Source organism: Equus asinus, chromosome 25, assembly GCF_041296235.1.
Source record: "Equus asinus isolate D_3611 breed Donkey chromosome 25, EquAss-T2T_v2, whole genome shotgun sequence".
Taxonomy (NCBI): Eukaryota; Metazoa; Chordata; class Mammalia; order Perissodactyla; family Equidae; genus Equus; species Equus asinus.
The window spans coordinates 4,800,179-4,944,357 of record NC_091814.1 but is presented as its reverse complement, the minus strand read 5'-3'; positions in this window follow the sequence as shown (position 1 = coordinate 4,944,357).

The window sequence follows — 144,179 nt, the reverse complement described above, 5'->3', positions numbered from 1 at the left end:
CAGGTCCGGATCAGATTAGGAGCATTTGGAAATATAGATTTAAAGGTATGATGCAGACAGAGATCATGAAGAAGTAGAAATTGTGAGGATACGTTATGAATACACACCAGAAAAAGAACCATGAGAATATCACAATCTATGAACGCATCAGGTACACTTCCCCACATGATGAAGGAAGTAAAACATGTGACCAGCCAAGGTGGAATTGCCAGAGTGCTATGAGATGACACGATCATTGTGCATCAGAGGATTGCTGGGAACATAAAGTTGGCAGGGACTCCAGGACTTTCTGTGGGGAAAGTCCACACATTTGGCCACATCCACAAATGATAAGAGATAAATCCCAGGACGATCTTAAAGGAAAGAAACCAGTGTCTAGAAGGAATGTAGTAGACCTTTCAAGGTTCGAGGAGAAAGTTAGAAACCGACAAGTCCAGAAAAAGGAAAACTGTCCTACCTGGAAAGGGAGAGTAGTCAGACTGGCATGAGATCGCTCTGAGACACTGTGTGCATGGAGGTTGTCAGGACAACTTAGAATTCTGAGGGTGTTTATGACATCATGGTGACCATGTCACCCACGTTGGCTGAGGTTTCCAGCCCGATCATAGGCCTAGGACAGTATATTCAAGTGACAGTTACCCAGAAACAGCTTTTCCAAACAGAATCCTGGCACAGAATCTTGAAGAGATCAAAGAGACGCTGATTCAAGAGTTGAGAAAGGAATCATTGGGAAGAAGCGATACTAGAGGGGCAAGCACTGAGAGGAGAACAGTGTCATCTACTCAAGTAGATGGGGAGACTGTGCTGATTCAAGCTTGAAACTTGTTCAGAAAAAAGAGGCCGGACCTGGGGCTTATCAGACCTACGTTGTCCTTCTGCCTTACTCATAATCCAAAGTCAAGAATGATCACTTGAGGACATTGACGAGAAGAAGCGTGGCCACCTTTCTTAGGCCTCAGCAAACTTTGAAGACAAGTCTCCCTTTCCATGGCTCTCAAGTCATGGGGGCCCACTGGGTACATGCCAATGTGTCTCAAGAGATCTCATTGAAGCCTGGAAAGAATGGCCCCCTGCCATGTTTGGGTATGTTGCTTGGTTTGGAAGGGCTCTAGAAGTGTGCTGAAAAGCACCTTTACTAGAGGGCTTTGTTCCTTTGTGAAGGCTGCCCTCCCAGGCTAGAGTGTTCAGTTGGGATCAATGAGATTCTCTCCACCCTCTCTTGCCGTAAAAGGAATATTGATTACGTGTTTCGATACCACACGTAAGGAGGTTTGCTGAAAATTAGAACATTACCATTATATTTAAAGAAAAATAAACTCGCCACAGCTGAGGAGGTAAATCAAACACATAAAACCTGTAGAAACAAAGTAAGCCAGTATCTAGCCATAATCTAGTGGAAAGTTCAAGCATCAATGGTGAAGTTTGAAACTTCCCAAATCCAGAATAGAGACAGAAGGTATCTCACCTGGACAGAGGAATTCATCAGATTCATCTAATTTGTTTCAGAAACATTGGGTTCCTGAAGGTGGTTGCCAGGACAACGTCGTACCTGGAGTTTCTCATCTCACAATGTCAAACGAACCCAGATGACCACGTGTACTCAGTGCTCAGTTGCACCTAGACTAAGAGAGCAAAGACTCCCTCAAGTGACCGATGGAAATTCAAAGACGACACCCAGGAATCACGAAAGCACTCACACATCGGCCTACAGAACATATGGTGATTAAAGAAATATAAAATTCCTAACTTGGAATGAAGGAGAATGTACTGACAAGCACCTCGAAGGGATATACCTCAGAAAGACCATGACGATTAGACTATGGAAAAGAAAACAGGGTCCCAGAAAATGGAAGCCCAACAGAAATCACACCTGAATAATCCACAGTGCAATACGTCAGTCTTTAGACAGACTATGCTTGAACGTTGGAAAGACCGAGAAGGTCACAACCCCAAAACTTGCAATGAAAGTCAAACCTGGGCTAACTGGGAAGGGTGAGTTATGAGACTGCTCCAAGCGGGCTCTGAAACCCTGTGTCCATGAAGCTTGCTGGGACAGCAGAGACACAATTCTGACAAATCCTTTGACATCACCGTGGACCGGAAAGAAAACCAGGCCTAGTCTACACAGGGCCAGATTTGGGCTTATGTAGCATATTTAATTCACATTTCACTCAACAGCAGGTTGGCAATGGAACATGAAAGGGGCCAGCCCGTGTTGTAGCAGTGAAGTCCGTGCATTCTGGGTTGGAAGCCCGTGCTAGGCCACATGGATTCCTGGGGGTGAGCCTCCTCACCGTTGGCCCAGCCATTCTGGGGCAGGCGTCCGAGGTAGTGCAGAGGCATATGGGAAGCAACGTTAGACAGGGCCACTCTTCTTCAGCAAATACAGCTGCAGTGTCAGCAGATGTGAGCACAGCCATAAACATTTGCCAAAACAGAACCAATTAAAAGGTGCAAAGAACATAAATACTGAACCTCAAAAACAGAAGCATACCAGTAAGAAGAATAAGATATCTATGAATGAACTTAACCAAACGGGTGCATGCTATGTGACACGAAAGGGAAGAAAGCTTTTGGGAAATAAATTCCAGAAGAGAGAAGGAAACGGAAGGCTACACCGTACTCTTGGAATGGAAGAACTAACACATTTGAAAAGTTCGTAACAGATAAAGCAATCTCTGGATTCCATGCAATCCCAGTCAAAGTTGTAGTAATTTTTCCCACAGAAATAGAAGAGAGAATCCTAAAGTCTCTATCCAGGCATAAGGGACACTGAATAGCCAACGGAATCCTGAGGAAAATGAACAAAGCTGGACGTATCCCCCCTTCTGATTTCACCATACAGGACGAAGCACTAGGTACTGAAACAGCACAGTCTGGGCCCAAAAACAGGCACACAGACGAATAGAACACGATCAAGAGCGCAGAGGTCTACTCACACAAATATGGACAGCTCATTTTCGACCAGAGGGACAAGAGAAGACAGCGGAGAAAGGAAAGTCTAGAGAAGAAATGTTTCTTGGAAGACTGCACAACCACAGGTAACAAAATGAGAGTAGGACATGATGTTAAACGAGGCACATGCCACCTCGAAATGGATTAAAGCCTTGAATGGAAGACTTGAGTCCGTGGAACTTCTAGGAGAAAACCCAGGCAGCGTGCTCTTTACCATCTGGCTTAGCTGCCTATTTGGAAGAAGCATGTGTGACTGCGCAAGGGCAAGAAAGGACACAAGAAACAAACGGGACTCTATCCAACGCAGAAGGTTCTGCCCAGCCAAGGAAACCATAAGTCAATGCAAAGACTGCACAGCAACTGGCAGTGGATGTTTGCAAACCACACATCAGAGAAGGGCTGAATAGCCAAACGATCCAATAACCTCACACGTCTCCACAAGAGGAAAAACAACAAACCCAGTAAAACCTGGGCAAAAGATGGAAACAGAGATTTCTCCCAAAGAGAGAAAGATGGGCAACAGCTGTATGAAAACATGTTCACCATCATAAATTCTCAGGCCAGTGCAAATCCAAACGGCAATGGGATAACAGCTCCCTGTGGTCAGAATGGCTATAAGGAACAAGACAGGAAACAAGTGTCAGAGAGGAGGTGGAGACAAGGGAAGCCTCCTGCACCACTGGTGGGAGTGTAAACCGGTGCAGCCAGTAGGAAAAGCAGTGTGGAATTGCCTCAGAAATTTCTACCATATGATCCAGCTATTCCTCAGCAGCTTGTCTATCCATAGAACTTGGAAACACTAATGCATAGAGATCCGTGCACCACTGTGTTCACCACAGCCTTACTCCCGAGATACAAGACTTGTAAGCCGCCCTGGTGCCCATCAAGGGACGAATGGAGAAGGAAGATGGGCTACATCCACACAATGGCATAGCACTCAGCTGTAGGAATGGATGCAGTCCAGTCATTTGTGACCACCAGAATGGCTCCTGAGGGTATGAGGGGAATTGAAACAAGCCCAGGGAGAAGGTCAAATACCATGCGATCTAAGTTACAAAGAGATATAGAAAAAAAAGGACAAACAAGCTGGAATCACGTGAGATGGAACTGGTGGTTCCCAGAGGGAATGGGAGCCTGGGCCCGGAGGGAGACATAGTTGAATAGGCACAAGTGTGTGGTGAGGGCCTGTAATTAGGCTTATGGTGGTGAAGATGATGTAACCTACACAGAACTTTAAATCTGTGAGGATGTAAATGTGAAAGATATAGGATGTTATAATGCAGGGTTACGGCCACCAATTCACATAAAATCAAAACTCCAAAAAGGGGTGCAGATTTACGGCCTAAAGCTTTGGAGGCTGAAACAGATTACAGAGGATGACCTTCCAAGGATTGGTAATCACCTCAAAATGCTTAATGATGCTACAGAAAGGTAGACCTTTGCAAAGAGATGAAGAGGAATACTAGGAAGAGAACATCTTCCGTGCTAAACTCATGAACCAACGGAAAATGCTACCTTCCATGTTGTTACTACTGATTCCCTTCATGCATGAGCCAAGCAGGCCAACATCTTCCCAATTTCAGGCCAAAGTTTGGTCCAAAAGTCCAATTCAGGGCCTGCCCTGTATTGCAGCAGGTAAGTGCCCACGTTCCGCGTCGGTGGCCGGGGCTTCATTGGCTAGCATCACGTGTGTGGATCAGATTACTAGCATTAGGAAATCCAGATTTCATGGTCTCGTGGGCACAGAGATCATAAAGAAGTAGAAAGTGTGAGATGACCTTATCAATACTCACCAGAAAAAGAACCATGAGAATATTACAATCTATGAACGCGTCAACTACACTTGCCCAAATGATGAAGGAAACAAAACATGTGAGATGCCAAGGTGGAATTGTCACACTGCTAGGAGATCACACGATCATTGTGCATCAGGGGATTGCCTGGACAACATCAACTTCTTATGGAGTTCAGGACGTTCTCTGAGGAAAGTCCATTGGCCATATCCACAAAAGATGAGAGATAAAACCAGGGATGATCTTTAAGGGAAGAAACCGGTGTCCAGAGGGTATATAGTAGACCTTTCAAAGTTCGAGGAGAAAGTTAGAAACTGACAAGAAATCCAGAACACGGAAAACTATCCTACCTGGAAAGGGGGAATAGTCAGACTGGTATGAGATGGGTCTGAACCACTGCGTGCATGGAGGTTTTCAGGACAACTTAGAATTCTGAGGGTGTTTATGACATCGCGGTGAACATGTCACCCAAGATGGCCACATGTTTCCAGTCCTAGCATTGGACTAGGCTAGGATAGTCAAGTGAGAGATACCCAGAAACAGCTTTTACAAACAGAAACCAGGCACAGAATCTTGAAGCGACCAAAGACACGCTGGTTCAAGGGATAAGAAAGGAATCATTGTGATGATACGTCATGATTTCTTTGTTTTCCTCAGGATTCCTTTGGTTCTTCAGGGTCTTTTGTTGCTGGAGAGAAACATTAGGATTCCCTCTTCTATTTCTGTGGGAAAGATTGCTGCAACGTTGACTGGGATTGCATGGAATCCAGAGATTGCTTTATCCAGTACGGACGTTTCAAATGTGTTACATCTTCCATTCCAAGAGCACTGAATGCCCTTCTAGTTCCTTGTGTCTTGTGGAATTTCTTTCCTCAAAGCTTTGCTATTTCTCGGTTTACATAGCTTTCACCTGTTTGGCTCAGGTTATTCCTAGATACCTTAATCTTCTAAAGCATGCTTTTATTTTTTTTGAGGGTAAGTTTTTCTATCATTTGTAACTTTTAATTGCTTCTGTTTAGGCAGAAGTTTATTGCTGTGCTCACATCTGTTGGCAATGCTCCTGTATTTCCTGATGAAGAGGGCCCTGTCTAACGTCTCTTCCCATCTGCCTCTACACTACCTCGGACGAATGTCCCAGAGTGGCTGGACCAGCCGTGAGGAGGTTCACGCCAGGATTCTATGCGGCCACTGCTGGCTGCCGACCCAGAGCGTGTGGACTTCACCGTTGAACCACTGGCCGGCCCCTTCATGTTCCATTGACAGCCTGCAGTTGAGTGGAAGGTGACTCGAGTATGCTACTTGAACCCAACTCTGGCGCTGTGTAGATGAGGCCAGCTTGTTTATCTGGTCCAGTGTGATGTCAGAGGATCTGTCAGAATTGTGTCTCTGCTGTCCCGGCAAGCTTCATGGACACCGGCTTTCATAGCCCGCTTGGAGCAAACTCGTAACTCACCCTTCCCAGGTAGCCCAGCTTTGACCTTCGCTGCAGTTTTTGGGGTTGTGAATTTCTCGGACTTTCAAACATTCCAGCAGAGTCTGTCTAATGAATGACATATTTCATAGTGGATTATTCAGGTGTGATTTCAGTTTGCCTTCCATTTCGGGGACCTTGGTTTCATTTCCATAGTCTAATCATCATGGTCTTTCTCAGCTATCTCCCCTACATATGCTTATCAATCCGTTCTCCTTCATGCCAAGTTATTAATTTTGTATTTTTTTAATCACCATATTTTCTGTAGGCCGAGGTGTGAGTCCTTTCGTGATTGTTGGGTGTTGTCTTGGAATTTCCATCTGTCACTTGAAGGAATCTCTGCTATCCTAGCCTAGGCCAAACTGAGCAATGAGAACACCAGGTCCTCTTGGATGGTTTGACATTCTGAGATCAGAAACTCCAGATTCATGGGTGTCCTGGCAACCACCTTGACGGAAATTATGTTTCCGAGACAAATTAGACAAATCTGATGAACTCCTCTCTCCAGGCAACAGATTTTTCTGTCTCTTTTCTGGATTTGGGAAGTTTCTAACTTGAGCCCTGATCCTTGAACATTCCACTAGCTTACGTCCAGATACTGGCTTGCTTTATTTCTATAGGGTTTATTTGTTTGATTTACATCCTCAGATCTGGCATGTGTAGTTTTCTTTAAATGTCACTGTAATGTTCTAATTTTCCACCAACTCCTTACATAAGGTGTCAAAACACATAATCAATACTCCTTCTAGGGTCAGAGATAGGGGGAGAGAACTTCATTAGAGTCCAATGGAGCAATCTAGCCTGGGAGGGCAGCCTTCACAAAGGAACGAAGCCCTCTGGAAAAGGGTGCATTTCAGCACACTTCTGGAGCCCTTCCAAACAAGGAGACATACCCCAAGCATGACAGGTGCCCACGCCTTCAGGGCTTCAAAGAGTACTCTTGTGAGACATAACCGTCTACCCAGTGGGCCCCCATGATGCCAGAGCTATGGAAAGGGAGACTTCTCCTCAAAGAATGCTAGGGGCCCAGGAAAGGAGGCATGGATTCTCCTCTTTGATGTCCTGAAGACTTCATTCTTGACTTTGGATTAAGATTAAGTCAGAAGGACAATGTCGGTCTGATAAGCCCCAACTCTGGCCTCTTGTTTCCAATCAAGTTTCAAGCTTGAATCAGCATGGTCTCCCCATCTACTTGAGTAGATGACAATGTTCCCCTCTTGGTGCTTGTCCCTCTATTATCGCTTCTTCACAATGATTCCTTTCTTATCCCTTGGATCATAGTCTCTTTGATCTCTTCAAGATTCTGTGCCCGGTTTCTGTTTGTAGCAGCTGTCTCTGGGTATCTCTCACTTGAATATCCTAGCCTAGTCCAATGCTCCGACTGGAAATATGCGGCGATCTTGGGTGACATGTTCACCGTGATATCATCAACACCCTCAAAGTTACAAGTTGTCCTGACAACCTCCCTGCACACCATGTTTCAGAGCCATCTCATACAAGTCTGACCACGCACCTTTTCCAGGCAGGATAGTTTTCCTTTTTCTGGATTTCTTGTCGGTTTCCAACTTTATCCTCCAACTTTGAAAGGTGTACTACATTCTCTCTAGACACCGATTTCTTTCCTTTAAGATTATCCTAGGTCATCTCTCATAATTTGTGGCTATGACCAAATGGGTGGACCTTCCCCATAGAAAGTCCTGGAGTACTTCCCAAGTTGAGGTTGTCCAGGCAATCCTCTGTTGCGCAATGATCGTTTCATCTCATAGCACTCTCACAAGTCCACCTTGGGAGGTTACAAGTTTTCCTTCCTTCTTCATTTGGCAAGTGTACCAGCTGCGTTCACACATTGTAGTACCCTCATGTTTCTTTTTCTGGTGCATATTGCTAACACATCCTCACAATTTCTACTTCTTTATGGTCTCTGTCTGGACCATACCGTGAAATCTACATTTCCGATTGCTACTAATCTGATCCCCACACCTGATGCGAACCACTGAAGCCCGGGCCGCCCAAGCGGAACGTGGGCACTTACCCCCTACACCACAGGGCCGGCCCTGAATTGGACTTTTGGGCCAATCATTGGCCTGAACTTGGGAAGATGCTATCCTCCTTTGATTATGGGTGAATGGCATTACTAGCAACATCATGGACGGGAACATTTTCCGTTGGTGCGTGAGATTAGCACGGAACATGTTCTCTTGGTAGTATTCCTCATCATCTCGTTGCAATGGTCTACCTTTCTGTAGCACTATTAAGCATTTGGAAGTGATTGTCACTACTTGGAAGTTTATCTTCTCTCATCTCTTTCAGAGTCCAAAGCTTTATGCCGTAAATCCACACGCCTTTCTGGATTTTGGATTTTATGTTAGTTTATTGTTGTAACCCTGCGTTATAACATCCTGTAGCTTTCAGATTTACACCCCCAGAGATTTAGACTTCTGTGTAGGTTATATCATCCTCCCCTCCAGAAGCCTCATTACAGGCCTGAACCACATGCTTGTGGCTAATCTTCTCTTTCACCCTCCCTCCGCCCCCCTGTCCCCTTGGGAACCACCAATCCACTGTCCCATGGTACCCGTACATTAGCCCATGTTTTTCTGTTCTCCTTGTAAGTGAGAACCTACGGGATTTGACTTTCTCCCTGTGACTGGTTTCACTTCCCATAAGACCCTCAGGAGCCATTCTGGAGGTCACAAATGGCTGGATTACATCCTTACTTATAGCTGAGTAGTATGCCCTTGTGTCGCTATAGCCCATCTTCCTTCTCCATTGGTCCCTTGATGGGCACCAGGGCAGCTTCCAAGTCTTGGATATCAGGAGCAAGGCTGTGGTGAACACAGTGGTGCAGGGATCTCTATGCATTGATGTTTCCAAGTTCTTTGGATAAATACACCACCGAGGAAAAGCTGGATCATATGGTAGATGGAATCTTAAATTTCTGAGGCAAGTCCACACTGCTTTGTGGAGTGGCAGCATCGGTTTACACTACCATCCGCAGTGCTGGAGTCTTCACTCCTCTCCACCTCCTCTCAGACACTTGTTTCCTGGCTTGTTACTTAGGGCCATTGTGACCACAGTAAGCTGCTATCTCATTGAAGTTTGGATTTGCACTGGCATGGGACTTCCTGATGAGGAACATGTTTTCATACAGCCTATTGGCCATCTTTCTATCTTCTGGGGAGAAATCTCTGTTTGCATCTTCTGCCCAGGGTTTAGTGGGCTTGTTGTGTTTTCTCTTTTGGAGCCATATGAGGTCATTGGATCTTTTGGCTCTTAACCCCTTCTCTGATGTGTGTTTTGAAAACATCCTCTCCCAGTTGTTGTGCTGACTTTGCACTGAGTTGATGGTTTCCTTGTCTGGGCAGAAGCTTCTGCAGTGTATGAAGTCCCGTTTGTTTCTTGTTTCCTTTGTTGCCCTTGACTAGTCAAACATGCTTCTTCCAAATAGGTGGGTAAGCCAGATGGCAAAGCGCAAGCTGCCTGGGTTGTCTCCTAGAAGTTGCACGGCTTCAAGTCTTCCATTCAAGGCTTTAATCTATTTCGAGGTGATGTGTGTGCCTTGTGTAACATCATGGTCTACTCTCATTGTGTTACATGTGGCTGTGCAGTCTTCCATGCACCGTTGCTTGTCGAGACTCTCCTTTCTCCGCTGTCTCCTCTTGGTTCCCTTGTCGAAAATGGGTTGCCCATATGTACGTAAGTTGACGTCTGGGCTCTCGATTCTGTTCCATGTGTCTGTGTGCCTGTTTTTGGACCCAGACTGTGCCATTTCGGTTCGTTGCGCTCCGTCCTACATGAGGAAATCAGACAGTGTGATATGTCATGCTTTGTTCGTTTTCCTCAGGATTCCTTTTGGTATTCAGATTCCTTTGCTGCTGGATAGAGGCTTTACTATCCTCTCTCTATTTCTGTGAGAAAGATTGCTGCAACTTGGAGTGGGATTGCATGGAATCCACAGATTGCTTTATGGGGTATGGAGATTTCAAGTGTATTAGTTCTTCCATTTGAAGAGCGTGAAATAGCCTTCCGTTTCCTTAGGTCTTCTGGAATTTCTTTCCGCAGAAATTTGCCAGGTTTTAGTTTACATAGCTTGCATCTGTTTGGCGAAGCATAGTCTTAGATATCTTATTTCTCCTACTGGCATGCTTCCCTTTTTGAGGTTCATTATTTCTATTCTTTGCACCTTTTAATTGGTTCTGTTTTGGTAAACGTTTATTGCTATGCTCACATCTGCTGACAATGCTGCTGTACTTGCTGAGGATGAGTGGCACTGTCTAACGTCGTTTCCCAACTGCCTCTACACTACCTCGGACGCCTGCCCCAGATGGCTGTAACCACCATGGGGAGGATCACCCCAGGATTCCACGCTCCCGACCGCGGCCAGCCGACCAAGAACACGTGGACTTCACCCCTGCAACACTGGCCGGCCATTTACATGTTCCATTGCCAAACTGCAGTTGAGTGGAATGTGACTTGAATATGCTACTTGAGCCCAACTCTTGCCCTGTGTCGACTAGGCCAGGTTGTTTTTCCGGTGCAATGTGATTTCACAGGATTTGTCAGAATTTTGTCTCTGCTGTCCCGGGAAGCTTCATGGACACACGGTTTCAGAGCCCGTTTGGAGCAGCCTGAGAACTCACCCTTCTCAGTTAGCCCAGGTTTGACCTTCACTGCAGGTTTTGGGGTTGTCACTTTCTCAGACTTTCCAACATTCAAGCAGAGTCTGTCTAAAGACTGACGTTTTTTACTGTGGATTATTGAGGTGTGATTTCTGTTGGCCTTCCATTTTCTGGGACCATGTTTCCTTTTCCATAGTCTAATTGTCATGGTCTTTCTGAGCTATCTCCCTTTGACATGCTTATGATTGCATTCTCCTTCATTCCAAGTTAGGAATTTTGTATTTCTTTAATCACTGTATGTTCTGTAGGCTGGTGTGTGAGTGCTTTTGTGATTGTTTGGTGTTATCTTTGAATTTCTATTGGTAACTTGAAGTAATCTTTGCTATGCTAGCCTAGGTGCAACTGAGCACTGAGTACATGTGGTCATCTTGGTTCGTTTGACATTGTGAGATGAGAAACTCCATGTTGTCCTGGCAACCACCTTCAAGGACCCAAGGGTTTCGAGACAAATTAGATGAATCTGATGAATTCCTGTCTCCAGGGGGGAGATCCTTCCATCCCTTTTCTGGATTTGGGTGGTTTTGTACTTCAGCCCTCATCCCTGAACGCTCCACTAAATTACGTGTAGATCGTTTCTTACTTTATTTCTACAGGGGTTTTTTATTTGTTTGAGTTACATCCTCAGCTGTGGCATGTTTATTTTTCTTTACATATAATGGAAATGTTCTACTTTTTCAGCCAACCTCCTTACATGTAGTTTGAAACACATAATCAATACTCCTTCTAAGATAAGAGATGGGGGAGAGAATCTCATTGATCCCAACTGAGCACTCTAGCCTGGGAGGGCAGCCATCACCAAGGAACAAAGCCCTCTGGAAAAGGGTGCTTTTTAGCACACATCTAGAGCCTTTCCAAAGCAAGAAACATAGCCAACCATGGCAGAGATCCATTCCTTCCAGGCTTCAATGAGATCTCTTGAGACACATTGGCATGTACCCAGTGGACCCCTGTGAAGCCAGAGCTATGGAAAGAGAGACTTGTCTTCAAGATGCTAGGGGCCTAGAAAAGGAGGTCTTGATTCTTCTCTTCAATGTCCTCAAGTGATCATTCTTGACTTTGGATTATGAGTAAGGCAGAAGGACAACGTAGGTCTGATAAGCCCCAGGTCCAGCCTCTTTTTTCTAAACAAGTTTCAAGCTTGAATCAGCACAGTCTCCCCATCTACTTGAGTAGATGACACTGTTCTCCTCTCAGTGCTTGCCCCTCTAGTATCGCTTCTTCCCAATGATTCCTTTCTCAACTCTTGAATCAGCGTCTCTTTGATCTCTTCAAGATTCTGTGCCAGGATTCTGTTTGGAAAAGCTGTTTCTGGGTAACTGTCACTTGAATATACTGTCCTAGGCCTATCCTCGGGCTGGAAACCTCAGCCAACTTGGGTGACATGGTCACCATGATGTCATAAACACCCTCAGAATTCTAAGTTGTCCTGACAACCTCCATGCACACAGTGTTTCAGACCCATCTCATACCAGTCTGACTACTCTCCCTTTCCTGGTAGGACAGTTTTCCTTTTTCTGGACTTGTTGTCGGTTTCTAACTTTCTCCTCGAACCTTGAAAGGTCTACTACATTCCTTCTAGACACTGGTTTCTTTCCTTTAAGATCGTCCTGGGATTTATCTCTTATCATTTGTGGATGTGGCCAAATGTGTGGACTTTCCCCACAGAAAGTCCTGGAGTCCCTGCCAACTTTATGTTCCCAGCAATCCTCTGATGCACAATGATCGTGTCATCTCATAGCACTCTGGCAATTCCACCTTGGCTGGTCACGTGTTTTGCTTCCTTCATCATGTGGGGAAGTGTACCTGATGCATTCATAGATTGTGATATTCTCATGGTTCTTTCTCTGGTGTGTATTCATAAGGTATCCTCACAACTTCTACTTCTTCATGATCTCTGTCTGCATCATACCTTGAAATCTATATTTCCAAATGCTCCTAATCTGATCCGGACCCGTGATGCCGGCCAGCAAAGCCCAGGCCACCCAAGCAAAACATGGGCACTTACCCACTACACCACTGGGCCAACCCTGAATAGGACTTTTGAACCAACCTTTGTACTGAACTTTGGAAGATGTTCGCCTGCTTTGATTATTCATAAAGGTTATTAGTAGTAACATCATAGACAGCTACATTTTCCATTCTCTCATGAGCTTAGCATGTAACGTGTTCTCTTGGTAGTGCTCCTCTTCATCTCTTTGCAATGGTCTACCTTTCTGTAGCATCATTAAGCATTTGATGGTGATTATCAATCCATGGAAGCCCATCTTCTTTAAACTCTTTCAGCCTGCAATCTTTATGCCATAAACCTGCTTGCCTTTATGGAGTTTTGATTTTATGTGAACTGGTTTCCGGAACCCTGCATTATAACATCCTATAACTTTCAGATTTACATCCTCATATATTTAGACTTCTGTGTATACTACGTCATCTTGACCACTCTAAGCTTAATTACAGGCCCACACCAGACACTTGTGCCTAATCAACTGTTTCTCCCTCCGTCCCCTGCCACCTGTTACCTCTGGGAACCACCAATCCTCTGTCACATGCTACCTGTTTGTTGCTCCTTGTTTTAACCTTCTCCTTGTAAGTGAGATCCTATGGTATTTGACTTTCTCCCTGGGGATTGTTTCAGTTACCTCCGTACACTCAGTAGCCATTCTGGAGTCACAAATGGCTGGACTGCACACTTTCTTACAGCTGAGTGCTATGCCATTGTGTGGATATAGCCCATCTTCCTTCTCCAAGAGCCCTTGATGGGCACCAGGGAGGATTCCAAGTCTTGGATATCGGGAGTAAGGCTGTGGTGAACAAAGCAGTGCAGGGATCTCCATGCCTTAGTGATTCCAAGGTCTTTGGATAAACACGGAGAGGAATAGCTGGATCATATGGTAGACGGATTCTGAAATTTTTGAGGTAATGTCACATGGCTTTACGTAGTGCCTGCACTGGTTTACACTCCCACAAGCTCTGCAGGACTCTTCCCTTCTCTCCACCTCCTCTCCAACACTTGTTTCCTCTCTTGTTCCTTGTAGCCATTCTGACCACAGTGAGCTATTATCTCATTGCCGTTTGGATTTCCATTGGCCTTAGACTTAACGATGATGAACATGTGTTTATATAGCTATTTCCCAACCTTTCTGTCTTCTTGGGGTAAATTTCTGTTTCCATCTTTTGCCCAGGTTTTAATGGGCTTGTTGATTTTTCTCTTGTGGAGACGTGTGTGGTCATTGGATGTTTTGGCTATTCAGCCCTTCTCTGATGTGTGGTTTGAAACATCCTCTCCCTGTTGTTGTGCTGTCTTTGCATTCAGTAGATGGTTTCCTTGGCTGGACAGTAGGTTCTGCATTGGATGGAATCCCGTTTGTTTCTTGTTTCATTTGTTTCCCTTGCCCAGTCACACATGCTTCTTTCAAATAGGTGGCTAAGCCAGATGGTAAAGAGCAGGCTGCCTGCGTTTCCACCAAGAAGTTTCACGGTCTCAAGACTTCCATTGAAGGCTTTAATCCATTTCGAGATGGTGTGTGTGCCTGGTGTAACGTCATGGTCTACTCTCATTGTGTTACATGTGGCTCTGCAGTCTTCCCAGCACTGTTTCTGTTAGTCTCTCCTTTCTCCACTGTCTCCTCTTGCCTTCCTCGTTGCAAATGTGCTGTCCATATATGTGTGAGTTGAACTCTGGGTTCTGGATTCTGTTCCCTTGGTCTGTTTGCCTGTTTTTGAGACCAAACTGTGCCGTTTCAGTACCTAGCACTTCGTCCTACATGTTGAAATCACAAAGTGTGATACGTCCTGCTTTGCTTGTTTCCCTCTGGATTCCTTTGGGTATTCAGCGTCCCTTTTCACTGGATAGAGACTTTAGGATTCTCTCTTCTATTTCTGTGGGAAAGATTCTGCAACTTTGACTGGGATTGCATGGAATCCAGAGATTGCTTTATCCATTATGGAAGTATCAAGTGTTTTAGTACTTACATTCCTAGAGCACGGAATACCCTTCAGTTTGCTTGTGTCTTCTGGAATTTCTTTCCCCAAAGCTTTGCTAGCTTTCAGTTTCCATAGCTTGCAGCTGTTTGGCTAAGCTTATTTCTAGAAATGTTTTTGTTCTTACTGGCATTTTTTTCTTTGAGTTTCAGTTTTTCTGTTCTTTGCATCTGTTCATTGATTTTGTTTTGGCATATGTTTAGGTGTGTGCTCACATCTGCAGGCGATGCTGCTGTATTTTCTGAGGAAGAGTGATGCTGTCTGACATCATTTCCCAGCTGCTTCAACACTACCTCGGAGGCCTGGCGGTAAACGGCTGGACCAGCAGTGAGGAGGTTCACACCCAGGATACCACGTGTCCGGCCCAGGGCTGACGACCCAGAACATGCAGACCTCACCACTGTGCCACTGGTGGCGCCTTTCATGTTTCATTGGCAACCTGCAGTTGAGTGGAATGTGACTTAAATATGCTACTTGAGCCCAACTCTGGCGCTGTGTAGATGAGCCCAGTTTGTTTTTCTTCTCCACTGTGATGTCAGAGAATTCGTCAGAATTGTGTCTCTGCTATTCCAGCAAACTTCATCAACACAGGTTTTCAGAGCCCGATTTTAGCAGTCTTGTAAATCACCCTTCCCAGTTAACCTAGGTTTGACCTTCGATGCAGTTTTTGGAGTTGTCACTTTCTCTGATTTTAGAACGTTCAGAGTATGTCCAAAATTGACGTCTTTCATTGTGCATTATTCAGGTGGGATTTCTGTGTGCCTTCCATTTTCTTGAACCGTTTTTTCTTTTCCATGATATAATCATTGATAGGGGCTCAGCGAGCTGAAGACTCGAATGAAAGATTTATTGGAATCTAAAGGTCTGGCATTGGTGCTCTTTTATTTAGAGAATAGTACGGGATAACATGGGGACAGGACCCATGGGCAGTCAGAGCTCCTGCTGTTGCCCTGAGTTAAGGGTTATGGCGAATTTTATAAGGCATGGGTACATGACTTACTTTCACTGGAAAAAGAAATGATGATGTAAAATATCTTTAAATGATTTCAGTGCAGAATGGGTCTGGTTATTGTGTGGTCATATAACTTTAGATACGAATCTGGCAATATAGATCAGCATGTACGTGATGATGCCCTGGGCTTCTCTCCCTGGTTTCTCAGCCCTAATTCATACCATAAAGAAATCCAGCTGGTCACATAGTTTGGCATGTAGGCCAGGTCACCTTGGGTTTCTCTAGCTGGGGCCGGCTTAATCCACATCATAAACCCCCCTGAACCCATTTGGACCGGAAATCTTTGGGGATATGGACGATGGTCTGTCTTCTGTGACTACTTCTGGCTGTACAAGGTTATAGAGCTGTCCCTAAATGGGACCATAGGCACAGGTAGGAAGTTCAGTGGACCGTAAGGCTTCACCCATGGTGTTCAAGGCTGACAAGGTATACAGAGCCTCTGGAGACAAGAGAATCATTTGACGAGAGGTGGTCCACGAGGTGAAACATTTTTGACATGCGGAAGACAAACAACGAAACAGATAAGTTATCACAAGAAATACAAGCAGTATGTTTAACCCAATGAATAAGGTTTTGAAGTAGTACAGAAAACTGATCCGGACTAGGAGTTCAACGAATCGTTTAGAGTTAGGGTTAATACATGGATTTAATTTGGTGGTGGGGATAGGAAGCCAGAAATATTTTGATGGTAGTCAAGAATATGGACACAACATTCAGTTTTTATAATGGCACAGTGCTGCTCTTGTGCTGCTGTCAAGACATCCAGTGCCATTTGGATTTGGAGGACTGCCTTTCACATTTGGGATACTTCTAAATTGAGCAGTGAAGTGCTATATTGAGTGTCATGCAATGCCTTCATAATAAATTTGTTTAGGACTTCCATGTGCAAGACGACATTTTGGATTCCTAATGAGGGAAGGAAAATTGAGGAAAGATGGTCACACCAGTGGAAGACACAGCTGGTTCAGCATTGCTGCAAGTTGGGTAGGTTAGCAGGAGGAGATATAGTAGATCTCGTTGTACCTTGCATCCAGACAAAGCCTAGGGTGCATCATCCAATCCATCCAGGTGGCAGCCAAGGCTGTAAATTGGAGCCACATAGCCACTGAGCACAATTAGGGGCTAACCAATGTGTACGGGGACATCTATCCCAGTCAGTCCCAAGCCCATCAGTATTTTTTTAAGCCTATGATATGAGAACACATATAACAGCGAATTTTTCCCATCGGTCAGGTGTTAATAGGCGATGTATCACAAGCGTGATTGGTTTGTTCCCAACAGAGAGTGACCTTTGACTGAGTTGACCACGAGTAGGAGTGAACCAAATATATTCATCCCAAATTTGATATTGTCCATCCTATGCGTATCAATAAGTTGGGGACTTTACATTTGGAACTTGTTGTTTAGGATCCACCTATGACAAGGCAAATCTAGTTAGTATTTGGGCAGTAGTATTGAAGGAAAATGTTTGATGATGGCCAGGGAACTCCCAGGTGTCAGACATAGATGGCAACAAGTAGACATTACGATTAGTAACAGATGAATCTTGCCAAAGAAAACAGCTAGAATCTAGTATCCAGGAATGCCTATTATGGCTTCTACAGAAACATAATTTTTGTCTCTTAGATCACCCTCATTTTTACAAAAGATAGCCAAATTAGGATTCACTGGTTTTCAAATAAAGTGCAGTTTCAATACAACTTTCTCCAATTATTTACATAGCAGCAAGAATAGTAATTGCTCATACAGGCTTTTTAAAATCTGCTTTGCTAGAATTTTTTCTGACGAATCTCAGATTGAACTGTGAAGGCCTCTCGAGGCCAGAAAAGCCAAGCCAAGGACTTGTCATCAGATTTTGCCTGTAGTACTTACAGATTTGAGTGGAGTTCTCCTTGAGTTCCCCCAAAATATTCGGAGGTTCCTTACACCTGTCAGATAAGCAAGCTTCCTTACTTACCGGGTGAGATTGCCAGAATCTCTGTAAACAAGGTACCAGGCCCATGTTTCCAAGTGGCTGTATTCCAGAAAGTCCAATCTTTGTTCCTGAAATGCTGTCTTGTCATACCTGACCCTGTATGTTTCAAATATGACATTCCAGTCAAAGCCTTGGTAGTATAACAAATGTGTCCTGTTATAAGGAGAATAGATTCTTATGGAACTTATACAAATATTGCCACCAAATAACTATACTCAGTCACAAAGTGTTTCCCAATTCTGGAGGGATAAGATAGGGAGAAAAAGATAAAAGTTTCAGTTTGGTCATAAATGTATAATTTCACCAAATTGCTGTAAGCCATAGTTAGCATAAGAGAAAAGAGAAAAAGATTTCCCTCATTATGAGAAAACAAAACAACACATCAAAACTCAACAATATTTCAAACAGAAGTCCTAAAAATTTATAATCATCCTCATCAGTTCACACAGTCCTGTATAATCAAGTCTTGAGCTGAATCTTCTGTCAGCAGATCGAGGAGCTTAGTTTCTGTTAGAATTCTGTAGTTTCTTACTCAGTTTAGTTTTACAATCTGAAAGTTTATCAGAAATCTGTAGATTAGATCCTCTGTGTCAGAATCCTTTCCAGAAATTTCTCGGAAGTTGAAACATATTTGCTAAAGAAAAAAGCAGCAGAGTAAAACAAGAACTAACTGCAAATTTGCAAAGGAATCAAAAGGGCAATTGACAAAGAAACTTGGCTACTCCTGTGACATATAACACTTCCAGATAATAATTGGACTTATGACTGATAACCAGGACAGATCAGAATCTAGGAATGCTATATAATTTTAAGACATGTATGTTAATAACATTTACCCATCTAATACCACCTAAGAAGATCTATCATCACTTATTTCCCAATGTTTCCCATGTAATTTAATAGACCAAATAAGCCTAATTAGTTTAGTATTTTCTTCCTTATAGGAAGAGAGAGCAAATTTCTTTGAGAAGTCTCAGGGGCCCTCTGAAAATCCTCAGAGTAATCATTCTTCTGTCTGCCATGTGAAAAGATAGCCTTCATTTAGGATTTGAATATTTTTGAGGGAGAAGCTTGTTAAAACATATCAAAAGTTTTTAAAATGCTTCTTCAAACAGGAAACAATACTCACTGTGAAACAATGCTCAGGTATCTATTCAAAGTGATAACAGAAAGAGTCAAAAATATTGACTGACCTCAGTCATTATTTTCACAAAACAGATTTGTCTCTTGGGTAGACTTACTCAAAGGAACAGCTTTCATTACCTCCTTATCAAGAGCAGATCAAAGGTTCAAGAAAATTTATCCTTTTATAGAAAACCAAATTTGAATTTCTGCTACTTATTTTTAACATTCAAACTCATTCACTTAATTGAACTTACTTTAGTCTACGTGACCAGGCATAAAACTCCTTTCAGAATTTCTCCTTCACAAACCTTCTAAAACTTTCTTTTTTGGTTTCAGATTTTGTCCCAAACTCTGTCTTTTTTCCTTTCTAGTACATTAGGACACATTTATCTTTCTTAACCCATCAAACAAAAATATTTCCATTCTTTATACCTTTTTTACTGAAAGCGTAGACTTTAACTTCCTTGAATATGAGCTCTTTTCCTTAGTAATTTCCAGTAGCTTTAATTCCATAGGTTTATTAGAACTTTTAACCCTTAACAGACGTAGTAAACACTAAAAAGGCAAACAGTTATGAATCGACTTTTATATCACCATTCTAAACACTTCATAACTTTAGAAACACGCCACTTTACAATAAAACACAAGGCATGCTTTTTATACACCCAAACGCTTTTAGCCTCTTCAATAAGAAGCCAAAAGTAGATAACTTAGATATGTTTATTAATAATGTTTCTGTGTTACATCCAATCCAAAAACAACCCAGATATTCAGATTTTTATCATTTAACTTAACTTGGCATAACTCAAGATTGTTACCAAAAAGAATTTTGAAGCTGTTTTTTTTTCAACAAGTATACTGACCATAAAAGTTATTGATACTCATTTTTATGAGTTTTATGTATTTAAACCATTTGTTTCCAACAATTATGTTCAGATTACCTACAGAAACCTCATGAGGCATTAGACAAAACTGGTCATCATTTAAAGCTATTATTTTGTTGACAAATTTAACAGACAACGTGAACTTATATGACTAGAAAACCCAGGCTGAATGCCTGCATGCTATGCAAATACCAACAACTCTGACAAAAAGACTATTTTCAATCCTTAATCCACATCAATCGTCTTTTTCTTTCTCAGCTCTCTCTCATAGGTATGCTTATCAGTCCATTCTCCTTCATTCCAAGTTATTAATTTTGTATTTCTTTAATCACCATATGTTCTGTAGGCCGATGCATGAGTGCTTTTGTGATTGTTATGTATTGTCTTTGAATTCCCATTGTTCACTAGAAGGAATCTTTGCTACCCTAGCCTAGATCCAACTGAGCACTGAGAACACATCGTCATCTTGGTTGGTTTGACATTCTGAGATCAGAAACTCCGAATGCTAGCTTGTCCAGGCAACCAACTTATGGACATAATGTTTCTGAGACAAATTAGACAAACCTGATGAATTCTTCTTTCCAGGTAAGATATTTTCATGTCTCTTTTCTGAATTTGGGAAGGCTCGAACTTGATCGTTAGAGTAGATTACGTCTAAGGACTGCTTTACTTTAATTATGTAGGGATTGTTAGTTGTTTGATTCACATCCTCAGCTCTGGCATGTTTATTTTTCTTTAAATATAAGTGTAATGTTTCAATTTTCAGTCAACTTCCTCACATATGTTTCAAAACACATAATCAATACTCTTCCAAAAAGGCATGCAGATTTGCACCATGAAGCGTTTGAGGCTGAAAGACGTTAGAGAAAATGAACTTACAAGGATTGTGAATCTCCTCCAAATGCTTAATGATGATACACAAAGGTAGACAATAGCAAATAGATTAAGAGGAATACAACAAAGAGAACGTGTTCCATGCTAAGCTCATGAAGCAAGGGAAAATGTTACCATGAGTGAGGTTACTACTAATTACCTTCACGAATAATCACAGCAGGGCAGCTTCTTCCCAAGTTCAGGCAACAGACTGGTCCAAAAGTAAAATTCAGGTCCAGCCATGTGTTCTGGTGTGTAAGTGCCCACGTTCCTAGTGGACGACCTGGGATTCATGGATTCAATGATGGGTGCTGATCAGATTAGTAACATTAGGAAAGATAGATTTCTGAATCTATCACCATGGTATGGTGCAGACAGAGATCAAAAATAAATGGAAATTGTGAGCATACCGTATAGATACGCACAAGGAAATAAACATGAAAATATTGCAGTCTATGACACATCTGGTACACTTCTCTAAATACAAAATGAAGGAAGTGATGTGACCTGCATAGGTGGAATTGTCGGACTGCACGAGATGACATGATCATTGCACATCAGAGGATTGGCTGGGCAACTTCAACTTGGGAGAGACTCCAGGACTTTCTCTGGGGAAAGTCTACACATTTGGCCATATCTTCAAAATGTAACAGCTAAGACCCAGGATAAACTTAAAGTAAAGAAACTAGTGTCTAGAGAGAATGTACTAGACGTTTAAAAGTTGAAGGATAAAGTTAGAAACCGACAAGAAATCTTGGAAATGGAAAAGTATTCTAGCTGGAAAGCGTGAGTAGTCAGACTGGCATGAGATCGCTCTGAAATGCTGTGTGCATGTAAGATGCCAGGACAACTGAGAAGTTTGAGGGTGTTTATGACATCACAGTGAACATGTCACCCAAGATGGCCTCATGTTAATAGTCCGAGGATTGTCTTAGGCTACTGATACTCAAGGGAGAGATACCCAGAAGAGAATTTAAAAACAGAAACCAGGCAGTGAAACTTGAAGAGATAGAATAGACGCTGATTAAAGGGATAATAAAGAAGTCATTGTGAAGATACAATAATAGAGGGACAATCACTGAGTGGAGACCACTGTGATCTACTCAAGTATAGGGGGAGGCCATGGAGATTCAAGCTTGAAACTTGATTTGAAACCAGAGGCTGGACTTGGGTCTTATCAGGCCTACATTTTCCTTCTGCGTTAATCATCATCCAAAATCAAGAGTGATCTCCTGAGGACATTGTAGAGAATGATTGATGCTTCCTTTCCTATGCCACTAGCATTCATTGAAGAGAAGTATCACTTTCCATAGCTCTGGCATTACGGAGCTCCAAAGGGTACATGCTAATGTGTCACAAGACATCTCTTTGAACCCTTGAAGGAATGGACCCCCGTCGTGCTTTGCGTATGTCTCATTGTTTGGCAGGGCTACAGAAATGTGCTGAGAAGCACCCTTTTCCAGATGGCTTCGTTGCTTTGTGAGGGCCACCATAACAGGCTAGTGTGCAGAGTTTGGCTCCAATGAAGTTCTATCCCCGTATCTCTTGGAGTAGAATGATTATTGATGACGTGTATTGACACCATATGTAAATAGGTTGGCTGAAAATTAGAACATTACAATTATCTTTATAGAAAAATAAACTTGCCAGAGCTGAGGATGTAAATCAAACAAATAACACACCCTATAGAAATAAAGTAAGCCAGTATCTAGACATAATCTAGAGGAACGTTCAAGGATGGGGGTCAAGATTGAAACTTCCCAAATCCAGAAATGAGACAGAAAAGTATCTTATTTGGAGCGGAATTCAGCAGATTTGCCGAATTTGTTTCGGATACATTATGTTCATGAAGGAGGTTGCCATGCCTACCTAGAATTTGGAGTTTAAGATCTCAGAATGTCAGACCAACCAAGATGAACACGTGTTCTCAGTGCTCATCTTCACCAAGGCTAGCATGGCAAAGATGGCTACACGGGACCATGTAAATTCAAAGACAACACCCAACAATGAAAAGCACTCACACGTAGGTCTATAGAACATAGGGTGCTTAAAGAAATAGAAAATTGATACCTTGGGATGAAGGACAACCGACTGACAAGCATACCAAAGGGGGAAATCTGAGAACGACCATGATGATTATACTATGGAAAAACAAAATGTGCTCAGAAAAGGGAATGCAAACACAAATAACACCTGAATAATCCACAACAAAAGATGTCAGACTTTAGACAGACTCTGCTTGAACTTTTGAAAGTCAGAAAGTCACAAACCAAAAAGCTGCAGCGAGGTAAAACCTGGGCTACCTTGAAAGGGTGAGTATGAGATTGCTCCAAACCTGCTCTGAAACTGTGTCCATGATGCTTGCCTGGACAGCAGAGACACAATTATGACAAATTCTCTGACATCACAGTTGAGCAAAAATACAAACCGTCTACATCAACTCAGTGCCAGAATTGGGCTGAAGTAGCCTATTTAAGTCACATTCCACACAACTGCAGGTTGCAAGGGAACTTGAAAGGGGTCGGGCAGTGGGGAACTGGGGAAGTCCGCGGGTTTTGGGTCGGCAGCCTGCACTTGGCTGGGTGGAATCCTGGAGGCAGACCTCCTCACCGCTGGTCCAGCCATTCTGGGGCAGGCGTGGGAGGGAGTGTAGAGGCAGATGAGAAGCGACATGAGACAGGGCCACTCTTCCTCAGCAAATACAGGAGCACTTCCAGCAGATGTGAGCCCAGCAATAAACTTCTGTCAAATGGAAACAAATTAAAAGTTGCAATCAATAGGAAAATTGAACCTCAAAAAAAATGCCAGTAAGAATAATAAGATACCTACGAATAACCTCACCCCAACAGGTGAAAGCTCTGTAAACAGAAAACTAGCAAACCTTTGCACAAGAAAAATGGGAGAAGACACAAGGAGGCGGAAGGATATTGCATGCTCTTGAAATGGAAGAATTAACACACTGGAAACCTCCACACCGGCTAAAGCAATCTCTAGATTACATGAAATCCCAGTCAAAGTTGCAACTATATTTCTCACAGAGATAGAAGCGAGCATCCTAAAGTTTACATCTAGCAACAAAAGGCCCCAAATAACCAAAGGAATCCTGAGGAAAAAGAACAAAGCTCAATGTATCACATTTTCTGATTTGAATATAGAGGACGAAGAACTAGGAATGGAAACGGTACAGGCTGGGATGCAAAACAGACACACAGAACCATGGAACAGAATCAAGAGCCCAGAGGTATAGGCACACCTATATGGACAGCCCATTTTCGACCACGGCGCCAAGAGGAGACAGGGGAGGAACGAAAGTCTCTACAATAAATGGTGGTGGGAAGACTGCAGAGCCTCACCTAAGACAAGGAGAATAGACCACGGAGTTACACCAGGCACAAACACCAACTCGAAATGGATTAATGTCTTGAATGTAAGACTGGAAACCATGAGACTTCTGGAAGAAAACGCTGGCAGCTTGCTCTTTGTCATCTGTCTTAGCCTCCTATTTGGAGGAAGCCTTTCTGTCTGGGCAAGGGCAATAAAGGAAACAAGAAACAAGTGGGACTACATCAAATGCAAAAGCTTCCCAGCCAAGGAAACCATCGACTCAATGCAAAGACAGTACAACCACAGGGAGAGGATGTTTGAAAACCACACATCAGTGAACGGATGAATAGCCAAAAGATGCAGTGAACTCATATGGGTCCACAAGAGAAAAAAAAATAAGCCCTTTAAAACCAGGGCAGTAGGTGGAAACAGAGATTTCAAACAAGAAGAGATAGAGATGGTCAACAGGTGTATGAAAACATGTTAATCATCATTAAGACTCAGGGCAATTGAAATCCAAATGGCAGCGAGATAGCAGCTCAATGTGGTCAGAATGACTATAGGTAAAAAGTCCGGAAATAAGTGTCAGAGAGGAGCTGCAGAGATGGGAAGACTCCTACAGTGCTGCTGTGAGTGTAAGCTGGTGCAGCCACGATGCAAAGCCCTGTGGAATCGCCTCAAACATGTCAGAATCCATCTACTATATGATCCAGCTATTATTCAGTGGCGTGTTTATACAAAGACCTTGGAAAAAGTCGTGCACTGATATATGTGCACCCCTGTGTTCACCCTGGCCTTACTCCCGTTATCCAAGACTTGAAAGCCGCCCTGATGCCCATCAAGGCAGAAGGAAGAATAGATAGGGAAGATTGGAGAAGGAAGCTGGGCTTTATGAACACAATGGCATATCACTGAGCCATAACAAAGTAGGGAATCCAGCCATTAGTGACCAGAAGGATGGTTCCTGAGGGTTTCATTGGAATTGAAACAACTCGCAGGGAGAAACTCAAATACCGTAGGAGCTCACTTACAAGGAGAAGAGACAAACAAGGACCAACAAACTGGAAAGCTTTGTGCAAAGAAATTAAAGAAGACACAAGGAAACGGAAGTCTATTCCACACTCTTCGAATGGAAGAACGAACACATTTGAAACGTCTGTACTAGATAAAGCAATCTCTGGATTCCACGCAAGCCCCATCAAAGTTTCAGCAATCTTTTGCACAGAAATAGAAGAGAGAATCCTAAAGTTTTATCCAGCAACAAAGCAGCAGGAACGGCCAAAGGAATCCTGAGGCAAGGCAGCAAGTACCACATTTTCGAATTTCCACATTTAGGACGAACTGCTAGATACCGAAACGGCAAAGGCTGGCCACAAAAAGAGGGACATAGACACAAGGAACAGAATCGAGAGCCCAGAGGTCAACTCCCACATATATGGACAGCCCATTTTAGACCAAGGAGCCAAGAGGAGACAGCGGAGAAAGGAGAGTCTCGACAAGAAATGGTGCTGGGAAGACTGCACAGCCACATGTAACACAATGAGAGTAGACCATAAGGTGACACCAGCCACACACACCACCTGGAAATGGATTAAGACCTTGAATGGAAGACTTGAAACGGTGCAACTTCTAAGAGAAAACGCAAGTAGTTTGCTATTTGCCATCTTGCTTAGCCAATTATTTGGAAGAAGCGTGCGTGACTGGGCAAGGGCAACAAAGGAAACAAGAAACAAGCGGGACTCCATTCAATGCAGAAGCTTCTGCCCAGCCAATGACTCCATCGACTCAATGCAAAGACAGCACAACAACTGCAAGTGGATGTTTGCAAACCACACATCGGAGAAGGGGTGATTAGTCAAAATGTCCAATGAACTCATATGTCTCCACAGTAAAAAAACAACGATCCCCATAAAACTTGGGCCAAAGATGGAAACAGCTATTTCTCCCAGGAAGATAAAAGATGGCCAACAGTCTGTATGAAAACATGTTCATCATCATTAAGTCTTTGGCAATGCAAATACGAACGGCAATGAGACAGCAGCTCACTGTGGTCAGAATGGCTATAGGGATGAAGACAGGGAACAAGTCTCGGAGAGGAGGTGGAGAGAAGGGAAGCCTCCTTCACTGCTGGGAGGAGTGTAATCAGGTGCAGCCACTACCCAAAGTGCTGTGGAATTGCCTTAGAATTTTCAGAATCCATCTACCATATGATCCAGCTATTCCTCTGTGGCATATATATCCAAAGAACTTGGAAACACTAATGCTCAGAGATCCATGCACCACTGTGTTCACCACAGCCTTACTCCCAATATCCAAGACTTGGAAGCCTACGTGGTGTCCATCAAGTGACGAATGTAGAAGGAAGACGATCTATAGCCACACAATGGCCAAACTTCGGACTGTATAGATGTGGCCATCTTGGGTGACATGTTCATAAACAGCCTCAGAATTCTAAGGTGTCCTGACAACCTCCATGCACACAGTGTTTCAGAGCCATCGCATACCAGTCTGACCACTCCCCATTTCCAGGTAGGATAGTTTTCCTTGTTCTGGATTTCTTGTCAGTTTCTAACTTTCTCCTCGAACTTTGAAAGGTCTACTACATTCCCTCTACACACCAGTCTCTTTCCATTACGATTATCAAAGATTTTATCTCTTATGTTTTGTGGATATGGTGAAATGGGTGGACTTTCCCCAGAGAAAGTCATGGACTCCCTCCCAAGTTGAAGTTGCCCAGGCAATCCTCTGATGCACCCTTATCGAGTGATCTCCTAGCAGTCTGACAATTCCACCAGGCAAGTCACATGTTTCCTTCCTTCATCATTTGGGGAAGTGTAGCTGATGCGTTCATAGATTGTAATATTCTCATGGTTCTTTTTCTGGTGCGTATTGCTGAGTTTCCCTCACCATTTCTATTTCTTTATGATCTCTGTGCCCACCAGACCGTGAAATCTGGATTTCCTAACGCTAGTAATCTGATCCAAAACCGTGGTGCTATCCTGTGAAGCTCAGGCTGCCCAAGCGAAAGGAACATGGGCACTTACCTGCTACATCACAGGTCCGCCAATGAATTGGACTTCTGGACCAACTTTTGGCCTGATCTTGGGAGGATGTTAGCCTGCTTCGATTATTCGTCAAGGGAATCAGTAGTAACATGAATGACGGTAACATTTACCTTTGGTTGATGAGTTTAGCAAGGAACATATTCTCTTGCTAGTATTCCACTTCATCTCTTTGCTAAGGTCTACCTTTCTGTAGCATCATTAAGCATTTGGAGGTGATTACTAATCCTTGGCAGTTCTTCTCTAATCTCTTTCAGCCCCCAAAGCTTAGGCCGTAAATCTTCACCCCTCTTTGGAGTTTTGATTTTATGTGAATTGATTGCCGTAACCCAGCATTATAACATCCTATAGCTTTTCACATCTACAATCTCATAGATTTAGACTTCTGTGTAGGTTACATCATCTTCCCCACTGTAAGCCTAATTACAGGCCCTCACCACACACTTGTGCCTAATCAACTCTTTCTCCCTCAGACCCCCGCATCCATTTCCCTTTGGGAACTACCAATCCCATGTCACGTCCTACCTTTTTGTTGCTCCGTTTTTCCTCTTCTCCTTGTACGTCAGATCCTGTGGTATTCAACCTTATCCCTGGGGCTTGCTTCAGTTCCCCTAAGACCATCAGGAGCCATTCTGGTGGTCACAAATGGCTGGACTGCATCCATTCCTACAGCTGAGAGCTATACCATCGTGTGGCTATAGCCGATCTTCCTTCTCCATTCATCTCTTGATGGTCACCACTGACGCTTCCAAGTCTTGGATATCAGGAGTAAGGCTGTGGTGAACACAGCAGTGCATCGATCTCTGTGCATTAGTGTTTCCATGATGTTTGCATATATACGCCACAGAGGAATAGACGGATCATATGTTTGGTGGATTCTGAAATTTCTGAGGCAATTCCACACCACTTTGTGTAGTGGCCGCACCGGTTCACATTCCTACAGCAGTGCAGGAGGGTTCCTTTCGCTCCACCTCCTCTGTGAAACTTATTGTTTCCCGTCTTCATCCTTATAGCCATTCTGACCACTGTGTGTTGCTATCTCATTGCCGTTCAGCATTTGCATTGACCAGAGACTTAATGATGATGAACATGTTTTCATACAGCCTGTTGGCTATCTTCCTATCTTCCTGGGAGAAATGTCTGTTTCCATCTTTTGCCCAGGTTCTATTGGGCTCGTTGTTTTTATTCCTGTGAAGACGTATGAGTTCATTGGATCTTTTAGCTACTCACCCCTTCTCTGATGTGTGGTTTGCAAACAGCCTGTCGCAGTTGTTGTGCTGTCTTTTCATTGAGTCGATGGAGTCGTTGGCTGGGCAGAAGCTTCTGCATTGGATGGAGTCCCGCTTGTTTTTTGTTTCCTTTGTTGCCTTTGCCCACTGACACATGCTTCTTCCAAATAGGCAACCAAGCCAGATGGCAAAGAGCAAGCTGCCTGGGTTGTCTCCTAGAAGTTGCACGGTTTCAAGTATTCCATTCAAGGCTTTAATCCATTTCGAGGTCATGTGTATGTCTGGTGTAACATCATGGTCTACTCTCATTGTGTTACCTGTTGGTGTGCAGTCTTCTCAGCACCGTTTCTTGTGGAGACTCTCCTTTCTCCACTTTCTCCTCTAGGCTCACTGTTCGAAAATGCGCTGTCAGTAGATGTGTGAGTTGACCTCCAGGCTCTCGTTCTGTTGCATGATTCTGTGTGCCTATTTTGGGGGCCAGGCTGTGCTGTTTCCGTACCTAGGGCTTCGTCCTATATGTTGAAATCAGAAAGTGTGAGACTTGCTGCTTTGTTCGTTTTCCTGAGGATTCCTCTGGCTATTCCGGGTCCTTTGTTGCGGGATAGAAACTTTAGGATTCTGTCTTCTATTTCTGTGGGAATGATTGTTGCAACTTTGACTGGGACTGCATGCAATCCAGACACTGCTTTATGTGGTATGGACGTTTGAAGTGTGTTCGTTCTTCCATTGGAAGAGCACAGAATAGCCTTCCGTTCCCTTGTGTCTTCTGTAATATCTTCACCCAAACCTTTGCAAGCTTTCTGTTTCCATAGCTTTCTGCTGTTTGGCTACGTTTATTCTTAGATATCTTTTTCTTCCTACTGGCATGCTTTCTTTTTTGAGGTTCAGTTTTTCTATTCTTTGCAACTTTCAATTGGTTTTGTTTTGACAGAAGTTTATGGCTGTGCTCACATCTGCTGGCCATGCTGCTGCATTTCCTGAGGAAGAATGGCGATGTCTATCATCGCTTCCCATCTCCCTCTACACTACCTTAGATGCCTTCCCCAGAATGGCTGGACGAGTGGTGAGGTGGCTCACCCCCAGGATTCCACATCGCTGACCCTGGGCTGCTGAACCAGAATGTGCAGACTTCACCACGGCCCCACTGGCTGGCCCTTTTCATGTTCCATTGGCAACCTGCAGTTGAGTAGATTGTGACTTGAATATGCTACTTGAGCCCAACTCTGGCCCTGTGTTGATGAAGCCAGCTTGATTTTCTGGCCCACTGTGATGTTGGGTGATTTGGCAGAATCGTGTCTCTGCTGTCCAGTCTAGCTCCGTGGACACAGGGTTTCAGAGCCCGCGGGGAGCAGTCTCATAACTCACCCTTCTCATTTAGGCCAGGTTTGACCTTTGCTGCTGTTTTTGGCGTTGTGACTTTCTCTTACTTTCAAATGTTCAAACAGAGTGTGTCTAATGACTGACGTCTTTCACTGTGGATTAGTCAGCTTTGATTTCTGTTGACCTCCATATTCCGGGATCCTCTTTCCTTTTCTATAGTCTAATTGTTATGGTCTTGGTGTGATATCTCCATTCGATTTGCTTATCAGTGTGTTCTCCTTCTTTCCAAGTTAGGAGTTTTGTATGTCTTTAATTACCATAGGTTCTGTAGCCCGAGGTGTGAGTCATTTCGTGATTGTTGGGTGTGGTCTTGGAATTTCCATCAGTCACTTTAAGAATCTTTGCTATCCCAGCCCAGGTGACACTTTGCCCTGAGAACACATGGTCGTCTTGGTAGGTTTGAGATTCTCAGATCAGAAACTCCAGATTCGAGGTTGTCCGGACAACCACCTTCACGGACATTATGTTTTCGAGAGAAATTAGAGAAATCTGATGAATTCCTCCCTCCAGGTAAGTGATTTATCTGTCTCTTTTCTGGATTTGGGAAGTTTCAAACTTGACCCCTGATCATTGAATGCTCCAACAGAGTACGTCTGGATACTGGGCTTTTTATTTCTACATGGTTTCCTACTGGTTTGATTTTCATTCTGAACTTTGGCAGGTGTATTTTTATTTAAACATAATGGCAATGTTCTAATTTTCAGCAAACCTCATTCCATATGTTGTCAGAACAAGAAATCAATACTGTTTCCATGGCAAGAGGTGGGGGAGAGAATTTCATTGGAGCCCAACTGAGCACTGTAGCCTGGGAAGGCAGCCTTCACACAGGAATGAAGCCCTCTCAAAAAGGGTGCTTTTAAGCACACTTCTACAGCCCTCCAAACCAAAGGACACACCCCAAGTATGACAATCATGCATTCCTTTATGTCTTCACAGAGATGTCTTGGGACACATTAGCATGTACCCAGTGGGACCCCGTGACGCCAGAGCTATGCAAAGGGAGACCTCTCTTCAAAGAATGCTAGGGGCCTAGGAATGAAGGCCTCAATTGTTCTCTTCAGTGTCCTCAAGAGATCATTCTTGACTTGGGATTATGAATAAGGCAGAAGGAAAACGTGGGTCTGATATGCCCCATTCCAGCCTCTTGTTTCAAATAAAGTTGCAAGCTTCAATCAGCACGGCCTCCACATCTACTTGAGTAGATAACAATGTTCTCCTCTCAGTGCTTGCCCCTCTAGTATCCCTTCTTCCCAATGATTCCTTTCTTATCCCTTGAATCAGTGCCTCTTTAATCTCTTCAAGTTTCTGTGTGTGGTTTCTGTTTGGAAAAGCTGTTTCTGGATATCTCTCACGTGGGTATCCTAGCCACGGCAATCCTCGGACTCTAAACTTGCTCTTATCTTGGGTGACACGTTCACCATGACGTCATAAACACCCTCAGAATTCTAAGTTGTCCTGAAAACCTCCAGGCACACAGTGTTTCAGAGTCATCTCATATCAGTCTGACAACTCCATCTTTCCAGGTAGGATAGTTTTCCTTGTTCTTGATTTCTTGTCAGTTTCTAACTTTCTCGTGGAACTTGAAAGGTACACTACATTCCCTCTACGCACCGGTTCCTTTCCTTTAAGATTATCCCTTGTTTTATATCTTATCCATTGTGTATATGCCCAATTGGGTGGACTTTCCTCAGAGAACGTCCTGGAGGCCCTCGCAATTGGAAGTTGCCCAGGCAATCCCCTGATGCACAATGATCGTGTGATCTCCTAGCTGTCTAAAAATTCCACTTGGCAGGTCACGTTTTCCTTCCTTCATCATTTGGGGAAGTGTTCCTGATGCCTTCATAGATTGTCTTATATTCATGGTTCTTTTTCTGATGCATATTGTTAAGGTCTCATAACAATTTCTCCTTCTTTATCATCTCTGTGTCCACCATACCTTGAAATTTATATTTCCTAATGCTAGTAATCTGATCCGCACCCCTGATGCTAGCTGGTGAAGCCCGTGCCACCCAAGTGGAACGTAGGAACCTACCTGCTACATCACAGGGCCGGCCCTGAATTGCACTTTTGGACCAACCTTTGACCTGACCTGTGAAGATGTTGGCCTGCTTCGATCATTCGTGAAGGAATCAGTAGTAACATCATGAACGGTAACGTTTTCTGTTGGTTCATGAGTTTAGCACGGAACATGTTCTCTTGGTAGTATTCCTCTTCATCTCTTTGCAAAGGTCTACCTTTCTGTAGCAACATTGAGCATGTTGAGGTGATTACCAATACTTGGAAGTTCATCTTCTCTAACCTCTTTCTCTCTCCAAAGCTTCCGGTTGTAAATCTGCATCTCTTTTGGGAGTTTTGGTTTTATGTGAATTGATTGCCGTAACCCAACATTATAATGACCTATAGCTTTCAGATCTACATCCACATAGATTTAGACTTCAGAGTAGGTTACATCATCTTCACCAACGTAAGCCTAATTACTGTCCCTAACCACACACCTGTGCCTAACCAACACTTTCTCTCTCTGGCCACTGCCCTACTTTCCCTCTGGGAAATGCCAATCCATTGTCATGTGATACCTGTTTGTTGGTCCGTTCTTGCTCTTCTCCTTGCACGTGAGATCCTGTGGTATTTGACCATACACCTGGGGCTTGTTTCAGTTCCCCTAAAACCGTCAGGAGCCATTCTGGTGATCACAAATGGCTGGCCTGAATCCGTTCCTATAGCTGAGTGCTATGCCCTTGTGTGGCTATAGCCCATCTTCCTTCTCCATTCATCCCTTGATGGGGACCAGGCAGGCTTCCAAGTTTTGGATATCGGGAATAAGGCCAGGGTAAATAGAGGTGTGCACCGATCTCTGTGTATGAGTGTTTCCAAGTTCTTTGGATAAACACACCACAGAGGAATAGCTGGATCATATGGTCGATGTATTCTGAAATGTCTAAGGCAACTCCACACCATTTTATGTCGTGGCTGCACCTGTTTACACTCCCTCCAGCAGTGCAGGAGGCTTCTCTTCTCTCCGGCTCCTCTCCGAATCTTATTTCCTGTCTTCATCATTATAGCCATTCTGACCGCCTTGAGCTGCTATCTCATTGCCTTTCAGATTTGCACTGACCAGAGACTTAATGATGATTAACATGTTTTCATACAGCCTGTTGGCCATCTTTCTATCTTCCTGGGAGAAATGTCTGTTTCCAGCTTTTGCCCAGATTTTAATGGGGCTTGTTTTTTTTTTTTCTTGTGGAGCCGTATGAGTTTATTGGATCTTTTGGCTATTCACCCCTTCACCAATGTGTGGTTTGCAAACATCCTCTCCCAGTTGTTTTGCTGTCTTTGCATTGAATCAATGATTTCCTTCGCTATGCAGAAGCTTTTGTGTCTGATGTAGTCCCATTTGTTTCTTGTTTCCTTTATTGCCCTTTCCCAGACAGATATGCTTCTTCCAAATATGAGGCTAAGACAAATGACAAAGAGCACCCTACCTATGTTTTCTTCCAGAAGTCTCATGGTTTCCAGTATTACATTCTAGACTTTAATCCATTTCGAGTTGGTGTTTGTGCCTGGTGTAACACCATGGTCTACTCTCCTTGTCTTACATGAGATTCTGCACTCTTCCCAACACCGTTCATTGTAGAGACTTTCCTTTCTCCACTGTCTCCTCTTGGCGCCGTGATCGAAAATGGGCTGTCCATATATGTGTCCCTATACCTCTGGGCTCTTGATTCTGTTCCATGGTTCTGTTTCTCTGTTTTGCATCCCAGCCTGCGCTGTTTCCATTTCAATTTCTTCGTCCTATATGTTGAAATCAGAAAGTGTGATACCTTGAGCTTTGTTCTTTTTCCTCAAGATTCCTTTGGCTATTCGGTGTCTTTTGTTGCTGGATGTGAACTTTAGGATGCTCACTTCTATCTCTGTGAGAAATATTGCTGCAATTTTAACTGGGATTGCATGGAATCAAGAGATTTCTCTATGGGGTGTGGACATTTCAAGTGTGTTAATTCTTCCATTTCAAGAGCATGGAATATCCTTCCGCTTCCTTGTGTCTTCTCCCATTTCTTTCTGCAAAGATTTGCTAGTTTTCTGTTTACAGAGCTTTCACCTGTTGGGGTGAGGTTATTCCTAGGTATCTTATTCTTCTTACTGGCATCCATTTTCTTTTTTATTGAGGTTCAATTTTCCTATTCTTTGCAACTTTTAATTTGTTTCCTTTTGAAAGAGATTTATCACTGTGCTCACATCTGCTGGAAATGCTCCCGTATTTGCTGAGGAAGAGTGGCTCTGTCTAATGTCGTTTCTCATCTGCCTCTACATTACCTCCCACTCCCGCCCAAGAATTGCTGTACCAGCGGTGAGGAGGTTTACCCCCAGAATTCTACCCTGCCAACTCCTGGCTGCCAACTCAGAGTGTGGGGACTTCCCCAATTCTTTACTGACCAGCCCCATTCATGTTCCCTCAGCAACCTGCTTTTGAGTGGAATGTGACTTAAATAGGCTACTTCAGCCCAACTCTGGCACTGAGTAGATGTAGCCAGTTTGTATTTTCGTCAACTGCGATGTCAGAGAATTTGTCATAATTATGTCTCTGCTCTCCCAGCAAGCTTCATGGACACAGGGTTTCAAAGGACGTTTGGAGGAGTCTCAACCCACCCTTTCCAGGTAGCCCAGGTTTTACCTCGCTGCAGTTTTTTGGTTTGTGACACTTTCTGACTTTCAAAAGTTCAAGCAGAGTCTGTCTAAAGTCTGACACCTTTCGCTGTGGATTATTCAGGTGTTATTTGTGTTTGCCTTCCTTCTTTTGAGCCCGTTTTGTTTTTCCATAGCATAATCATCGTGGTCTTTCTCAGATTTCCCCCTTTGGTATGCTTGTCAGTCGGTTGTCCTTCATCCCAAGGTATCAATTTTCTATTGCTTTAACCACCCTATGTTCTATAGGCCTACGTGTGAGTGCTTTTCATTGTTGGGTGTTGTCTTTGAATTTACATTGGTCACTTGTAGCAATCTTTACCATGCTAGCCTTGGTCAAAATGAGCACTGTGAACACGTGTTCATCTTGGTTTGTCTGACGTTCTGACAACTTAAACTCCAAATTCTAGTTTGTCATGTTAACCTTCTTCATGAACATAATGTACCCGAGACAAATTAGACAGATGTGATGAATTCCGTTCCAGGTCAGATACTTTTCTGTCTCATTTCTGGATTTGGGAAGTTTCAATCTTGACCCCCGATCCTTGAACGTTCCACTAGATTACTTCTAGATACTGGCTTACTGTATTTCTATAAGGTGTGTTGTTTGTTTGATTTACAACCTCATGTTTATTTCTCTATAAAGATAATTGCAATGTTCTAATTTTCAGACAACCTCCTTTCACATGGTGTCAATACACGTCATCAGTAATCATTCTACTCCAAGAGATGGGGGAGAGTATTTCTTTGAAGCCAAACTGAGCACACTAGCCTGGTAGGGCATCCCTCACAAAGCAATGAAGCCCTCTGGAAAAGGGTGATTCTCAGCACACTTCTGGAGCCCTGCCAAACAATGCGACATACCTGGAGCATGACGGGGTTCTAGTCCTTCAAGGGTTCAAAGAGATGTATTGTGACACATTAGCATGTACCCAGTGGGCCTCCATAATTCCAGAGCTATGAAAAGTGAGACTTCTCTTCAATGAGTGCTAGGCGCATAGGAAGGGAAGCATCGATCCTTCTCTACAATGTCCTCAGGAGATCATTCTTGATTTGGGATTATGATTAAGGCAGAAGGACAACGTAGGTCTGATAAGACCCAAGTCCAGCCTCTGGTTTCAAATCAAGTTGGAAGCTTCAATCAGCACGGCCTCCACATCTACTAGAGTAGATAACAATGTTCTCCACTCTGTGCTTGTCTCTCTGTTATTTATTGCTTCTCCACAATGACTTCTTTCTTATCCCTTTAATCAGCGGCAATTCTAACTCTTCAAGTTTCAGTGCTGGTTTCTGTTTTTAAATTATTTTCTGGGTATCTCTTACTTGAGTGTCGTAACCTAGGACAATCCTCGGACTATAAAGATGAGGCCATCTTGGATGACATGTTCACTGTGATGTCATAAACACCCTCAAACTTCTCAGTTGTCCCGGCATCTTCCATGCACACAGTATTTCAGAGCCATCTGATACCAGTCTGATAGTTTTCCATTTCCTGGATTTCTTGTCTGTTTATAACTTTATCTTTGGACTTTTAAATGTCTACTACATTCTCTCTAGACACTGAATTCTTTACTTTAAGTTTATCCTTGGTTTTATCTGTCACATTTTGTGGATATGGCCAAATATGTAGACTTTCCCCAGAAAAAGTCCACGAGTCCCTCCCAAGTTGAAGTTGCCCAGCCAATCCTCTGATGTTCAATGATCGTGTCATCTTGTGCAGTCCGACAATTCCACCTATGCAAGTCACATCACTTCCTCCATTCTGTATTTGAGAAGTGTACCAGATGCGTCATAGATTGTAATATTTTCATGTTGTTTTCCTGATGCATATCTATAAGGTCTGCTCACAATTTCCACTTATGTATGATCTCTGCCCCCACCATACCATGAAATCTATCTCTCCTGATGTTACTAATCTGATCAGCACCCGTGATGCGAATCCATGAGTCCCAGGACACAGACTAGGAACATGGTCTCTTACACACCAGAACACATGACTGGCCCTGAATTTTACTTTTGGGCCAATCTTTTGCCTGAAATTGGGAAGAAGCTAGCCTGCTGTGATTATTCGTGAAGGTAATGAGTAGTAACCTCACAGAAGGTAATATTTTCCCTTGGTTCATGAGTTTAGCACGGAACACGTTGTCTTTGTAGTATTCTTCTTAATATATTTGCAATGGTCTACCTTTCTGTAGCATCATTAAGCATTTGGAGGAGATTCACAATCCTTGAAAGTTTATCTTCTCTAATCTCTTTCAGCCTCAAAAGCTTTATGCCGTAAATCTGCACAGCTTTTTGGATTTTTTCTTTCCCTCTGGGAACCACCAATCCAAAGTGAAGGCTGCCGTGAAAGCTAAAATGCTCCGTTTGGCCCCAATGAAATTCTCTCCCCTTATCTGTTGTCATAGAAGAGTATTGATTATGTGGTTTGCCACCGTATGTGAGGAAGTTGGCTGAAAATTAGAACATTACACTTATATTTAACGAAAAATAAACATGCCAGTGCTGAGGATGTAAACCAAACAACTAGCAAACCCTACAGAAATAAAGTAAACCAGTATCTAGACGTAATCTACTGGAACAATGAAGGATCCGAAGTCAAGGTCTAGCCTACCCAAATTCAGAAAAAAAGACATAAAAATATCTTACCTGGAGAGAGGAATTCATCAGATTTGTCTAATTTGTCTCAGAAACATTATGTCCATTAGGTCGTTGCCAGGACAAACTAGAATTTGGGTTTCTGATCTCAAAATGTCAGACCAACCAAGATGACCTCGTGTTCTCAGTGCTCAGTTGGACCTAGGCTAGGATAGCCAAGATTCCTTCAAGTGAACGATGGAAATTCAAAGACAAAACCCAACAATCACGAAAGCACTCACATCAGCCTAGAGAACATATGGTGATTAAAGAAATACAAAATTCCTAACTTGGAATGAAGGAGAACACACTGATGAGCATATCTATGGGAGACAGCTGTGAAAGACCATGAGGATTGATGTGGATTAAGGCTGCCCCACTCGAAAGCCCAAGGTTAGCTGGTGAACATGCAGAACTATATGACCCATTGAATTTCTTTTGGTATGAATTAGAGGTGCCCCAGTGAGAGAACCCCAGGTCATGCTCACCTACATGCCTATCTATGGGGCCAGTTTCGTATCTAGTGTTATGTCACCACACAATATCCAGAACCCATCTGAACTGAAATCATTTAATGACTTTTTACATCATCTTTTCTTTTTCCAGGAAAAATAAGTCACGTACCCATGCCTGATAAAATTAGTCCTTAACCTCAACTCTGGGCAGCAGCAGGAGCTGTGACTGCCCATGGGTCCTTTCCCAATGCAGCAGCAGCAGCAGCTCTTCACTGCCCATGGGTCCTGTCCCCATGCCTGAAGCTCTTCACGGCCCATAGGTCCTGTCCCCATGCTATCCTGTACCATTCTCTAAATAAAAGAGCACCACTGCCAGACCTTGAGGGTCCAAGAAACCTTATTTTCAACTCTTGATCTTGCCGACCCCACATCATATCTTGTGGCCCATATGGGGAACGTGCTTCATTGGTTTGTGAGCTCGAATTCTGGTAAGTGCCGTTTCCTTCCTTGTGCCTCTCTCTTTTTCGAGGATGGATCTAAATTCACTTCTCCATCAGGAACTGTCTTGAATAGCTGTATGAATTCATGTTTGCTGCCCATGGCTACTCTATGGTGCAAATCTGGCATTCAGCTTGAAGAGAATCAGTACCTTAAGCCTAAGAGTGATGTAGAATGAATTACTCCATTCCTTCCTGGCCCTGTCTCTAATACATAAATTTTACGTGGGAACGGGTCAGCCATTTAAGTCATTAGGATGGTTGGCAATCTCCAAGACTCTCGTGGAAGGTTTCTATCCCTAAAGCTGGATTGGGATACGTCCCATGCACGTGACCATCTGAACTGTGTGAATGTCCCAATAAGGACTTCAGTTCAGGGAAAGTACCAAAGTCTAACCTTTGTCTGAGTATTGGAAACCCTTCTTTGGAGAATGGCTCCAACAGGCAACTGGGTAGAATGACCCCAGCGTGGCCGAATCTTCTTCACTATTTCTTTCCATCATGTTCTCTCTTAAACTTCTCCTATTCTCTCGGGGACCACTCACCAGGCACCTATTACTTCCAGGCAGAATAGGAAAGATGTTCACCAGGCACCTGTTACTGCCAGGCATAGCAGGGAAGGTATCCAAGGGATGCAATTCTGGGGGACACCCCCATCACCTCTTGCTATAGGCACTCCACAGTAGGAACAACAGGTAGGATGCTTCCCTAGGTTTAGGGGGGATTTTCAAGGTAATGCACCTGTCTCTTTCATCTTTCTTAGAGTTACAATGGCCATTTTCGTCTCCTTTTGAGCTTTTCAACCGGGAAACAAAGAAACCTTTCAACAGTCAAGTCCTCTAACACTGGGAGACCAAACTTTGGCTTTCTTGGTCTGATCACCCTGGTGATGCCAAGTAGGCTACCCTCTGGTGGCGGTTGACTCATTGAGTATTTTAGTCACCTACTGAGTTGGCTATGAGGGTAGCAGACCTGTGATTTATTCTGTGAACTTTCATGCTCGGGTAGTGTGCCCGAGCATGGGAACTGTTGTGTGACTTTTATCATGATAACCCTCTTGGAACGGCCATGAGGGTGAGGTCTGGTGTCTTCTTTTAATTTCTTTGTATTGCTCATCATGTCCTCTGTTGTCACCAAGTCGAGCTTAAGTTCAGGCTGGACTTGACCAGAACCTGGACATTCCGTAAAATTGAAAAACCTGAAAATATTTTGCAAGGGACTTAACTCTCAACCCGGCTACTGGGAGCCCCGGCCTCCAGCATGTTCCAGGCCTTTGTAGGCATTGCACCCTTGTCCAGTTCACTGTCAGTCCGACACTGGCTTTACTGCCATGGGGAATGACGTAAGCATCCCAAGAGACTCAGCACTTAGGGTCATTCTAACTAATTAGAAACACTTTCAATTGTATGGGTATGCCCCAGAAAATTCATCTGGGAGAAAATTTGTGATGTATCTCTGTGCCTTTCTGGTGCAGTTGGACAGGACGATCAACCTAGAATGTCCTTCAAGTTTCAGTCCAGTTTCTGAGAAATCAAGAGCAACTGTCCTTACAAAATCCTTGCAAGACTGGAAAGACAGCTCTAGAGGCAGTTCAGATTCCACCTACTTCCTTTATCATGAAAAGGATTCTCATTCCCCCTCTGAAGGAACTACTATGTAACCCATCACTCATTCTTAAGACTGAAAAAAAAAAAAAGGAGGGGAAAGGATAAATGGTCATAAGTGCGCCCTTGCAAAAAGTGTACCATCTCGAGGGTCTTCTCCATAAGTATTAATAAAAAGGCTCAAAACAAAGTGTGGATTCATAACTGGTGAGCTTTATATTATTGTACCTGATTCACTGGAGTAGTTTTTAAAACAATGGTTGTACAGTCTCTGTCTATGTGTGTCTATGTGTACATTATACGTGTGATATTTTTACCCCTGGATGGTCTGGCCAAAATTAAGATCTCTGTTTAGTTGGCTTAAAGAAAGTGCTTACATAAATTCTAAATGTAGTAGAAATTAACTCAGTGCCTTTCAAAGTTAACGTGATGTGAATTAACCTTTGGTAAATGAAAGCTTGTTAAAGTTTGTTGGTTTGATTGAAAATTATCTTCTTGTCAGAGTTGTCGGTATTTGCATAGAATGCAGGCATTCAGCCTGGGTTATCTAGTCATATAAGTTCACTTTCTTCAATTTGTCAGTAAAATAATAGCTTTAAATGATGACCAGTTTTGTCTAATTCCTCATGAGGTTTCCATAGGTAATCAGAACATAGTTGTTGGAAACAAATGGTTTAAATACATAAAACTCATAAAGGTGAGTACAATAACTTTTATGGTCAGTATACTTGTTGAAACAAAACAGCTTCAAAATTTTTCTGTGTAACAATCTTGACTTTTGCAAAGTTAAGTTAAATGATAAAAAGATGAATATGCAGGTCATTTTTGGATAGGATGAAACACTGAATCATTATTAATAAACATATCTAAGTTATCTACTTTGGGCTTCTTCTTGAAGAGGCTAAAAGCATGTGGGTGTATCAAAAAGCATGCCTGTGTTTTATTGTAAAGCTACATGTTTCTAAAATTATGAAGTGTGTAGAATGCTGATATAAAAGACAATTCATAATTGCTTACTTTTTTGTGTTTAGTAGATCTGTTAAGGCTTAAAAGTTCTAATTAACTTATGGAATTAAAGCTACTGGAAATTAATAAGGAAAAGAGCTCTGTATTCAGGGAAGTTAAAATGTATGCTTTCAGTAAAAAAGGTATAAAGAATGGAAATATTTTTGTTTGATGGGTGAAGAAAGATAAATTTGTCCTAATGTACTAGAAAGGAAAAAAAGAGTTGTTGACACATTCTGAAAACGAAAAAGAAAGCTGTAGAAGGTTTGTGAAGTAGAAATTCTGAAAAGAGTTTTATGCCTACTCAAGTAGACTAAAGTAAGTTCAATTAAGTGAATGAGTTTGAATGTTCAAAATAAGTAGGTGCAGAAATTGAAATTTGGTTTTCTCTAAAAGGATACTTTTTCTTGAACTTTGGATCTTCTTTTGATAAAGACGTTATAAAAGCTGTTCCTTTGAGTAAGTCTACCTAAGAGAGAAATGTGTTTTGTGAAAATAATGACTGAGGTCAATCTTAAGATTTTTGACTCTTTCTGTCATCACTTTGAATAGATACCTGAGCATTGTTTCACAGTGAGTGTTGTTTCCTATTTGAAGAAGCATTTTAAAAACTTTGGATATGTTTTGACAAGCTTCTCCCTCAAAAATATTCAAATGCTGAATGAAGTCTTTCTTTTGACCTGGTGGACAGAAGCGAAATTACTCTGAGGATTTTCAGAGGGCCCCTGAGACTTCTCAAAGAAATTTGCTCTCTGTTCCTGTAAGGAGGAAAACATTAAACTAATTAGGCTTAGTTTTTCTATTAAATTACATGGGAAACACTGTGAAACAAGTGATGATAGATATTCTTAGGTGGTATTAGATGGGTAAATGTTATTAATATAGGTGTCTTAAAATTATATAGCATTCCTAAGCTTCTGATCTTTCCTGGTTATCAGTCATAAGTCCACTTATTATCTGGAAGGGTCATATGTCACAGAAGCATCCAAGTTTCTTTGTCAATTGCCATTTTGAGTCCTTTGTCCATTTGCAGATAATTGTTGTTTTTCTCTGATGCTTTTTTCTTTTGCAAATATGTTTCATCTTCCGAGATATTCCGGGAAAGGATTCTGACACAGAGGATCTAAACTACAGGTTTCTGATAAACTTTCAGATTGTAAAACTGAGCTGAGCAAGAAACTACAGAATTGTAACAGAAACTAAGCTCCTCGATCTGCTAAGGACAGATTTAGCTCAAGAATTGATTATACAGGACTGTGTGAACTGATGAGGACGATTATAATTTTTTAGAACTTCTGTTTGAAATATTGTTGAGTTTTGATGTGTTGTTTTGTTTTCCAATAATGAAGGAAATATTTTTCTCTTTTCTCTTATGCTAACTTTGACTTACAGCCATTTGGTGAAATTATACCGTTATGAGCAAAACTGAAACATTTATCTTTTTCTCCCTACCTTATCCCTAAGGAATTGTCAAACTCTTTGTTTCTGAGTATGGTCATTTCGTGGCAACATTTTCATAAGTTCCACAAGAATCTGTTCTCCTTATAACAGGTCACATTGGTTATATTACCAAGGCTTTGACTGGAATGTCATATTTGAAACATACAGGGTCAGGTATGACAAGACAGCATTTCAGGAACAAAGATTGGACTTTCTGGAATACAGCCACTTGGAAACATGGGCATGGTACCTTGTTTACAGAGATTCTGGCAATCTGACCCGTTAAGTAAGGAAGCATGCTTATCTGGCAGGTGCAAGTACCCTCCGAATACTTTGGGGGACCTGAAAGAGAACTCCACTCAAATCTGTAAGTACTGCAGGCAAAATCTGATGGCAAATCCTTGACTTGGCTTTTCTGGCCTCTAGAGGCCTTCATAGTTCAATCCGAGATTCCTCATAAAAATTTCCAGCAAAGCATACTTTTAAAAGCCTGTATAAACAATTGCTATTCTTGTAGCTGTTATGTAAATAATTGGAGCAAGTTGTATTGAAACTACACTTTACTTGCAAACCTGTTAATCCTGATTTGGCTATCTTTTGTAAAAATGAGGGTGATTTAAGAGAGAAAAAATTATGTTTCTGTAGAAGCTATAGTAGGCATTCATGGATATTAGATTCTAGCTCTTTTCATCCACAAGATTCATCTATTACTAATCGTAATGTCTCCTTGTGCTCATCTATGTCTGACACGTGCGAGTTCCCTGGCCACAATCAAACATTTTCCTTTAAAACTACTCCCAAATACTAACTAGATTTTCCTTGTCACAGGTGGATCAGAAACAACAAGTTCCAAAGGGAAAGTCCCCAACTTATCGATACACACAGGATGGACAATATGAAATTTGGGATGAATGTAGTTGGTTCACTCCTACTAGTGGTCAACTCAGTAAAATTTCACTCTTTGTTGGGAACAAGCCAATCACACTTGTGATACATGGCCTAATAACAGCCGACCTATGGGAAAAATTCGCTGTTATATGTGTTTTCTTATATCATAGTCTTATAAAAGTACTGATTGGCTTGGGACTGACTGGGATAGACAGCCCAGCACACTTTGGTTAGTCTCTAATGGTGCTCAGTGGCTACGCAGCTCCAATTTATGGCCTTTGCTGCCACCTAAGTGGATTGCACGATGCACACTAGGCTTTGTCTGGATGCAGGGTAGTACTACATTACTACATCTCCGTCTGCTATCCTACCCAACCTGCAGCAGCGCTGAACCAGGTCTGTCTTCCACTGGTATGACCATCTTTCCGCAATTTTTCTTCCCCAATTAGGAATTGAAAGTGTCGTCTTGCACATGGAAGTCCTAAACAAATTTACTATGAAGGCATTAAATGATGCACAATATAGCATTTCGCTGCTCAAGTTAGAAGTATCCCAAATGTGTAAGGCAGTCCTCCAAATCCAAATGGCACTGGATGTCTTGACAGCAGCACAAGGGGGCACCTATGCCATTATAAAAACTGAATGTTGTGTCTATATTCCTGACTACCGTCAAAATATTTCTGGCTTTCTATCCCAACCACCAAATTAAATCCGTGTCTTATCAACCCTAACTCTAAACGATTGGTTGAACTCCCAGTCAGGACCAGGTTTCTGCACTACTTCAATACGTTATACATTGGGTTAAACATACTGCTTGTATTTCTTATTATAGTTTGTTGTCTGTTTCATTATCAGTCTTCCGCATGTGAAAAAAGTTTCACCTCCTGGACCATCTCTCGTCAAATGATTCTCTCATCTCCAGAGGCTCTGTATACCTTGTCAGCCTTGAACTCCACAGTTGAAGGCTTCCAGTACACTGAACTTCCTACCTGTACCTATGACCCCATTTAGGGACAGCTCTGCAACCTTGTACATCCATAAGTAGTTACAGAAGACTGACCATCGTCCATCCCCAAACCTCTCCAGTCCAAATGGGTTCAGGGGGTGTTTATGATGTGGATTAAGGCTGCCCCAGCTAGGGAAGCCCAATGTGATCTGGCCTACATGCCAAACTATATGAGCAGGTGGAATTAGGGCTGACTCAGGGAGAGAAGCTCAGCGCATCCTAACCTACATGCTGATCTACAGGGCCAGATCCGTATCTAAAGTTATATGACTGCACAATAAGCAGACCCCATCTACACTGAAATCATTTAAAGACATTTTACCACATCATTTCTTTTTCCAGTAAAAATAAATCATGTACCCATGACTTATAAAACTAGCCCTAACCCTCAACTCAGGGCAGCAGCAGGAGCTGTGACTGCTCATGGGTCCCATCCCCAGGGAGCAGCAGCAACTCTTCACTACCCATGGGTCCTGTCCCCATGCTATCCCATACTATTCTCTAAATAAAAGAGCACCAGTGCCAGACCTTCAATGTCCGAGAAATCTTTCATTCGAGTCTTCAGCTCGCCGAGCCCATATCAAAAATTATAACATGGAAAACAAAAAACCGTCCCAGAAAATGGAAGGCACACAGAAATCACACCTGAATAATCCACAATGAAAGGTGTCCGTTTTAGACATTCCCTGAACGTTCGAAAGACAGAGAAAGTCACAAACCCAAAAACTGTAGCAAATGTCAAACCTAGGCTAACTGGTAAGGGTGAGTTATGAGACTGTTAAAATCTGGCTCTGAAAACCTGTGTCGATGAAGTTTGCGGTGATAGCAGAGACACAATTCTGAGAAATCCTCTGGCATCACAGTGGAGAAGAAAAACAAAATGGCCTCGTCTACACAGTGCAAGATTTGTCCCAAATAGCACATTCAACTCACATTCCACATCAAATGCAGGTTTCCAATGGAACATGAAAGGTGCTGGCCAGTAGTGCTGTGGTGAAGTCCGCAAATTCTGGGTTGGCACCCAGGGCAGACCATGCAGAATGCTGGAGGTGAACCTCCTCACCGATGGTCCAGATATTCTGGGGCAGGCGTCCAAGGTAGTGTAGAGGCAGATGGGAAGCAACGACAGACAGCGTCATTCTTGCCGAGCTAATACAGCAGCATCGCCACGAGATGTGAGCACAGCCATAAACATCTGCCAAAACAAAACCAATGAAAAGTTTCAAAGAATAGAAAAACTGAACCTCTGGGAAAAAAATGCAAGTAAGAAGCATAAGATTTCTAGGAATAAGCTTAGACAAACAGGTGCAAGCTATGGAAACCGAAAACTAGCAACGCTTTAGGGAAAGAAATTCCAGAAAACACAAGGAAACAGAAGGGTATTCCGTGCTCTAGGAATGTAAGATCTGAAACACTTGAAACGTCCGTAATGGATAAAGCAATCTCTGGGTTGCATGCAATCCCAGTCAAATTTTCAGCAATCTTTCCCACAGAAACAGAAGAGAAAATCCTAAAGTCTCTATCCAGCAACAAGGGACCCAGAATACCCAAAGGATTTCTGAGGAGAACGAACAAAGGAGGACGTATCACACTTTGATTTCAACATGTAGGACGAAGCACGTGGTACCGTACCAGCACAGCCTGGCCCCCAAAACAGGCACAAACCCCAATGGAACACAATGGAGAACACAAGGGTCAACTCACACATATATGGACAGCGCATTTGCAATGAGGAAGGCAAGAGGAGACAGTGGAGAAAGGAGATTCTCTAAAATAAATGGTGCTGGGAAGACTGCACAGCCACATGTAACACAATAAGAGTAGATCATGATGTTACACCAGGCACACACACCACCTCGAACTGGATTAAAGCCTTCAACGGAAGTCTTGAAACAGTGAAACTTCTAGGAGAAAACACAGGCAGCTTGCTCTTTGCCATCTGGGGTAGCCGCCTATTTGGAAGAAGCATGTGTGACTGGGCAAGGGCAACAAAGAAAAGAAGAAAGAAGCAGGACTCCATCCAACGTAGAAGCTTCTGTCCAGCCGGGGAAACCATCCACTCAATTCAAAGACAGCACAACAACAGGGAGAGGATGTTTCAAACCACACATCTGAGAAGGGCTGAATAGCCAAAAGACCCAATGACCACACACGTCTCCACAAGAGAAAAAACAAGCCCATTAAAACCTGGGCAGAAGATGGAAACAGAGATTTACCCCAAGAAGACAGAAAGGTGGCCAACAGCTGTATGAACACATGTTCAACACTATTAAGTATAAGGCCAACGCAAATCCTCACGGCAATGAGATGACAGCTCCCTGTGTTCAGAATGGCTATAAGGAACAAAACAGGAAACAACAAGTGTCAGAGAGAAGGTGGAGAGTAGGGAAGAGTCCTGTACCTCTGCGGGGAGTGCAAACCGGTGAGGCCACTAGGCATAGCCATGTGAAATTGCCTCATAAATTTCCAAATCCATCTACCATATGATCCAGCGATTCCTCTCCAGCGTGTTTATACAAAGAACTGCGAAACACTAATGCACACAGATCCGTGCCCCGCTGTGTTCACCACAGCCTTAGTCCCGATATCCAAGACTTGGAAGCCGCACTGGTGCCCATCAAACGACCAATGGAGAAAGAAGTTGGGCTATATCCACACAAAGGCAAAACACTCAGCTGTAAGAAAGAGTGCAGTCCAGCGATTTGTGACAGCAGAATCACTCCTGAGGGTGGGAGGGGACCTGAAACAAGCCCAAGGGAGAAATCAAATACCATCGCATCTCACTTACAAGCAGAAGATTAAAATAAGGACCAACAAACAGGTAGAACGTGTTATGGGATTGGTGGTTCCCAGAGGGAACGGGTGGCAGTGGACGGTGGGAGAAAGAGTTGATTAGGCACAAGTGTGCGGTGTGGGCCTGTATTTAGGCTTACTGTGGGGAAGAAGATGTAGCATACACAGAAGTCTAAATCTATGAGGATGTAAATCTGAAAGCTGTAGGATTTTCTAATGCTAGGTTATGGAAATCAATTCACCTAAAATCAAAACTCCATAAAGGCAAGCAGGTTTAAGGGATAAAGTTTGCAGGCTGAAAGAGTTTAGAGATTAGGAACTTCAAAGGATTGATAATCACCTCGAAATGCTTAATGATGCAACATAAAGGTAGACCATTGCAAAGAGATGAAGAGGAACACTACCAACAGAACATGACCCGTGCTAAACTCCTGAGCCAACTGAAAATGCTGCTGTCCACGGTGTTACTGCTAATTACCTTTACGAATAATCAATGCAGACCAACATCTTCCCAAGTTCAAGCCAAAGGTTGGTCCAAAAGTCCAATTCAGGGCCAGCCCTCTGGTGTAGTGGGTAAGTGTCCGTATTCCACTTGGGCGGCCTGGGACTGGCAGGCTGGCATCACAAGTGCAGATCCGATTAGGAGCATTAGGAAATATAGATTTCAAGGTATGGTGCCGACAGAGATCATGAAGAAGTAGAAATTGTGAGGATACCGTATGAATACACACCAGGAAACGAACCATGAGAATATTACAATCTATGAAGACATCAGGTACACTTCCCCAAATGATGAAGGAAGGAAAACATCTGACATGCCAAGGTGGAAACACCAGACTGCTATGAGTTGACATGATAATTGCTCATCAGAGGATTGCTTGGGTAACTTCAGCTTCACAGGGACTCCAGGACTTTCTGTGGGGAAAGGCCACACATTTGGCCACATCCACAAAAGATAAGAGATAAATCCAAGGACTATCTTAAAGGAAAGAAACCACTGTCTAGAAGGAATGTAGTAGAACTTTCAAGGTTTGAGGAGAAAGTTGGAAACCGACAAGAAGTCCAGAAAAAGGAAAACTATCACACCTGGAAAGGGGGAGTCGTCAGACTGGTATGAGATGGCTCTGTAACACTGTGTGCATGGAGGTTGTCAGGACAACTTAGAATTCTGAGTGTGTTTATGACATCACGGTGACCATGTCACCAAAGTTGGCCATAGGTTTCCAGCTCTAGGATTGGCCTGGGCTAGGATATTCAAGTGAGAGGTACACAGAAACAGCTTTTCCAAACACAAACCGGGCACAGAAACTTGAAGACATCAAAGAGACGCTAATTCAAGGGATGAGAAAGGAATCATTGGGAAGAAGAGACAATAGAGGGTCAAGTACTCAGAGGGCAACATTGTCATCTACGGAAGTCTGGGGAGGCCATGCTGATTCAAGCTGGAAATGTGTTCTGAAAAACCAGGCCGGACCCGGGGCTTATCAGACCTACGTTGTCCTTCTGCCTTACCCATAATACAAAGTCAAGACTGATCAGTTGAGGACATTGAAGAGAAGAATCGAGGCCTCCTTTCCTAGGCCCCTAGCATTCTTGAAGAGAATTCTCACTTTCCACAGCTCTCAAGTCTTGGGGGCCCACTGGGTATATGCCAATATGTCACAAGAGAGCTCATTGATGCCTTGAAGGAATGGACCCCTGCCATGCTTGGGTATGTCTCTTGGTTTGGAAGGGCTCTAGAAGTGTGCTGAAAAGTACCCTTTTGCAGAGGGCTTCCATCCTTTGTGAAGGCTGGCCTCCCAGGTTACAGGGCTCAGTGGGATCAGTGAGGTTCTCTCCCCATATCTCTTACCGTAGAAGGAGTATTGATAATGTGTTTCGAAACCACACGTAGAGAGGATGGCAGAAAATTAGAACATTACCATTATACTTAAAGAAAAATAAACATGCCACAGCTGAGGATGTAAATCAAACAAATAACAAACCCTGTAGAAATAAAGTAAGCCAGTATCTAGACGTAATCTAGTGGAAAGTTCAAGGATCAGTGGTCAAGCTCGAAACTTCCCAAATCCAGAAAAGGGACAGAAGGTCTCTCACCTGCAGAGAGAAATTCATCAGATTCATCTAATTTGTGTCGAAACCATTGGGCCCGGGAAGGTGGTTGCCAGGATAACCTTGAACCTGGAGTTTATCATCTCACAATGTCAAACGAACCAAGATGACCACGTGTAGTCAGTGCTCAGTTGGATCTAGGCTGGGATAGCAAAGATACCCTCAAGTGAATGATGAAAATTCCAGGACAACACCCAACAATCACGAAAGGACTCACACCTTGGCCTACAGAACATATGGTGATTAAAGAAATACAAAATTCCTAAAATGGAGTGAAGGAGAACACACTGATAAGCATGTTAAAGCACAAGCTCATAAAGAACATGATGATTAGAACATGGAAAAGCAAACAGGGTCCCATAAAATGGAAGGCCAACAGAAATCACACCTCAATAATCCACAGTGAAAGATGTCAGTCTTTAGACAGACTCTGCTTGAACGATTGAAAGTCCGGGAAAGTCACAACCCCAAAAACTGCAGGGAAGGTCTAACCTGGCCTAACTGGGAAGGGTGAGTTATGAGACTGCTCCACGCATGCTCTGAAACCCTGTGTCCACCAAGCTAGACTGGACAGACGAGACACGATTCTGAAAAATCCTCCGACATCACAGTGGGCCACAGAAACAACCTGGCCTCATTTACACAGGGCCAGAGTTGGGTTCAAGTAGCATATTCAAGTCACATTCCACTCAACCGCAGGTTGCCAATGGAGCACGAAAGGGTCCAGCCAGTGGGCCAGCGGTGAAGTCCACGTGTTCTGGGTCGGCAGGCCAGGGTCGGCCACGTGGAATCCTGGGGGTGAGCCTCCTCAACGCTCGTCCAGCCATTCTGGGCCAGGCATGCGAGCTAGTGTAGAGGCAGATGGGAAGCGATGTTAGACAGTGCCACTCTTCCTCAGCAAAGAGAGCAGCACAGCCAGCAGATTTGAGCACAGCCATAAACTTCTGCCAAACAAAACCAATTAAAAGTTGCAAAGAATAGAAAAGCTGAACCTCAAAAAAAACCCATGCCAGTGAGAAGAAAATGATATCTGCGAATAACCTTGGACAAACAGGAGAAAGTGATGGAAACCAAAAACTAGCAAAGTTTTGGGGAAAGAAATTCCACAAGACACAAGGAAACGCAAGGCTATTCCATGCCCTTCGAATGCAACAACGGACACACTTGAAACGTCCATACGGCGTAAAGCTGACAAATAAAAATGGGAAGCAATTGGATATATTGGACTATATGAGGAAGCCATTTGGTGTAAACCTAATTCGGCCTGATTTTGTTTTTTCCAAAAGGGCCTGACTATGCCTATTTAGCACGCATTGCATATCTGCTTAGACATTTCCTATGGCCCTTGAGATAAAGGTGCAACTTCCCCCCACATTAGCATTTCTTTAGGGATAAGCATTTCTCCCTAGGCTAGGAACTGATTGCTGCACTCACCTTTGACTACCCAGCTCACCTGTGACCAGTCAGCTGGAGACAACAGACTGCCACCCTACTGTGTTCACTGAGACAGAAGACCTACCTGCTATTTCCATCAATCGCTGTGCCAACAGAGCAGTCTCGCAACTATTGTAAATGGGACATTTCAATCCTATGTGAAACATCCTCTATGAGGGGAATACAACCAGTCTGTGCACCCCACTTCTCTGATGCTCTTTCTTCCTTTGGGTAGAAAGGCCCTGGGTTATAATCCTCAGATTGAAGCTCAGAATAAACTCCCCCAAATTTTCATTTACAGATTGGTTACAGATTACTTTTGTCAACAAAGCAATGTCTGGATTCCATGCAGTCTCAGTCAAAGTTGCAGCAATCTTTCCCGCAGAAGTAGAAGAGAGAATCCTAAAGTTTCTATCCAGCAACTAAGGACACTGAATAGCAAAAGGAATCCTGGGGAAAACGAACAAAGCAGCAATTATCACACTTTCTTACTGCCACATATAGGACGAAGAGCTAGGTACCAAAACAGCACAGCCTGGCCTGCAAAGGAGGCACACAGATGCATGGAACAGAATCGAGAGCCCAGAAATCTACTCACACATCTATGGACATCTCATTTTCGACCAGGGAGCCAAGAGGAGAAAGCGGAGAAAAGAGACTCTAGGCAGGAAATGGTGCTGGAAAGACTGCACGGCCAGATGTAACACAATGAGAGTAGACCGTGATGGTACACCAGGCACACACACCACCTCGAAATGGATTAAGGCCTTGTATGGAAGACTTGAAACCGTGACATTTCGAGGAGAAAACGCAGGCAGCTTGCTCTTTGCCATCTGGCTTGGCCGCCTATTTGGAAGAAGCATGTGTGACTGGGCAAGGGCAACAAAGGAAACAAGAAACAAGCGGGACTCCATCCAACGCAGAAGCTTCTGCCCAGTCAACGACACCATGGACTCAGTGCAAAGACGTCACAACAACTGCGACAGCAGGTTTGCAAACCACACATCAGAGAAGGGGTGAATAGCCAAAAGATCCAATGAAGTCATATGTCTCCACAGGAGAAAAAACAACGAGCCAAATAAGTCCTGTGCAAAAGATGAAAACAGACATTTCTCCAAGGAAGATAGAAAGATGGCCAACAGGCTGTATGAAAACATGCTCATCATCATTAAGTCTCTGCTCAATGCAAATACGAACGGCACTGAGATAGCTCACAGTGGTCAAAATGGCTATAAGGATGAAGACAGGAACCAACAAGTTTCAGAGAGGAGGTGGAGAGAAGGCAAGCCTCCTGCACTGCTGGTGGGAGTGTAAACCGGTGCAGCCACTACGCGCAGTGGTGTGGAATTGCCTCAGAATTTCCAGAATCCATCTACCACATGATCCAGGTATTCCTCTTTGACATATATATCCAAAGAACTTGGAAACGCTAATGCACAGAGATCCATGCACCGCTGTGCTCACCACAACCTTACTCCTGATATCGAAGACAGGGAAACCTCCCTGATGCCCATCAAGGGACGAATGGACAAGAAAGATGGGCTATAGCCACACAATGGCATGGCACTCAGCTGCAGGAACAGATGCCTTCCAGCCATTTGTGACCAACAGAATGGCTCCTGAGGGTTTTAGGGGAATGGAAACAAGCTCCAGAGGGAAGGTCAAATACCATAGGGTCTCACTTACAAGGAGAAGAGGAAAAAAAGGACCAAGAAACAGGTAGCACGTGACATGGGATTTCTGGTTCCCAGAGGGAAAGGTGGCGGGGCCCAGAGGGAGAAATAGTTGATTTGACACAAGTGTGTGGTGAGGGCCTGTAATTAGGCTTACGGTGGTGAAGATGATGTAACATACACAGAAGTCTAAATCTATGAGGATGTAGATCTGAAAGGTATAGGATGTTATAATGCTGGGTTATGGCAAACAATTCACGTAAAATCAAAACTCCCATAAGACGTTAAGGTTCACGGCTTAAAGCTTTGGAGTCTGTAAGAAATTAGAGAAGATGAACTTCGAAGGATTGGTAATCACCTCAAAATGCTTAAGGACGCTACAGAAAGGTAGACCATTGCAAGGAGACGAAGAGGAACACTACCAAGAGAACGTGTTCCATGCTAAACTCATGAACCAGCGGAAAATGCTACCGTCCATGATGTTACTCACTGCCTTCATGAATGATCGCAGCAGGCCAACATCTTCCCAAGATCAGGCCAAAGGTTTGTCCAAAAGCCCAATTCAGGGTAGGCCCTGTGGTGTAGCAGGTAAATGCCCAAGTTCTGATTGGGCGGCCCGGGCTTCACCTGCTATCATCAGGGTTGCAGATCAGATTACTAGCATTAGGAAATACAGATTTCACAGTATGGTGGGCACAGAGATCATAAAGAAGTAGAAATTCTGAGGAGACATTTTCAATACACACCAGAAAATGAACGCTGAGAATATTACAACCTATGAATGCATAAGGTACAATTTCCCAAATGATGAAGGAAGGAAAACATGTGACCTGCCCAGGTGGAATTGTCAGACTCCTAGGAGATGACACGCTCATTGCCCATCAGAGAATTGCCTGGGCAAATTCAACTTGGGAGGAGCTCCAGGAATTTCTCTGGGGAAGGTCCACCCGTTTGACCACATCCACAAAAGATAAGAGAGAAAACCGGGGATAATCTTCATGGAAAGAAACCCGTGTCTAGAGGGAATGTTGTAGACCTTTCAAAGTTCGAGGAGAAATTTAGAAACCGACAAGAAATCCAGAACTGGGAAAACTATCCTACTTGGAAAACGGGAGTAGTCAGACTGGTATGAGATTGCTCTGAAACACTGAATGCATGGAGGTTGTCAGTACAACTTAGAATTCTGAGGGTGTTTATGATATCACGATGAACATGTCACCCAAGATGGCCACATGTTTACAGTCCAAGGATTGGCTTAGGCTAGGAGAATCAAGTGAGAGATACCCAGAGACAGCTTTTCCAAACAGAAACCGGGCACAGAAACTTGAAGAGACCAAAGAGACGCTGATCCAAGGCATGAGAAAGGAATCATTGTGATGATACCTCATGCTTTCTTCGTTTTCTTCCATTCCAAGAGCACTGAATTCCCTTCCGTTTCCTTGTGTCCTCTGGAAATTCTTTCACAAAGGTTTCCTATTTCTCGATTTACATAGCTTTCACCTGTTTTGTGCAGGTTATCTCTAGATTACTTGTTTTTCTTTCTAGCATGCTTTTTTTATTTTGAGGTTCAGTTTTTCTATCATTTGCAACATTTAATTGGTTTTGTTTAGGCAGATGTTTACTGCTGTGCTCATATCTGCTGGCAATGCTGCCGTATTTGCTGAGGAAGACTAACGTCGCTTCCCATCTGCCTCTACACTACCTCGGACGCCTGCCCCAGAAAGGCTGCACGAGCGGTGAGGAGGCTCACCCCCAGAATTCCATGTGGCCAACCACACGCTGCCGACACAGAACACGCGGACGTCACCTATGCAACACTGGCCGGCCCCTTTCGTGTTCCATTGGCAACCTGCAGTTGAGTGGAATGGGACTTGAATATGCTACTTGAGCCCAAATCTGGTCCAGTGTAGACGAGCCCAGGTGGTTTTTCCGGGCCACTGGGAATTGTCAGAATTGGGTCTCTGCTGTCTCAGCAAGCATCATGGACACAGGGTTTCAGAGCCAGCTTGGAGCAGTCTGAGAACTCACCCTTCCCAGTTAGCCCAGGTTTGACATTCACTGCAAATTTTGGGGTTGTGACTTTCTCGGACTTTCAAACGTTCAAGCAGACTCTTTGTAAACACTGACTTCATTCACTGTGGAGTATTCAGGTGTGATTTCTGTTTGCCTTCCATTTTCTGGGAGCTTGTTTTCTTTCCTTAGTCTAATCGTAGTGGTCTTTCTGATCTCTCTCCCTTCGATATGCTTATCAGTGGGTTCTCCTTCATTCTAGGTTAGGAATTCTGTATTTTTTTAATCACCATATGTTCTGTAGGCCGACGTGTAGGTGCTTTGGTGATTGTTGGATGTGGTCTTTGAATTTCCATCTGTCAGTTGAAGGAATCTTTGCTAGCCTAGCTTACGTCCAACTGAGAACTGAGGACACGTGTCCATCTTGGTTCATTTGACATTGTGAGATGAGAAACTCCAGGTTAGACGTTGTCCTGGCAACCACCTTCACGGACACAATGGTTCCGAGACAAATTCGATGAGTCTGATGAATTCCTCTCTCCAGGTGAGAAATCCTTCCGTCTCTTTCCCTGGATTTGGGAAGTTTCAACACTCAGCCCTGAACCTTGAACGCTCCCCTAGATTACATCTAGATACTGGCTTACTTTATTTCTACAGAGTCTGTTACTGTTTGATTGACATCCTCAGCTCTGGCATGTGTATTTTTCTTTAAATATCATGGTAATGTTCTAGTTTTCAGTCAACCTCCTTCCATATTCAAAACACAGAATCAGTACTCCTTCTACGGCAAGAGATGGGGGAGTTAATTTCATTGGAGCCCAACTGAGCACTGTAGCCTGGGAGGGCAGCCTTCACACAGGAATGAAGCCCTCTGGAAAAGGGTGCTTTTCAGCACACTTCTAGAGCCCTTCCAAACCAAGCTACATACCCCAAGCATGACAGGCGTCCATGCCTTCCAGGCTTCAAAGAGATCTCTTGGGAAACCTTAGCATGTAGCCAGTGGGCCCCCGTGAGGCCAGAGCTATGCAAAGGTAGAATTCTCTTCAAAGGATGTTAGGGGCCTACGAAAGGAGTCCTCGATTCTTCTCTTCAACGTCCCCAAGAGATCATTCTGTACTTTGGATTATGAGTAAGGCAGAAGGATAACGTAGGTCTGATAAGCCCCAAGTCTGGCCTCTTGTTTCAAATCAAGTTCCAAGATTGAATCTGCACGACCTCACCATCTACTTGAGTAGGTGACAATGTTCTCCTCTCAGTGCTTGTCCATCTATTATCGCTTGTTCCCAATGATTCCTTTCTTCTCCCTTGAATCAGAGTCTGTTTGATCCTTTCAAGTTATTGTTTGGAAAAGATGTTTCTGGGTATCTCTCACTTGAGTGTCCTAGACTAGGCCAATCCTCGGACTGTAAACATGCGGCCATCGTGGGTGACATGTTCACCGTGATATCATAAACACCCTCAGATTCTAAGTTGTCCTGACAACCTCAATGCACACAGTGTTTCAGAGCCGTCTCATCCCAATCTGACTAGTCCCCTTTCCAGGTAGGATAGTTTTCCTTGCTCTGGATTTCTTGTCGGTTTCTAACTTTCTCCAAGGACTTGAAGGGTCTACTACGTTCCCTCTAGACACCGGTTTCTTTCCTTTAAGCTTATCCCGGGTTTTATCTCTTATCTTTTGTGGATATGGCCAAATGGGTGGACTTTCCCCAGAGAACGTCCGGGAGGCTCTCTCATGTTGATGTTGCCCTGGCATTCCCCTGATGCACACTGATCGTGTGATCTCCTAGCAGTCTGACAATTCCACCTTGGCAGGTCACGTGTTTTCCTTCCTTCATCATTTGGGGAAGTGTTCCTTATGTGTTCATAGATTGTAATATTCTCGTGGATCCTTTTCTGGTGCGTACTGATAAGGTCTCCTCACCATTTCTACTTCTTTATGATCTCTGTGACCACCAGACCTTGAAATCTGTATTTCCTATGCTAGTAATCTGATCCGCATGCTTGATGCTAGCCTGTGAAGCCTGGGCCGCCCAAGCGGATGTGGGCACTTACCTGCTACACCACAGCCCGGTCCCAAATTGGGCTTTTGGACCAACCTTTGGCCTGAATTTGGGAAGATGTTGGCCTGCTTCGATCATTCGTGAAGGGAAGCGGTAGTAACATTAGTGTCGGTAACATTTGCCGTTGATTCATGATTTGGCTCGGACCATGTTCTCTTGGTAGTATTCCTCTTCATCTCTTTGCAAAGTTCTACCTTTCTGTATCATCATTAAGCATTTGGAGGCGATTGCTAATCCTTGGATGTTCATCTTCTCTAATCTCTTTCAGCCTCCAAAGCTTTAGGCCGTAAATCTGCACCCGTTTTCGGAGTTTTGATTTTATGTGAATTGATATCCGTAACCCTGCATTCTAACATCCTATAGCTTTCAAATCTACATCCTCATAGATTTAGACTTCTGTGTAGGCTACATCATCTTCACCAGTGTAAGCCTAATTACAGGCCCTCACCACACACTTGTGCCTAATCAACTCTTTGTCCCTCCGTCCCCCGCCCCCATTTCCCTCTGGGAACTGCCAATCCTATGTCACGTGCTACCTGTTTCTTGGTCCATTTTTCCTCTTCTCCTTGTACGTGAGATCCTGTGGTATTTGACCTTACCCCAGGGCTTGTTTCAGTTCCCCTGATACCCTCAGGAGCCATTCAGTTGGTCACAAATGGCTGTACTGCATCTGTTCCTACAGCTGAGTGCTATGCCATTGTGTGGATATAGCCCATCTTCCTTCTCCATTCGTCGCTTGATGGGCATCAGGGAGGCTTCCAAGTGTTGCATATGGCGAGGAAGGCTGTGGGGAATACAGCGATGCACGGATCTCTGTGCATTAGTGTTTCCAAGATCTTTGGATATATACGCCACAAAGGAATACCTGGATCATACTGTAGATGGATTCTGAAAATTCTGAGGCAATTCCACACTAGTGTGCGTAGTGGCTGCACCGGTTTACACTCCCACCAGCAGTGCAGGAGGCTTCCCTTCTCTCCACCTCCTCTTTGAAACTTGTTGGTTCCTGTCTTCATCCTTATAGCCATTCTGACCGCTGTGAGCTGCTATCTCAGTGCCGTTCATATTTGCATCCAGCAGAGACTTAATGTTGATGAGCATGTTTTCATACAGCCTGTTGGCCATCTTTCTATCTTCCTGGGAGAGCTGTCTGTTTCCATCTTTTGCCCTGGTTTTATTGGGCTCGCTGTTTCTTTTCCTGTGAAGACGTATGAGTTCATTGGATGTTATGGCTGTTCACCCCTTCTCCGATGTGCGGTTTGCAAACATCTGCTGTCAGTTGTTGCACAGTCTTCGCAGTCAGTCGATGGTGTCATTGGCTGGACAGAACTTTCTGCGTTGGATGGAGTCCTGCTTGTTTCTTGTTTCCTTTGTTTCCCTTGCCCGGTCACACATGCTTCTTCCAAACAGGTGGCTAAGCCAGATGGCAAAGAGCTAGCTGCCTGAATTTTCTCCTAGAAGCTGCACGTTTTCAAGTCTTCTGTTCAAGGCTTTAATCCATTTCGAGGTGGTGTGTGTGGCTGGTGTAACATCACGGTCTACTCTCACTGTGTTCCATGTGGCTGTGCTGTCTTCTCAGCACCATTTCTTGTCGAGACTCTCCTTTCTCTGCTGTCTCCTCTTGGCTCCTTGGTCGAAAATGGGCTGTCCATATGTGTGTCAGTTGACCTCTGGGCTGTCGATTCTGCTCCATGGGTTTGTGTGCCTCTTTTGGGCTCCAGGCTGTGCTGTTTCCGTACCTAGCATGTAGTCCTATATCTGGAAATCAGAAAGTGTGATGGCTGCTGCTTTGTCCGTTTTCCTCAGTATTCCTTTGGCTATTCAGTGTCCTTTGTTGCTGGATAGAAACTCTAGGATTCTCTCTTCCATTTCTGTGGGAAATAGTGCTGCGACTTTGACTGGAACTGCATGGAATCCAGAGATGGCTTTATGCGGTATGGACGCTTCAAGTGTGTTAGTTCTTCCATTCGAAGAACACGGAATAGCCTTTCGTCTCCTTGTGTCTTCTGGAGTTTATTCCCCAGAATCTTTGCTGGATTTCGGTTTCCATAGCTTTCTCCTGTTTGGCCAAGGTTATTGCTAGATATCTTTTACTTCTTACTGGCATGCTTTCTTTTGTGAGGTTCAATTTTTCAATTCTTTGCAACTTTCGATTGGCTTTGTTTTGGCAGAAGTTTATGGCTGCGCTCACATCTGCGGGCCATGCTGCTCTATTTGCTGTGGAAGAGTGGAGCTGTCTAATGTCGCTTCCCATCTACCTCTACACTACCTCACACACCTGCCCCAGAATGGCTGGACGAGCCGTGAGGATGCTCACCTGCAGGATTAAATGTGGCCGAAGCCGTGCTGTGGAACCAGAATGCGCGGACTTCACCACTTCCCCACTGGCCGGCCCCTTTCGTGTTTCATTGGCAACCTGCATTTGAGTGGGATGTGACTTGAATATGCTACTTGAGCCCACCTCTGGCCCTGTGTAGATGAGGCCAGCTTCTTTTTCTGGCCCTCTGTGATGTCGGAGGATTTGTCAGAATTGTGTGTCTGCGGTCCTGTCTAGTTTCGTGGATGCAGGCTTTCAGAGCCCGCATGGAGCAGTCCCATAACTCACCCTTCCCAGTTAGTCCAGGTTTGACCTTCACTGCAGTTTTTGGCGTTGTGACTTTCTCGGAATTTCAAACGTCCAGTCAGAGTCTGTCTAATGACTGAAGTCTTTCACTGTGGATTATTCAGATGTGATTTCTATTGGCCTTCCATTTTCAGGGATTTTTTTCTCTTTTCCAAAGTCTAATCGTTACGGTCTTTCTGACCTATCTCTCTTCGATATGCTTATCAGTCCGTTCTCCTTAATTGCAAGCTATGACTTTTGTATTTCTGTAATCACCATATGTTCTGTATGCCGAGGTCTGAGTCTTTTCGTGATTGTTGCGTGTTGTCTTGGAATTTCCATCAGTCACCTGTAGGAAACTGCTATCCTGGCCGAGGTGACACTGAGCCCTGAGAACACGTGGTCGTCTTGGTTGCTTTGACATTCTGAGATCAGAAACTCCAGATTCGAGGTTGTGCTGGCAACTGCCTTCACGGACATTATGTTTCCAAGACATATTAGAGAAATCCGATGAACTCCGCTCCAGGTAAGATACTTTTCTGTCTCATTTCTGGATTTGGGAAGTTTCGAACTGTACTCCCGATCCTTGAGTGTTCCACTAGATTACGTCTAGATACTGGCTTACTATATTTCTATAGAGTGTTTTACTTGTTCGATTTACATCCTCAGCTCTGGCATGTTTATTTTTCTATAAACATAATTGTAATGTTCTAATTTTGAGCCAACCTCCTTACATATGCTGTCAATACACGATATTAATAATCATTCTACTTCAAGAGATACGGGGAGAGAATTTCATTGAAGCCAAACCAAGCATACTAGCCTGGTAGGGCAGCCCTCACAAAACAACGAAGCCGTCTGGAATGGGGTGCTTCTCAGCACAATTCTGGAGCCATGTCAAACAATGGGACATACACGAAGCATGACGGGGGTCCATTCCTTCAAGGGTTCAAAGATATATCTTGTGACACATTAGCATGTACCCAATGGGCCTCTGTAATGCCAGAGCTATGGAAAGTGAGACTTCTCTTCAATGAATGCTAGGGGCATAGGAAAGGAAGCATCAATCATTGTCTACAGTGTCCTCAGGAGATCATTCTTAATTTTGGATTATGATTAAGGCAGAAGGACAATGTAGGTCTGATAAGCCCCAAGTCCAGCCTCTGGTTTCAAATCAAGTTTCAAGCTTGCATCAGCATGGCCTCCCCATACACTTGAGTAGATTACAATGTTCTCCACTCAGCGCTTGTCCCCCATTATTGCTTCCTCACAATGACTTCTTTCTTACCCCTTTAATCAGCATGTATTCTCTCTCTTCAAGTTTCAGTGCCTGGTTTCTGTTTTTAAATTCTCTTCTGGGTATCTCTAACTTGAGTATCGTAGCCTAGGACAATCCTCAGACTATAACCATGAGGCCATCTTGGGTGACATGTTCACTGTGATGTCATAAACTCCCTCAAACTTCTAAGTTGTCCCAGCATCTTCTATGCACATGACTACTCTCCCTTTCCAGCTTGAATAGTTTTCCATTTCCTGGATTTCTTGTGGGTTTCTCACTTTATCCTTGAACTTTTAAATGTCTACTACATTCTCTCTAGACATGGTTTCTTTACTTTAAGTTTATCCTGGGTTTTATCTGTTACATTTTGTGAATATGGCCGAATGTGTAGACTTTCCCCAGTGAAAGTCCTGGAGTCCATCCAAAGCTGAAGTTACCCACTCAAGCCTCTGATGTGCAATGATTGTGTTATCTCATGCAGTCCGCCAATTCTAACTATGCAGGTCACATCACTTCCTTCAGTCTGTATTTAGGGAAGTGTACCAGATGTGTCATAGATTGCAATATTTTCATGTTTCTTTCCTATTGCCTATCTCTAACGTATGCTCACAATTTCGACTTCTTTGTGATCTCTGTACACACCATATCATGAAATCTATCTTTCCCAACGTTACTAATCTGATCAGCACCAGTGATGCGAATCCATGAATCCCAGGCCACCCAATATGAATGTGGGCACTTACACTCCTGAACACATGGCTGGCCCTGAATTTTACTTGTGGACCAATATTTTTCCTGAACTTTGGAAGAAGATGGCCTGCTGTGATTATTCATTAATGTAATTACTCGTAACAGCATAGACGGTAACATTTTCCCTTGGTTCATCTGTTTAGCACGGAACACATTCTCTTCATAGTATTCCCCATAATCTATTTGCAATGGTCTACTTTCTGTAGCATCATTAAGCATTTGGAGGAGATTCACGGTCCTTGGAAGTTCATCTTCTCTAATCTCTTTCAGCCTCAAATCTTTTATGCCTCAAATCAGCATGCCTTTTTGGAATTTTTCATTCCCTCTGGGAATCACCAATCCAAAGTGAAGGCTGACATCCAAACCTAGAATGCTCACTTTGGCACCAGTGAAATTCTCTCCCATCTCTGGCCGTAGAAGATTATTGACTATGTGTTTTGACAGCATATGTGAGGAAGTTGGCTGAAAATTAGAACATTACACTTATATTTAATGAAAAATAAACATGCCAGAGCTTAGGGTGTAAATCAAACAACTTACAAACCCTACAGAAATAAAGTAAAGCAGTATCTAGATGTAATCTACTAGAAGGACCATGGATCCGGGGTCAAGTTCCAGCCTTCCCAAATTTAGAAAAGAGACATAAAAATATCTTACCTGGAGACAGGAATTCATCACATTTCTCTAATTTGTCTCAGAAACATTATGTCCATAAGGTGGTTGCCTGGACAACCTAGAATTTGGAGTTTCTGATCTCAGAATGTCAAACCAACCAAGATCACCTCGTGTTCTCAGTGCTCAGTTGGACCTAGGCTAGGATAGCAAAGATTCCCTCAAGTGAACAATGGAAATTCAAAGGCAATGCCCAACAATCATGAAAACACTCATACATCAGCCTAGAGAACATATGGTGATTAAAGAAACACAAAATTCATAACTTGGAATGAAGGAGAATGGACTGATAAGTGTATCTATGGGAGATAGCTGAGAAAGACAATGACGATTGATGTGGATTAAGGCTGCCCCAGCTCGAAAAGCCCAAGGTTACCTGGCCTACATGTCAAAGCATATGACCCGGTGAATTTTTTTGGTATGAATTAGAGGTGCCCCAGTGAGAGAAGCCCAGGCGATGCTCACCTACATGCCTATCTATATGGCCAAATTCGTATCTAATGTTATACGACCACACAATAACCAGACTCCATCTCTACTGAAGTCATTTAATGGCTTTTTACATCATCTTTTCTTTTTCCAGTAAAAATGTCACGTACCGATGCCTTATAAAATTTGCCCTTACCCTCAACTCAGGGCAGCAGCAGGACATCTGACTGCCCATGGCTCCTTTCCCCATGCAGCAGCAGCAGCTATTCACTGCCCGTGGGTCCAGTTCCCATGCCTGCAGCTCTTCACTACCCATAGGTCCTGTCCCCATGAAGCAACTCTTTTCTCCCCATGGGTCCTGTCCCTATGTTATCCTGTACCATTCTCTAAATAAATGAGCACCTCTGGCAGGCCTTGAGAGACCAAGAAATCTTTCTTCCGACTCATCAGCTCGCTGACCCACCATCATATATTGAGGCCCCCCTACCGGGAACTTGCTTCATCGGTTTCTGAGCTCAACTTCTGGTAAGTGCCCTTTTCTTCCTTGTGCCTCTCTCTGTTTCGAGGATGAATCTAAATACACTTCTCCATCAGGAACTGTCTTGGATAGCTGTATGAATCCACGTTTGCTGCCCATGGCTACTCTATGGGGAAAATCATGGCATTCAGCTTGAAGAGAATCAGTACCTTAAGCCTAAGGGCGATGTAGAGTGAATTACTCCATTCCTTCCTGACCCTATCTCTAATAAACAAATTTTAGGTGGGCACGGGTCGGCCACTTAAGTCATTAGGATGGTCGGCAATCTGCAAGACTCCCCTGTAAGGTTTCTTTTCCTAAGGTTGGATTGGGATACCTCCCATGGCACTTGACCATGCTCTGAACTGTGTGAATGTCCCAATTGGGACTCCAGTTCAAGGAAAGTACCAAAGTCTAACCTTTGGTTGTGCATGGGAAGCCCTTCTCAGAGAATGCCTCCAACACGCAATTGGGTAGAATGTCCCCCAGAGCGGCGGAAAATGCCTCACTAATTTTCTCCATCCTGTTCTCCCTTGAACTTCTCCCTTTGTCTTGGGGACCATTCACCAGGCAACTATTACTGCCACGCAGAATAGGAAGGATGTTCACCAGGCACCTGTAACTTCCAGGCATACCAGGGAAGATATGCAATGGATGCAATGCTGGGGGACACCCCCATCACCCCTTGTTATAGGAACCCCACAGTAGGAATGACAGGTAGGATGCTGCCCCAGGTTCAGGGGGGATTTTCAAGGTAATGGACCTGTCTCTTTCATCTTTCTTAGAGTTGCAATGGCGATTTTTGTCTCCTTTTGAGCTTTGCAACAGGGAAGCAAAGAAATCTGTCAACAGTCATGGCCTCCACCCCTGGGAGCCCAAACTTGGCATTTCTGGGCCTGATCACCCCGGAAAGCCCAAGTAGGGTGCCCTCTCTTGGGGGTTGACTCATTGAGTGTTTTAGTCACCTACTGAGTTGGCTATGAGGGTAGCAGACCTGGGATTTATTCTGTGAACTGTCATGCTACAGTAGTGTGCCCCAGCACGGGAACTGTTGAGTGAGTCTTCTCTTGATAACCCTCTTTGAGCGGCCATGAGTGTGAGGTCTGATGTCTTCATTTCCTTTCTTTGTTTTGCTCATCATGTAGTTTGTTGTCACCAAGTCTTGGTTAAGTTCAGGCTGGACTTGACCAGAACCTGGAACTTCTGTAAAATCGGAAAACTTGAAAAGCTTTTGCAAGGAACTTCATTCTCAACCCGGGTACTGGGAGCCCCGGCCTCCAGCCAGTTCAAGCCCTTTGTATGCACTCCTCCCTTCTCCACTTCACTGTCAGTCGGACACTGGCTTTACTGCCATGGGGAATGAGATAAGCATCCCTTAAGACTCATCACTCAGGGTCATTCTAACTAATTAGAAACACTTTCAATTGTATGGGTTATGCCCCAGAAACTCCAGCTGGTAGAATATGTGTGATGTTTCTCTCTGCCTTTCTGGTGCAGTTGGACAGGTAGATCAACCTAGAACGTCCTTCAAGTTACAGTCCAATTTCTGAGAAATCAAGAGCAACTGTCCTTAGAAAATCCTTGCAAGACTGGAAATACAGTTCTAGAGGCAGTTCAGATTCCACCTTGTTCCTTTACCATGAAAAGGATTATCTTCCCCCCTCTCCAGGAACTACTATCTAGCATATCACTCATTCTTAAGACTGAAAAAAAAAAAAAGGAGGGGCAAGGATAAATGGCCATAAGTGTGCCCTTGCAAAAAGTCTAGCATCTTGAGGGTCTTCTCCATAAGTCTTAGTAAAAAGGCTCAAAACAAAGTTTTGATTTGTAACTGGTGAGCTTTATATTATTGTACCTGATTCATGGCAGTAGTTTTTAAAACAATAGTTGTACAGTCTCTGTGTATATGTGTCTATGTGTACATTATATGTGTGATATTTTAACCCCTGGATGGTCTGGCCAAAATTAAGATCTCTGTTTAGTGGGCTTAAAGTAAGTGCTTTCTTAAATTCTAAATGTAGTCGAAATTAACAGAGTGACTTTCAAGGTTAACGTGATGTGAATTAAACTTTGTTAAGTGAAAGCTTGTTTAATTTTGTTGGTTTCATTGAAAATTGTCTTCTTGTCAGAGTTGTCAGTATTTGCATAGGATGCAGGCATTCAGACTCGGTTTACTAGTCATATAAGTTCACGTTGTCTGTTAAATTTGTCAGCAAAATAATAGCTTTAAATGATGACCAGTTTTGTCTAATGCCTCATGAGGCTTCCGTAGTAATCTGAACATAATTGTTGGAAACAAATTGTTTAAATACATAAAACTCATAAAAGTGAGTACAATAACTTATATGATCTGTATACTTGGGGAAAAAAAACAGCTTCAAAATCCTTTTTGGTAACAATCTTGAGTTTTGCCAAGTTAAGTTAAATGATAAAAAGATGAATATGAGAGTCACTTTTGGATAGAACGGAACACTCACACATTATTGTTAAACATATCTATGTTATCTACTTTTGGCTTCTTATTGAAGAGCCAAAAAGCATTTGGGTGTATCAAAAAGCATGCCTTCTGTTTTAGTGCGAAGTGTCATGTACCTGAAGTTGTGAAGTGTTTAGAATGCTGATATAAAAGACATTTCATAATTGTTTAACTTTTTAGTTTTTACTAGGTCCGTTAAGCGTTAAAGGCTCTAACTAACCTATGGAATTAAAGCTACTGGAAATTACTAAGCAAAAGAGCTCTGTATTCAAGGAAGTTAAAATGTATGTTTTCAGTAAAAAAGGTATAAAGAATGGAAATATTTTTGTTTGATGGGTTAAGAAAGATAAATTGCTCCTGATGTACTAGAAAGGAATAAAGAAAGACTTTGGGACAAGTACTGAAAATGAAAAAGAAAGATGTAGAAGGTTTGTGAAGGAGGAATTCTTAAATGAGTTTTATACCTTCTCAAGTAGACTAAAGTAAGCTCAATTAAGTGAATGAGTTTGAATGTGAAACATAAGTAGGTGCAGAAATTCAAATTTAGTTTTCTCTAAAAGGATACATTTTCTTCAACCTTTGATCTGCTGTTGGTAAAGAGGATGTAAGAGCTGTTCCTTTGAGTACGTCTACCTAAGAGACAAATCTGTTTTGTGAAAATAATGGCTGAGGTTACTCTTAATATTTTTGACTCTTTCTGTTATCACTTTGAATGGATACCTGAGCATTGTTTCACCGTGAGTGTCGTTTGCTATTTGAACAACATTTTAAAAACTTTTGATATGTTGTGACAAGCTTCTCCCTCAAAAATATTCAAATCCTGAATGAAGGCGTTCTTTAGACCTGGTAGACAGAAGAATGATTACTCTGAGGATTTTCAGAGGGTCCCTGAGACTTCTCAAAGAAATTTGCTCTCTCTTCCTACAAGGAGGAAAATGCTAAAGTAATTTGGCTTATTTGGTCTATTAAATTAAATGGGAAACATTGTGAAATAAGCGACAATAGACTTTCTTAGCTGGTATTTGATGGGTAAATGTTATTAATATAGACGTCTCAAAATTAGATAGCATTCCTAAAATTCTGGTCTGCCCTGGTTGTCAGTGATAAGTTCACTTATTATCTGGCAGTGTTATATGTCACAGAATTAGTCAAGTTTCTTTGCCAATTGCCCTTTTGATTTCTTTGTCCATTTGCAGATAGTTGTTGTTTTACTCTGATGCTTTTTCCTTTTGCAAATATGTTTCAACTTCTGAGAAATTCCTGGAAATGATTCTGACACAAAGAGTCTAAACGACATGTTTCTGATAAACCTTCAGATTGTAAAACTGAATGGAGTAAGAAATGACAGAATTCTAACAGAAACTAAGCTCATCGATCTGCTAACAGAAGATTCAGCTCAAGAATTGATTATACAGGACTGTGTGCACTGATTAGGACGATTATAAATTTTTAGGACTTCTGTTTGAAATATTGTTGAGTTTTGATGTGTTGTTTTGTTTTCTCATAATGAAGGAAATCTTTTTCTCTTTTCTCTTATGCTAACTAAAACTTACAGCCATTTGGTGAAATTATACCATTATGAGCAAAACTGAAACATTTATCTTTTTCTCCCTAACTTATCCCTCTGGAATTGGGAAACCCTTTGTGACTGAGTATGCTCATTTCGTGGCAATATTTGCATAAGTTCCATAAAAATCTGTTCTCCTTATAACAGGACACATTGGTTATATGACCAAGGCTTTGACTGGAATGTCATATTTGAAACACACAGTCTCAGATATGACAAGACAGCGTTTCAGGAACAGAGATTGGACTTTCTGGAATACAGCCACTCGGAAACACAGGCCTGGTACCTTGTTTACTGAGATTTTGGCAATCTTACCCTGTAAGTAAGGAAGCTTGCTTATCTGGCAGGTGTAAGGAACCTCCAAATATTTGGGGAGACCTCAAAGAGAACACCACTCAAATCTGTAGGTACTTCAGACCAAATCTAATGGCAAGTCCTTGGCTTGGCTTTTCTGGCCTCTAGAGGCCTTCACAGTTCAATGTGAGATTCTGCAGGAAAAGATCCAGTGAAGCACATTTAAAAAAGCCTGTATGAACAATTGCTATTCTTTCTGCTCTTATGTAAATAAATGGAGCAAGTTGTATTGAAACTACACTTGATTTGCAAGCCTGTTAATCCTGATTTGGCTATCTTTTGTAAAAATGAGAGTGATTTAAGAGAGAGAAAATTATGTTTCTGTAGAAGCTATAGTAGGCATTCATGGATATTAGATTCTAGTTCTTTTCTTCCGCAATATTCATGTATTATTAATAGTAATGTCTCCTTGTGGCCATCTACCTCTGACACCTGGAAGTTCCCTGGCCACAATCAAACATTTTCCTTCAATACTACTGTCCAAATACTAACTAGATTTGCCTTGTCACACTTGGATCATACAGAACAAGTTCCAAAGGTAATGTCCCCAACTTATTAATACACACAGGATAGACAATATAAAATTTGGGATGAATATATTTGGTTCACTCCTACTAGTGGGCAACTCAGTAAAAGGCCACTTTGTTTTGGGGAAAAAATATCGCCCCTGTGATACATGGCCTTATAGCACTCGACCTATGGGAAAAAATCCCTGTTAGAGGTGTTCTCATATCATAGCCTTAAAAAAAATACTGATTGGTTTCAGGCTGACTGGGATACATGGCTAAGCACGCGTTGGTTAGCACCTAACGGTGCTCAGTGGATATGTGGCTCCAATTTATGACCTTGGCTACCACCTTCATGGATTGGACGATGCACTCTAGGCTTTGTCTGGATGCAAGGTGCAACTACATTTACTATATCTCCTCCTGCTAACCTACCCAACTTGCAACAGCACTTGACCAGCCCTGTCTTCCACTGGTATGACCATCTTTCCGCAATTTTCTTTCACCAATTAGGAATCCACTTTTGTAGCATATTCAAGTCTTGCACATGGAAATCCTAGACAAATTTACTATGAAGACATTAAATGATACACAACGTAGCATTTCACTGCTCAATTTAGAAGTATCCCAAGTGTGTAAGGCAGTCCTCCAAATCCAAATGGCTGTGGATGTCTTGACAGCAGCACAAGGGGGCACCTGTGCCATTATAAAAACTGAATGTTGTGTCTATATTCCTGACTACCATCAAAATATTTCGGGCTTGGTATCCCAGCCACCAAATTAAATCCATGTCTGACCAACCCTAAATCTAAATGATTGGTTGAACTCCTAGTCAGGACAAGGTTTCTGCACTACTTCAAAACCTTACTCATTGGGTTAAACATACTGCTTGTATTTCTTATGATATTTTGTTGTCTGTTTCATTGTTTGTCTTATCCATGTCAAAAATATTTCACTTCCTGGACCACCTCTTGTCAATGACTCTCTCATCTCCAGAGGATCTGTATAACTTGTCAGGCTTGAACTCAATGGGGCAAGCCTTCTGGTCCACTAAACTGCCTAAGTGTACCTATGGCCCCATTTAGGGACAGCTCTACGACCCTGTACAGCCAGAAGTACTCACAGAAGACTGACCATCATCCATATCCCCAAAGATTTCCAGTCCAAATAGGTTCAGGGAGGTTTTATGATGTGGATCAGGGCTTCCCCAGCTAGGGAAGCTGAAGGTGACCTGGACTACATGCCAAACTATATGACCCAGTGCATTTTTTTATGGTATGAATTAGGGCTGCACCAGGGCGAGAAGCCCAGGGCATTCTCACCTACATGCTGATCTATATGGCCAGATTCGTATCTAAAAATATGACAACACAATGTCCAGACCCCATCTGTACTGAAATCATTTAAAGACATTTTACATCATTATTTCTTTTTTGAGTAAAAATAAGTCATATACCCATGCCTTATGAAATTAGCCCTAACCCTCTAGTCAGGGCAGCAGCAACAGCTCTGACCAGCCATGGGTCCTGTCGCCAGACAGCAGCAGCAGTAGCTCTTCACTGCTAATGTGTCCTATCCCCATGCTATCCTGTACTGTTCTCTCAATAAAAGAACACCAATGCAGGATCTTGAGAGTCCAAGCAATCTTTCATTCAAGTCATCAGCTCACTGAGCCCATATCAATGATTCTACCACGGAAAATAAAAAACGTTCCCAGAAAATGGAAGGCACAGAAATCACACATGAATAATACATAAAGAAAGATGTCAGTTTTAGACATACTCTGAACATTCGAAAGTCGGAGTAAGTCAGAATCCCAAAAACCCAAGCGAAGGTCAAACCTAGGCTAACTGGTAAGGGTGAGTTATGAGACTGCTAAATTCAGGCTCTGAAAGCCTGTGTCTATGAAGTTTGCAGGGACAGCAGAGACACAATTCTGACAAATCCTCTGACATCACAGTGGAGAAGAAAAACAAACTGGCCTCTTCTACACAGTGCCCGAGTTGGGCTCAAGTGACATATTCAAGTCCCATTCCACTCAACTGCAGGTTGCCAATGGAACATGAAAGGTGCCGGCCCGTGGTGCAGTGGTGAAGTCTGCACGTTCTGGGTCGGCATCCCGGGGCTGGCCATGCGGAATCCTGGGGTGAACCTCCTCACCGCTGGTCCAGCCATTCTCGGGGAGGCATGGAAGGTAGTGTAGAGGCAGCTGGGAAGCAACGTCAGACAGCGTCAGTATTCCTCAGCAAATACAGCAACATCAACAGAAGATCTGAGCATAGACATAAACATCAGCCGAAACAAAACTAATGAAAACTTGAAAAGAACAGAAAAACTGAACCTCAGCAAAAAAAAAATAAGATCTCTAGAAATAAGCTTAGCCAAACAGGTGCAAGCTATGGAAATCGAAAACTAGCAAAACTTTGGGGAAAGAAATTCCAGAAGACACAAGAAAATGGAAGGGTATTCCGTGCTATAGGAATGTAGGAACTAAAATACTTGAAACCTCCATAACGGATAAAGCAATCTCTGGATTCCATGCAATCCCAGTCAAAGTTGCAGAATCTTTGCCACAGAAATATAAGAGAGAATCCTTAAGTCGCTATCCAGCAACACGGGACCCTGAATACCCAAAGGAATCCTGAGGAAAACGAACAAAGCAGGACATATCACATTTACTGATTTCAACATGTAGGACGAAGTGCTACGTACCGAAACGGCACAGTCTGGTCTCAAAAACAGACACAGAGATCAACGGAAAAGAATCGAGAGCCCAGATGTCAACTCACACATATATGGACAGCCCATTTGCAACGAGGAAGGCAAGAGGATCAGTGGCGAAAGGAAAGTCTCAAGAAGAAAAGGTGCTGGAAAACTGCACAGCCATATGTGACGCAATGAGAGTAGACCATGATGTTACATCAGGCTCACACACCACCTCGAACTGGATTAAAGCCTTGAACGGAAGACTTGAAACATTGAAACTTCTAGTAGAAAACCAGGCACCTTGCTCATGGCCATGTGGCATAGTCGCCTATTTGGAAGAAGCATGTGTGACTGGGCAAGGGCAACACACGAAACAAGAAACAAATGGGATTGCATCCAACGCAGAAGCTTCTGCCCAGCCGAGGAAACCATCCACTCAATGCAAAGACAGCACAACAACTGCGAGTGGATGTTTCAAACCACACATCGGAGAAGGACTGAATAGCCAAAAGAGCCAACAACCGCACATGCCAACACAAGACAAAAAACAACAAGCCCATTAAAACCTGGGCAAAAGATGGAAACAGAGTTTTACCAAATAAGACAGAAAGATGGCCAACAGCTGTATGAACACATGTTCATAATCATTACGTCTAAGGCCAATGCAAATCCAAATGGCAATGAGATAACAGCACATTGTGGTCAGAATGCCCATAAGGAACAAGACAGGAAACAACAAGTGTCGGAGAGGAGGTGGAGAGAAGGGAAGCCTCCTGCACCGTTGGTGGGAGTGTAAGCCGGTGCGGGAACTACACAAAGCGGTGTGGAATTTCCGCAGAAATTTCAGAATCCATCTACCATATGACCCAGCTATTCCTCTGCAGCGTATTTATCCGCAGAACTTGGAAACACCAATGCATAGGAATCCCTGCACCGCTCTGTTCACCACAGCCTTAATCCTGATGTCCAGGACTTGGATATCGCCCTGGGGCCCATCAAGGCACGAATGGAGAAGGAAGATTGGCTATAGCCGCACAATGGGATAGCACTCAGCTGCAAGAAAGGGTGCAGTCCAGCCATATGTGACACCAGAATGGCTCCTGAGGGTATGAGGGGAACTGAAAGAAGCTCCAGGGAGAAAGTCACATACCGTAGGATCTCACTTACAAGGAGAAGAGTAAAATAAGGAGAAACAAACCGGTAGCACATGACAAGGGATTGGTGGTTCCCAGAGGGAATTGGTGGCAGAAGACAGTGGAAGAAAGAGTTGATTAGGCACCAGTGTGTGGTATGGGCATGTCATTAGGCTTACGGTGGTGAAGATGATGTACCATACAAGAAGTCTAAATCTAGGAGGTTGTAAATCTGAAAACAATAGGGTGTTATAATGCAGGGTTATGGCAATCAATTCATGTAAAATCAAAACTACAAAAAGGCAAGAAGGTTTATGGCCTAAAGCTTTGGAGGCTGAAAGAGATTAGAGAAGATGAACTTCCAAGCATGGCTAATCACCTCCAAGTGCTTAATAATGCTACAGAAAGGTAGACAGTGGCAAAGAGATGAAGAACAACTTTACCAAGAGAACATGTTCCGTGCTAAACTCAGGATCCAAAGGAAAAGGTTACCGTCCATGATGTTACTACTGATTACCTTTACAAATAATCAAAGCAGGCCAACATCTTCCCCAGTTCAGGCAAAATGTTGGTCCAAGAATCCAATTCAGTGCCGGCCCTGTGGTGTACTGGGTAAGTTCCCACATTCCACTTGGGTGGTACAGGCTTCATTGGCGAGCATCACGGGTGCGGATCAGATTAGTAGCATTAGCAAATATAGATTTCACGGTATGGTGCAGACAGACATCCTAAAGAAGTCGAAATTGTGAAGAGACGTTATGAATACACATCAGAGTAAGAAACATGGGAATATTGCAATCTACGAACGCATCAGGAACACTTCCCCAAATGATGAAGGAAGGAAAACATGTGACCTGCCAAGGTGGCAATGGAGATGACACGATCATTACGCGTCAGAGGATTGACCAGGAAAATCAATCTCGGGAGGGACTCCAGGGCTTTCTCTGGGGAAAGTCCACCCATTTGGACTCATCCACAAAAGATAAGAGATAAAACCCAGGATAATCTGAAAGGAAAGAAACTGGTGTCCAGCGGGATTGTAGTAGACCTTTCAACGTTTGAGGATAAAGTTATAAACAGACACGGAATCCAGAACAAGGAAAACTATCCTACCTGGAAAGGGGAAGTAGTCAGACTGGTATGAGATGGTCGTGAAGAACTGTGTGCATGGAGGTTTTCAGGACAGCTTAGAATTCTGAGGGTGTTTATGACATCACGGTAAACATGTCACCCAAGATGGCCACAGGTCTCCAGCCCGAGGATTGGCCTAGGCTTGGATACTCAAGTGACAGATACCCAGATACAGCTTTTGCAAACAGAATCTGGGCACAGAAACGTGAAGAGATGCAAGAGACTCTAAATCAATGGATAAGAAAGGAATCATTGGGAAGAAGTGATAACAGAGGGACAAGCACTGAGAGGAGAACATTGCCATCTCCTCAAGTCGATGGGGAGGCCATGCTGATTCAAGCTTGAAACTTGACTTGAAACAAGAGGCCAGACCTTGGGCTTATCAGACCTATGTTGGCCTTCTGCCTTACTCATAATCCAAAGTCAAGAATGATCTCTTGAAGACATTGAAGAGAAGAATAGAGGCCTCGGTCCTAGGTCCCTAGTATTCTGTGAAGAGAAGTCTCACTTTCCATAGCTCTGGCGTCATAGGCACCCACTGGGTACATGGTAATGTGTCACTAGGCATCTCTTTGAAGCCTGGAAGGAATGGACCCCTGTCATGCTTTGGGTATGTCTCTTGGTTTGGAAGGACTCAGGAAGAGTGAGCAAAAGCACCCTTTTGCCAAAAGCTTCATTACTGTGTGAAGGCTGTCCTCCCAAGCTACAGAGATCAGTTGAGATCAATGAGATTCTCTCCCCCATCTCTTGCCATAGAAGGAGTATTGATTAGGTGTTTGACACCGTACATAACGATGTTTGCTGAAACTTAGAACATTACCATTCTATTTAAAGGAATATAAACATGCCACAGCTGAGGAGGTAAATTAAACAAATAACAAAACCTGTGGAAATAAAGTAAGCCAGTATCTAGACGTAATCTAGTGGAGCATTCAAGGATCAGGTGTGAAGTTCTGAACATTCCAAATCCAGAAAAGAGACAGAAGGATCTCTCACCTGGAGAGAGGAATCCATCAGATTCATCTAATTTGTCTCGGAACCATTGTGTCTGGGAAGGTGGTTTCCAGGACAACCTCAAACATGGCGTTTCTGATCTCACAATATCGAACCAACCAAGATGACCTCAGTGCTCAGGTGGATCTAGGCTAGGATGGCAAAGATTCCTTCAAATGACCGATGGAAATTCAAAGACAACATCCAACAATCAGCAAAGCACTCACACATCAGCCTACAGAACCTATGGTGATTAAAGAAATACCAAACTCCTAACTTGAAATGAAGGAGAACACACTGATAAGCATATCGAAGGGAGATAGCTCAGAACCATGACGATTAGACTATGGAAAAGAAAGCAAGCTCCCAGAAAATGGAAGGCAAACAGAAATCACACCTCAATAATCCACAGTGATTGACTTCAGTGTATAGTTAGGGTCTGCTTGAACGTTTGAAAGTCCGAGAAAGTCACAACCCCAAAACTTGCATTGAAGGTCAAACATGGGCTAACTGGGAAGGGTGAGTTCTGAGACTGCTCCACGCGGGGTCTGAAACACTGTGTCTCGAAAGCCTGATTGGAAAAGAGACACGATTCTGACAAATACTCCAACATCACAGTGGTCCAGAAAAAGAAGCTGGCCTCATCTACACAGGGGCAGAGTTGGGCTCAAGTAACATGTTAAAGTACATTCCACTCAACTGCAGGTTGCCAATGGGACATGAAAGGGGCCAGCCAGTGGGGCAGCCGTGAAGTCCCTGCATTCTGAGTCGGCAACCCAGGGTCGGCCACGTGGAATCCTGGGGGTGAGCCTCCTCACCGCTCATCCAGCTGTTCTGGGCCAGGCGTGCGACCTAGTGTAGAGGCATATGGGAAGCAACGTTATACCATGCTACTCTTGCTCAGCAAATACAGCAGCATGGCCAGCAGATGTGAGCACAGCCATAAACTTCTGCCAAAACAAACCAATTAAATGTTGCTAAGAATAGAAAAAAGGAACAGCAAAAAAGAAAGCATGCCAGTAAAAAGAAAAAAACATCTAGGAATAACATTGGCCAAACAGGAGAAAGCTATGTCTACCGAAATCTAGCAAAGCTTTGGGCAAAGAAATTCCACAAGACACAAGGAAACGGAAGTCTATTCCATGTTCTTTGAATGGAAGAATGAACACACTTTAAGCATCCATACCGCAAAAAGCAATGTCTGCATTCCATGTCGTCCCAGTCAAAGTTGCAGCAATCTTTCCCACAGAAATAGAAGAGAGAATACTAAAGTTTCTATGTGGCAACAAAGGACCCTGAATAGGAAAAGGAATCCTGAGGAAAACGAACAAAGCAGCATGTATCACACTTTCTCATTGCCAAATATAGGACAAAGCGCTAGGTACCGGTACAGCACAGCCTTTCCCCCAAAATAGGCACACAGACCCATGGAACAGAATTGAGCCCAGCAGTCAACTGCCACATATATGGGCAGCCCATTTTCGACACGGGAGCCAAGAGGAGACAGCAGAGAAAGGAGAGTCTCGAAAAGAAACAGTGCTGGGAAGACTTCAGAGCCACAAGTGGCACAATGAGACTAGACCATGATGTTACACCAGGCACACATACCACATTGAAATGGATTAAAGCTTTGAATGGAAGACTTGAAACCATGAAACTGCTGCCAGAAAATGCAGGCAGCTTGCTCTTTGCCATCTGGCATAGCCACCTACTTGGAAGAAGCATGTGTGACTGGGTAAGGGCAACAAAAGAAACAAGAAACAAGCGTGACTCCATCCAACGCAGAAGCTTCTACCCGGCCAACGACACCATGGACTCAATGCAGAGACAGCACAACAACTGCGACAGGATGTTTGCAGAACAGACATCGGAGAAGGGGTGAACAGCCATAAGATCCAGTGAACTCATACGTCTCCACAGGAAAAAAAACAATAAGCCCAACAAAACCTGGGCAAAAGATGGAAACACACATTTCTCCCAGGAAGATAGAAAGATGGCCAACAGGCTGTATGAAAACATGTTCCTCATCATTAAGTCTGAGGCCAATGCAAATCCGAAGTGCAATGAGATAGCAGCTCACAGTGGTCAGAATGGCTATAAGGGTGAAGACACGAAACAAGTTTCAGAGAGGAGGTGGAGAGAAGGGAAGCCTCCTGCACTGCAGGTGGGAGTTTGAGCCAATGCAGCTACTACACAAAGGAGTGAAAATTCTGAATGTTTCAGAATCCACCTAGCATATGATCCAGCTATTCCTCCGTGACGTATATATCCAAAGATCATGGAAACAGTAATGCACAGTGATCCGTGCACTGCTGTATTCACCACAGCCTTACTCCCGATATCCAAGACTTGGAAGCCTCCCTGATGCCCATCAAGGGACGAATGGAGAAGGAAGATGGGCTATAGCCACACAATGGTATAGCACTCAGCTGTAGGAACAGATGCAGTCCAGCCATTTGTGACCACCAGAATGGCTCCTGAGGGTACTAGAGGAACTGAAACAAGCACCAGGGGTAAGGTCAAATACCACAGGATCTCACGTACAGGAGAAGAGGAAAAACGGACCAACAAACAGGTAGCATGTGACATGGGATTGGTAGTTCCCAGCAGAAAAGTAGGCGAGGGCCAGAGGGAGAAAGAGTTGATTAGGCACAAGTATCGTCAGAGCCTGTAATTAGCCTTACGGTGGTGAAGATGATGTAACCTATGCGGAAGTCTAAATCTATGAGGATGTAGATCTGAAAGCTATAGCATGTTAGAATGCAGGGTTACGGCAATCAATCCACATAAAATCAAAACTCCAAAAAGGGGTGCAGACTTATGGCCTAAAGATTTATAGGCTGAAAGAGATCAGAGAGGATGAACTTCCAAGGATTGGTAATCACCTCAAAGTGCTTAATGATGCTACAGAATGGTAGACCTTTGCAAAGTGATGAAGCGGAATACTAGCAAGAGAACATGTTCTGTGCTAAACTCATGAACCAATGGAAAATAATACCTTCCATGATGTTACTACTGATTCCCTTCACGAATGATTGAAGCAGGCCAACATCTTCCCAAGTTCAGGCCAAAGGTTGGTGCAGAAGTCTAATTCATTGCCGGCCCTGTGGTGCAGCAGGTAAGTGCCCAACTTCCTCTTGCGTGGCCCGGGCTTCAGGGGCTAGCATCATGGGTACAGATCAGACTTCTAGCATTAGGAAATCCAGATTTCAAGGTATGGTTGGCACAGAGATCATAAAGAAGTAGCAATTGTGAGGAGACCTTATGAATACTCACCAGAAAAAGAACCATGAGAATATTAGAGTCTATGAACGCATCTTGTATGCTTTCCCAAATCATGAAGGAAGGAAAATATGTGACCCACCAAGGTGGAATTGTCAGACTGCCATGAGATCACACGATCATTGTGCATCACAGGATTTCCTGGGCAACGTCAACTTGGGAGGGAGTCCTGGACTTTCTCTGGGGAAAGTCCACCCATTTGGCCATATCCACAAAAGATATGCGATAAAACCCAGGATAATCTTAAAGGAAAGAAACCGGTGTCTAGAGGGAATGTAGTAGACCTTTCCAAGTTAGAGGACAAAGTCGAAAACCGACAACACATCCAGAACAAGGAAATCTATGCTTCCTGGAAAGGGGGAGTAGTCAGGCTGGGAGGAGACGGCTCTGAAACACTGTGTGCATGGAGGTTGTCAGGACAACTTTGAATTCTGAGAGTGTTTATGACATTACAGTGAACGTGTCACCCCAGATGGCTGCATGGTTACAGTACCAGGATTGGCTTAGGCTGAGATACTCAAGTGAGAGATACCCAGAAACAGCTTTTCCAAACAGAAACCTGGCACAGAAACTTGAAGAGATCAAAGAGATGCTGATTCCAGGGATAAGAAAGGTATCATTGTGATGATACTTCATTCTTCCTTCGTTTTCTTCCATTCCATGTGCACTGATGCCCTTCCGTTTCCTTGTATCTTGTGGAATTTCCTTCCCCAAAGCTTTGCTACTTCTCGGTTTACATAGCTTTCACCTGTTTGGCACAGGTTATTCCTAGATACCTTGTTCTTCCTAGTAGCATGCTTTTTTTTCTTTTTTGAGGTTCAGTTTTTCTATCCTTTGCAACTTTTGATTGGTTTTATTTAGGCAGATGTTTACTGCTGTGCTCACATCTCTGGCAATGCTGCTGTATTTGCTGAGGAAGACTGGCCCAGTCTAACGTCGCTTCCCATCTGCCTGTTTCCTTTGTTGCCCATTCCTGTCACACACACTTCTTCCAAATAGGCTGCTAAGACAGATTGCAATGAGCATGCTGCCTAGGTTTTCTCCTTGAAGTCTCACGGTTTCAAGTCTTCCATTCAAGTCTTTAATCCGTTTCGAGGTGGTGTGTGTGACTAGTGTAACATTATGCTCTACTCTCATTGTGTTACATTTGGCTGTGCAGTCTTCCCAGCACCGTTTCTTGTCGAGACTCTCCTTTCTCCGCTGTGTACTCTTGGTTCCCTGGTTGAAAATGTGTTGTGCATGTATGCATGTGCATATATGCGTGAGTTGACCTCTGGGCTCTCGATTCTGTTCCATGGATTTGTGTGCCTGTTTTTGGGCCCAGACTGTGCCGTTTCGGTTCCTAGCGCTTCGTCCTATATGTGGAAATCAGAAAGTGTGATACGTCCTGCTTTGTTCATTTTCTTCAGGATTCCTTTGGGTATTCAGGGTCCTTTCCTTCTGGATAGAGACTTTATTATTCTCTCTTCTATTTCTGTGGGAAAGATCACTGCAACTTTGACTGGGATTGCTTGGAATCCACAGATTCCTCTATCCGCTATGGACGTTTCAAGTGTGTTAGTTCTTCCATTCCAACAGCACGGAATAGTCTTCCGTTTCGTTGTGTCTTCTGGAATTTCTTTAGCCAAAGCTTTGCTAGTATCGGTTTACAATGCTTCCACCTGTTTAGTGAAGGTTAGTCCTAGATATCTTATTATTCTTAGTGACATGCTTCTTTTTTTGAGGCTCAGTTTTTCTATTCTTGCAACTTTTAATTGGTTCTGTTTTGGCAGAAGTTTATGGCAGTGCTCACATCTGCTGGTCGTGCTTCTGTATTTGCTGAGCAAGAGTGGCACTGTCTAACGTCACTTCCCATCTGCCTCTACACTACCTCCCAGGACTCTCCCAGGATGGCTGTACCAGCGGTGAGGAGGCTCAACCCCAAGAGCACAAGTGGATGACCACGGGCTGCGGACCCAGAAGGCACGGACTTCACAGCTTCAGCAGTGGCCAGCCCCTTTCATGTTCCATTGGCAACCTGCTGTTTTGGAATGTGACTTCAATATGCTACTGGAGCCCAGCTCTGGCCCTGTGTAGATGAAGCCATGTTGTTTTCCTGGTCCACTGTGATGTCATAGGATTTCTGCGAATTGTGTCTGTGCTGTGCCAGCAAGCTTCATGGACACAAGGTTTCAGAGCCCGCTTGGAGCAGTCTCAGAACTCACCCATTCCATTTAGCCCAGGTTTGACCTTCACTTCAGGTTTTGGGGTTGTGACTTTTCTGACTTTCAAACGTTTAAGCAGAATCTATCTAAACACGGCTGTCTTTCACTGTGGATTATTCAGTTGTGATTTCTGTTTGCCTTACATTTTCTGGGACCTTTTTTCTTTTCCATAGGCTAATCATCATGGTATTGCTAAGCTATCTCCCTTCGATATGCTTATCAGTTTGTTCAATTTTCATTCCAAGTTATAAATTTTGCATTTCTTTGATCACGATATGCTCTGTTGGCCGTTGTGAGAGTGCTTTCGTGATTGTTGGGTGTTGTCTTTGAATTTCCATTGGTCACTTGAAGGGATCTGTGCTATCCTGGCCGAGGTGACACTGAGCACTGAGAACATGTGGTCATCTTCCTTGGTTAGAGATTCTGAGATCAGAAACTCCAGATTTGAGGTTGTCCTGGCAACCATCTTCACGGACACAATGGTTCCGCAACAAATTAGATGAATGTGATGAATTTCTCTTTCCAGGTGAGCGTTCCTTCTGTCGATTTCTGGATTTGGAAAGTTCGAACTTCACCCCTGATCCTTGAACACTCTCCTAGATTATGTCTAGATACTGGCTTACTTTGTTTCCACAGGGATTGTTATTTGTTTGATTTATATCCTCACCTGTGGCATGCTTATTTTTCTTTAAATATAATTATAATGTTCTAATTTTCAGGCAACATCGTTACATGTGGTGTTGAAACACATAATCAATACTCCTTTTACGGCAAGAGAAGGGGGACAGAATCTCATTGATCCCAACTTAGGACTCTAGCCTTGGAGTGCAGCATTCACCAAGGAATGACCCCCTCTGCAAAAGGGTGCTTTTGAGCCACTTCTAGAGTCCTTCCAAACCAAGAGACATACCCCAAGCATGACAGTGGTCCATTCCTTCCAGGCTTCAAAGAGGTGTCTTGTGACACATTAGCATGTAGCCAGTGGGCACCAGTGATGCCAGAGCTATGGAAAGTGAGACTTCTCTTTAAAAAATGCTAGTGGCCTAGGACGGCGGCCTTGATTCTTCTCTACAATGACCTCAAGAGATCATTCTTGACTTTGGATTATGAGTGAGGCAGAGGGACAACATAGGTCTCATAGTTCCAACCTCTTGTTTCAAATCAAGTTTCAAACTTGAATCAGAACAGCCTCCTCTTCGACATGAGGAGATGGCAATGTTCTCCTCTCAGTGCTTGTCCCTCTATTATGGCTTCTTCCCAATGATTCCTGTCTTATCCCTTGAATTAGCTTATCTTTGATCTCTTCAACTTTCTGTGCCCTGTTTCTGTGGGCAAAAGCTGTTTCTGAGTATCCCTCACTTGAATATCCTAGCCTATGCCAATCCTCGGGCTGGAAACCTGTGGCCATCTTGGGTGACATGTTCACCGTGATGTCATAAACACCCTCAGAATTCGAAGTTGTCCTGATGACCTCCATGCACACAGTTCTTCAGAACCATCTCATCCCAGTCTGATTACTCCCCCTTTCCAGGTAGGATAGTTTTCCTTGTTATGTATTTCTTGTCTGTTTCTAACTTTCTCCTCGAACTTGAAAAGGTCTACTACCTTCCCTCTAGACACTGGTTTCTTTCCTTTCGGATTAATCTGGGTTTTCTCTCTTATCTTTTGTGGATGAGGCCAAATGGGTGGACTTTCCCAAGAGAAAGTCAGGGAGGCCCTCCCAAGATGACTTTTCCCAGGCAATCCTCTGATGCGCAATGATCATGTCATCTCCTAGCAGTCTGACAATTCCACTTTGGCAGGTCACATGTTTTCCTTCCTTCATTATTTGGGGAAGTGTTCCTGATGCGTTCATAGTTTGTAATATTCCCATGGTTCTTTTTCTGGTGTGTACTCATAACGTCTCTTCAAAATTTCGATTTCTATAGGATGTCTGTCCGCACCATACCGTGAAATCTATATTTGCTAATGCTACTAATCTGACCCACACCCATGGTGCTAACCAATGAAGCCCTGGCCGCCCAGGCGGAACGTGGGCACATACCCAGTACACCGCAGGGCCGGCACTGAAATGGACTTTTGGATCAAACTTTTGCCTGAATTAGGGATGATGTTGGCCTGCTTTGGTTATTCGTAATGGTAATTAGTAGAAATTCTCTCCCATTATCTCTTGCCGTAGAAAGAGTACTGACTCTGTGTTTTGACACCATATGGAAGGGGGTTGGCTGAAAAGTAGAACACTACCATTATATTTAAAGAAAACTACACATGCCAGAGCTGAAGATGTAAGTCAAACCAATAGAAAACCCTGTGGAAATAAAGTAAGCCAGTATCTAGACCTAATCTGGTGGAGCGCCCAAGGATCAGGGGTTAAGTTCGAAATTACCCAAATCCAGAAAAGAGACAGAAAAATCTGTTACCTGGAGAGAGGAGTTCATCAGATTTTGCTAACTTGTCTCAGAAACATAATGTCCATGAAGGCGGTTGCCAGGACCCCCACGAATCTGGAGTTTCTGATCTCAGAATGTCAACCCAGCCAAGACGACCACGAGTTCTCAGGGCGCAGTGTCAACTAGACGAGGATAGCAAAGATTCCTACAAGTGACCTATAAAAATTCCAAGACAACACCCAACAATCACGAAAGGACTCACACTTCTGCCTACAGAACCTAAGGTGATTAAAGAAATGCAAAATTCATAACTTGGAATGAAGGAGAACGCACTGATAAGCATACCAAAGGGAGATACCTCAGAAAGACCGTGACGATTGGACTATGGAAAAGAAAATAAGGTCCTGTCGAATGGAAGGCCAACAGAAATCACAAGTGAATAGTCCACAGTGATAGACGTCAGTCTTTAGACAGATTCTGCTTGAACACTATGCAGTAGTGTTTCCGAGTTCTTTGGATCAACACGCCGCAGAGGAATAGCTGGATCATATGGGACATGGATTCTTAAAGTTCTGAGGCAGTTCCACACCGCTTGGCGTAGTGGCTGCACCGGTCAGCACTCCCACCAATGGTGCAGGAGGCTTCCCTTCTCTCCACCTCCTCTCTGACACTTGTTGCTTCCTGTCTGCTTCCTTATAGCCATTCTGACCACAGTGAGCTGCTGTGCCCTTGCAGTTTGCATTTGCATTGGCCTGAGACTTAATGACGGTGAACAAGTGTTCATGCACCAGTTGGCCCTCTTTCGATCTTCTTGGCAGAAATCTCTGTTTCCATCTTCTGCCCAGGTTTTCATTGGCTTGTTGTTTTTTTTTTTCTTGTGGGGACGTGCGAGTTGATTGCATCTTTGTGCTTTTCACCCCTTGTCCGATGTGTGGTTTGCAAACATCCTCCCCCAGTCGTTGTGCTATATTTGCATTCAGTCGATGGTTTCCTTCACTGGGCAGAAGCGTCCGCATTTGACGTGGTCCCGTTCGTTTCTTGTTGACTTGGTTGCCCTGGCCCAGTCGGACTTGCTTCTTCCAAACAGGCGGCTCAGACAGATGGCAAAGAGCACTCTGCCTAGGTCTTCTGCTACAAGGTTCACGGTTTCAAGTCTGCCATTCAAGGCTTTAATCCATTTCAGGTGGTGTGTGTGCCAGGTGTAACATCATGGTGTACTCTCGTTGTGTTCCATGTGGCTGTGCAGGCTTCCCAGCACCATTTATGGTAGAGACTCTCCTTTCTCCGCTGTCTCCTCTTGGCTCCCTGGTCGAAAATGGGCTGTCCATGTACGTTTGAGTTGGGCTCTGGGTTCTCGATTCTGTTGCATGGGCCTGTGTGCCTGTTTTGGGGCCCAGACTGTGCCATCTCGGTACCTAGTGCTTCGTCCTATATGTCGAAATCAGAAAGTGTGCCACGTCCTGCTTTTTTCGTTTTCCTGAGGATTCCTTTGCCTAGTCAGGGTCTCTTGTTGTTGGCTAGAAACTTTAGGATTCCCTCTTCTGTCTCTGTGGGAAACATTGCTGCAACTCTGAGAGGGATTGCATGGAATTCAGAGATTCCTTTCTCTGGTATGGACGTTTCAAGTGTGTCGATGCTTCCATTCCTAGATCCTGGAATCTACTTCTTTCTCCTTGTGTCTTCTTGAATTTCTTTCCCCCAACGTTTGTTAGTTTTCCATTGACATGGACTTCACCTATTTTGCTAAGTTTCTTCCTAGAGATCTCATCCTTCTCACTGGCATGCAGTTTTTCATTTTGTCTTTTCAGCTTGTTTTTCTATTCTTTGCAACTTTGAATCGGTTTTGATTTGGCAGAAGTGCATTGCTGAGCTCACATCTGCTGGCAATGCTCCTGTATTTGCTGTGGAAGTCTGGCCTTGTCTAACGTCCCTTCCCATCTGCCTCTGCACTACCTCGGATGCCTGCCCCAGAATGACTGAAGCAGTTTTGAGCAGGCTCACCCGAGGGTCCACCCGGCCCACCACGGGCCACCCACCCAGAAGGTGCAGACCTCACCGCTGCAACACCGGCCGGCCCCTTTCATGTTCCGTTGGCAACCTGCAGTTGAGGGCAATGGGACTTGAATATGCTACTTGAGCCCAACTCTGGCACTGTATAGATGAGGCCAGGTTGTTGTTCGGGTCCACTGTGATGTCAGAGGATTTGTCATAATCGTGTCTCTGCTGTCCCGGCAAGCTTCATGGGCACACGGTTTCATGGCCCGCTTGGAGCAGCCTCATAACTCACCCTTCCCACTTAGCCCAGGCTTGACCTTCGCTGCTGTCTTTTGGCTTGTGAATTTCTCTGACTTTCAAACGTTCCAGCAGAGTCTGTCTAAAGACGGATATCATCTTTCATTGTGGATTATCCAGGAGTGATTTCTGTTCACCTTCCAGTTTCTGGGACCTTATTCCCTTTTCCATAGTGTAATCGTCATGGTATTTCTCAGCTATCCCCCTTAGACATGCTTATCAGTCCGTTCCCCTTCATTCCAAGTGATTAATTTTGCATTTCTTGAATCACCGTATGTTCTCTAGGCCGAGGTGTGAGTGCTTTCATGACTCTTGGATGTTGTCTTTGAATTTGCACCAGTCACTTGAAGGAGTCTTTGCTGTCCTAGCCCAGGTCAAACTAAGCACTGAGAACACGGGGTCATCTGGGTTGGTTTGACATCCTGAGATCAGAAACTCAAAATTCGAGGTGGTCCTGGCAAACCCCTTCACGGACACAATGTTTCCAAGACAAAGTAGACAAATCTGATGAATTCCTCTCTCCAGGAAAGATATTTTTCTGTCTCCTTTCCGGATCTGGGAAGTTTCGAACTTCACCCCTGATCCTGGAACGTTCCCCTAGATTCCGTCTAGATACGGGCTTACTTTATTTCTATAGGCTGTGCCATTTGTTTGCCTTACATCCTCAGCCCTGGCCTGTTTAGTTTTCTTGAAACAGAATTCTAATGTTCTTATTTTCAGCCCACTTCCTTAGATATGGTGTCAAAACACATAATCAACTATCCTTCTATGGCAAGAGGTAGGGGGAGAGAATTTCATTGGGGGCAAACTGAGCACACTAGCCTGGGAGGGCAGCCTTCATGAAGGAGTGAAGCCCTGTGGAAAAGGGTGCTTTTCAGCACACTTGTAGAGCACTTCCAAACAAAGAGACATAACCCAAGCGTGACAGGTGTCCATTCCTTCAAGGCTTCCAAGACATTTCTTGGGACACATTAGCTATGTGACGCCAGAGCTATGGAAAGTGAGACTGATCTGCAAAGAATGCCAGGGGCATAGGAAAGGAGGCATTGAGTCTTCTCTTCAACGTCCTCAAGACATCATTCTTGACTTTGGCTTATTCTTAAGGCAGAAGGACCACGTAGGTCTGATAAGGCCCAAGTCCGGCCTCTTGCTTCCAATCAAGTTGCAAGCTTGAATCAGCATGGCCTCCCCATAGACTTGAATAGATGACAATGTTCTCCTCTCAGTGCTTGTCCCTCTATTCTCGCTTCTTGCCAAGGATTCCTTTCTTACCACATGAATCAGCGTCTGTTTTATGTCTTCCAGTTTCTGTGCCCGCTTTCTGTTTTTCAAAGCTGTTTCTGGGTATCCCTCCCTTTAATAGCCTAGCCTAGGCCAATCCTCATTCTGTAACCGTGCGGCCATCTTGGCGGACATGATCCTCGTGATGTCATCAACAACCTCAAAATTCGAAGTTGTCCTGACAACCTGCGTGCACACAGAGTTTCAGAGCCATCTCAGGCCAGTCCGACTCCTCACCCTTTCCAGGTAGGATAGTTTTCCTTTTTCTCGATTTCTTGTCAGTTTCTGACTTTCTCCTCGAACTTTGAAAGGCCTGCTACATTCTCTCTAGACACTGGTTTCTGTCCTGTAAGATTATCCTGGGTTTTATCCCTTACATTTAATGTAGATGGGCAAGTGGGTGGACGTTCCCCAGAGAAAGTCCTGGAGTCCCTCCCAAGTTGAAGTTGCCAGGGAAATCCTCTGATGCGCAATGATCGTGTCATCTCCTAGCACTCTGCCGATTCCTACTTGGCAGGTCCCATGTTTTCCTTCCTTCTTCCTTTGGGGAAGTGTACCAGATGCGTTCATGGATTGTAAAAGCCTCACGGTTCTTTTTCTGGTGCATATTGATAAGGTGACCTCACCATTGCTACTTATTTTATGATCCCTGTCCGCACCGTACCATGAAATCTATATTTCCTAACACTGCTAATGTGATCTGCACCCGTGATGTGAAACAGTGAGGCCTGGGCCGGCCAAGCGGAACGTGGGCACTTACCCGCTCCACCACAGGGCTGGCCCTGAATTGGACTTTTGGACCAACCTTTTGCCTGAGCTTGGGAACACGTGGGCCTGTTTTGATTATTTGTGAAGGTGATTAGTAGTAACGTCATGGACGGTAACCTTTTCCGTTGGTGCATGGGTTTAGCACGCATCATGTTCTGTGGGTAGTATTCCTCTTCATCTATTTGGAATGGTCTACCTTTCTGTAGCATCAGTATGCATTTTGAGGTGATTTTCCAGCCTTGGAAGCTCACCTTCTCCAATCTCTTTCAGCCCCAAAGCTTTATGCCGTCATTCTGGACCCCATTTTGGATTTTTTGCTTTTAGGTGAATTTATTGCCATAACCCTGCATTAGAACATCCCATATCTTTCCGATTTGCATCCTCATCGATGTAGACTTCCGTGTAGCTTACATCATCTTCCCCTGCGTAAGCCTAATAGCAGGCCCTTACCACACACTTGTGCCTCATCATCTGTTTCACCCTCTCACACCTCCCCGCTTTGTCTCTGGGAACCCCCAATCAAATGTCCCGTGCCACCTGTTCCTGACCGCTTGTTTTTTCTTCTCCTCTTAAGTGAGGTCCTACGGTATTTGACTTTCTCCCTGGGGCTTGTTTCACTTCCCTAAAGCCCTCACAGCCATTCTGGTGGTCACAAATGGCTGGGTTGCATCCTTTAATCCGGCTGACTGGTATGCCATTGTGTGGCTATAGCCCATCTTCCTGTTAATTCTTCCATTCCTAGATCCTGTAATATCCTTCTTTTTCCTTGTGTCTTCTATAATTCCTTTCTCCAAAGATTTGCTTGTTTTCGAATTGACATGGCTTTCACCTGTTTTGCTAAGTTTCTTCATAGAGATCTTATTCTTCTTATTGGCAACGTGTTTGTTTTCTTTTGTTTTGTTTTTTTTGAGCTTCAGTTTTTGTATTCTTTGCAACTTGTAATCGGTTTTGTTTTGGCAGAAGTGCATCACTGAGCTCACATCTGCTGGCAATGCTCCTGTATTTGCTGTGGAAATTTGTCCCTGTCTAATGTCCCTTCCCCTCTGCCTCTACACTACCTCGGCCGCCAGATCCAGGATGACTGAAGCAATGGTTAGGAGGCTCACACTCAGGATTCCACCCGGCCCATCCCGGATCACCGACCCGGAAGTTGTGGACCTAACCACTACATCACTGGCAGGCCACTTTCATGTTCCTTTGGCCACCTGCAGTTGAGTACAATGGGATTTGAATATGCTACTTGAGCCCAAGTCTGGCACTGTGTAGATGAGAGCAGGTTGTTTTTCGGGTCCACCGTGATGTCAGGGGATTTGTCATAATTGTGTCTCTGCTGTCCCGGCAAGCTTCATTGAAACAGGGCTTCAGAGCCTGCTTGGAGCAATTAGCACAGGTTTGACCTTTGCTGCCGTCTTTTGGCTTGTGAATTTCTCTGACTTTCAAACGTTCAAGCAGAGTCTGTGTAAAGACTGACATCTCTCATTGTGGATTATTCAGGTGTGATTTTTCTTCACCTTCCATTTTCTGGGACTTTTTTCTTTTCCATATTATACTCATCACAGTCTTTCTCAACTATCTCCCTTAGATATGCTTATCAGTCTGTTCTCCTCAGTTTGTAATGATTAATTTTGTATTTCTTTAATCACTGTATGTTCTCCATTCCAAGGTGTGATTGCTTTCGTGACTCTTGGTTGTTGTCTTAGAATTTGCACCGGTCACTTGTAGGACTGCTTGCTATCCTAGCTGGGTCAAACTAAGCACTGAGAACATGTGGTTATCTGGGTTGATTTGACATCCTGAGATCAGAAACTCCAAATTCGCATGGTCCTGGCAACCCCTTTCACGGACATACTGCCTTCACAAAGAAATGAAGCCCTGTATAAAAGGGTGTATTTCAGCACACTTGTAAAGCCCTTCCAAACAAAGAGACACATTAACATGTACCCAGTGGGAACCCATGACGCCAGAGCTTTGGAAAGTGAGACTGATCTTCAGAGAATGCTAGAGGCGGAGGAAAGGTGGCATCGATTCTTCTCTTCAATGTCCTCATGAGAACATTCTTGATTTTGGATTATACTAAAGATAGAAGGACACTGTGTCCATGAAGGGGGTTTCAAGGTCCACCTCGAATTTGGAGCTTCTGATCTCAGGATGTCAAACCTACCCAGATGATGAACAGGTGGCATGGAACATTTGATTGGGGATTCCCAGAGGCAAAGCAGGTCGGTGGGGGGGTGGGGGAAAGAGATGGTGAGGCACAAGAGTGTGGTGAGGGCCTGTGATTAGGCTTATGCTGGTGACTATGATGTAAGCTATCTGAAAGATATAGGATGTTTTAATGCAGGTTTATGGAAATAAAATCAGCAAAAATCAAAGATCCAAAAAGGGGTCCAGAATGATGGCATAAAGCTTTGGGGGCTGAAAAAGAATCGCTAAGGTGACGTTCCAAGGATGGAAAACCACCTTAAAATTCTTACTGATGCTACAGAAAGGTAAACCATTCCAAACAGATGAAGAGGAATACTCCCCAAAGAACATGATCCGTGCTAAACCCATGAACAACAGGAAAAGGTTACTGTCCATGATGTTACTACTAATCACCTTCACAAATAATCAAAACAGGCGCACGTTTTCCCAAGCTCCGGCTAAAGGTTGGTCCAAAAGTACAATTCGGGGCCGGCCCTGTGGTAGACGGGGTAAGTGCCCACGTTCTGCTTTGGCTGTCCGGGCCTCACTGATTCACATCAGGGGTGCAGATCTCATTAGCAGTGTTAGGAAATATAGATTTCATGGTGCGATGCGGACAGAGATCATAAATAAGTAGCCCTTGTGAGGATAGCTTATCAATACACAAGAGAAAAAGAACCACGAGACTATTACAATCTATATACGCATTTGGTACACTTCCCCAAAGGAAGAAGGAAGGAAAACATGTGACCTGCCAAGGTGGAGTTGGCAGAGTGCTAGGAGATGACACGATCATTGTGCATCAGAGGATTGCCTGGGCAACTTCAACTTGGGAGGGAGTCCAGGACTTTCTCTGGGGAATGTCCACCCACTTGGCCGCCTACACAAGATATAAGAGATACAACCAAGGATAATCTTATAGGAAAGAAACCAGTGTCTAGGGAGATTGTGCTAGGCCTTTCAAAGTTCGAGGAGAAAGTTAGAAACCGACAAGAAATCCAGAAAAAGGAAAACTCTCCTTTCTGGAAAGGGTTAGGAGTCAGACTGGTCTGAGATAGCTCTGAAATTCTGTGTGCATGGAGGTTGTCAGGACAACTTAGAATTTTGACGTTCTTTATGACATCATTGTGAACATGTCCCCCAAGAGGGCCGCATGGTTACAGTCTGAGTATTGGCCTAGGATAGGCTATTAAAGGGAGAGATAACAAGAAACATCTTTGACAAACAGAAAGCGGGCACAGAAAGTAGAAGAGATCAAACCGACTCTGATTGAAGGGATAAGGAAAGAATCCTTGGCAAGAAGTGAGAATAGAAGGACAAGCACTGAGAGAACATTGTCATCTTTTCAAGTCTATGGGGGCGGCATGCTGATTCAAGCTTGAAACTTGATTGGAAACAAGATGCCACACTTGGGCCCTATCAGAACTACGTTGTCCTTCTTCCTTAAGCATAAGCCAAAGTCAAGAATGATGTCTTGAGGACATTGAAGAGAAGAATCGAGGCCTCCTTTCCTAGACCCCTAGCATTCTTTGAAGATCAGTCTCACTTTCCATAGCTCTGGAGTCACGGGTGCCCACAGCGTACATGCTAATGTGTCCCAAGAAATGTCTTGGAAGCCTTGAAGGAATGGACCCCTGTCACGCTTGGGGTATGTCTCTTTGTTTGGAAGTGCTCTACAAGTGTGCTGAAAAGCACCCTTTTCCAGAGGGCTTCGTTCCTTCGTGAAGGCTGCCCTCCCAGGCTAGTGTGCTCAGTTTGCCCCCAATGAAATTCTCTCCCCCGACCTCTTGCTGTACAAGGATTATTGATTATTTGTTTTGACACCATATGTAAGGAAATTGGTTAAAAATTAGATATTAGAATTCTGTTTCAAGAAAAATAAACAGGCCAGGGCTGAGGATGTAAGGCAAACAAATGGCACAGCCTATAGAAATAAGTTAAGCCCGTATCTTGACGGAATCTAGGGGAACGTTCAATGATCAGGGGTCAAGTTTGAAACTTCCCAATCCAAAAAAGAGACAGAAAAATATCTTTCCTGGAGAGAGGAATTCATCAGATTTGTCTACTTTGTCTTGGAAACATTGTGTCCATGAAGGGGGTTGCCAGGACCACCTCGAGTTTTGAGTTTCTGATCTCAGGATGTCAAATCAACCCAGATGACCACGTGTTCTCAGTGCGAGTTTGACCTAGGCTAGGACAGCAAAGACTCCTTCAAGTGACCAGTGCAAATACCAAGACAACAACCAAGAGTCACGAAAGCACTCACACCTCGGCCTAGAGAACATACGGTGATTCAAGAAATGCAAAATTAATCACCGGGAATGAAGGAGAATGGAGTGATAAGCATGTCTAAGGGAGATAGCTGAGAAATACCATGACGATTATACTATGGAAAAGAAACAAAGCTCCCAGAAAATGGAAGGCGAACAGAAATCACACCTTGATAATCTACAATGAAAGATGATGTCAGTCTTTAGACGGACTCTGCTTGAACGTTTGAAAGTCATAGAAATTCACAAGCCAAAAAAGGGCAGCGAAGGTCAAGCCTGGGCTAAATGGGAAGGGTGAGTTATGAGACTGCTCCAAGCGGGCTCTGAAATGGTGTGTCCATGAATCATGCAGGGACAGCAGAGACACGATTTTGACAAATCCTCTGACATCACAGTGGACCCGAACAACAACCTGGCCTCATCTACACAGTGCCAGAGTTGGGCTCAAGTAGCATATTCAAGTCCCATTGCCCTCAACTGCAGGTCGCCAATGGAACATTAAAGGGGCCAGCCGGTGGTGCAGTGGTGACGTCCGAACCTTCTGGGTGGGTGGTCTGACGTGGGGCATGTGGACCAACACGGTGTGCCTGCTCACCACTGCTTCAGTCATTCTGGGGCCGGCATCCGAGGTAGTCTAGAGGCAGATGGAAAGTGACATTAGACAGGGCCAGACCTCCACAGCAAATACAGGAGCATTGCCAGCAGATGTGAGCTCTGCGAGGCAGTTCTGCCAAAATAAAACCAATTAAACGTTGTGAAGTATAAAAAAACTGAAGCTAAAAAAAAATAAAAACCAGCTTGCCAGTGAGAAGACTAAGATCTCTATGAAGAACCTTTGCAAAACAGGGGAAAGCTATGTCAATCAACAACTAGGAAACGTTTGGGAAAGAAATTCAAGAAGAAACAAGGGGAAAGAAGGATATTCCTGGATCTAGGAATGGAAGCATTAACACACTTGAAACGTCCATACCAGAGACAGGAATCTCTGGATTCCATGCAATCCCATTCAATGTTGCAGCAATATTTGGCACAGAGATACAACACAGAACCCGAAAGTTTCTAGCCAGCAACAAGTGACCCTGAATAGGCAAAGGAATCCTCAGGAAAACGAACTAAGCAGGACGTGTCACACTTTATGCTTTCAACATAAAGTACGAAGTGCTAGGTTCCAAAACGGCACAGTCTGGGCCCTAAAACAGGCACACAGACCCATGCAACTGAATTGAGAGCCCAGAGCCCAACTCAAACTTACATGGACATCCAATTTTCGACCAGGGATCCACTAGGAGACAGTGGAGAAAGGAGAGTCTCTACAATCAACGGTGCTGGCAAGCCTGCACAGCCACATGGAGCACAACGAGAGTACACCATGATGTTACACCTGTCTCACATACATTCTGGAAATCGATTAAAGCCTTGAATGGCAGACTTGAAACCATGAACCTTGTAGGAGAAGACCTAGGCAGAGTGCTCTTTGCAATCTGTCTGAGCCACCTATTTGGAAGAAGCAAGTCCGACTGGGCAAGGGCAACAAAGGAAACAAGAAACAAATGGGACCACATCAAATGCACAATCTTCTGCCCAATCAAGGAAACCAACGACTCAATGCAAAGACAGCACAACAACTGGGAGACGATGTTTGCAAACCACACATCAGACAACGGGTGAAAAGCCCAAACATACAATCAACTCGCACCTCTCCACAAGAAACAAAACAAAAAGCCAATTAAAACCTGGGCAAAAGATGGAAACACAGATTTCTCCCAAGAAGATCGAAAGAGGGCCAACAGGTGCATGAATATTTGTTCACCATCATTAAGTCTCAGGCCAATGCAAATGCAAACTGCAAGGGCACAGCAGCTCACTGTGGTCAGAATGGCTATAAGGAAGCAGACAGGAAACAAGTGGCAGCGAGGAGGTGGAGAGAAGGGAAGGCTACTGCACTGCTGGTGGGAGTGGAAACCGGTGCAGCCACTACGCCAAGCAGTGTGGAACTGCCTCAGAAATTTAAGAATCCTTGTCCCATATGATCCAGATATTCCTCTGCGGTGAGTTGATCTAAAGATCCTGGAAACACTATTGCATAAAGACATGTACACTGCCGAGTTCAGCACAGCCTTACTCCCACTAGCCAAGACTTGGAAGCCGCCCTGGTGCTTAGCAAGGGACGAATGCAGAAGGATGGGCTATAGCCACACAATGGTATACCACTCAGCCGGGACAAAGGATGCAATACAGCCATTTTGATCACCAGAATGGCTGTGAGGGTTTTAGGGGAAGGGAAACAAGCCCCAGGTTGAGAGTCAAAAACCCTAGGATCTCACTTACAAGGAGAAGAATAAACAAGCACTAACCAACAGGTGGCACGGGACATTTGATTGGGGGTTCCCAGAGGCAAAGCGAGGCAGTGAGGGAGGGAGAAAGAGATGATGAGGCACAAGTGTGTGGTGAGGGCCTGTGATTAGGCTTCTGCTGGTGAAGATGATGTAATGTACACAGAAGTCTAAATAGATCAGGATGCAAATCTGAAAGATATAGGATGTTCTAATGCAGGGTTATGGCAATAAATTCACCAAAAATCAAAAATCCAAAAAGTGGTACAGAATGACGGCATAAAGCTTTGGGGGCTGAAAGAGATTAGAGAAGGTGAACTGCCAAGGATGGAAAATCACCTCAAAATGCTTACGGATGCTACAGTAATGTAGACCATTGGATTAGATGAAGAGGAATACTACCAAGAGAACATGATCAGTCCCAAAACCATGAACCAACGGTAAATATTACAGTCCATGATGTTGCTACTAACCACCTTCACGAGTAATCCAAACAGGCCAACGTCTTCGCAAGTTCAGGCAAAAGGTTGGTCCAAAAGTACAATTCAGGGCCTGCCCTGTGGTGGAGCGGGTAAGTGTCCATGTTTCGCTTGGGCGGCCCAGGCCTCTCTGTTTCACATCACGGGTGCAGATCACATTAGCAGTGTTAGGAAATATAGATTTCATCGTACAGTGTGGACAGGGATCATAAATAAGTGTCAATTGTGAGGATACCTTATCAAGAATCCCCAGAAAAAGAACCATGAGACTATTACAATATATGAGCACATCTGGTACACTTCGCCAAGGAATAAGGAAGGAAAACATGTGACCTGCCAAGGTGGAATTGGCAGAGTGCTAGGAGAAGACGCAATCATTGAACATCAGAAGATTGCCTGGGAACTTCAACTTGGGAGGCAGTCCATGACTTTCTCTGGGGAAGGTCCACCCACTTTGCCATCTACCCAAGATATAAGAGATAAAACCCAGGATAATCTTACAGGAAACAAACCAGTGTCTAGAGAGAATGTAGCAGGCCTTTCAAAGTTCGAGGAGAAAGTTAGAAAACGACAAGAAATCCAGAAAAAGAAAAAGTATCCTGCCTGGTAAAGGTGAGGAGTCACACTGGTCTAAGATGGCTCTGACACTCTATGTGAATGGAGGTTGTCAGGACAACTTAGAATTTTGAGGTCATTTATGACATCACGGTGAACATGTCCCCCAAGATGGCCGCATGGTTACAGTCTGAGGATTGGCCTAGGATAGGCTATTAAAGGGAGAGATACCCAGAAATAGCTTTGACAAACGGAAAGAGGCCATAGAAAGTAGAAGAGATCAAACTGACTCTGATTCAAGGGATAAGAAAGGAATCCTTGGCAAGAAGCGAGAATGGAGGGACAAGCACTGAGAGCAGAACACTGACATCTATTCAAGTGTAAGGGAGGCCGAGCTGATTCAAGCTTGCAACTTGATTGGAAACAAGAGCCTGCACGTGGGCCTTTTCAGACCTAGGTTGTACTTCTGCCTTAAGCATAATGCAAAGTCAAGAATGATGTCTTGAGGACATTGAAGAGAAGAATCAATGTCTACTTTCTTAGGCCCCTAGCATTCTTTGAAGATCAGTCTCACTTTCCATATCTCTGGCGCCACGGGCCCCACTGGGTACATGCTAATGTGTCCCAAGAAATGTCTTGGAAGCCTTGAGGGAATGGACCCCTGTCATGCTTGGGGTATGTCTCTTTTTTTGGAAGTGCTCTACAAGTGTGCTGAAAAGCACCCTTTTCCAGAGGCCTTCGTTCCTTTGTGAAGGCTGCCCTCCCAGTTTAGAGTGCTCAGTTTCCCTCCAATGAAATTCTCTCCCCCTACCTCTTGCTGTAGCAGGATTATTGACTATGTGTTTTGACACCATCTGCAAGGAAGTTGGCTGAACGTTAGAACTTTACAATTCTGTTTCAGAAAAATAAACAGGCCAGGGCTGAGGATGTAAGGCAAACAAATGGCTCAGCCTATAGAAATTAAGTAATCCCGTATCTAGGCAGAATCTAGGGGAACGTTCAAGGATCAGTGGTCAGGTTCCAAACTTCGCAAATCCGGAAAGGAGACAGAAAAATATCTTTCCTGGAGAGAGGAATTCATCAGATTTGTCTAATTTGTCTCGGAAACATTGTGTCCGTGAAGGGGGTTGCAGGTCCACCTCGAATTTGGAGATTCTGATCTCAGGATGTCAAACCAACCCAGATGATCATGTGTTCTCAGTGCTAAGTTTGATCTAGGCTAGGATAGCAAAGATTCCTACAGTGACCAGTGCAATTCAAAGACAACAACCTAAAGTCACAAAAGCACTCACAACCTCGGCCCAGAGAACATACCATGATTAAAGAAATACAAAATTAATCACTTGGAATGAAGGAGAACGGACTGCGAAGCACATCTAAGGGAGATAGCTGAGGAAGACCATGACGAGCATACTATGTAAAAGAAAAAAAGAACCCAGCAAATGGAAGGCGAACAGAAATCACACCTGAATAATCCATAATGAATGATGATGTCCATCTTTAGACAGACTCTGCTTGAACGTTTGAAATTCAGAGAAATTCACAAGCCAAAAAAGTTCAATGAAGGTCAAACCTGGGCTAACTGGGAAGGGTGAGTTATGAGACTGCACCAAGTGGGCTCTGAAACCCTGTGTCCATGAAGCATGACGGGACAGCAGAGACACAATTATGACAAATCCTCTGACATCACATTGGACCCGAAAGACAACTTGGCCTCATCTACACAGTGCCAGAGTTGGGCTCAAGTAACATATTCAAGTCCCATTGCACTCAACAGCAGGTGGCCCAGGGAACATGAACGGGGCCAGCCCGTGTTGCTGCAGTGAGGTCCGCACCTTCTGGATCAGTGGCCCGGTGTGGGCCGGGTGGAAGTCTGGGGGTGAGACTCCTCACCACTGCTTCAGTCATTCTGGGGCAGGTGTCCGAGGTAGTGTAGAGGCAAATGGGAAGGGACATTAGACAGGACCAGACTTCCACAGCAAGTACAGGAGAATTGCCAGCAGATGTGAGCACAGCATTGCACTTCTGCCAAAACAAAACCAATTAAATGTGTCAAAGAATAGAAAAACTGAAGCTAAAAACAAACAAAGAAACAAACAAACAAGAGCTTGCCAGTACGAAGAAGAAGATCTCTCTGAAGAACTATAGCATAACTGGTGAAAGCTATGGCCATTGAAAACCCAAAAACATTTGGGGAAAGAAATTCAAGAAGACACAAGGAAAAAGAAGGATATTCCGGCATGTAGGAATGGAAGAATTAACACACTTGAAAGGTCCATACCGGAGAAAGGAATCTGTGGATTCCATGCAATGACAGTCAACGTTGCAGCAATATTTCCCACAGAGATAGAAGAGAGAATCCGTAAGTTTCTAGCCAGCAACAAGAGACCCTGCATAGGCCAGGGAATCCTCAGGAAAATGAACAAAGTATGACATATCAAACTTTCTGATTTCAACATATAGGATGAAGCGCTAGGTACCGAAACGGCACAGTCTGGGTCCTGAAACAGGCAGACAGACCCCTGCAACAGAATCGAGAGCCCAGAGCCCAACTCAAACGTACATGGATAGCCCATATTCAACTAGGGAGCCAAGAGGAGACAGTGGAGAAAGGAGAGTCTCTACAATAAACGGTGCTGGGAAGCCTGCACAGCCACATGGAACACAACGAGAGTACACCATGATGTTACACCTGGCACTCACACCACCTCAAAATGGATTAAAGCCTTGAATGGCACACTTGGAAGCCGAGAAACTGGTAGGAGAAGACCTAGGCAGAGTGCTCTTTGCCATCTATGTGAGCCGCTTATTGCGAAGAAGCATGTTTGACAGGGCAAGGGGAACAAAGGAAACAAGAAACTAATGGGATGACATCAAATGCACACGCTCCTGCCCAGTCAAGGAAACCGACTCAATGCAAAGACAGCACAACAACTGAAGGAGGATGTTTGCAAAGCAATCATCAGACAAGGGGTGAAAAGCCCAAAGATAGAATTAACTTACACGTCTCCACAAGAAACAAAACAACAAGCCAATGAAAACCTGGGCTAGAGATGGAAACAGAGATCTCTCTCAAGAAGATCGAAAGACAGACAACAGGTGCATGAAAACTTGTTCACCATCATTAAGTCTCAGGAAAATGAAAATCTAAACTGCAAGGACACAGCAGGTCAAAGGGGTCAGAATGGCTATAAGGAAGCAGACAGGAAACAAGTGTCAGAGAGGAGGTGGAGAGAAGGGAAGCCTCCTGCACTGCCGGTGGGAGTGTAGACCGGTGCAGCCACTACGCCAAGCGGTGTGGAAGTGCCTCAGAAATTTAAGAATCCATGTCTCATATGATCCAGCTAATCCTCTGCAGAGTGTTTATCCAAAGAACCTGGAATCACTATTGCATAAAGATATGTGCACCGCTCAGTTCACCATAGCCTTACTCCCGCTATCCAAGACTTGGAAGCCGCCCTGGTGTCCAGCAAGGGACGAATGCAGAAGGATGATGGGCTATAGCCACACAATGGCATACCAGTCAGCCGGAACAAAGGATGTAATCCTGCCATTTGTGACCACCAGAATGGCTGTGAGGGCTTTAGAGGAAGTGAAACAAGCCCCAGGGAGAAAGTCAAATACTGTAGGATCTCACTGACCTGGTGAAGAAAAAGCAAGCAGTAAAAAACAGGTGGCACTGGACATTTGATTGCGGGTTCCTAGAGTCAAAGCAGGGCGGTGGGTGAGGGTGAAAGAGATGATTAGCCAAAAGTGTTTGGTGAGGGCGTGTGATTAGGTTTATGTTGGTGAAGATGATGTGACATACACAGAAGTCTAAATCGATGAGGATGCAAATCTGAAAGATATAGGATGCACTAATGCAGGGTTATTGCAATAAATTCACCAAAAATCAAAAATCCAAAAAGGGGTCCAGAATGACAGCCTAAAGCTTTGGGGGCTGAAAGAGATTAGAGAAGGTGCACTTCCAAGCATGGAAAATCACCTCAAAATGCTTACTCATGCTACAGAAAGGTAGACCATTCCAAATAGATGAGGAATACTACCCAGAGATCATGATCCATGCTAAACCCATGAACCACGGGAAAAGGTTACTGTCCATGACGTTACTCCTAATCACCTTCACAAATAATCAAAACAGGCCCACCTCTTCTCAAGTCCAGGCAGAAGCTTGGTCCAAAAGTACAATTCAGGGCCGTCCCTGTGGTGGAGCAGGTAGGTGCCCACTTACTCTTCCGTGGCCCATGCCTCACTGTTTCACATCACGGGTGCACATCACATTAGCTGTGTTAGGAAATATAGATTACATGGGACGGTGTGGACAGAGATCATAAATAAGTAGCAATTGTGAGGATACATTATCAATACGCACCACAAAAAGAACCATGAGACTATTACAATCTATGAATGCATCTTTTACACTTCCCCAAAGGAAGAAGCAAGGAAAACATGTGACCTGCCTAGGTGGAATTGGCAGAGTGCTAGGAGATGACATGATCATTGGGCATCAGAGGATTGCCTGGGCAACTTCAACTTGGGAGGGAGTCCAGGACTTTCTCTGGGGAACGTCCACCTACTTGGGCATCTACATGAAATATAGAGATACAACCCAGGATAATCTTACAGGAAAGAAACCAGTGTCTAGAGAGAATGTAGCAGGCCTTTCAAAGTTCGAGGAGAAAGTTAGAAACTGAGAAAAAATCCAGAAAAAGGACAACTATCCAACCTGGAAAGGGTGAGGAGTCAGACTGGTCTGAGATGGCTCTGAAACTCTGTGTGCATGGAGGTTGTCAGGACAACTTCGAATTTTGAGGTTGTTTGTGACATCACAGTGAACCTGTCCCCCAAGATGGCCGCATGGTTACAGTGTGAGGATTGGCCTATGCTAGGCTATAAAAGGAGAGAGAGCCAGAAACAGCTTTGACAAACGGAAGTGGGCACGGAAACTGGAAGAGATAAAACGGACTCTGATTCAAGGGATAAGAAAGGAATCCTTGGCAAGAAGCGAGAATAGAGGGACAAGTACTGAGAGGAGAACATTGTCATCTATTCAAGTCAATGGGGAGGCCATGCTGATTCAAGCTTGAAACTTGATTGGAAACAAGAGGCTGGACTTGGGGCTCATCAGACCTACAGTGTCCTTGTGCCTTAAGCATAATGCAAAGTCAAGAATGATGTCTTGAGGACATTGAAGAGAAGAATCGAGGCCTCCTTTCCTAGACCCCTAAAATTCTTTGATGATCACTCTCAGTTTCCATAGCTGTGGCATCACGTGGGCCCACTGGGTACATGCTAATGTGTCCAAAGAGATGTCTTGGAAGCCTTGAAGGAATGGAACCCTGTCACGCTTGGGGTATGTCTCTTTGAGTGGAAGGGCTCTACAAGTGTGCTGAAAAGCACCCTTTTCCAGAGGGCTTCGTTCCTTTGTGAAGGGTGCCCTCCCAGGCTAGAGTGCTCAGTTTAGCTCCAATGACATTCTCTCCCCCTACCTCTTGCTGGAGAAGGATTATTGATTATGTGTTTTGACACCATATGTAAGGATGTGGGCTGAAAATTAGAACATTACAATTCTGTTTTGAGAAAAATAAACAGGCCAGGGCTGAGGATGTAAGGCAAACAAATGGCACAGCCTATAGAAATAAAGTAAGCCCGTATCTAGACAGAATCTAGGGGAAAGTTCAAGGATCAGGGGTCAAGTTCGAAATTTCTCAAATCCAGAAAAGAGACAGAAAAATATCTTTCCTGGTGAGAGGAATTCATCCAATTTGTCTAATTTGTCTCGGAAACATTGTGTCCTTGAAGGGGGTTGCCAGAACCACCTCGAATTTGGAGTTTCTGATCTCAGGATGTCAAACCAACCCAGATGACCACGTGTTCTCAGTGCTTAGTTTGACGTAGGCTAGGGTACTAAAGATTCCTACAACTGACCTGTGAAAATTCAAAGACAACAACCAAGAGTCACCAAAGCACTCACACCTCGGCCTAGAGAACATACGGTGATTATAGAAATGCAAGATTAATCACTTGGAATGAAGGAGAACGGACTGATAAGCATGTTTAAGGGAGATAGCTTAGAAAGACCATGACGATTATACTATGGAAAAGAAAAACAGGTCCCAGAAAATGGAAGGCGAACAGAAATCACACCTGAAGAATCCACAATGAAAGATGATGTCAGTCTTTAGACAGACTCTGCTTGAACGTTTGAAAGTCAGAGAAATTTACAAGCCAAAAAACGGTGGTGTAGGTCAAGCCTGGGCTAAGTGGGAAGGGTGAGTTATGAGACTGCTCCAAGCGGGCTCTGAAACCGTGTGCCCATGAAGCTTGCCTGGACAGCAGAGACACAATTATGACAAAATCACTGACATCACACTGGACCCGAAAAACAACCTGGCCACATCTACACAGTGCCAGTGTTGGGCTCAAGTAGCATATTGAAGTCCCATTGCACTCAATTGCAGGTTGCCAATGGAACATGAAAGGGGCCGTCCGATGTTGCAGTGGTGAGGTCCGCAGCTTAAGGGTTGGTTGCCCGGGGTGGGCCTCGTGGATTCCTAGGGTTGAGCCTCCTCACCACTGCTCAGTCCTTCTGGGGCAGGCTTCCTGGGTAGTGTAGAGGCAGATGGGAAGGGACGTTACACAGGGCCAGACTTCCCCGTCAAATACAGGAGTCCCAGAGTGTGCCATTTCAGTACCTAGTGCTTCATCCTATATGTTGAAATCAGAAAGTACTCTCGTTGTGTTCCATGTGGATGTGCAGGCTTCCTAGCTCCCAATCAAATGTCCCGTGCCACCAGTTGGCTAGTGCTTGTTTTTTCTTCTCCTAGTCAGTGACATCCTATGGTATTTGACTTTCTCCCTGGGGCATGTTTCCCTTCCCCTAAAACCCTCACAGCCATTCTGGTGGTCACAAATGGCTCGAGGTGTCAGTGCTATTGTGACTCTTGGTTGTTGTCTTTAAATTTGCACCGGTCACTTGTAGGAATCTTTGCTATCCTAGCCTAGGTCAAACTAGGCACTGAGAACACGTGGTCATCTGGGTTGCTGTGACATCCTGAGATCAGAAACTCCAAATTCTAGTTGGTCCTGGCCACCCCCTTCACGGACACAATGTTTCCGAGACAAATTAGACAAATCTGATGAATTCGTCTCTCCAGGAAAGATTTTTTTCTGTCTCTTTTCTGTATTTGTGAAGATTGGAACTTGTCCCCCGATTCTTGAACGTTCCCTTGATTCCGTCTAGATACGGACTTACCTTATTTCTGTAGGCTGTGATATTTGTTTGCCTTACAACCTCAGCCCTGTATCTGGGTATCTCTCACTTTTTTATTTCTTGTCAGTTTCTAACTTTCTCCTCGAACATTGAAATGCCAGCTACATTGTGTCTAGACACTGGTTTCTTTCCTGTAAGATTATCCTGGGTTGTATCTCTTATATTTTGATTAGATGGCCAAGTGGGTGGCCTTTCAACAGAGAAAGTCCTGGACTCCCTCCCAAGTTGATGTTGCCCAGGAAATCCTCTGATACACAATGATCGTGTCATCTCCTAGCACTCTGCCAACTCCACCTTAGCAGGTCACATGATTTCCTTCCTTCTTCCTTTGGGGAAGTGTACCTGATGCGTTTGCAGATTGTAATATTCTCATGGTTGTTTTTCTGGTGCGTATAGATAAAGTATCCTCACAGTTGCTACTTATTTATGATCTCTGTCCACACCGTACCATGAAATCTATATTTCCTAACACAGCTAATGTGATCTGCACCCGTGATGTGAAGCAGTGAGGCCCGGCCGCCCAAGCGGATCATGGGCACTTACCTGATCCACCACAGGGCCGGCCCTGAATTGTACTTTTGGACCAAGCTTTTGCCTGAACTTGGGAAGACGTGGGCCTGTTTGGATTATTCGTGAAGGTGATTAGTAGTAACATCATGGACTGTAACCTTTTCCGTTGGTGCATGGGTTTAGCAGGCAGCATGTTCTGTGGGTAGTATTCCTCTTCATCTATTTGGAATGGTCTACCTTTCTGCAGCATCAGTAAGCATTTTGAGGTGATTTTCCAGCCTTGGAAGTTCACCTTCTCTAATCTCTTTCTGCCCCCAAAGCTTTAGGCTGTCATTCTGGACCCCTTTTTGGATTTTTGATTTTTGGTGAATTTATTGCCATAACTCTGCATTACAACATCCTATATCTTTCCGATTTGCATCCTCATCGATTCCAACTTCTGTATAGCTTACATCATCTTCACCAGCGTAAGCCTAATCAAAACCCTCACCACACGCTTGTGCCTCATCATCTCTTTCACCCTGCCCCACCTCACCGCTTTGCCTCTTGGAACCCCACATCAAATGTCCCGTGCCACCTGTTGGTTCGTGCTTGTTTTTTCTTCTACTCTTAAGTGAGATCCTACGGTATTTGACTTTCTCCCTGGGGCTTGTTTCACTTCCCTAAAACCCTCACAGCCATTCTGGTGGTCACAAATGGCTTGATTGCGTCCTTTGCTCCGGCTGAGTAGTATGCCATTGTGTGGCTATAGCCCACCTTCCTTCTGCATTCGTCCCTTGCTGGGCACCAGGGTGGAATCCAAGTCTTGGATAGCGGGAGTAAGGCTGTGGTGAACTGAGCGGTGCACATGTCTTTATGCAATAGTGTTTCCGAGTTCTTTGGATCAACACGCCGCAGAGGAATAGCTGGATCATATGGGACATGGATTCTTAAGTTTCTGAGGCAGTTACACACAGCTTGCCGTAGTGGCTGTACCGGTTTCCAATCCCACCAGCAGTGCAGGAGGCTTCCCTTCTCTCCACTCCTCTCTGACACTTGTTTCCTGTCTGCTTCCTATTACCCATTCTGACCACAACGACCTGCCTTGTCCTTGCATTTGGATTTGCATTGGCCTGAGACTTAATGATGGTGGCCAAGTTTTCATACACGTGTTGGCCCGCTTTCGATCTTCTTGGGAGAAATCTCTGTTTCCATCTTTTGCCCAGGTTTTCATTGGCTTCTTGTTGTTTTTCTTGTGGAGACGTGTGAACGGATTGTATCTTTGGGCTTTGCACCCCTTGTCCGATGTGTGGTTTGCAAACATCCTCTCCCAGTTGTTGTGCTATCTTTGCATTCAGTCGATGGATTCCTTGAGTGGGCAGAAGCATCTGCATTTGACGTGGTCTCATTTGTTTCTTGTTTCCTTTGTTGCCCTTTCCCAGTCAGACATGCTTCTTCCAAATAGGAGGCTCAGACAGATGGCAGAGAGCACTCTGCCTAGGTCTTCTCCTACTAGTTTCACGGTTTCAAGTCTGGCATTGAAGGCTTTAATCCATTTCAAGGTGGTGTGTATGCCAGGTGTAACATCATGGTGTACTCTCGTTGTGTTCCATGTGGCTGTGCAGGCTTGCCAGCACTGCTTATGGTAGAGACTCTCCTGTCTCCACTGTCTCCTTTTGGCTCCCTGGTCAAAAGTAGGCTGTCCATGTACCTTTGAGTTGTTCTCTGGGCTCTCGATTCTGTTGCATGGGTCTGTGTGCCTGTTTCCGGGCCCATACTGTGCTGTTTTGGTACCTAGCGCTTTGTCCTCTATGTTGAAATCAGAAAGTGTGGCACGTCCTGCTTTGTTCGTTTTCCTGAGGATTCCTTTGCCTATTCATGGTCTCTTTTTGCTGGCTAGAAACTTTAAAATTCTCTCTTCTATCTCTGTGACAAATATTGCTGCAACTTTGACTGGGATTGAATGGAATCCAGAGATTCCTTTCTCCGGTATGGACGTTTCAAGTGTGTTACTCCTTCTATTCCTAGATCCTGGAATATCCTTCTTTCTCCTTGTGTCTTCTTGAATTTCTTTCCCCAAACGTTTGCTAGTTTTTGATTGCCATAGCTTTCACCTGTTTTGCTAAGATTCTTCATAGAGATCTTATTCTTCTCACTGGCAAGCTGCTTTTATTTTTTCAGCTTCAGTTTTTCTATTCTTTGCATCTTTTAATTGGTTTTGTTTTGGCAGAAATGCAATGCTGTGCTGACATTTCCTGTCAATGCTCCTGTATTTGCTGTGGAAGTCTGGCCCTGTCTAACGTCCCTTCCCATGTGACTCTACACTACCTCGGACGCCTGCCCCAGAATGACTGAAACAGTGGTGGGGAGGCTCACCCCCAGGATTCCACCCGGACCACCCTGGCCCACTGACCCAGAAGGTGCAGACCTCACCGCTGCACAACCGGCCTGACCTTTTCATGTTCCATTGGCAACCTGCTGTTGAGTGCAATGGACCTTGAATATACTACTTGAGCCCAACTCAGGTGGTGGGGGCCGTGGCTACATCATTTCATCAGCTGTTTGACACTGTCCAGCCAATTAGCGCCTAGGTTTTCAGGGTCGCCCCTTGGTGAAGAATAACCGTCCAGCCCCTCACATAGTTCTGAAACTTTTGCTGCTTCTAATTGACCTTCATTCCTTTTGCTTTCTTATCCTCTAGTTTTCACTCCTTTGGGTGGCTGCTTGGGAGGCACTACCTCCTGGGAAATTTAGATATAGTAAGAGAATGTGACCACCTGCACGTAGCTATCAAGATATTTTCAGTTAATTATTGGAGTAGCACACAGTACCATTTGAGACAATCAGAAAGGAATCCTGCCCAGATAAGATGCCTAATTAGGTTTATGGCCTCTGTCTGGTTAATGTTTCCTTCTCCCTCCAGTTCTTTGTCTAAATATATATGCATCGTCCTTCAAAGTTTGTTGGTTAATTGGATGATCAAGAAGTAGCTATATATTATTCTTGACCTTCTGCTTTCTGTTAAAATGTTATAGAGGTTTTCTCCTAAAAGCAATAAATAATAAATAATTGATGAGTAGAAGGGCCGAGGGGTGCAGGGATGCCCCTAGGTGAAGAATGGCCGGCCGACACCCCTGATGTTTTCTGAATTATATGCATGCTTTCTATCAAGGTTATGTCTATACTGATTTCTGTTTTTTATTCTTGAAGATATATAGTTTAGCTTAGCTTTTCACCCCTTTACTTTACTAACAAAATGTTACTTTCTCCGGCACTGTGTTTAAGGGACTGTTAGCTCCACAATTTAAAAGACAAAGGAATGCTTTTGCCCCATAAAGGGAGCGTAAATGTAAAGATGTTTAACTGCCCACTGAGAATGCAGACAGCCCTGAGGATAAGATACCCTGGAGTCGCCTTTTGTTCCCATTAACCATCTACACTAATGGCATAAATGATTGAGGGATGCAGGCATGGTTCCCCCAGGATGTAAACAGCTGTCCTGTCCAGAGGTCTGGACCTTCTCTCTTTGATTTAACTTTACCATGAATTACAACGGGTGTCTAGGTACCTATCTCTTTTAGCTTAGAGACAACAAACACTAGTTAGTTGTGAAGAAGACGATCATTAACCTTATGCTATATAGAATGAAATGCTAATAAATATTCTTGTGCTCGTTTTTTTTTACTTCCTTATCTCTGTGAGAATATATGTAGAACCATTTCTGTACTATTCGTGAAAGATATATAAACGACACTTCTGCACAGTAAAGACGGACATGCTAACACCAACCCAAGTCTCGCGTCACCTTTAGTTTTCCCTCATTGCGCTGACGCCGTCTATCCCTCAGGAAGCTGGACTCAGCCGGGGCAGGACTCTGGCACTCTGGCACTGTGTAGATGAGGCCAGGTTGAGTCTCGGGTCCCCTGTGATGTCAGAGGATTTGTCATAATCGTGTCTCTGCTGTCCCAGCAAGCTTCAGGGACACAGGGTTTCAGAGCCCGCTTGGAGCAGTCTCATAACTCACCCTTCCCAGTTAGTCCAGGCTTGACTTTCGCTGCCGTTTTTTGGCATGTGAATTTCTCTGACTTTCAAACGTTCAAGCAGAGTCTGTCTAAAGATGGAGATCATCTTTAATTGTGGATTATTCAGGTGTGATTTCTGTTCACCTTCCATTTTCTGGGAACTTTTTTTCTTTTCCATAGTATAATCGTCATGGTCCTTCTCAACTATCTCCCTTAGATATGCTTACCAGTCCATTCTCCTTCAGTCCAAGTGATTAATTTTGTTTTTCTTTAATCACCGTATGTTCTCTAGGCAGAGGTGTGAGTGCTTTCGTGATTCTTGGTTGTAGTCTTTGAGTTTTGACCGGCCAGTTGTAGGAATCTTTGCTATCCTAGCCTAGGTCAAACTAAAAACTAAGAACAGGTGGTAATCTGGGTTGGTTGGACATCCTGAGATCAGACACTCCAAGTTCGCGGGGGCCCTGGCAACCCCCTTCACGGACACAATGTTTCTGAGACAAATTAGACAAATCTGATGAATTCCTCTCTCCAGGAAAGATATTTTTCTGTCTCTTTTCTGGATTTGAGAAGTTTCGAACTTGACCCCTGATCGTTGAACGTTCCCCTAGATTCCGTCTACATACGGGCTTACTTTATTTCTATAGGCTGTGCCATTTGTTTGCCTTACATCCTCAGCCCCGGCATATTTATTTTTCTTGAAACAGAATTGTAAAGTTCTACTTTCCAGCCAACTTCCTGACATATGAAGTCAAAACACATAATCAATAATCCTTCTACGGCAAGAGGTAGGGGGAGAAAATTACGTTGGAGCCAAACTGAGCACTGTAGTCTGGGAGGGCAGCCTTCACAAAGAAACGAAGCCCTCCGGAAAAGAGTGCTTTTCAGGGCACTTGTAGAGCCCTTCCAAAGAGACATACCCCAAGCATGACAGGGGTCCATTCCTTCAAGGTTTCCAAGACACCTCTAGGAACACATTAGCATGTACCCAGTAGGCCCCCATGACGCCAGAGCTATGGAAAGTAAGACTGTTCTTCAAAGAATGTTAGGGGCTTGGGAAAGGAGGCCTGGATTCTTCTCTTCAATGTCCTCAAGACATCATTCTTGACTTTGGCTTATGCTTCAGCCAGAAGGACAACATAGGTCTGATAAGCCCCAAGTCTGGCCTCTTTTTTCCAATCAAGTTGCAAGCTTGAATCAGCATGGCCTCCCCATAGACTTGAATAGATAACAACATTCTCCACTCAGTGCTTGTCCCACTATTCTCGCTTCTGGCCAAGGATTCCATTCTTATCCCTTGAATCAGAGTCTGTTTGACCTCTTCCAGTTTCTGTGCCAGCTTTCTGTTTGTCAAAGCTGTTTCTGGGTATCTCTGCCTTTAATAGCCTAGCCTAGGCCAATCCTCAGACTGTAACCATGCAGCCATCTTGGGGGACATGTTCACCGTGATGTCATAAACGACCTCAAAATTCTAAGTTGTCCTGACAACCTCCATGCACACAGAGTTTCAGAGCCATCTCAACCAGTCTGACTGCTCACCCTTTCCAGGTAAGATAGTCGTCCTTTTTCTGGATTTCTTGTCGGTTTCTAACTTTCTCCTTGAACTTTGAAAGGGCTGCTACATTCTCTCTAGACACTGGTTTCTTTCCAGTATAAGATTATCCTTGGTTATATCTCTTATATCTTGTGTACATGGCCAAGTGGGTGGACCATCCCCAGAGAAAGTCCTGGACTCACTCCCAAGTTGAAGTTGCCCAGGCAATCCTCTCATGCGCCACGATTGTATCATTTCCTAGCACTCTGCCAATTCCACCTTGGCAGGTCACATGTCTTCCTTCCTTCTTACTTTGGGGAAGTGTACCAGATGCGTTCATTGATTGTAATATTCTCATGGAGCTTTTTCTGGTGCGAATTGATAATGTATCCTCAGAATTGCTACTTATTTATGATCTCTGTCTGCACCGTACCATGAAATCTGTATTTCCTAACACTGCTAAAGTGATCTGCACTCGTAATGTGAAACAGTGAGGCCCGGGCCGCCCAAGTGGAAGGTGGGCGCTTACTCCACCACAAAGCCGGCCCTGAATTATTTCGGACCAACCTTTTGTCTGAACTTGGGAAGACGTGGGCTTGTTGGGATTATTCGTGAAGGTGATTTCTATTAACATCATGGACGGTAACATTTTCGCTTGGTTCATGGGTTTAGCATGCATCATGTTCTGTGGGTAGTATTCCTCTTCATCTATTTGGAATGGTCTACCTTTCTGTAGAATCAGTAAGAATTTTGAGGTGATTTTCCATCCTTGGAAGTTCACCTTCTCTAAACGCTTTCAGCCCCAAAAGCATTATGCCGTCATTCTGGACCCAGTTTTGGATTTTTGATTTTAGGTGAATTTATTGCCATAACCCTGCATTAGAACATCCTATATCTTTCAGATTTGCATCCTCATTGGTTTAGACTTCTGTGTAGGTTACATCATCTTCACCAGCTAAAGCTGAATCTCAACCCCTTACCGCACACTGGTGCCTCATCATCTCTTTTACCCTCCCCCACCACCCCGCTCTGCATCTGGGAACTCCCAATAAAATGTCCCGTGCCACCTGTTGGTTAGTGCTTGCTTTTTCTTCTCCTTGTAAGAGAGATCCTACGGTATTTGACGTTCTCCCTGGGGCTTGTTTCACTTCCCCTAAAACCCTCACAGCCATTCTGGGTGTCACAAATGGCTGGAATGCAACCTTTGTTCCAGCTGAGTGGTTTGCCATTGTGTGGGTATAGCCCATCTTCCTTATGCATTCTTCCCAGCTGGGCACCAGAGCGGCTTTCAAGTCTTGGATAACGGGAGTAAGGCTGTTGTGAAATCAGCGGTGCACGTCTCATTATGAGGTAGTGTTTCTGAGCTCTTTGGACAAACACGCCTCAGAGGAACAGCTGCATCATATGGGACATGGATTCTTGAATTTCTGAGGCAGTTCCACACTGCTTGTCATAGTGGCTGCACTGGTTTCCACTCCCACTTGCTGTGCAGGAGATTTCCCTTCTCTCCACCTCCTCTCTGACACTTGTTGTTTCCTGTCTGCTTCCTTCTAGCCATTCTGACCACAGTGAGCTGCTGTGTCCTTGCAGTTTGGATTTGCATTGGCCTGAGACTTAATGATGGGAACAAGTTTTCAGGCACCTTTTGGCCCTCTTTCAATCTTCTTGGGAGAAATCTCTGTTTCCATCTTTTGCCCAGGTTTTCATTGGCTTCTTGTTGTTTTTCTCATGGAGCTGTGCGAGTTGATTGTATCTTTGGGTTTTTCACCCCTTGTCCGATGTGTGGTTTGCAAACATCATCTCCCAGTTGTTGTGCTGTCTTGGCATTGAGTCGATGGATTCCTTCACTTTGCAGAAGCTTGTGCATTTGATGTGGTCCCGTTTGTTTCTTCTTTCCTTTGTTGCCCTTGCCCAGTCAGACATGCTTCTTCAAAATAGACAGCTCAGACAGACGGCAAAGAGAACTCTGCGTAGGTCTTCTGCTACAAGGTTCACGGTTTCAAGTATGCCATTCAAGGCTTTAATCCATTTCGAGGTGGTGTGTGTGCCAGGTTTAACATCATGGTGTACTCTCGTTGTGTTCCATGTGGCTGTGCAGGCTTCCCAGCACCATTTATTGTAGAGCCTCTCCTTTCTCCACTGTCTCCTATTGCCTCCCTCATCGGAAAGGGGCTGTCCATGTACGTTTGAGTTGTTCTTTGGGCTCTCGATTCTGTTGCATGGGTCTGTGTGCCTGTTTTTGGGTGCAAACTCTGCCCTTTTGGTACCTAGCGCTTCGTCCTCTATGTTGAAATCAGAAAGTGTAACACATCCTGCTTTGCTCATTTTCCTGAGGATTCCGTTTCCTATTCAGGGTCTCTTGTTGCTGCCTAGAAACTTTAGGATTCTCTCTTGTATCTCTTTGGAAATATTGCTGCAACTTTGACTGGGATTGCATGGAATCCAGAGATTCTTTTCTGCAGTATGGACCTTTCAAGTGTGTTAATTCTTCCATTCCTAGATCCCGGAATATCCTTCTGTTTCCTTTTGTCCTCTTGAATTTCTTTCCCAAAACCTTTGCTAGTTTTCAATTGACATGGCGCTCACCTGTTTTGCTAAGGTTCTTTATAGAGATCTTCTTCTTCTCACTGGCAAGATGTCTCGACCTGTCTAACGTCCCTTCCCTTCTGCCTCTGCACTACCTTGGATGCCGGCCCCACAATGACTGAATGTCTTGAGGACATTGAAGAGAAGTATCGATGCCTCCTTTCCCAGCACCGTAGCATTCTTTGAAGATCTGTCTCACTTTCCATAGCTCTGGCGTCACGGCAGACCACTGGGTACATGCTAATGTGTCCCAAGAGATGTCTTGGAAGCCTTGAAGGAATGGAGCCTTGTCATGCTTGGGGTATGACTCTTTGTTTGGAAGGGCTCTACAAGTGTGCTGAGAAGCACCCTTTTCCAGAGGGCTTTGTTCCTTTGTGAAGGCTGCCCTCCCAGTCTAGTGTGCTCAGTTTGGCTCCAATCAAATTCTCTCCCCCTACTTCTTGCTGTAGAAGGATTATTGATTATGTGTTTGGACACCATATGTAAGGAAGTTGGCTGAAAATTTGAACCTTACAATTCTGTTTCAAGAAAAATAAAGAAGCCAGGGCTGAGGATGTAAGGAACACAAATGGCAGAGCCTATAGAAATAACGTAAGCCCATATCTAGAGGAAATATAGGGGAACATTCAAGGATCAGGTGTCAAGTTCGAAACTTTCCAAATCCGGAAAAAGACAGAAAAATATCTTTCTTAGAGAGAGGAATTAATCAGATTTGTCTAATTTGTCTCGGAAACATTGTGTCCATGAAGGGTTTGCTAGGACCCCCGCGAATTTGGAGTTTCTGATCTCAGGATGTCTAACCAAACCAGATGACCACATGTTCTCAGTGCTTTGTTTGACCTATGCTAGGGTAGCAAAGATTACTACTAGTGACTGGTGAAAATTCAAAGAGAACCACCAAGAATCATGAAAGCAGTCATACCTCGGCCTAGAGAACATACAGTGATTAAAGAAATACAAAACTAATCACTTGGACTGAAGGAGAACGGACTGATAAGCATGTCTAAGGGAGATAGCTGAGAATGACCATGACAAGTATACTATAGAAAAGAAAAAATGCTCCCATAAAATGGAAGGCGAACAGAAATCACACCTGAATAATCCACAATGAAAGATGTCACTCTTTAGACAAACTCGGCTTGAACCTTTGAAAGTCAGAGAAATTTACTAGCCAAAAAACGGCAGCGAAGGTCAAACCTGTTCTAACTGGGAAGGGTGAGTTATGAGACTGCTATAAGTGGGCTCTGAAACCCTGTGTCCATGAAGCTTGCTGGGACAGAAGACACACAATTATGACAAATCCTCTGACATCACAATGTACGCGAAAATCAACCTGGCCTCATCTACACAGTGCCAGAGTTGGACTCAAGTAGCATATTCAAGTCCCATTGCAGTCAACTGCAGGTGGCCAATGGAACAGGAAAGCGGACGGCCAGAGGTGCAGAAGTGAGGCTCGCATCTACTGCGACGGTTGCCTGGGGTGGGCCAGGAGGAATCCTGGGCGTGAGCCTGCTCACCACTGCTTCAGTCAGTGGGGGGCAGGCGTCCAAGGTAGTGTAGAGTCACATGGGAAGGGACGTTAGACAGGGCCAGACTTCCACAGCAAATACAAGAGCATTGCCAGAGGATGTGAGCACAGCGATGCACTTCTGCCAAAATAAAACCAATTAAAAGTTGCACAGAATAGAAAAACTGACTCTGAAAAAAAAAAACAGCTTGCCAGTTAGAAGAATAAGATCTCTATGAAGAATCGTAGCAAAACAGGTGTTAGCTATGTGAATCAAAAACTAGCAAACGTTTCGGGAAAGAAATTCAAGAAGACACAAGGAGAAAGAAGGATATTCCAGGTTCTAGGAATGGAAGAATTAACACACTTGAAACGTCCATTCCGGAGAAAGGAATCTCTGGATTCCATTCAATCCCAGTCAAAGTTGCAGCAGTATTTGCGACAGAGATCGAAGAGAGAATCCTAAAGTTTCTAGACAGCAACAAGAGACCCTGAATAGGCAAGGGAATCCTCAGGGAAACGAACAAAGCAGCACGTGTCACACTTTCTGATTTCAAATAGAGGACGTAGCCCTAGGTACCGCAACGGCACAGTCTTGGCACGGAAACAGGCACACAAACCCATGCAAAAGAATCGAGAGCCCAGAGCCCAAATCAAAAGTACATGGACAGCCCCTTTTCGAGCAGGGAGCCAAGAGGAGACAGCGGAGAAAGGAGAGTGTCTACAATAAGCGGTGCTGGGAAACCTGCACAGCCACATGGGACACATCGAGAAAAGACCATGATGTTACACCTGGCACTCACACCACCCCGAAATGGATAAGAGCCTTGAATGGCAGACTTGAAACCGTGAACCTTGTAGGAGAAGACATAGGCAGAGTGCTCTTTGCCATCTGAGCCGCCTATTTGGAAGAAGCATGTCTGACTGTGAAAGGGCAACAAAGGAAACAAGAAACAAACGGGACCACATCAAGTGCACACGCTTCTGCCCAGTGAAGGAAAGCATCGACCCAATGCAAAGACACCACAACAACTGGGAAAGGATGTTTGCAAACCACACATCGGACAAGGGGTGAAAAGCCCAAAGATACACGTCTCCACAAGAAAAAAAACAAGAACCCAATGAAAACTTGTGCAAAAGATGGAAACAGAGATTTCTCCCAAGAAGAACTAAAGAGGGCCAACAGGTGCATGAAAACTTGTTCACCATCATTATATCTCAGTCCATGGCAAACCCAAACTGCAAGGACATAGCAGCTCACTGTGGTCAGAATGGCTATAAGGAAGCAGACAAGAAACAACAAGTGTCCAGGGGAGGTGAAGAGAAGGGAAGCCTTCTGCAGTGCTGGTGGGAGTGGAAACAGGTGCAGCCACTACTCCAAGCGGTGTGGAACTGCCTCAGAAATTTAAGAATCCATGTCCCATATGATCCAGCTATTCCTGTGCGGCGTGTTGATCCAAAGAACTCGGAAACACTACTGCATAAAGACATGTGCACCACTGAGTTCAACACAGCCTTACTCCCGCTATCCGAGACTTGGAAGCCGCCCTGGGGCCCATCAAGGGACGAATGCACAAGGAAGATGGGCTATACTCACTCAATGTCATACCACTCAGCCGGAACAAAGGAGGCAATCCAGCCATTTGTGACCACCAGAATGGCTGTGATGGTTTTAGGGGAAGTGAAACAAGCCCCAGGGAGAAAGTCAAATACCGTCGGATCTCACTTACAAGGAGAAGAAAAAACATACAACGCACAAGTGTGTGATGAGGGCCTGTGATTCAGCTTACGCTGGTGAAGATGATGTAACCTACACAGATGGTTAAATCCATGAGGATGCAAATCTGAAAGATATAGGATGTTCTAATGCAGGGTTATGGCAATAAATTCACCAAAAATCAAAAATCCAAAAAGGGGTCCAGAATGACAGTATAAAGCTTTGGGGGTTGAAAGAGATTAGAGAAGGTGAACTTCCAAGGATGGAAAATCACCCCAAAATGCTTAATGATGCTACGGAAAGGTAGACCTTTCAAAATAGATGAAGACAAATACTACCCTGAAACCATCATCCATGCTAAACCCATGAACCAAGGGAAAATGTTACCGTCCATGATGTTAATAGAAATCACCTTCAAGAATAATCCAAACAGGCCCACGTCTTCCCAAGTTCATGCAAAAGGTTGGTCCAAAAGTCCAATTCAGGGCCAGCCCTGTGGTGGAGCGGGTAAGTGCCCACGTTCCGCTTGGCTGGCCCAGGCCTCACTGTTTCACATCACGGGTGCAGATCACATTAGCAGTGTTAGGAAATATAGATTTCATGGTACGGTGCGGACAGGGATCATAAAATAAGTAGCAATGGTGAGGTTACATTATCAATACGCACCAGAAAAAGAACCGTGAGGCTTTTACAATCCATGAACGCATCTGGTACACTTCCCCAAAGGAAGAAGGAAGGAAAACATGGGACCTGCCAAGGTGGAATTGGCAGAGTGCTAGGAGATGACACGATCATTGCGCATCAGAGGATTGCCCGGGCAACTTCAACTTGGGAGGGAGTCCAGGACTTTCTCTGGGGAACGTCCACCCACTGGCCATCTACACAAGGCATAAGAGATACAACCCAGGATAATCTTACAGAAAAGAAACCAGTGTCTAGAGAGAATGTAGCAGGCCTTTCAAAGTTCGAGGAGAAAGTCAGAAACCGACAAGAAATCCAGAGAAAGGAAAACTATCCTACCTGGAAAGGGCGAGGAGTCGGACTGGTCTGAGATGGCTCTGAAAGTCTGTGTGCATGGAGGTTGTCAGGACAACTTAGAATTTTGAAGTTGTTTATGACAACACGGTGAACCTGTCCCCCAAGATGGCCGCATGGTTACAGTGTGAGGATTGGCCTAGGCTAGGCTATTAAAGGGAGAGATACCCAGAAACAGCTTTGACATACAGAAAGCAGGCACAGAAACTGGAAGAGATGAAACAGACTGTGAATCAAGGGATAAGAAAGGAATCCTTGGCAAGAAGCGAGAATAGAGGGAGAAGCACTGAGAGGAGAACGTTGTCATCTATTCAAGTCTATGGGGAGGCCATGCTGATTCAAGCTTGCAACTTGATTGGAAGCAAGAGGCCGGACTTGGACCTTATCAGACCTACGTTGTCCTTCTGCCATAAGCATGATCCAAAGTCAAGAATGATGTCTTGAGGACGTTGAAGAGAAGAATCGACGCCTCCTTTCCTAGGCCCCTGGCATTCTTTGCAGATCAGTCTCATTCCATAGCTCTGGCGTCACGTGGGGCCACTGGCTACATGCTAATGTGTCCCAAGAGATGTCTTGGACGCTTTGAAGGAATGGACCCCTGTCACGCTTGGGGCATGTCTCTTTGTTTGGAAGGGCTCTACAAGGGTGCTGAAAAGCACCCTTTTCCAGAGGGCTTCGTTCCTTTGTGAAGGCTGCCACCCACGCTGGAGTGCTCAGTTTGGCTCCAATGAAATTCTCTCCCCGTACCTCTTGCCCTAGAAGGATTATTGATTATGTGTTTTGATACCAAATGTAAGGAAGTGGGCTGAAAATTAGAACATTACAATTCTGTTTCAAGAAAAATAAACAGGCCAGGGTTGAGGATGTAAGGCAAACAAATGGCACAGCCTATGGAAATGAGGCAAGCCCGTATCTAGACGGAATCTAGGGGAACGTTCAAGGATCAGGGGTGAAGTTTGAATCTTCCCTAATCCAGAGAAGTGACAGAAAAATATCTTTCCTGGAGAGAGGGATTAATCCTATTTGTCTAATTGGTCTCAGACACATTGTGTCCCTGAAGGGAGATGCCAGGACCACCTCGAATTTGGAGTTTCTGATCTCAGGATGTCAAACAATGTTACCGTCCATGATGTTACTAGTAATCACCTTCATGAATAATTCAAACAGGCCCACGTCTTCCCAAGTTCATGCAAAAGGTTGGTCCAAAAGTCCAATTCAGGCCAGCCCTGTGGTGGAGCAGGTAAGTGCCCACGTTCCACTTGGGCACCCCGGCCTCACTCTTTCACATCAGGGTTGCAGATCACATTAGCAGTGTTAGGAAATATAGATTTCATGGTACTATGCGGACAAGGATCATAAATAAGTTGCAATTGTGAGGATACATTATCAAAACACACCAGAAAAAGAACCATGAGAATATTACAATCTATGAACGCATCTGGTACACTTCCCCAAAGGAAGAAGGAAGGAAAACATGTGACCTGCCAAGGTGGAATTGGCAGAGTGCTAGGAGATGACACGATCATTGCACATCGGAGGATTGCCTGGGCAACTTCAACTTGGGAGGGAGTCCAGGACTTTCTCTGGGGAACGTCCACCCACTTGGCCATCTACACAAGGCATAAGAGATACAAACCAGGATCATCTTACAGGAAAGAAACCAGTGTCTAGAGAGAATGTAGCAGGCCTTCAAAGTTCGAGAAGAAAGTTAGAAACTGACAAGAAATCCAGAGAAAGGAAAACTATCCTACCTGGAAAGGGTGAGGAGTCAGACTGGTCTGAGATGGCTCCGAAACTCTGTGTGCATGGAGTTTGTCAGGACAAGTTAGAATTTTGAGGTTTTTTATGGCATCGCAGTGACCATGTCCCCATCGTTTTCTAACTTTCTCTTCTAACTTTGAAATGTCTACTACATTCTCTCTACACACCGGTATCTTTCCTTTAAGATTATTCTTGGTTTTATCTCTTATCTTTTGTGGATATGCTTAAACTGGTGGACTTTCCCCGGAGACAGTCCTGGAGGCCATCCCAAGTTGAAGTTGCCCATTCAATTGCCTGATGCACAATGATCATGTGATCTCCCAGCAGTCTGACAATTCCACCTTGGCAAGTCACATGCTTTCGTTCCTTCATCCTTTGGGGAAGTGTACCTGATGCGTTCAGAGATTGTAATATTCTCATGGTTCTCTTTCTGGTGTGTATTGATAAGGTCTCCTCACCATTTCTACTTCTTTATGTTCTTTGTGCCCATCAGACCGTGTAATCTGGATTTCCTAATGCTTGTAATATGGTCTACACCCATGATGCTAACCTTTAAAACCCGGTCAGCTCAAGTGGAACATGTGCACTTACCCGCTACACCACAGGGCTGGCCCTGAATTGGACTTTTGGATCAAACTTTGGCCTGAACTTCGGAATATGTTGGCCTGCTTCGATCATTTGTGAAGGGAATCAGTAGTAACATCATGGATGGTAACATTTTCCATTGGGTCATGAGTTTGGCTCGGACAATGTTCTCTTGCTAGTATTCCTCTTCATCTCTTTGCAAAGGTCTACCTTTCAGTAGCATCATTAAGCATTTGGAGGTGATTGCCAATCCTTGGAAGCTCATCTTCTCTAATCTCTTTCAGCCTCCAAAGCTTTAGGCCGTAAATCTGCACCGCTCTTTGGAGTTTTGATTTTATGTGAATTGATTGTCATAACCCTACATTGTAAGATCCTATAGCTTTCAGATCTACATCCTCATAGATTTAGTCTTCTGTGTAAGTTATATCATCTTCACCACCGTAAGCCTAATTACAGGCCCTCACCACACACTTGTGCCTAATCAGCTCTTTCTCCCTCCGGTGGCCGCCCCCATTTCCCTCTGGGAACTACCAATCCTATGTCACGTGCTACCTGTTTGTTGGTCCATTTTTCCTCTTCTCCTTGTGCATGAGATCCTGTGGTATTTGACCTTTCCCCAGGGCTTTTTTCAGTTCCCCTAATACCCTCAGGAGCCTTTCTGGTGTTCACAAATGGCTGCACTGCCTCCGTTCCTACAACTGAGTGTTATGCCATTGTGTGGCTATAGCCCATCTTCCTTCTTCTTTCGTCACATGATGGGGACCAGGGCGGCCTCGAAGTCTTGGATATCGGGAGTAAGGCTGTGGTGAGCACAGTGGTGCACGGATCTCTATGTGTTAGTGTTTCCAAGTTCTTTGGATAAATATGCTGCCAAGGACTACCTGGATCTTATGGTAGATGGATTCTGACATTTCTGAGGCTGTTCCACACAACTTTGCCTAGTGGCTGCACCGGTTTACACTCCCACCATCAGTGCAGGAGGCTTCTCTTCTCTCCACCTCCTCTCCAAAACCTGTGGTTTCCTGTCTTCCTCCTTATAGCCCTCTGACCACTGTGAGCTGCTATCTCAGTGACGTTCGGATTCACATTGACCAGAGACTGAATGATGATGAGCATGTTTTCATATAGCCTGTTGGCCCTCTTTCTATCTTCCTGGGAGAAATGTCTGTTTCCATCTTTTTAACAGGTTGTATTGGGCTCGTTGTTTTACTTCCTCTGGAGACATATGAGTTCATTGGATCTTTTGGCTATTCACCTCTTCTCCGATGTGTGGTTTGCAAACATCCTGTCGCAGTTGTGCTGTCTTTGCATTGAGCCGATGGTGTCATTGGCTGGGCAGAAGGTTCTGCGTTGGATGGAGTCCTGCTTGTTTCTTGTTTCCTTTGTTGCCATTGCTCAGTCACACATGCTTCTTCCAAACAGGCAGCCAAGCCAGATGGCAAAGAGCAAGCTGCCTGCGTTTTCTCGTCGAAATGTCACGGTTTCAAGTCTTCCATTCAAGGCCTGAATCCATTTCGAGGTGGTGTGTGTGCCTGGTGTAACATCATGGTCTACTCTCATTGTGTTACATGCGGCTGTGCAGTCTACCCAGCACCATTTCTTGTCGAGACTCTACTTTCTCTGCTGTCTCCTCTTGGCTCCCTGGTCGTAAATGGGCTGTCCATGGATGTGTGAGTTGACCTCTGGGGTCTCGATTATGTTGCATGGGTCTGTGTGCCTATTCTGGGGTCCAGGCTGTGCTGTTTCGGGACCTAGCTCTTTGTTCTATGTGTGGCAATCAGAAAGGGTGATAATTGCTGCTTTGTTCGTTTTCCTCAGGATTCCTGTGTCTATTCAGTGTCCTTTGTTTCTGGATAGAAAGTTTAGGATTCTTTCTCCTATTTGTGTGGGAAAGATTGCTGCAACTTTGACTGGGACTGCATGGAATCCAGACATTGCTTTGTCGTCAAAAATAATCCATAACCAATCTATAAATGAAACTTTGGTGAGCTTACTCTGAGCTTAAATCTGAGGATTATAACCCGGGGCCTTTCTTCCCAAAGGAAGAAAGAGCATCAAAGAAGTGGGGTGCACAGACTGGTTATATGCTCCCAGAGAGGATGTTTCACATAGGATTAAAATCTCCCATTTACAATAGTCACGAGACTGCTCTGTTGGCACAGCGATTGATGGAAATAGCAGGTAGGTCTTCTGTCTCAGTGAACACAGCAGGGTGGCGGTCTGTTGTCTCCAGCTGACTGGGCACAGGTGGGCTGGGTGGTCAAAGTTGAGTGCAGCAATCTGTTCATAGCCTAGGACAAAATGCTTATGCCTAAGGAAATGTTAATGTTGGGGGAAGTTGCACCTTTATCTCAAGGGCCATAGGAAATGTCTAAGCAGATATGCAATGCGTGCTAAATAGCCATAGTCAGGCCCTTTTGGAAAAAACAAAATCAGGCCGAATTTGGTCTATACCAAATGGCTTCCTCATATACTCCAATATATCCTATTGCTTCCCATTTTTATTTGTCAGCTTTATGCCGTATGGACGTTTCAAGTGTGTCCGTTGTTCCATTCGAAGGGCACAGAATAGCCTTGCGTTTCCTTGTGACTTGTGGAATTTCTTTCCCCAAAACTTTGCTAGTTTTTGTTTTCCATCGCTTTCTCCTGTTTGCCAAAGGTTATTCTTAGATATAATTTTCTTCTCACTGGCATGGGTCTTTTTTATTTTGAGGTTCAGCTTTTCTATTCTTTGCAACTTTTAATTGGTTTTGTTTTGGCAGATGTTTATGGCTGTGCTCAAATCTGCTGGCCATGCCACTGTATTCTCTGAGGAAGTGTGGTGCTCTCTAAAGTCGCTTCCCATCTGCCTCTACACTAGGTCACACGCCTGGCACAGAATGGCTGGAAGATCATTGAGAAGGCTGACCCCCAGGATTCCACATGGCTGACCAAGGGCTATCGACCCAAAATAAGTGGACTGCACACTGTCCCACTGGCCAGCCCCTTTCATGTTCCATTGGCAACCTGCAGTTGAGTGGAATGGGACTTGAATATGCTACTTGAGCCCAAATCTGGCCCTGTGTAGATGCGGCCAGCCTGTTTATCTGGCACACTGTGATGTCGGAGGATTTGTCAGAATCGTGTCTCCTCTGTCCAGTCTAGCTTCGTGGACACAGGCTTCAGAGCCTGCGGGGAGCAGTCTCATAACTCACCCTTCCCAGTTTGACCAGGTTTGACCTTCGCTGTAATTTTTGGCGTTGTGACTTTCTCAGACTTTCAAGCGTTCAAGCAGAATCTGTCTAAAGACTGACGTCTATCACTGTGGATTATTCACTTGTGATTTCTGTTGGCCTTGCATTCGACAGGACCTTATTTTCTTTTCCATAGTCCAATCGTCATGGTCTTTCTGAGGTATCTCCCTTTGGTATGCTTATCAGTGCATTCTCCTTCATTCCAAGTTATGAATCTTGCATTTCTTTAATCACCTTAGGTTCTGTAGACCGAGGCGTGAGTCCTTTCGTGATTGTTGGGTGTTGTCTTGGAATTTTTATAGGTCACTTGTAGGAATCTTTGCTATCCTGGTCGAGTTGACACTGCACTCTGAGAACTCGTGGTCATCTTGGCTGGTTTGACATTCTGAGATCAGAAACTCCAGATTCTTGGGGGTCCTGGCAACCGCCTTCATGGACATTATGTTTCTGAGACAAGTTAGCAAAATCTGATGAACTCCTCTCTCCAGGTAACAGATTTTTCTGTCTCTTTCCTGGATTTGGGTAATTTCGAACTTAACCCCTGATCCTTGGGCGCTCCACCAGATTAGGTCTAGATACTGGCTTACTTTATTTCCACAGGGTTTTCTATTGGTTTGACTTACATCCTCAGCTCTGGCATGTGTAGTTTTCTTTAAATATAATGGTAGTGTTCTACTTTTCAGCCAACCCCCTTCCATATGGTGTCAAAACACAGAGTCAGTCCTCCTTCTACGGCAAGAGATAATGGGAGAGAATTTCATTGGAGTCCAACTGAGCACGCTAGCCTGTGGGGGCAGCCTTGACACAGGAACGAAGCCCTCTGGAAAAGGGTGCTTTTCAGCACACTTCCAGTGCCCTTCCAAACCAGCAGACATACTCAAAGAATGACAGGCGTGCATTTCTTCAAGTCTTCAAAGAGATGTCTTGGGACACATTAGCATGTACCCAGTGGGCCCCCATGACTCCAGAGCTGTGGAAAGGGAGACTTCTCTTCAAAGGATGCTAGGGGCGTAGGACGGAGGCTTCGATTCTTCTCTTCAATGTCCTCAAGAGATCATTCTTGACTTTGGATTATGAGTAAGGCAGAAGGCCAACATAGGACTGATAAGCGCCAAGTCCGGCCTCTTGTTTCAAATCAAGTTTCAAGGTTGAATCAGCACGGCCTCCCCATCTACTTGAGTAGATGACAATGTTCTCCCCTCAGCGCTTGTCCCTCTATTATTGCTTCTTCCCAGTGATTCCTTTCTTATCCCTTGAATCAGCGTCTCTTTGATCTCTTCAAGTTTCTGTGCCTGATTCCTGTTGGGAAAAGCTGTTTCTGGGTATCTCTCACTTCACTATCACAGCCTAGGCAAATACTCGCCCTGGAAACATGTGGCCATCTTTGGTGACATGTTCAGCGTGATGTCATAAACACCCTCGGATTGTTCTAAGTTATCCTGACAATGTCCATGCACACAGTGTTTGAGAGCCATCTCATACCAGTCTGAAGACTCCATCTTTCCAGGTAGGATAGTTCTCCTTGTTCTGCATTTCTTATCAGGTTCTAAGATTCTCCTTGAACATTGAAAGGTCTACTACCTTCCCTCCAGAGACCGGTTTCTTCCCTTAAGATTATCCTGGGTTTTACCTCTTACCTTTTGTGGATATGGCCAAATGGGTGGATTTTCCACAGAGAAAGTCCTGGAGTCCCTCCCAAGTTCAATTTGCCAAGACAATCCTCTGACTCGTGTGATCACCTGACAGTCTGACAATTCCACCTTGTCGGGTCACATGTCTTCCTTCCTTCATCATTTGGGGACGTGTACCTGATACGTTCATAGATTGTAATATTCTCATGGTTACTTTTCTGGTGCGTATTGATAAGTTCTCCTCACAATTTCTACTTCTTTATGATCTCTGTGCCGACCAGACCATGAAATCTGGATTTCCCATTGCTATTAATCTGATCTCCACCCGTGATGCTAGGCGGTGATGCCCGGGCCGCCCAAGAGGAATGTGGGCACTTACTTGCTACACCACAGCACCGGCCCTGAATTGGACTTTTGGAGCAATCTTTTGCTGAATTTGGGAAGAAGCTGGCCTTTTTCGATCATTCGAGAAGGTAATTAGTAGTGACCTCATAGAGGGTAACATTTTCCCTTGGTTCATGAGTTTAGCACAGAACACATTCTCTTTGTAGTATTCATCTTGATCTATTTGCAATGGTCGACCATTCTGTAGCATCATTAAGCATTTTGAGGAGCTTCACAACCCTTAGAAGTTCATCTCTCTAATCTCTTTCAGCATCAAAAGCTTTATGCTGCAAATATGCACACCTTTTAGGATTTTTTCTTTCCCTCTGGGAACCACCAATCCAAAGGGAAGGCTGGTATCCAAAGCTAGAATGTTCAGTTTGGCAACAATGAAATTCTCTCCCCCATCCCTCGCCATAGAAGAGTATTGCTTATGTGCTTTGACACCATATGTGAGGAAGTTGACTGAAAATGAGAACATTACACTTATATTTAACGAAAAATAAACATGACAGAGATGACGATGTAAGTCGAACAACTAACGAATCCTACAGAAATAAAGTAAACCAGCATCCAGATGTAGTCTACTGAAATGATCAAGGATCCAGGGTCCACTTCGAGCGTCCCCAAATTCAGAAAAGAGACATAAAAATATCTTATCTGGAGATAGGAATCCATCAGATTTGTCTAATTTGTCTCGGAAACATTATGTCCATATGGTGGTTGCCAGGACAACCTAGAATCTGGAGATTCTGATCTCAGAATGTCAAACCAACCAAGATGACCTCGTGTTCTCAGTGCTCCATTGGACCTAGGCTAGGATAGCAAAGATTCCTTTAAGTGAACGATTGAAATTCAAAGACAATACCCAAAAATCACGAAAGCGCTCACACGTCGGCCTAGAGAACATATGGTGACTAAAGAAATACAAAATTAATAACTTGAATGAAGGAGAAAGGACTGATAAGCATATCTATGGGAGACAGCTGAGAAAGACCATGACAATTGATGTGGATTAAGGCCGCCCCAGCTCAAAAAGCCGAAGGTTATCTGGTGTACATGCAGAACTATATGACCCGGTGAATTTCTTTTGGTATGAATTAGAGGTGCGCCAGTGAGAGAAGCCCAGGTCATGCTCACCTACATGTCTATCTATATGGCCAGATTAGTATCTAATATTATATGACCACACAATAACCAGACCCCATCTGAACTGAAATCATTTAATGAGGTTTACATCATATTTTCTTTTTCCATTAAAAATAAGTCATGTACCCATGACTCATAAAATTAGCCCTTCCCCTCAACTCAGGGCAGCAGCAGGAGCTCTGACTGCCCATGGCTCCTTTGCGCCTTCAGCAGCAGCAGCAGCTCTTCGCTGCCCATGGGTCCTGTCCCCATGCATGCAGCTCTACACTGCCCATAGATCCTGTCCCCATGCAGCAACTCTTTACTGCCCGTGGGTCCTGTCCCCATGTTATCCTGTAACGTTCTCTAAATAAAAGAGCACCACTACCAGACGTTGAGAGTCCAAGAAATCTTTCAACTCTTCAGCTCACTGAGCCTGCATCATATCTTGTGTCCTGTATGGGGAACTTGCTTCGTCAGTTTTTGATCTCGACTTCTGGTAAGTGCCCCTTTCTTCCTGATGCCTCTCTCTTTTTCGAGGATGGATCTAAACTCACTTCTCCATCAGGAACTGTCTTGGTTAGCTCTATGAATCGATGTTTGTTGCCCAAGGCTACTCTATGGGGCAAATCATGGCATTCAGCTTGAAGAGAATCAGTAGCTTAAGCCTCAGGGTGATGTAGCATGAATTAATCCATTCCTTCCTGAGTCTATCTCTAATATATAAATATTACCTGGGCATGCGTAGGCCACTCAAGTCATTAGGATGGTTGGCAATCTGCAAGACTCCAGTGGAAGGTTTCTTCTCCCAAGGCTGGATTGGGATACCTCCCATGGCACCTGACCAGGCTCTGAACTGTGCAAATGTCCCAATCGGGAATCGAATTCAAGGAAACTACCAAAGTCTAACCTTTGCTTGAGTATGGGAAACCCTTCTTCAGAGAATGACTCCAACACGCAATTGGGTAGAATGTCCCTCAGAGCGGCGGAAAATTCCTCACACTTTTTCTCCATTATGTTCTCTCTTAAACTTCTCCTATTCTCTCGGGGACCATTCACCAGGCACCTATTACTGCCAGGCAGAATAGGAAAGATGTTCACCAGGCACCTGTTACTGCCAGGCATCCGAGGGAAGGTATACAAGGGATGCAATGCTGGCAGACACCCCCGTCACCCCTTGCTATAGGAACCCCACAGTAGGAACAACAGGTGGGTTGCTGCCGTAGGTTCAGGGGGCATTTTCAAGGTAATGGACGTGTCTCTTTCATCTTTGTTAGAGATACAATGGCCATTTTCGTCTCCTTTTGAGCTTTGCAACCGGGAAACAAAGAAATCTTTCAAAAGTCAAGTCCTCCAACACTGGGAGCCCCAACTTTTGCTTTCTTTGCCTGATCACCCTTGCGACCCCAAGTAGGGTGCCCTCTGTTGGAGGTTGACTCATTGAGTATTTTAGTCACCTACTGAGCTGGCTATGAGGGTAGGAAATCTGTGATTTTTTCTGTGAACAGTCATGCTACAGTAGTGTGCCACAGCACCGGAACTGTTGTGTGACTCTTATATTGAGAACCCTCTGAGCGGCCATGAGGGTGAGGTCTGGCGTCTTCTTTTCCTTTCTTTGTTTTGGTCATCATCTCCTCTGTTGTCACCAAGTCGAGGTTAAGATAAGGCTGGACCTGATCAGAACCTGCACCTTCTGTGAAATCGAAAAACTTGACAACATTTTTCAAGGACTTAACTCTCAACCCGGGTACTTGGAGCCCCGGCCCCCAGTCTGTTCCAGACCTTTGTAGGAACTCATAAAACTCATAAAAGTGAATACAACTCCACCCTTCTCCACTCCACTGTCAGTCGCACACTGGCTTTACTGCCATGGGGAATGCCATAAGCATCCCCAGAGACTCACCACTCAGGGTCATTCTAACTAATTAGAAACACTTTCAATTGTCTGGATTGTGGCACAGAAACTGCAGCTGGGAGAAAGTTTGTGAGGTTTCTCTGTGCCTTTATGGTGCAGTTGGACAGGTAGATCAACCTAGAACGTCCTTCAAGTTACAGTCCAGTTTCTGAGAAATCAAGAGCAACCGTCCTTAGAAAGTCCTTGCAAGACTGGAAAGACAGTTCTAGATGCAGCTCAGTTTCGAACTAGTTCCTTTATCATGAAAAAGATTATCTTCCCCCATCTCCAGGAACTACTATCTAGCCAATAACTCAGTCTTAAGACTCAAAAAAAAAAAAAAAAGAAAGGAGGGGAAAGGATAAATGGCCATAAGTTTGTCATTGCAAAAAGTATAGCATCTAGAGAGTCTTCTCCATAAGCATTAGTAAAAAGGCTCAAAACAAAGTTTACCTTCATAACAGGTGAGCTTTATATTATTGTACCTGAGTCACGGCAGTAGCTTTTAAAACAATAGTTGTACAGTCTCTGTGTATGTGTGTCTATGTGTACGTTATACATGTGATATTTTTACCCCTGGATGATATGGCCAAAATAAAGATCTCTGTTTAGTTGGCTTAAAGTAAGTGCTTTCTTAAATTCTAAATGTAGTAGAAATTAACTCAGTGCCTTTCAAAGTTAATATCAAGTGAATTAACCTTTGGTAAATGAAAGCTTCTTTAATTTTGTTGGTTTGATTGAAAATAGTCTTGTCAGAGTTGTCAGTATTCGCATAGGATGCAGGCATTCGGCCTCGGTTTACTAGTCATATAAGTTCACATTGTCTGTTAAATTTGTCAGCGAAATAATATATTTAAATGATGACCAGTTTTGTCTAATGCCTCATGAGGTTTCCGTAGGTAATCTGAAAATAATTTTTGGAAACAAATGGTGTAAATACATAAAACTCATAAAAGTGAATACAATAACATTTATGGTCTCTGTACTTGGGGGAAAAAAACAGCTTCAAATTCTTTTGGTAACAATCTTGAATTTTGCCAAGTAAAGTTAAATAACAAATATCTGAATATCTGGATCATTTTTGGATAGGATGAAACACTGAATCATTATTAATAAACACATCTAAGTTATCTACTTTTGGCTTCTTATGGAAAAGGCTAAAAGCGTGTGGGTGTATTAAAAAGCATGCCTTGTGTTTTGTTGTAAAGTGGCGTGTTTCTAAACTTAGGAAGTGTTTAGAATGCTGATATAAAAGACAATCCATGACTGTTTACCTTTTTAGTGTTTACTAGGTCTGTTAAGGGTTAAAGTTCTAATTACCTTATGGAATTAAACCTACTGGAAACTACTAAGGAAAAGAGCTGTGTATTCAAGGAGGTTAAAATGGATGCTTTCAGTACAAAAGGTATAAAGAATGGAAATATTTTTGTTTGATGGGTTAAGACAAATTTGTCGTGATGTACTAGAAAGGAAAAAACAAAGACTTTGGGTGAAATTCTGAAAACAAAAAAGAAAGTTGTAGAAGGTTTGTGAAGGAGAAATTCTGAAAGGAGTTTTATGCCTGGTCAAGAAGACTAAAGTAAGTTCAATTAAGTGCATGAGTTTGAAAGTTCAAAATAAGTAGGTGCAGAAATTCAAATTTGGTTTTCTCTAAAAGGATACATTTTCTTGAACTTTTGATCTGCTCTTGGTAAAGAGGTCATAAAAGCTATTCCTTTGACTAAGTCTACGTAAGAGACAAATCTGTTTTGTCAAAATAATGACTGAGGTCACTCTTAAGATTTTTGACTCTGTTATCACTTTGAATAGATACCCGAGCATTGCTTCACAGCGAGTGTTGCTTTCTATTTGAACAAGCATTTGAAAAGCTTTTGATATCTTTTGACAAGCTTCTCCCTCAAAAATATTCAAATGCTGAATGAATGCTTTCTGTTGACATGGTAGGCAGAAGAAAAATTACTCTGAGGATTTTTAGAGGGCCCCTGAGACTTCTCGAAGACATTTGCTCTCTCTTCCTATAAGAAGGAAGATATTAAACTAATTAGGCTTACTTGGTCTATTAAATTACATGGGAAACATTGTGAAATAAGTGATGATAGACTTCCTTAGGTGTTATAAGATGGGTAAATGTTATTAATATAGGTGTCTTAAAATTATATAGCATTCCTAAGAGTCTGATCTTTCCTGGTTAACAGTCATAAGTCCAATTATTATCAGCAAGTGTTATATGTCACTGAAGTAGTCAAGTTTCTTTGTCAATTGCCCTTTTGGGTCCTTTGTCCATTTCCAGGTAGTTGTTGTTTTACTCTGATGCTTTTTTTGTTTTGCAAATATGCTTCATCTTCTGAGAAATTCCAGGAAAGGGTTCTGACACAAAGGTTCTAAACGACAAGCTTCTGATAAACTTTCAGATTGTAAAACTGAACGGAGTAAGAAATTACAGAATTCTAACAGAAACTAAGCTCATTGATCTGCTAACAGAAAACTCAGCTCAAGGATTGATTGTACAGGACTGTGTGAACTGATGAGGATGCTTGCAAGTTTTTAGAACTTCGCTTTGAAATATTGTTGAGTTTTGATGTGTTGTTTTGTTTTCTCGTAATGCAGGAAAGCTTTTTCTCTTTTCCCTTATGCTAACAACGACTTAAAGTCATTTGCTGAAATTATACCTTTATGAGCAAAACGGAAACATTTATCTTTTTCTCCCTACCTTATCCCTAAGGAATTTGGAAACCCTTTGTCACTGAGTACGGTTATTTAGTGGCAATATTTGCATAAGTTCCATAAGAATCTGTTCTCCTTATAATAGGCCACATTGGTTATACTACCAAGGCTTTGACTGGAATGTCATATTTGAAACATACAGGCTCAGATATGACAAGACAGCATTTCAGGAACAAAGATTGGACTTTCTGGAATACAGTCCCTAGGAAACATGGGTCTGGTACCTTGTTTACAGAGATTCTGGCAATCTTGCCCGGTCAACAAGGAAGCTTGCTTATCTGGCAGGTGCAGGGAACCTCCGAATATTTTGGTGGACTTCAAAGAGAACTCAACTCACATCTGTAGGTACTGCAGACCAAATCTGATGGCAAGTCCTTGGCTTGGCTTTTCTGGCATCTAGAGGCCTTCACAGATCAATGTGAGATTACTCTCCCTGGGGCAGCCCCAATTCATACTAGAAAAATATCCACCAGGTCATGTAGTTTGGCATGTAGGCCAGGTCACCTTGGGCTTCTGTAGCTTGGGCAGCATTAATCCACATCATAAACCACCCCTGAACCCATTATGACCGGAAATCTTTGGGGATATGAATGATGGTCAGTCTTCTGTAACTACTTCTGGCTGTTCAAGGTCATAGAGCTGCCCCAAAATGGGGCCATAGGTACAGGTAGGAAGTTCAGTGGACCAGAAGTCTTCACCGGTGGAGTTCAAGGGTGACAAGTTGTACAGAGCCTCTGGAGATGAGAGAATCCTTTGATGAGAGGTGGTCCAGGAGGTGAAACATTTTTGACATGCTAAAGACAAACAACGAAAGAGACAACAAATTATAATAAGAAATACAAGCAGTATGTTTAACCCAATGAATAAGATTTTGAAGTACTGCAGAAACCTGGTCCTGACTAGGAGTTCAACCAGTCGTTTACAGTTAGGGTTGATCAGACATGGATTTAATTTGGTGGCTGGGATAGGAAGCCAGAAATATTTTGATGGTAGTCAGGAATATAGACACAACATTGTTTTTATAATGACACTGGTGCCCCCTTGTGCTGCTGTCAAGACATGCAGTGCCATTTGGATTTGGAGGTCTGCCTTACACACTTGGGATACTTCTAAACTGAGCAGCGAAAGGCTATGTTGTGTATCATTTAATGCCTTCATATTAAATTTGTTTAGGACTTCCGTGTGCAAGACGATATTTTCGATTCCTAATTGGGGAAGGAAAATTGCAGAAAGATGGTTATACCAGTGGAAGACAGAGCAGGTCCAGTGCTGTTGCAGGTTGGGTAGCTTAGCAGGAGGAGATATAGTAAATGTAGTTCTACCTTGCATCCAGACAAAGCCTAGGGTGCATCATCCAATCCATCCAGGTGGCAGCCAAGGTAATAAATTGGAGCCACATATCCACTGAGCACCGTTAGGGGCTAACCAATGCATTCTGGGCCGTCTATCCCAGTGAGTCCCAAACTAACCAGTATTTTTTTTTTAAGGCTATGACATAAGAACACATATACAAAAGATTTTTTCCCAAGGTCAGCTGCTATTAGGCCATGTATCACAGGTGTGGTTCGTTTCTTCTCAACAGAGAGCGGCCTTTTACTGAGTTGCCCACTAGTAGGAGTGAACCAATTATATTCGTCACAAATTTGATATGGTCCATCCTGTGTGTATCGATAAGTTGGGGACTTTACTCTTGGAACTTGTTTTGTTTGATACACCTGTAACAAAGCAAATCTAGTTAGTATTTGGACAGTAGTATTGAAGGAAAATGTTTGATTGTGACCAGGGAACTCCGAGGTGTCAGAGATAGATGGCCACAAGGAGACATTACGATTAGTAATAGATGAATCTTGCGGAAGAAAAGAGCTAGAATCTAGTATCCATGAATGGCTACTATAGCTTCTACAGAAGCGTAATTTTTTGCTCTCTTAAATCATCCTGATTTTTACAAAAGATAGCCAAATTATGGTTAACACTTTTGCAAATAAAGTGTAGTTTCAATACAACTTGCTCCAATTATTTACATAAGAGCAGAAAGAATCGGAATTGCTTATACAGGTTTTTAAAAATCTGCTTTGCTGGAATTTTTTCTGAGGAGTCTCACATTGAACTGTGAAGGCCTCTAGAGGCCAGAAAAGCCAAGCCAAGGACTTGCCATCAGATTTGGCCTGCAGTACCTACAGATTTGAGTTGTGTTCTCTTTGAGGTCCACGAAAATATTTGGAGGTTCCCTGCACCTGCCAGATAAGCAAGATTCCTTAGTGACCGGGCAAGATTGCCAGAATCTCTGTAAACAAGGTACCAGGCCCATGTTTCCTAGGGACTGTATTCCAGAAAGTCCAATCTTTGTTCCTGAAATGCTGTCTTGTCATATCTGAGCCTGTATGTTACAAATATGACATTCCAGTCAAAGCCTTGGTAATATAACCAATGTGTCCTGTTATAAGGAGAACAGATTGTTATGGAACTTATGCAAATATTGCCACGAAATGACCATACTCAGTAACAAAGGGTTTGACAATTCCTTAGGGATAAGGTAGGGAGAAAAAGGTAAATGTTTCAGTTTTGCTCATGAAGGTATAATTTCACTAAATAGCTGTAAGTCATAGTTAGCATAAGAGAAAAGAGAAAAAGCTTTCCTTCATTACGAGAAGACAAAACAACACATCAAAACTCAACAATATATCAAATAGAAGTCCTAAAAAATTACAATCATCCTTATCAGTTCACACAGCCCTGCATAATCAGTTCTGGGGCTGAATCTTCTGTTAGTAGATTGATGAACTTAGTTTCTGTTAGAATTCTGTAATTTCTTACTCAGCTCAGTTTTACAATCTGAAAGTTTATCAGAAGCCTGTCAGTTAGAACCTTTTTGTCAGAACCTTTTCCTGGAATTTCTCAGAAGACGAAACATATTTGCAAGAGGAAAAAGAATCAGAGTAAAACAACAACTACCTGGAAATGGACAAAGGACTCAAAAGGGCAATTGTCAAAGAAACTGGGCTACTTCTGTGACATATTAAACTTCCAGATAATAAGTGGACTTATGATTGATAACCAGGACAGATCAGAATTTTAGGAATGCTATATATTTTTAAGACATCTATATTAATAACATTTACCCATCTAATAACACCTAAGAAAGTCTATCATTACTTATTTTACAATGATTGCCGTGCAATGTAATAGACCAAATAAGTCTAATTAGTTTAGTATTTTCCTCCTTATAGGAAGAGAGAGCAAATGTCTTTGAGAAGTCTCAAGGGCCCTCTGAAAAGCCTCAGATTAATTTTTCTTCTGTCTACCAGGTCAAAAGACAGCCTTCATTTAGGATTTGAATATTTTTGAGGGAGAATCTTGTCAAAACATATCAAAAGCTTTTCAAATGCTTGTTCAAATGTGAAACAACACTCACTGTGAAATATGCTCAGGTATCTATTCAAAGTGATAACAGAAAGAGTCAATAATCTTAAGAGTGACCTAAGTCATTATATTCACAAAACAGGTTTGTCTCTTAGGTAGACTTACTCAAAGGAATAGCTTTTATAACCTCTTTATCAAGAGCAGATCAAAAGTTCAAGAAAATGTATGCTTTTAGAGAAAACCAAACTTGAATTTCTGCACCTACTTATTTTGAACATTCAAACTCATTCACTTAATTGAACTTACTTTAGTCTTCTTGACCAGGCATAAAACTCCTTTCAGATTTTCTTCTTCACAAACCTTCTAAAACTTTCTTTTATGTTTTCAGAATTTGTCCCAAAGTCTTTCTTTTTTCCTTTCTAGTACTTCAGGACGAATTTATCTTCCTTAACCAATCAAACAAAAATATTTCCATTATTTATTCCTTTTTTACTGAAAACGTACATTTTAACTTCCTTGAATACAGAGCTCTTTTTCTTAATAATTTCCTCTGGCTTTAATTACGTAGGTTAATTAGAACTTTTAACCCTTAACAGACCTACTAAACACTAGAAAGGAAAACAATTATGAATTGTCTTTTATATCAGCATTCTGAACACTTCATAAATTTAGAAACACGCCACTTTACAATAAAACACAAGGCATGGTTTTTAATACACCCACACGCTGTTAGCCTCTTCAATAAGAAGCCAAAATTAGATAACTTAGATGTGTTTATTAATAATGTTTCAGTGTTTCGTGCTATCCAGAAACGACCCAGATATTCAGATTTTTATCATTTAACTTAACTTGGCAAAATCAAGATGGTTACCAAAAAGCATTTCAAAGCTGTTTTTCTTTCCCAAACTATACAGACCATAAAAGTTCTTGTACTCACTTTAATGAGTATTATCTATTTAAACCATTTGTTTCCATCAATTATGTTCAGATTACCTACTGAAACCTCATGAGGCCCTAGACAAAACTGGTCATCATTTAAAGCTATTACTTTGCTGACAAATTTAGCAGACAACGTGAACTTATATGACTAGTAAACCCAGGCTGAATGCCTGCATCCCTATGCAAATACCGACATCCCTGACAACAAGACTATTTTCAATCAGACCAACAAACTTAAACAGTCTTTCATTTACCAAAGGTTAATTCACATGACATTAACTTTGAAAGGCACTGAGTTAATTTCTACTGCATTTAGCATTTATGTAAACACTTACTATAAGCCAACTAAACAGAGATCTTAATTTTGGTCATACCACCCAAGGCTGAAAATATCACATGTATAACCTACACATAGACACGCATACACAGAGACTGTACAACTACTGTTTTAAAAGCTACTGCCATGAATCAGGTACAATAATATAAAGCTCACCAGTTATGAAGGTAAACTTTGTTTTGAGCCTTTTTACTAATACTTATGGAGAAGACCCTCAAGATGCTAGACTCTTTCAATGGCACATTTATGGCCATGTCTCCTTTCCCCTCCTTTCTTTTTGTCAGTCTTAAGAGTGAGTGATGGGCTAGATAGTAGTTCCTGGAGAGGGGGGATGATAATCCTTTTCATGATAAAGGAACTAGGTGGAATCTGAACTGCCTCTAGAGCTGTCTTTCCAGTCTTGCAAGGATTTTCTAAGGACAGTTGCTCTTGATTTCTCAGAAACTGGACTGTAACTTGAAGGACGTTCTAGGTTGATCTACCTGTCCAACTGCACCATAAAGGCAGAGAGAAACATCACACATTTTCTACAAGCTGGAGTTTCTGGGGCATAACCCATACAATTCAAAGTGTTTCTAATTAGTTAGAATGACCCTGAGTGGTGAGTCTCTGGTGATGCTTATGGCATTCCCCATGGCAGTAAAGCCAGTGTGTGACTGGCAGTGGACTGGAGAAGGGTGCAGTGGCTACAAACACCTGGAACTGGCTGGAGGCTGGGGCTCCCAGTACCCGGGTTGAGAGTTAAGGTCCTTGCAAAATATTTTCAAGTTGTTCGATTTTACAGAAGGCCCATGTTCTGGTCAGGTCCAGCCAGAACTTAACCTCGACTTGGTGACAACAGATGACATGATGAGCAAAACAGAGAAAGCAAAAGAAGACACCAGACCTCACCCTCATGGTTGCTCTCAGAGGGTTCTCAAGATAAGAGTCACACAACAGTTCCTGTGTTGTGGCACACTACCGTAGCCCAACAGTTCTCAGAATAAATCACAGGTCTCCTACCCTCATAGCCAACTCAGTAGGTGAATAAAGTACTCAATGAGTCAACCGCCAAGAGAGGGCACCCTACTTATGGTCGCTGGGGTGATCAGGATCAGAAAGCCAAATTTGTGGCTCCAGTAGTGGAGACCTTGATCCTTGAAAGATTCCTTTGTTTCCCCAGTTGCAAAGTTCAAAAGGAGATGAAAATGGCCATTGTAACTCTAACAAAGATGAAAGAGACATGTCCATTACCTTGAAGATCACCCTTGACCCTACGGCAGCATCCTACATGTGGTTCCTACTGTGGGGTTCCTATAGCAAGGGGTGATGGGCGTGGCCCCCAGCATTGCATCCCTTGTGTGCCTTCCGTGGTATGCCTGGCAGTAACAGCTGCCTGGTGAACATCTTTCCTATTCTGCCTGGCAGTAATAGGTGCCTGTTGAATGGTCCCCAAGAGAAAAGGAGAAGGCTAAGAGAGAACAGGATGGAGAAAAATAGTGTAGAATTTTCCACCGAGCTGGGGGACATTCTACCCAAATGCGTGTTGGAGCCATTCTCCGAAGAAGGGTTTCCCACATGCAACCAAAGGTTAGACTTTGGTACTTTCCTTGAACTAAAGTCCCGATTGAGACATTCACACAGTTCAGAGCATGGTCAGGTGCCATGGGAGGTATCCCAATCCAGCCTTAGGAAAAGAAACCTTCCAGTGTAGTCTTACAGTTGCCGGCCATCCTAAGGACTTAAGTGGCCGACCCGTGCCCACCTAAAATTTGTATATTAGAGATAGAGTCAGGAAGGAATGGAGTAATTCACTCTACATCGCCCTTAGGCTTAAGGTACTGATTCTCTTCAAGCTGAATGCCATGATTTGCCCCTTAGAGTAGCCATGGGCAGCAAACGTGGATTCGTACAGCTATCCAAGACAGTTCCTGATGGAGAAGTGAATTTAGATCCATCCTCGAAACAGAGAGAGGCACAAGGAAGAAAAGAGCACTTACCAGAAGTTGAGCTCAGAAACCGATGAAGCAAGTTCCCGGTAGGGGGGCCACAATATATGATGGTGGGTCAGCGAGCTGATGAGTCAGAAGAAAGATTTCTTGGTCTCTCAAGGCCTGGCAGAGGTGCTCTTTTATTTAGAGAATGGTACAGGATAACATAGGGGCAGGCCCCATGGGGAGTAAAGAGTTGCTTCATGGGGACAGGACCTATGGGCAGTGAAGAGCTGCTGCTGCTGCTGCATAGGGAAAGGTTCCATGGGCAGTCAGAGGTCCTGCTGCTGCCCTGAGTTGAAGCTAAGGGCTAATTTTATAATGCATTGGTGCGTGACACTTTTACTGGAAAAAGAAAAGATGACGTTAAAAGTCATTAAATGATTTCAGTTCAGATGGGGTCTGGTTATTGTGTGGTCATATAGCATTAAATACCAATCTGGCCATATAGATAGGCATGTAGGTGAGCATGAAATGGGCTTCTATCACTGGGACACCTCTAATTCATACCAAAAAAAAACACAAAAAACTCACCGGGTCATGTAGTTTGGTATGTAGGCCAGGTAACTTTGGGCTTTTCGAGCTGGGGCAGCCTTAATCCACATCATTCGTCATGGTCTTTCACAGCTATCTCCCATAGATATTCTTATCAGTCTTTTCTCCTCCATTCCAAGTTATGAATTTTGTATTTCTTTATTCACAATATGTTCTCTAGGGGTCCAGATTTACGGCCTAAAACTTTGGAGGCTGAAAGAGATTAGAGAAGATGAACTTTCAAGGATTGGTAATCACCTCAAAATGCTTGATGATGCTACAGAAAGGAAGACCAAACAAAGAGTTGAAGAAGAACATTACCAAGAGAACACGTTCCGTGCTAAACTCAGGAGCCAAAAGAAAAGGTTACAGTCCACAATGTTACTACTAATTACTGTTACGAATAACCAAAGCAGGCCAACATCATCCCTAGTTCAGGCAAAAGTTTGATCCAAAAGTCCATTTCAGTGCCGGCCCTGTGGTGTACTGGGTATGTGCCCAGGTTCCGCCTGGGCGGCCAGGGCTTCATTGGTTAGCACCATGGGTGTGGATCAGATTAGTAGCATTAGCAAATATAGATTTCACGGTATGGTGCGGACAGACATCCTAAAGAAATCGAAATTTTGAAGAGACGTTATGAGTACACACCAGAAAAAGAACCATGGGAATATTACAAACTATGAACGCATCAGGAACACTTCCCCAAATAATGAAGGAAGAAAAACATGTGACCTGCCAAAGTGGAATTGTCAGACTGCTAAGAGATGACACGATCATTGCACATCAGAGGATTGCCTGGGAAGTCATCTTGGGAGTGCCTCAGGGACCTTCTCTTGGGAAAGTCCACCCATTTGGCCTCATCCACAAAAGATAAGAGAGAAAACCCAGATTAATCCGAAAGGAAAGAAACCAGTGTCTAGAGGGAAGGTAGCAGACCTTTTCAAGTTCGAGGAGAAAGTTAGAAACAGACAAGAAATGCATAACGACGAAAACTATCCTACCTGGAAAGGGGGAGTAATCAGACTGGGATGAGATGGTTCTGAGGAACTGTGTGCATCTAGGTCTTCAGGACAACTTCGAATTCTGAGGGTGTTTATGACATCACTGTGAATATGTCACCCAAGATGGCCACAGGTTTCCAGCCCGAGGATTGACATAGGCTAGGATTTTCAAGTGAGGGATACTCAGAAACAGCTTTTGCCCACAGAAACAGGGCACAGAAAGTTGAAGAGATCAAAGATATGCTAATTCAAGGGATGAGACAGGAATCATTGGGAAAAAGCCATAATAGAGGGACAAGCATTGAGATGAGAACATTGCCATCTCCTCACGTCGAAGAGGAGGCCATTCTGATTCAAGCTTGAAACTTGGTTTGAAACAAGAGGCTGGAACTATGAGACCTATGTTGTCCTTCTGCCTCACTCATAATCCAAAGTCAAGAATGATCTCTTGAGGTCATTGTAGAGAAGAATCAAGGCCGCCGTCCTAGGCCACTAGCATTTTTTAAAGAGAAGTCTCACTTTGCATAGCTCTGGCATCATGGGTGCCCACTGGCTACATGCTAATGTGTCACAAGACACCTCTTTGAAGCCTGGAAGGAATGGACAACTGTCATGCTTGGGGTATGTCTCTTGGTTTGGAAGGACTCTAGAAGTGGCTCAAAAGCACCCTTTTGCAGAGGGGGTCATTCCTTGGTGAATGCTGCACTCCAAGGCTAGAGTCCTAAGTTGGGATCAATGAGATTCTCTCCCCCTTCTCCTGCCATAGAAGGAATATTGATTATGTGTTTCAACACCACATGTAACGATGTTGGCTGAAAATTAGAACATTATCATTATATTTAAAGAAAAATAAACATGCCACAGGTGAGGCTGTAAATCAAACAAATAACAAACCCTGTGGAAAGAAAGTAAGCCAGTATCTAGACATAATCTAGCAGAGCGTTCAAGGATCAGGGGTGATGTTCGAACTTTCCAAATCCAGAAATAGACAGAAGGATCTCTCACCTGGAAAGAGAAATTCATCAGATTCGTCTAATTTGTTGCGGAACCATTGTGTCCGTGAAGATGGTTGCCAGGACAGCCTCAAATCTGGAGTTTCTGATCTCAGAATCTCTAACCAAGGAAGATGACCACATGTTCTCAGTGCTCAGTGTCACCTCGGCCAGGATAGCACAGATTCCTTCAAGTGACCGATGGAAATTCAAAGACAACACCCAACAATCATGAAAGCACTCACACAACGGCCAACAGAACATATGGTGATCAAAGAAATGCAAAATTTATAACTTGGAATGAAAAGGGAACACACTGATAAGCACATCGAAGGGAGATAGCTTAGCAATACCATGATGATTAGCCTATGGAAGAGAAAAAAAGGTCCCAGAAAATGTAAGGCAAACAGAAATCACAACTGAATAATCCACAGTGAAAGACGGCCGTGTTTAGACAGATTCTGCTTAAACGTTTGAAAGTCAGAAAAGTCACAACCCCAAAACCTGAAGTGAAGGTCAAACCTGGGCTAAATGGAATGGGAGAGTTCTGAGACTGCTCCAAGCGGGCTCTGAAACCTTGTGTCCATGAAGCTTGATGGCACAGCACAGACACAATTCTCAGAAATCCTATGACATCACAGTGGACCAGGAAAACAACATGGCTTCATCTACACAGGGCCAGAGCTGGGCTCCAGTAGCATATTGAAGTCACATTCCAAAACAGCAGGTTGCCAATGGAACATGAAAGGGGCTGGTCACTGCCGAAGCTGTGAAGTCCGTGCCTTCTGGGTCCGCAGCCCGTGGTCGTCCACTTGTGCTCTTGGGGTTGAGCCTACTCACCGCTGGTACAGCCATCCTGGGAGAGTCCTGGGAGGTAGTGTAGAGGCAGATGGGAAGTGACGTTAGACAGTGCCACTCTTGCTCAGCAAATACAACAGCACGACCAGCAGATGTGAGCACTGCCATAAACTTCTTCCAAAACAGAACCAATTAAAATTTGCAAGGAATAGAAAAACTGAGCCTCAAAAACGAAGTATGTCACAAAGAATAATAAGATATCTAGGACTAACCTTCACTAAACAGGTGGAAGCATTGTAACCCGATACTAGCAAAGCTTTGGCTAAAGAAATTCCAGAAGACACAACGAAACGGAAGACTATTCCGTGCTGTTGGAATGGAAGAACTAACACACTTGAAACGTCCATAGCGGATAGAGGAATCTGTGGATTCCAAGCAATCCCAGTCAAAGTTGCAGTGATCTTTCCCACAGAAATAGAAGAGAGAATAATAAAGTCTCTATCCAGAAGGAAAGGACCCTGAATACCCAAAGGAATCCTGAAGAAAATGAACAAAGCAGGACGTATCACACTTTCTGATTTCCACATATAGGACGAAGCGCTAGGAACCGAAACGGCACAGCCTGGGCACAAAAACAGGCACCAAGGGCCCAGAGGTCAACTCACGCATATATGCACATGCATACATGCGCAACACATTTTCAACCAGGGAACCAAGAGTACACAGCGGAGAAAGGAGAGTCTCGACAAGAAATGGTGCTGGGAAGACTGCACAGCCAAATGTAACACAATGAGAGTAGAGCATGATGTTACACTAGTCACACTCACCACCTCGAAACAGATTAAAGACTTGAATGGAAGACTTGAAACCGTGAGACTTCTAGGAGAAAACCTAGGCAGCATGCTCGTTGCCATCTGTCTTAGCAGCCTATTTGGAAGAAGCGTGTGTGACAGGAATGGGCAACAAAGGAAACAGGCAGATGGGAAGCGACGTTAGACTGGGCCAGTCTTCCTCAGCAAATACAGCAGCATTGCCAGAAGATGTGAGCACAGCAGTAAACATCTGCCTAAATAAAACTAATCAAAAGTTGCAAAGGATAGAAAAACTGAACCTCAAAAAAGAAAAAAAAGCATGCTACTAGGAAGAACAAGGTATCTAGGAATAACCTGTGCCAAACAGGTGAAAGCTATGTAAACCGAGAAGTAGCAAAGCTTTGGGGAAAGAAATTCCACAAGATACAAGGAAACGGAAGGGCATCACTGCGCATGGAATGGAAGAAAACTAAGGAAGAATGAAGTATCATCACAATGATACCTTTCTTATCCCTGGAATCAGCATCTCTTTGATCTCTTCAAGTTTCTGTGCCTGGTTTCTGTTTGGAAAAGCTGTTTCTGGGTATCTCTCACTTGAGTATCCCAGCCTAAGCCAATCTTGGTACTGTAAACATGCAGCCATCTGGGGTGACACGTTCGCTGTAATGTCATAAACACTCTCAGAATTCAAAGTTGTCCTGACAACCTCCATGGACACAGTGTTTCAGAGCCGTCTCCTCCCAGCCTGACTACTCCCCCTTTCCAGGAAGGATAGTTTTCCTTGTTCTGGATGTGTTGTTGGTTTTCAGCTTTGTCCTCTAACTCGGAAAGGTCTACTACATTCCCTCTAGACACCGGTTTCTTTCCTTTAAGATTATCCTGGGTTTTATCGCATATCTTTTGTGGATATGGCCAAATGGGTGGACTTTCCCCAGAGAAAGTCCTGGACTCCCTCCCAAGTTGACGTTGCCCAGGAAATCCTGTGATGCACAATGATCGTGTGATCTCATGGCAGTCTGACAATTCCACCTTGGTGGGTCACATATTTTCCTTCCTTCATGATTTGGGAAAGCGTACCAGATGCGTTCATAGACTCTAATATTCTCATGGTTCTTTTTCTGGTGAGTATTCATAAGGTCTCCTCACAATTACTACTTCTTTATGATCTCTGTGCCAACCATACCTTGAAATCGGGATTTCCTAATGCTAGAAATCTGATCTGTACCCATGATGCTAGCCCCTGAAGCCTGGGCCACGCAAGAGGAAGTTTGGCACTTACCTGCTGCACCACAGGGCCGGCAATGAATTAGACTTCTGCACCAACCTTTGGCCTGAACTTGGGAAGATGTTGGCCTGCTTCAATCATTCGTGAAGGGAATCAGTAGTAACATCATGGAAGGTATTATTTTCCATTGGTTCATGAGTTTAGCACGGAACATGTTCTCTTGCTAGTATTCCGCTTCATCACTTTCCAAAGGTCTACCTTTCTGTAGCATCATTAAGCACTTTGAGGTGATTACCAATCCTTGGAAGTTCATCCTCTCTGATCTCTTTCAGCCTATAAAGCTTTAGGCCGTAAGTCTGCACCCCTTTTTGGAGTTTTGATTTTATGTGGATTGATTGCCGTAACCCTGCATTCTAACATGCTATAGCTTTCAGATCTACATCCTCATAGATTTAGACTTCTGAGTAGGTTACATCATCTTCACCACCGTAAGGCTAATTACAGGCTCTCACGATACTTGTGCCTAATCAACTCTTTCTCCCTCTGGCCCTCGCCTACTTTTCCTCTGGGAACTACCAATCCCATGTCACATGCTACCTGTTTGTTGGTCCGTTTTTCCTCTTCTCCTGTACGTGAGATCCTGTGGTATTTGACCTTACCCCGGCGATTTTTTCAATTCCTCTAGTACCCTCAGGAGCCATTCTGGTGGTCACAAATGGCTGCACTGCATCCATTCCGACAGCTGAATGCTATGCCACTGTGTGGCTATAGCCTATCTTCCTTCTCCATTCGTCCCTTGATGGGCATCAGGGAGGCTTCCAAGTCTTGGATATCGGGAGTAAGGCTGTGGTGAATACAGCAGTGCACGGATCTCTGTGCATTACTGTTTCCATGATCTTTGGATATATATGTCACAGAGGAATAGCTGGATCATATGCTATGTGGATTCTGAAACATTCTGAATTTTCATTCCTTTGTGTAGTGGCTGCATCAGCTCAAACTCCCACCTGCAGTACAGGAGGCTTCCCTTCTCTCCACCTCCTCTCTGAAACTTGTTGTTTCGTGTCTTCACCCTTATAGCCATTCTGACCACTGTGAGCTGCTATCTCATTGCACTTCGGATTTGCATTGGCCTCAGACTTAATGATGAGGAACATGTTTTCATACAGCCTGTTGGCCATCTTTCTATCTTCCTGGGAGAAATGTGTGTTTCCATCTTTTGCCCAGGTTTTGTTGGGCTCATTTTTTTTTTTCCTGTGGAGATGTATGAGTTCACTGGATCTTATGGCTGTTCACCCCTTCTCCGATGTCTGTTCTGCAAACATCCTGTCGCAGTTGTGCTGTCTTTGCATTGAGTCGATGGAGTCGTTGGCCCGGTAGAAGCTTCTGCGTTGGATGGAGTCACGCTTGTTTCTTGTTTCTTTTGTTGCCCTTACCCAGTCACACATGCTTCTTCCAAGTAGGCGGCTATGCCAGATGGCAAAGAGCAAGGTGCCTGCATTTTCCGGCAGCAGTTTCATGGTTTCAAGTCTTCCATTCAAAGCTTTAATCCATTTCAATGTGGTATGTGTGCCTGGTGTAACATCATGGTCTAGTCTCATTGTGCCACTTGTGGCTCTGAAGTCTTCCCAGCACTGTTTCTTTTCGAGACTCTCCTTTCTCTGCTGTCTCCTCTTGGCTCCCGTGTCGAAAATGGGCTGCCCATATATGTGGCAGTTGACTGCTGGGCTCAATTCCGTTCCATGGGTCTGTGTACCTATTTTGGGGGAAAGGCTGTGCTGTACTGGTACCTAGCGCTTTATCCTATATTTGGCAATGAGAAAGTGTGATACATGCTGCTTTGTTCGTTTTCCTCAGGATTCCTCTTCCTATTCAGGGTCCTTTGTTGCCACATAGAAACTTTAGTATTCTCTCTTCTATTTCTGTGGGAAAGATTGCTGCAACTTTGACTGGGACGACATGGAATGCAGACATTGCTTTTTCCGGTATGGATGCTTAAAGTGTGTTCGTTCTTCCATTCAAAGAACATGGAATAGACTTCCGTTTCCTTGTGTCTTGTGGAATTTCTTTGCCCAAAGCTTTGCTAGATTTCGGTAGACATAGCTTTCTCCTGTTTGGCCAATGTTATTCCTAGATGTTTTTTTCTTTTTACTGGCATGCTTTCTTTTTTGCTGTTCCTTTTTTCTATTCTTAGCAACATTTAATTGGTTTGTTTTGGCAGAAGTTTATGGCTGTGCTCACATCTGCTGGCCATGCTGCTGTATTTGCTGAGCAAGAGTAGCGTGGTATAACGTTGCTTCCCATATGCCTCTACACTGGGTCGCACACCTGGCCCAGAACGGCTGGATGAGCGGTGAGGAGGCTCACCCCCAGGATTCCACGTGGCCGACCCTGGGTTGCCGACTCAGAATGCAGGGACTTCACGGCTGCCCCACTGGCTGGACCCGTTCGTGTTCCATTGGCAACCTGCAGTTGAGTGGAATGTACTTTAACATGTTACTTGAGCCCAACTCTGGCCCTGTGTAGATGAGGCCAGCTTCTTTTTCTGGACCACTGTGATGTTGGAGTATTTGTCAGAATCGTGTCTCTTTTCCAATCAGGCTTCGGGGACACAGGGTTTCAGAGCCCGCGTGGAGCAGTCTCAGAACTCACCCTTCCCAGTTAGCCCAGGTTTGACCTTCAATGCAAGTTTTGGGGTTGTGACTTTCTCGGACTTTCAAACGTTCAAGCAGACCCTAACTAAACACTGAGGTCATTCACTGTGGATTATTGAGGTGTGATTTCTGTTTGACTTCCATTTTCTGGGAGCTTGCTTTCTTTTCCATAGTCTAATCGTCATGGTTCTGAGCTATCTCCCTTCGATATGCTTATCAGTGTGTTCTCCTTCATTTCAAGTTAGGAGTTTGGTATTTCTTTAATCACCATAGGTTCTGTAGGCTGATGTGTGAGTGCTTTCGTTACTGTTGGGTGTTGTCTTTGAATTTCCATCGGTCATTTGAAGGAATCTTTGCCATCCTAGCCTAGATCCACCTGAGCACTGAGTAAACGTGGTCATCTTGGTTGGTTCGATATTGTGAGATCAGAAACGCCATGTTTGAGGTTGTCCTGGAAACCACCTTCCCAGACACAATGGTTCTGAGACAAATTAGATGAATCTGATGGATTCCTCTCTCCAGGTGAGAGATCCTTTGGAAAGTTCAGAACTTCACACCTGATCCTCCACTACTGAACGCTCCACTAGATTACGTCTAGATACTGTCTTACTTTATTTCCACAGGTTTTGTGATTTGTTTAAATTACCTCCTCAGCTGTGGCATGTTTATATTCCTTTAAATAGAATGGTAATGTTCTAAGTTTCAGCAAACATCGTTATGTGTGATGTCAAACACCTAATCAATACTCCTTCTACGGCAAGAGATGGGGGAGGGAATCTCATTGATCTCAACTGAGCACTCTAGCCTGGGAGGACAGCCTTCACACAGTAATGAAGCTTTCTGCAAAAGGGTGCTTTTGCACACTCTTCCTGAGTCCTTCCAACCAAGAGACATACCCCAAGCATGACAGGGGCCCATTCCTTCCAGGCTTCAAAGAGATGCCTAGTGACACATTACCATGTACCCAGTGGGTGTCTATGACGCCAGAGCTATGGAAAGTGAGACTTCTCTTCACAGAATACTAGGGACCTAGGACCGAGGCCTCTATTCTTCTCTTCAATGTCTTCAAGAGATCATTCTTGACTTTGGATTATGAGTAAGGCAGAAGGCCAACATAGGTCTGATAAGCTCAAGGTCCGGCCTCTTGTTTCAAGTCAAGTTTCAAGCTTGAATCAGCACGGCCTCCCCATCGACTTGAGGAGAAGGCAATGTTCTCCTCTCAGCGCTTGTCTCTCTGTTATCACTTCTTCCCTATGATTCCGTTCTTATCCATTGAATTAGCGTCTCTTGCATCTCTTCACGTTTCTGCGCCCAGATTCTGTTAGCAAAAGTTGTATCTGGGTATCTGTCACTTGAGTATCCAAGCCTAGGCCAATCCCCGGGCTGGAGACCTGCGGCCATCTTGGGTGACATGTTTACTGTGAAGTCATAAACACCCTCAGAATTCTAAGCTGTCCTGAAAACCTCCATGCACACAGTTCTTCACGACCATCTCATACCAGTCTGACTACTTCCCCTTTCCAGGTAGGATAGTTTTCCTTGTTCTGGATTCCGTGTCTGTTTATAACTTTATCCTCGAACTTTGAAAGGTCTACTACAATCCCGCTGGACACCAGTTTCTTTCCTTTCAGATTATCCTGGGTTTTATCTCTTATCTTTTGTGGATGAGTCCAAATGGGTGGACTTTCCCCAGAGAAAGCCCTGGAGTCCCTCCCGAGATTGACTTTCCTGGTCAATCCTCTGATGCGTAATGATCGTGTCATCTCCATTTCCACCTTGGCAGGTCACATGTTTTCCTTCCTTCATCATTGGGGGAAGTGTTCCTGATGCGTTCATAGATTGCAATATTCCCATGGTTCTTACTCTGATGTGTATTCATAACGTCTCTTCACAATTTCGACTTCTTTAGGATGTCTGTCTGCACCATACCATGAAATCTATATTTGATAATACTACTAATCTGATCCGCACCCTTGATGCTGGCCGATGAAGCCTGTACCACCCAAGTGGAATGTGGGAACTTACCCAGTACACCACAGGGCCGGCACTGAATTGGATTCTTGGACCAACATTTTGCCTGAACTGGGGAAGATGTTGGCCTGCTTTGATTATTTGTAAAGGTAATTAGTAGTAACATCATGGACGGTAACCTTTTCCTTTGGATCCTGAGTTTAGCACGGAACATGTTCTCTTGGTAGAGTTGTTCTTCATCTCTTTGCCACTGTCTACCTTTCTGTAGCATTATTAAGCACTTGGAGGTGATTAGCCATGCTTGGAAGTTCATCTTCTCTAATCTCTTTCAGCCTCCAAAGCTTTAGGCCATAAACCTGCTTGCCTTTTTGTAGTTTTGATTTTACATGAATTGATTGCCATAACCCTGCATTATAACACCCTATTGTTTTCAGATTTACAACCTCCTAGATTTAGACTTCTTGTATGGTACATCATCTTCACCACCGTAAGCCTAATGACATGCCCATACCACACACTGGTGCCTAATCAACTCTTTCTTCCACTGTCTTCTGCCACCGATTCCCTCTGGGAACCACCAATCCCTTGTCATGTGCTACCGGTTTGTTTCTCCTTATTTTACTCTTCTCCTTGTAAGTGAGATCCTAAGGTATTTGACTTTCTCCCTGGGGCTTCTTTCAGTTCCTCTCATACCCTCAGGAGCCATTCTGGTGTCACAAATGGCTTGACTGCACCCTTTCTTGCAGCTGAGTGCTATCCCATTGTGTGGCTATAGCCAATCTTCCTTCTCCATTCGTCCATTGATGGGCCCCAGGGCGATATCCAAGTCCTGGACATCAGGAGTAAGGCTGTGGTGAGCACAGCGGTGCAGGGATTCCTATGCGTTGGTGTTTCCA